We start from the raw sequence: 104,009 nt of genomic DNA, 5'->3' as shown, positions 1-104,009 counted from the left end.
CATTTTTCAGCACGACCTGGCACCTGCTCACAGTGCCAAAACCACTGGTAAATGGTTTACTGACCATGGTATTACTGTGCTCAATTGGCCTGCCAACTCTCCTGACCTCAACCCCATCGAGAATCTGTGGGGTATTGTGAAGAGGAAGTTGAGAGACACCAGACCCAACACTGTGGATGAGCTTAAGGCCGCTATCGAAGCATCCTGGGCCTCCATAACACCTCAGCAGTGCCACAGGCTGATCGCCTCCATGCCACGTCGCATTGAAGCAGTCATTTCTGCCAAAGGATTCCCGACCAAGTATTGAGTGCATAACTGAACATAATTATTTGAAGGTTGACTTTTTTTGTATTAAAAACACTTTTTTTATTGGTCAGATGAAATATGCTAATTTTTTGAGATAGGGATTTTTGGTTTTCCTTTGATGATTTTGGCAAAAAAGTAATGTTAAAACAATAAAAGGCTTGAACTACTTCAGTTGTGTGTAATGAATCTAAAATATATTAAAGTCTAATGTTTATGAGTACATTACAGAAAATAATGAACTTTATCACAATATGCTAATTTTTTGAGAAGGACCTGTATATCTCATCTCATCTCATTATCTCTAGCCGCTTTATCCTGTTCTACAGGGTCGCAGGCAAGCTGGAGCCTATCCCAGCTGACTACGGGCGAAAGGTGGGGTACACCCTGGACAAGTTGCTAGGTCTATATATATATATATATATATATATATATATATATATATATATATGTATATATATATATATATATATGTATGTGTGTATGAAGTTCTATCTATCTATCTATCTATCTATCTATCTATCTATCTATCTATCTATCTATCTATCTAAAATTTATATTATAGAAATCTTCCATGCCATTTTCTGACGGAGTAACACCCTGAACTTAATTTGATTATTAAAGCGACACAATTTATCAGACTTCTTTCTGCAGATTGATCTGATTGGACGACTGACCATTTGGAATCGACCAATCAGAATTAATCGAGTCTTCAAAAATGGCACATAATAAAGATTAATAACGTTTCTAAGTTGTGCATCATGGGACTTTAGATAGGAGTGAAAATATCACACAGTGCATGACAATGGCTTGTCTTTGTGTCCTGATTTTATTGTTTTTAATGCAAAAATACAGGTGCATGCAGAATAACAACATAAATAACAATTAAAAATAAGAAAATTCAATTGGTTTAGTGAAATATACAGCAGAGCAAAGCATTCAGAGGATTATTATTATTATTATTATTATTATTATTATTAATAACCCATCATTGGAGTGGCTCAGACTCTTACTGCCCCCTGCTGGTGATATGAAGAATGAAGAGTTTTCAGTTTTATGAACCATCTAAAAAAAAAATTCTAATGGAAAACAGCTTAATGGCTTCGATTAAACATTTTCTCCATCAGTATGTAATTATTTTTACATCGAACAGAAACCATTAGTCCATTTTTTTATCGAAAGTGTTTCTTTTTCTGCAGCAGGGAGGCAGGTCAAAGCTGAACTGTGAGCATTAAAATGAACCTTAAACACTTTAGATGGCATTTTCTAATATCTTTCATTTTCAAATATATAAAACATACACAGAGAAAGTAATATACACTGTACTAGAGCAACTGGGATATAGAACTAATTCTCCTTATGGTTAAAAGATTATATTTGTAAAGTGTTAAAACGTGGTTTCTGACCACAGTGACCGATCTTGCATACTCATTAATTCCAATATTGGCATGATAAAATGGTTCTAATTTTCTAAAATATCAAGTGAAATGTTCTTGAATTTCAAGAACATTTGCCAACATAACCTAACAAAAAATAATCAAAAAATGAAAGCATACAACTTTTAGCACCGTTCATTAATGTGAAGATTACAAAACTAAAACTATAGTCTCAATTCTGATGTACACGCCGGAAATATATCTGTACTCACACTATATTGTGTGTAATTCTACATGAATTCTTTGGTATGAAAAAAAAAAACAAAAAAAAACAACAACACCGTTAAAGGTGCAGGCTGGAATTTTTTTAGCGCCTCCTGCTGGCTGAAAGATGATCTGCAATTGCAGTGAAAGTATTAAGAAATGATTTATTCACTTCCTTTAAATGGGTATACTTTGAGTGTTGCCTTTTAGGGAAAAGGGGTGGAGCTAAACATGTATATTTGGACTCATAGGTGGAGCTAATTTCCAAGGCTGAAATCAATAAGCTAGCCATATAGCTAGAAATATTACAAACAACTTTTCTAACGTATCTAAATTATAGCAGGGTTTAAGACACTTTTGAATTACAGACTGCACCTTTAATGTTGTTGACCTGTGCATCCCTGAGGATCAGCATACACACACACAATTAATTCCACATGAAACACAACGTGATTTACACGTTTGGTCATGTGTGTGATGTCACAACCAATCAGAGTCCTTCATTTTGGGTGATGTGACCAACATATCAGAAATCTGAAGGCACTTTAGATAACCAGCTCCAAAACAACAACATCAAAACAGCTGGATGAAACCTTTACACTGCACATGGGTTTACGCTGGGATGTGATACTGGTCACATGATCCGTCAACACGAAAACAACAAGAACGCTGACAAAGGTTTTAGTCTTTAAGACACACACACACACACACACACACACACACACACACACACACACACACAGGCTGAAATCACAGCACACATCTAAATCATGAACTGTGTGTATCCCTCCGCTCCTGTGACGATGACGTCCATCCAGATCCGCATGGCCTCGGGTGACGGAGCCACCATGTAGTACACACGATCGTGCGTCTTTACGCTAAACGTTAAGGATGGATTCGGGCTCTGAGGAGACATAATGGAGAAATAATATGTTGCTGCCACCTTGTGGTCACAAAGTGTAGTGCAGAAAATAAACATCTGAAAACTAAAAATAAAATCTCATTGAATAATTAAATTGTAAAGAACAGATACCAAAAAAAAACCCAAAAACTGGCAAAAACATTACTTATAAGTGGCACTGTTGCGTATCATTATGTTTATATTATCTAAACGACTCGGATATCAACATGGCAATGAGTTTCTGTATCACAACTCGCCCTATCACTGATAATAAACCTTTATTTACCGTTATTGTTTGCGGGTATTTTCTCAATCTGGTTAAAAATAAATCCAAAGTGAACAAAAAACAATTGAGAGTCATTTCCTACCTTGTGTGCATTCTTTAAATGATCGTAATAGACTTCTTCTATGGCCTGGAAGTAGATCACTCCTTTCAGCTTCGCCTCGTGTTTATCTGTTATCACAGCAACAATACGACATCACTCATCACAAACGGATATACAGTATATGTACGCCTAACCGTAGTGTGCGTTATTCTGACCTGCGTAGTAAGACAGCGTCCTGCGGTTACGGTCGAAGACGAACCAGCGCTTCTTCCATGTCTTGATCTTTCCTCCCATCTTGATGAGGAAGCCGCGACACGTTTTCTCCGTGATTGAGATGTGGTAGCAAGTCTCAATGTTGTGTCCGGCGGATTCGATGTGGCCACGCAGGTCGAAGTCGTCCTTCCTCACGGGCAGGTAGCGGGTCAGCGGGCGAGACTGTGGGTCAAACAGGGGTCAAGAGTGGAGAGGGGACTCCGTATATGTGTGATACAAGAAATGAAAGAAATGACTAAAAACATATCTACACCACGAGTTATGAATATGCATGAATATGCAAATTAGAGATTTGATTTACTGTACATCCTCAGTTCACCTCGATCAATCATGTCAGAAAATGGTATGCTACCATGACAAACTACAGTTCTGTTGATCGCTAACAATAGCTATATTAAAATGCAAATTACCACAATGTCATCTTCTACTCATTTACATATTGGCTGTGATTGGTCCAAAGCAATGAAGCCTATTTTTCTGACCTCACAACTTGAGCGCTTACGTAGCCCCGCCCCTTTTTATACTTCTGTACTTCTTACTGATGTGAAAATAACACGCAGTGCATAGAATAGAGAATTCTCTCTCTCGTTCACTCACTCTCTGTCTCGCTCTCACTTTCTCTCGCTCACTCTCTCTTGCTTTCTCTCCCTCTCTCACTTTCTCTCTCTCTCGCTTTCTCGCTTACACTCTGTCTCTCTCTCTCACTCACTCTCGCTTGCTTTCTCTCTCTCACTTTCTCTCTCTCTCTCTCTCTCTCTCTCGCTCCGTCTCTCACCTGAGCTCTCTGTTTCTCTCGTAGCTTCACCTCCCTCTCGATGAGTTTTTGTCGTCGACTCGTTTCCTCCTGCAGTCGTTTCTCCAGCTCTTCTCTCCTCCTGCGCTCCTCCTCCAGAGCTTGACGCCGTACCTCCATCTCTCGTTCCTGAACACGCAAAAAAAAAAAGTTTTTGTGTAAATATTTTCGCTGAACAAAAAATTCCATCATGTTTACAAATGTCTCTTGGATATTCTTCGTACTTGAGTGCGTATATCAGTAAATGCCAATCAGACGTAAATTACCAAGCGTGTTCACAGCATTACACTTAGCCACACCCACAGAACACCATAAAAGGCCATAGATATAGAATGGCAACTAAACGGTGACTCTTCATTTATGGATTTATTCCGGAATCACTTGACATTTGTAAAAATCACAGTAACTCATCCATGATTATATGATTCAGAGCCAATCAAGGCTCACGTTAGTGACTCTCTTTATATTTACACAAAATCAGGAACAAAACGCCGGATACAAACATTCTATTGTCTATTACGTGGCCTTAAATTCTCTGCTATTTTTTCCTGCTTCACCATGACCCAATTCAAGATACTACGTCATGCATGACGTGGTGGGCTTTCTCCGTTCACGCAAGGCATTGTGGGATACAAATTTGAAACAGGAGAGAAAAATGGAGGACGTGAGTGTGCGAATGAAACGTGAAAGAGCAACTACAGTAACGGAAAGAAAGCGAGAAGAAAAGACGTTATGTTCTATATGAAGGAAAGGAAACGCAGGACCAAGCTAATAAATATCAGCGCTCAGCGAGCACCTCGGTGTGATCAGCTGTTCGTTTAGCGACAGAATGATGGAACTGTCAGTGCACGCTCAAAGGTAAACCTGCGCATGCGCATACACACGCATACGGACTTCCTCTGTCTGCTTGACTGCGCGATGTGAGCGATTTCATGCACATTATTTGCTTTAATCCCCTCAACTTAAATAACTTCCCAGCCACAGAACAGAATGGCCTGTTTGTGAGATATTACAGAAATAAATATATACTACAGTAACCACATTTCAGAGGGAACTCAATTCCACCGATTTTATGAAATCGAAAGGCCGTCTAGCTTTAAAATTTTTACGATTAAAATTTTTATGTGGATCCTGAGTCTTCTAAGAAATCTAAAAATCATCCACGGTGTCAGCGAGAATAAACCATTACTGTGGGCAAATGATAAAAAAATAAATCTGAATGTTTATGATAAAAAAAAAAATCATGATGCTTTTTGCTATACTACATTCTAACATTTTACACTAGTTAATATTCAAATGTATTCAAATACTAAATCCTGCAAGTGACAACGTTTCAGATGCATTTTTTTTTTAAACAAACAGCTCTAATCTGGTGGAGATCTTTTCACTGCCGCGGTTGTAACATTTTTACGCGTTTGTATAAATCGGTCGTATAAAACAAAACTATTTAAATACACGTTATTGTCGCAGCTTTGCACGCACACGGCTGACGTCTTTTATTGTGAAACCTCAGGTTTAGCTTCATCTGCGCCACCGTAACCTCTCATGACGTGCTAAAGCTTCCCAGTTTGTGGACTTTTTAACCGTGAGATCGTTGACGGTTAAAAGAGGAACTCATTTTACTGACATGTTCTTGGACTCACCCTGTGCTCCAGGAGCCGATGTTTCTCAGCCTGAGCCTCTCTCAGGAGCCGCTCCATCTCCTCGATCTTTGCTACATTGGAGGTGCTGGCGCTGTACAAAACGAACAAAAAAACATCTGAGAGTCTGCAGGAACTTCCCGCTCTACATCCCGACCGTACACGAAACGCTGCACAGAAGACGCAGGACAACAATTTCCAAAATAAACCCACAGTTCTGAAGAGAAGCGCGCAGGAGGAATCAATAAAGCCGGTCAGTGCTGGAACGCATTAAGACCCAGATTCCGATGTTTTCCACTTTAAGACTTCAAATGTAACACGTGGAACCCATCGAAGCGGTTCTGTCTCCTTCAGAATCCCCCCTTCAGATATTTTTCTTCCAAAACTCCACCATTCCTCTGAAGCCAAACCTCAGCTTTTTCTCAAACTCTACCTCAGGAAAGTTCCAAAACCTCTTCACCTCTTTGCTACACTCTTAACATCATACACGGTTCCTGTACAGGTTCCTCATGTGTTTTTTCTTTTGACTGATGAGCATTAGCAGAAGCAGTACATTGTACACACCTTTCAGCCAGGGGTTTCTTCAGCACAGGACCTGCTACCTGATTACTGCGCCGGTTACTGTAAAGATCTTGTGTTCCTAAATGGTCTCTGGTTCCTAAAAAGTTTCTGAAAAAGGTTTCCTCATCCATGAAATATTTTTTGTCATGAAATTGCCTTAAAAAGAATCAGCTTCACCATCAGACAATGTTGCTTGGAGGGAAAACGGTTCCTTTTAGCACACTAAAGCTGCCAAAGCATGCCTTCGATTACAGTTGTACTGTAGAAAGTTCTACCTAGCACACCAAAGGTTCTTGGGTTTGTTCCTCTAGACATTAAGATTCAGTGTAAACAAAAGAGAACTCCTTCAGAAAGGAAAAAAAAAAAATCCTGAAGACTGGATGGATTGTTAATTCCATAAGTGTGATGTTCCCTCTGAAGTGTGAATCTTCTTAAACGCAACGTGCAGATCTGATCTTTCAGCTGTGAGAGCACGGAACCCTAAAACACCCCTAATTACAGGAGAACGCAAGTTCTGTATAATCCCAGCTGCACGGCTATAATCAGAGCTGCTGTTGGTTACTAACACGGACATCCACACCAACACAAACGCGCACCGGCTCAGCCAGCATGCAGACGTGACGGCAGCTCGCAAATCACGCCGTGCTTCCAGACGCATAAGATCATCACCGTCATCATCTGGCACGCATCTCCATCTACTCACACTGCAACCACATGATCAACCAACACCAACATCTGCACACATTCCTCCTCATCTTCCTTCTCCATCATCATCATGAAGTGTTTCCTTACCGACGTTCCTGAATCAGAACTGACTCCATATTCATGGAAAAAAAAAACAAAGAAAAAAATCCCAAAATGCTCCAGCACACAAAGACGTGCTGCACACACAACAAACGAGCGCGAGACTCTGCTCCTGATTACATTCAAACTGAGGGAAAAAAATTCCCTAAATCAGTTTCCTCTAACTGTTCCTGGTGTAATCCGAGCCCCTCGGTCCTGGGGCTGAGTGATGGAGGGGGTGAAGAGCAGCGCGGCTCTCTGGAGTCCAGCACACGCTTTACATTAATCCAGCTCCGGGCCTCACACACACACACGTACAAGTTCAACATAAACACACACGGCTCTGTCCCGCTCTGACAGATGAGCTCATAACAACGTCCTGTGCGTTTCCTTTTAAAAAAATCTGATGGAGGAGGAACCAAGTGCACATCCTAAACAATTCTTCAGTATGTAGGCAGGAGGAACCAGCAGAGGAACAATGATCTCTCTGACTGTAATTACGAAAGCATGCTGGTGATGTTTTTAATGTTAATGACTGTGTGAGCGTCTGACCTGGAGACGTTGTCAGGCGAGCAGGCGGAGATGCTGGTCTCCATGCTGTCTGAGCTGTCCACACTGAACGTGTCAAAGCCGTTGTCACGGTAACCCATCGAGTCCAGGTAGACGTTGGACTGAGAGGCGGCGCGACCCCCGAGCTCAGTCAGTCTCGATCGCTGATCCTCGCCCACCAGCTGCTGACTGTGACCTGAGACGCGAACAGGATAAAGAATTATATACAGATTTAACAGGGATTCGGTTCATAGTTTGTGGCTTCAGTGGGAACGAAAGGTGGAATCAGAATCCTGGGAAATTACCAGGAGGCTCATGTATGAATAGAAGCTGAGATATTATCAGGAAGAATGCTGGTGGTTATTTATTCTGTGACACACTGGAGGCAGATGAAACAAAAGATGACGAGAAAACGCAGAGAAGGAAAACTGAAAAGTGCAGAAGAAAAAGAGATAAAGACATGCAATAAAATGTGTGAGGACTATTCTAAAACTGCAGACGTTTTTAAAGTGACCTCCATCTCCTCGACCTCCCTGGATTATCTAACGCCTGTCCCCATCCCTCCTTCTCTCACTCGTTTACCTGATCTTCCAGCTCTGTCCTTTCCAGCCACATGTTCTCCATTACGGAGAGGCAGCACCGTGCTCACAACCCGAGCACGCGGCCCCTTGATCTTCTCAGACACACCAGCCACGGTGCAGCACACACACACACAGAACCTCTGAACCTCAACCAACACAAACCCAAACTCCAGAAGGTTTTCGTAGAAGCTCGGAGGCTCAGTGCCGGAGCAGCAACACTAACGGATATGCAACATCACAGGAACCCTGATAGACATCAAAACTCTTCGAGAGAACCACAGACGGACCCGCCTCACTGATGAGTCGACTCCCAGGAATCTTAATTACACACACACACACACACCTACGATTTTTGCTGGTAAATCAGGACACAAGTACGTGCAAAATCCCAAATCAGCGTCTTCATTCATTCATTCATTCATTCATTCATTCATTCAATATTTATTTTTTTATTTGTTCATTTAAAAAATAGCTCAAATATTTCAGAGATTGTTTAGCTCATTCATTTACTGTTATCATTTTGAAACGTATTAACCTGTTACTTATTTGAAAATTAAAAATGTCTAAAAATAATAACGAAAGGAAAGACAGCAGGGATGAGGACAATTCAGCGTCCAGTCCATCAGGACACAAACGACTATCTATAATAGCGTGAGAGAACTTCCTGCCCCTCATCATCTTCACCAACATTCCTCCACTATCTCAGCAAACAAATAAACAGATCCGGGAAGCGTAAACGCGATTCTACCCCCCCAACCACCACCACCACCACCACTTAAAGAGACTCGATCTGTACAGAAAGCACCACGGCTGTCTCACTTTACTGCGCACGAAGAGAAATAAACAAAGCAAATCCCAGGTGCTTCGAAATAACAATTACAGTAAATCCTTCAAACTGATCTGAGCGACCGAAAGGAAAAATAATACGAATAAAGTTCTTTGAATAACTGACTGTTCGTTTGATGAAGTTTACAAGGAATATCTGATGACCTGAGGATTTTATAAGAATCGTTTGGCTTTCTGAGACGTGTCGGCTGTCTGAAATGTGAACATCAACTTCTGTGAGTTTTACACCGAGCTTTGATTCCACGTTTACACACTCGCCTGCAGGGAGGAGAGACTGAACGGAAACTCAGAATGGAATTAGGTCACAATCTGGATGAAAGTGATACTGTGCGTGTGTATAAATCCTCACCCTTGTGCAGACGGCGCGCGTCTGGGTCTTTAGGAGACACTGTGAGAACTCGGTTTAAGACGCTGCCGCAGCTGGAGCTCTGGACTAAAGGCAGATGAGACTGAAAAATAAATAAATAAATAAATAAATAAGAAAAGATTAGAGAAGGACAATATAGCACAACAATATACACTACCGTTCAAAAGTTTGGGGTCACCCAGACAATTTTGTGCTTTCCATGAAAAGTCACACTTTTATTTACCACCATAAGTTGTAAAATGAATAGAAAATATAGTCAAGACATTTTTCTGGCCATTTTGAGCATTTAATCGACCCCACAAATGTGATGCTCCAGAAACTCAATCTCATTCAAAGTGACCCCAAACTTTTGAACGGTAGTGTACATGTATACACTGTGTGTGCTCTCACTTTAGGAGGTGTGTTGCGGCCCAGCGTAGCACAGTTGAACTGAGAGCTCACTGCAGCCTGGGACTTTTTCCGAGGCAGTGTGTCACACATGTGACCCTCTTTACCTAATCTTTTCCTTTCCTCCAGGCTTCGGAAATGCTGCGGAGAAACATGGAGGCACGGATCACTTAGACAAGATTAAACTCTCTCTTTCTCTCTCTCTCTCTCACACGCACACACACACACCTGTGTTTAATCTCACGCACGGTTTACCTGCCTGTGCCATGAGTGTTTTTTGGCAGGGAGAGGAGGAGGAGAGTCAGGGAGAGGAGAAGGGCCGAGGAAGGTCACCATTTCCTCGGGCCAGTGTACGGAGATGGGTTTGGGGGCGGAGCGAGAGCAGGAAGAGACACAGAGCTTTGCAAGAAGAGATGAGTGAAAGAAAAGAAAGCGGGGAAGAATGGAAAGAGAAACACTGAGTGCTATTTCTCTACACCAAAACCATCACTTTGAAGAAATGAAACTTCCCCAATTTTATTTCATCCGGCGGAAGTAATTCTATAAAAATAAAATATTCACTTGTCCCTTTACGGTTCCCCAACAGTTGTGTTTCTGCATCATAAATAACGCTCGAAGAACCTTCTTCAGATTTCATCAGACCTGAACGGATATAAAATTAAAAAACATCCATGACGGATCATTTAGTCCGAACCCTTTTTCTACACCAATGAACGTTCTTGCTGTTGAATGTGTACCACCTTAAGGGTTCTTCTGATGTCCTTCTTAAAGGTTCCAAATCTAAATGTTAAACTCCTGACAGGTTCTAGGTATTAAGAAGAAAATAATGAACCCCCCCCCAACAACCAGCGTGTTTCTTATCAGAAAGAGCCCTTTTTCAAAGCTAAGCACTCTTCTCTAAAGAACCCTGAAAGAACCCTTTTGTTCTAAGCGTGCGTGTATTAACTGAGTAAGTGTGCGCTATCAGCTCTAAATTATGGCTCATTATTTTCTTTTTAATTCTCTGACACACTCAGGTTCTTTAAGGGTTGGTTCACTGGATAAATACGGGTTCTCAGCTGTAGGGGTCTACATAGAACCTTGAAGGGTTAAATTAAGCAAAAGAAATTTTAATGATGTTTCCTAAACTGTTTGTTCAGATTATTTTATGACTTGATGTAGAAAAAGGGTTCCAAGTATTATAACAGTTATTCATTTATTTTATTAAAAAAAAAAAAAAAAAAAGATGGTGGATGTTGATCCGGAACTCTGGTTGACTAGGAAACCCCAGCTAATTAATAATAGCTGAGACTATTAGCAAAATAAAATGGATTAAGTTTTTTTTCTTTGCGTAATAACGGGACAATTTAAAATTTCTCTGGCGATGCAGTGATATGACAACATGTACTACTGTAGTAACTCCAGATAATGTTCTAACATTATACACTCATGAATATTCAAATGAGCTCCGACGCTAAAACAAACAATCTAACAGCACTAGTGTGTAAACTCAGCATCACACACCTCGTCCTCTCCTGAAGGAGCTCTGGCGTCTTCGGGACTAGGGCTGGGTTCGGACCCAGAGCCGGGATGTTCAAGGACATTGAGGTTGAAGGGGGCGGGGCTTGGCTGTACCCCCAATTTCGCATAGAGTTCATTGATCTCATTCACTGTGACATAACCCTGTGGAACAGACCATTTGGAAAATACGGGGGGAGGGAGAAATGCGCAGGGTTAAAAGCACAGACACGCACGCTGGAGTCACAACATTATCAGAAAGAGCAAGCATTAATAATAATCTTACACGATGGAGAAAGACAGACATACAGTGGAGAAGAATTTGAAAAGAAATTAAGCAGGGTGTTAGAGGTGAGGGGGAGGAGACATGCGGCAGGCGCAAACACAGACGCAGTCACAAAGCAGTACCTCAGCACTTTTAATGGACAGAAAGGAGAAGAGACAGGAAAAGGCCACGATATCAACAGGAAGTAATGAGATATGGCGGGTGTGGCTAAGCTCGCTACAAGGCTGACATACATCAGCCAATGAGGAGCTGTCCTGGAACAACAGGAAAAGAAAGAGAGACCCTGTTTCCATGGTGATCTCTTAAGGGGTGTGTCCTTCTACAATTAAGCTTGCAAATGGAGACTTTAATCGCTAAATCATGGAACATGAATATGTAGATAAAATATATGAATATTATTTATGCTATTTAATTGGCTCACTAGCTAACAAATAAATCACTAGCTATTAATATTTTAACTCTAACTAGCTCATTAAAGAGCTTGGAACCTTTTTTTAAGAACCAAAAGCCTGATCACAGACAGGATTATCTCGGACTCTCATATAACTGAAATTGATTGCTTTTGCACATCATTTGCATAAAATCAACCTTCGTTCTTTTCACAATCAGATTCTTGTTGCTTACAAACCCCGTCGTTTGCAAATCCATATTAAATATATGTTGATCCAGGTAGTTTTGATTGACAGATGACATTCTCACACCGTACCTCCTTCATGCTGAGTGGGTTGACGGGGAAGCCCCGCCCCCCTGTGAGCTCGCCATATTTCTTCTCCAGGTTGTTGAGATTCTCCTTTTCCTGGAAGAATGTGAAGGAGAAACTTTAGTCAGCGAATGAGACACAAAGGCAGAGTTCCATCTTGTTGCTGGTGTTTCTCCATCTCACCCGCTGAAGCATCATCTGTAGGTTGTTCTTCTCCTTCAGGAAGCTCTCCTTCTCCTTTTGGGCCTGCTGGATGATCTGTGTGGACTGTTTCTTCAGCGTGAGCAACTTCTCCTACAGGACAAAAAAATATACATGTTGTTAAAAGTGTGTTTAAAATTGACAAAAGCTCTGGAGACCAAAAAAAAACACAAAATCACAAGGAGACCAAATTATCATTTTATATTAATTTTTTTTTTTTGCTGAAATTTAGTTCAATTTTTTTGTTGTTGCTTTTGTATCTTGATTTTATTACAATCAAGTGTCAGATTTGACCTTTGACCTACTTTTAGAGGTCAAAAAGGTCACTTTCTGTTTCTGACCGTACTATTTAAAAAAAAATCATAAAAATAGTTTAATATTTACATACAATGACCTTGTATTTTTTTCTTTAGTGCATATTCTTTTGTAGATCTCATCTCATCTCATCTCATTATCTCTAGCCGCTTTATCCTTCTACAGGGTCGCAGGCAAGCTGGAGCCTATCCCAGCTGACTACGGGTGAAAGGCGGGGTACACCCTGGACAAGTCGCCAGGTCATCACAGGGCTGACACAGAGACACAGACAACCATTCACACTCACATTCACACCTACGGTCAATTTAGAGTCACCAGTTAACCTAACCTGCATGTCTTTGGACTGTGGGGGAAACCGGAGCACCCGGAGGAAACCCACGCGGACACGGGGAGAACATGCAAACTCCACACAGAAAGGCCCTCGCCGGCCACGGGGCTCGAACCCAGGACCTTCTTGCTGTGAGGCGACAGCGCTAACCACTACACCACCGTGCCGCCTCCTCTTTTGTAGATTATTGACAAATTGATACATTTTATCAAAAGCTGTATATAAAAATGACAAAAATTCCCCAAATGTGATGATTATCGCTTAAAACTTTGCATTGGTGTTTTCTCTACTTTTGGCCTCAACTATTACCTCGACAAAATGAAATGCATTATTCACTATATATAATTTACATAAGCTCTTTCTATTCATACTGTACTGTCAAATCGATGTTTCTGTAATATTTTCAGGTCAAGGTCAAAAGTCTGAAAAAAAAAATCAAAATTCTTCATTTGCATGTGACATCATAGCGAATTCTGCATGAGGCTTTGAACTGGAAGTCGGCCATGCTGGAGGATATACACAAACTCACGTGGCACACGTTTACTATAGATGATGTTCTTGAGAGGTTGTTAAGCTCAAGAATTCCTTTGGTTTCTTCGCTATGCCTTTACACTCTTTGTGCTGTAATTGGGCACACTCTATTCGAGACATGGGGACTTATAAGTTCTTTAGAATTCAGCAATTATAAATAATCAAGGAGAAAAAACAAGAGAGTTGTCCACGGAGCGTCGACGTCACTGGCTGTCCAACATAAACCGGGCTGGTCTCAGCGACGAGAAAGTAAAAACCACACAAGTCTGCAGTGAGCATTTTATCAATGGTAAGTGCTACAAACTAGTGATTAATGAAAGATCGCAATATATAAGAAATATTGGACTGTTTAATAGCCTGGTCGTGCAGAAACCCGTCGTGATCACTGAGTGTGTGAGCAGACAATCGAAGGCTTCTACGATTATTTCATTTTAAAAAGAGCTGGATATAATTCTTGCTTTTATTTTGCTTTTTCTTTCCATTGGGGAAACCAGCTGATTGACAATTTTACGGATCCAGACTGGGCTCCAACGCAAAATACGGACCATAACAAAATCGATGGTACTAAAGCAGGAGCTCGAAATGCTTGGCTTACAGAGCACAGAAAGAAACGCAAAATTATTGAAGAGTCTTCCCAAATGATCACGGAGTCAATCGAACAAGATTCATGTCAATCCACAAACTCGAATACTGCAGCCTCGTCGCCCGGTGAGTGCGATTTTAGAACTAAATCTGTTATACAGTGTGTTAGATACCGGTCTTTTGAAGCAGTCAAAATGATTGTTTTTAAACAAATTTGAGAAATGACTACACGCTTCTAAATGTAACTCGTCTTTACTTTCCAATCTGTACTCTTACCACTGTGTATATGTGCTGTATATTGTAGATCTTCCAACATGGCGGCGGTCAAAGACGCAAGCAGTTTTGGTCACGTGGTTGGAAAAATGTCATTTTCACCATGAAATAATGTTTTTGGCTGATAACTACCCCAAATATAGACCCATTCTACCCGAATCAACTGTCAGATTTGACCTTTCACCTACTTTCCAAGGTCAGGGAGGTCATTTTCAGCTTTTAATGCACTAATTTCGTCAGCTGTTTACAGTGCCTTGCAAAAGTATTCGTATCCCTTGAACTTTTTCACATTTTTCCACCTTACAACCACAAACTTAAAAGTTTTTTATTGAGATTTTATGTAATAGACCAACACAGAGTAGCACATAATTGTGAAGTGAAATGAAAATGATAAATGGTCTTCAAATTTTTAAACAAATAAAAATCTGAAAAATGTGGTGTGCATTAGTATTCAGCCCCCTGTACTCTGATACCTCTAAATACAATCCAGTGCAGTCAACTGCCTTCAGAAGTCATCTAATTAGTTAATAGAGTCCTACTGTGTGTAATTTACTCTCAGCATAAATACACTTGTTCTGTGAAGGCCTCAGTGGTTTGTTAGAGAACACTGAAGAACAAACAGCATCATGAAGACCAAAGAACTCACCAGACAGGTCAGGGATAAAGTTCTGGAGAAGTTTAAAGCAGGGTTAGGTTATAAAAAAATCTCAAGCTCTGAACATCTCAAGAAGCACTGTTCAATCCATCATTCAAAAATAGAAAAAGTATGGCACAACTGCAAACCTACCAAGACATGGCTGTCCACCTAAACTGACAGAGCGAGCAAGGAGAGCACTGGTCAGAGAAGCAGCCAAGAGGCCCATGATCACTCTGGAGGAGCTGCAGAAATCCACAGCTCAGGTGGGAGAATCTGTGCACAGGACAGCTATAAGTCATACACTCCACAAATCTGGCCTTTTTGGAAGAGTGGCAAGAAGAAAGCCATTGTTGAAAGACAGGCATAAGAAGTCCCGTTTGCAGCTTGCCAGAAGCCATGTAGGGGACACAGCAAACGTGTGGAAGAAGGTGCTTTGGTCAGATGAGACCAAAGTTGAACTTTTTGGCCTAAATGCAAAGCGCTATGTGTGGCGGAAAACTAACACTGCTCATCACCCTGCACACACCATCCCCACTGTGAAACATGGTGGTGGCAGCATCATGCTATGGGGATGCTTTTCTTCAGCAGGGACAGGGAAGCTGGTCAGAGTTGATGGGAAGATGGATGGAGCTAAATACAGGGCAATCCTGGAAGAAAACCTGTTGGAGGCTGCAAAAGACTTGAGACTGGGAAGGAGATTCACCTTCCAGCAAGACAATGACCCTAAACATACAGCCAGAACTACAATGGAATGGTTTACATCAAAGAATATTCATGTGTTAGAATGGCCCAGTCAAAGTCCAGAACTAAATCCCATTGAGCATCTGTGGCAAGACTTGAAAATTGCTGTTCACAGACGCTCTCCATCCAATCTGGCTGAGCTTGAGCTATTTTGCAAAGAAGAATGGGCAAAAATTTCAGTGTCTAGATGTGCAAAGCTGGTAGAGACATACCACAAAAGACTTGCAGCTGGAATTGCAGCAAAAGGTGGCTCTACAAAGTATTGACGTGGGGGGCTGAATACGAATGCACATCACATTTTTCAGATTTTTATTTGTTTAAAATTTTGAAGACCATTTATCATTTTTGTTTCACTTCACAATTGTGCTACTCTGTGTTGGTCTATCACATAAAATCTCAATAAAAAACTTTTAAGTTCGTGGTTGTAAGGTGGAAAAATGTGAAAAAGTTCAAGGGGTATGAATACTTTTGCAAGGCACTGTACATGTCCAGATACTTTTGGGAGTAAACACAATCTTCAGTGCATACTGTAAAGGAAATAAACAGCAAACAGATGGAGGTTCTATAAAATGATACAGAACAGGAAAGTTCTGTTTAAAAAGAGAACTGTATCAGATTTGGTTGTCAGTATGTGAGAAGAGAAGAGAAGAGAAGAGAAGAGAAGAGAAGAGAAGAGAAGAGAAGAGAAGAGAAGAGAAGAGAAGAGAAGAGAAGAGAAGTCGTCAGGCTTGTAAAAAGTGTAACTGGTAAGTAGTGCAGTGAAAGTGGAGATTGGATGCAGTGTAAATGTATTGTAAGAAGAGTAACATTACAGAACTGTGTGTGTGTGTCGGGCGAATTGTCTGTGGAGTGATTCGCTGGGTGAATGCCACTTGGCGTGAGGTGATTTAAATCCTTAGCTTTAGGCGCAAGGCGATTGTCGCTTGGTGCGAGGCTGTTAACGTTAACGTGGTCAGTTTACGCTTGAAACAGATGAAGACTCGAAATTGTCGGTGACAATTTCAGATTTCAAGTTACATTTATTCCTCCAGCATAGGGAGTCTGATTTCTAAATGGCTTCTTTGTCCACTATAACTGCTCACTACATCGGGGACGGTGTACACAGTGCACTGCATGCCTGACAGGGACTGAGATTGAGGTTTAGGCACAAACAAATAATACAGATGTTGGAACACATTTATGACAGACACTTTTTTTTTTCATATCTGACACAAAAACTGATCCATACTTTGACAAAAGAATAAAGTAGCCATAAATGCTGTAGCTAGAAACTGTGTGCGTGCAGGGGAGAGCGGGGTACAAACTGGCAACAAAGCCAAATCGTGAGACAGAAAGCATAGTCATGGAGCAGGCAAGGGTTGGTTGATCAGAAAACAGAGCAATGGAGACAAGACAGGTAGCATAAACTAAGAGATAAAGCGAGGGTCAGAAATATGAGAAGCAGGCAGAAAATGAAAGGCTTGGACCACTAGTGAAACACTGAACGATACCTCGTACTGAAGGAACGGGAGTGAGGAGCTTAAGTAGCGTGATTAGGAATTACTGGAATGAACGACAGCTGATGTTAATAGGTTGGTGACAGGGGGCGCTGTGCTCTTCAGGAGTTGTAGTTCTGAGGGTCCATGTTTGTATTCTGGCTAGTGCTGTCGTTCTTAATGGCATTACTGACATAAACAGATATTTAAACATTAAAATGTGTATTTTGTGCCTCAATATAAGGCACAAGCTTTGGGAAGAAATCCCAAACCCGTCTGTGAGTATTTGCCACATCGCCAGCAAATTTCAATGCATGCACTGAAATTTTTCGCAATGGTTTTGGCCACTGGTGAGGTGGAGACGCACCAAAAAACAACTCAGAGAACATTCATCATGCGTCACACGATTGTTGGTGATGCGACCAAATTTTTGTCACCAAGTATTCGCAAAGCCATCACGAGCTGTAGAGTGACCAGGGCCTCCGGAAAATATAAATGATAACTCAGTCTCACACACACACTTGGTTCTGGCACCTTGCGTGTGACGGTGCTGCGCTGGTATTCTGCGATCTCTCGGAGGATCTGCTGCGTCTGCGTCTCTTTCTCCTCGTCCTGACGGCTTTCTCGCTCCAGCTGCTGGAACTCCAGGTCCTCGAAGCGCTTCGTCTCCACCTCCAGTGTCTCAGTGTCCTGCATTTCGCGCACAACACACACACACACACACACACACACACACACACACACACACACACACACACACACACACACACACACGTCAATGAGCCATGCTCATCTCATTCCTGAAATATAAACCTATTGCTGGGTTTCAGTCGCGTGACTTTTCTTAGCGGTTGGTTTTACAGGAAGTGAAATAGCTGGTGGTCGAGCAAACCAAAACGGCTGCCGTAGTGCAAACAACTAGTGATAACTTATCAGAGTACGCTCGTAATCTAGAAGCCGCTGCTGGCTTTAGATATATTCAGAAGATTGCTCTGTGCAATGGAATCGACCCCTATGGTCTGGGAAAGAAGGATTTGTTATACGATCTGGAAAACTACCTTTCAGTCGAGTTCCTCGACATCTCCAACTATCTGGTGTTGCAGACGTCCTTCTACACCACAAAGCAGATGAAAGCGTGGAAGAGTATGGAGGCTTACAACTTTTTTTGTATGTAGCTGGGTAAAGGACCTCGCTATCAAGTCGCTGCCCAATGAATCCTGTATTGTTTTTGCCCGTGTAAGTAAGTTTTTTTTTTTTTTAGCTTTTCGTTCGCGTCTTTACAACGAAGCGCTGCAAGTTGAAGTGTAAACAAGCAACAGTTGGCTTGATTCTCACTTGTGTTGGCTCTTATCTCTCAGGTAAATCGTTCACAAAGATCATCAGAAACCTCTTTAAAGACCTGGATCTTAGTTAAACGAGACGGAGAAGTGATCACGGCGCACTGTAACTGTACGGCTGGGGAAGAATTTTGTCGTGACCTTCATGCATATGGACTTTGTGAGGAGTAAACAGAGAAACAGCTGGGGACTTTAGCGCTTCGTGACTAAAAAAAGTCCCATAAAATAAGGACGCATAGCAAGAAAAGTACTTGGAAAACCCTAAGGACAGAGCTGAGAGGGAAATACAAACCTTCCACCAAGCGATCACTGCAAACTCGAGCACGCTTCGACTCGGCTCCCTTTGATTTCACTGAGAGGTTCAAAAGCCACCTTTCTCCACGTCTTTCTGTGAAATCCTGTGTTCATTCACACTTTTTTATTAGTTCACGGGGAACCCTGAAGAAACTTTTATCAGTTTTACGGTTTGATCGATTCGAACAACCTAAAACAACGCAAGCATAAGGCATTTTTCATGCGAGCAGTGCACCTTCTCCGTACAAACGCTTTGTCAACTGAGCTTTGGTAGACCACCAGCTAAAGTTTTGAATAACTAATGGGGCGGATGTGACGTCATGTGAAACCCAGCAATAGCGCTCGGTTGCACTGAGGTTTATGATGGTTGGGTTTCACTTTGTGATTCTGGGAAATGAAACTTCAGGAATTAAAGGCTGTTGAAAATAATATTTAAATCATGTTGAATTCTGGGAGAAGAAATAACTCTTTGCTAAGTCAGTTTTATCAGTTTTTAAAGCAAAAAAAATTCTCTATGGTAAAACAGAGCAAAAACTTCCCAAAAATCATACATGTCAACCTATACGGATTGTCCGGAAATTATACGGATTTTAGCTCATTTCAAGGGTGTACGGGCGTATAAACAAAGTCTTACGGATTTTCAGTATTTTCTGACCTAAATTTATTTTGTGTATCTTACTTGAACATCGTCAGCTGATCGTCGCAAAAACATACAAAAGCTCGATTTATAGACAAAGAACAGCGTGTATGCAGGGGCAGATAACCCAGACTATGTGAAACCGGATGTTTATTCCTCAAGCCTTGTGCAGTATCGCAACTGCGAGACTTCGCTCGTTCCGGTCATGCGCACGATCTGCATTTAAACGCGCCAAACGGTCATTGTTCGAACGATTTTTCTCATTGTTTACACCTGAGAGATTTTGAATAGCGTCTGCTGAGTGAAAGAATGGGAACACCGAGAAAGAAAATGAGATACGGCGGGCGGTATCTTCCTGAATGGAAGGAGACATTTAATGGTGTCATTGTTCAGGTGAAAAATGAGGAGTACGTGCACTGCACAGTTTGTGTGCGAGATATAAAAGTTGCGGCATCTGGAGTTTACGACGTGAGGGAACACATGAGGTCCAAACTACGTCAGTGAAATTTGCACCAGAAACAGAATCAGCCGCAAATGACGATGTTTGCAAAGCCTAAGACCGATGATCAACCAACAAGTGTAATAAGAGCAGAAGTTACGATCTGTAATTTTAATGCTCAGCACAATTTGCCGCTAGCCGTTGCGGACCACCTGACAGAACTGTTGCCGCGAATTTGCACGGACAGTACGATTGCGAAATCTATCAGCTGTAGGCGCACCAAAACAACGCAAATAATCAAAAAGAGCTTGGCCCCTGAAGCTACACTACCGATCATCCAGCACTGCCAGACGTCGCCATTTTCCTTGATGATCGACGAATCCAATGACAAAGACGGACAAGCAACTGGCCGTTTTGGTGCGGAGCTTCGACATAAACAGAGGGGCGAAGTCAAGAATCATAGACATGCCCGTGTGCAATATCGGCACAGGCGAAGCGATTTTCGACATGCTGGACGAAGTTCTCAGGCAAGTTATATTTACTTATTTATTTATTAAGTTTGGTGCGATTCGAAGGCTATAAGGATTTTATGTTGATTTTATGGATTTCTTCCTCTGATACTACAGGTGGACGCCCAAAGGGGTTGGCATGTATGCAAAATACTACTGTTATGAGAAAAGGTGAAAATGCAAATAGTAAACTTTCTCAGTGCTTCTGTCTGAGAAACAATTCAGGGGCGGGGCTATGATAAAGAGTCACAGCTTTGGCCCAATCAAGTCTGGAATGCAAATTCATTGTTGTGATGATAACACTACGGAATATTCTTAAAAAATGAGAATACAAAGATGTACATTGAGACACTGATATTAAAATCCCCCTTGCATCCACCTGATATTATGGGATGGCTGGAGGACACGGGGAATGTTTTTCCTAATTTGCATATTCCTGTGTAGTCATACAGTTGTGATCAGAAGTTTACATACAGTGACATGAATCTCATCTTGGATATGAATGTCATGGCAATATTTGGGCTTTCAGTCATTTCTCTGAACTGTTCTTTTTCTGTGGCAGAATGATTGTACAGCATACAGCTTTAATTAAAAAACACTAGAATTTGATGCACAAGTTTTAATTTTCTTTGGGTTTTCTGGAATCAACACAGGGTCAAAATTATACGTACAGGCTAAAAAATTTACATACACTCACTTAGATTATTAATTCAGAGGTGCTAAAACTTCCAAAATGTCTCTTATCTTGCCAAGGCTGAGGTCTCTTAACTTCCTGTTAGTGATCATGATTGAGTACAGCTGGTAGCTTCTCTGTGCCTTCATAAAAAGGGTTTGTGTACAGCACTCATTGGATTGACCAACACACAGTAAAATGGGAAAGTCCAAGGAGCTCAGTGCAGATCTGAGAAAGAGGATCGCAGATGTACACAACTCCGGAATGTCTCTTGGAGCCATTTCTAAACAACTGCAAATTCTGAGATCAGTTCAAACAATTGTATCCAAATTATTGTGAGGTGTAGTCACTTTGCCAAGCCACTTTGCTTCAAGAAAACCCAAACTGTCACCCTAAGCTGAAAGGAAATTGGTTTGGATGGTCAGGAACAACCTGGGAACCACCATAGCACAGCCCTGCCATGAACTGGAAGCTGATGGATCACTGTCTACAGTTCAGATCACCATGGACTAAGAGGCTGCTATCCAAGAAATAACCCCCTGCTCCAAAATTGACACCTTCAAGCTTAACTCAAGTTTGAAGCTGACCACACAGACAAAGAAAAAGCCTTCTGGAGGAAAGCTGTATGGTCAGATGAGACAAAGATTGAGTTGTTTGGCCACAATGACCACCATGTACAGAGGGACACTGTACCAGCTGGTGGTGGTGGTAGGATCATCATGCTCTGGGGCTGTTTTGCTGCCAGTGGAACTGGTTCATTGCACAAAGTGGATGGAATAATGAAGAAGGAGGACTACCTCAGAATTCTTCAGCATAAACCATCAGAAACTTGAACACGACTTGGGAGTTACAACAGGACAACGAACCCAAACACACATCAGAGCTGGTTGTGGAGGATAAAGCAGGCTAACATTAAGCTTAAAACAAGTCCTGACTTCAACCCTATTGAAAATATATGGACCGTTCTTATAAGTCGAGTCCATGCCAAGAAAAAAAACCAAATTTAATTGAACTCTACCAATTCTACCATGAAGAGTTGTGAAATATCCAACCAGAATTCTGCCAGAAGCTTGTTCATGGTAAACAAAAATGTTTGGTCAAGGAGACATTTTACCCAAAGATTAGGTGTGCTGTATGTATAATTTTGACCCTGTGTTGATTTCAGAAAACCCAAAGAAAATTAAAACTTGTGCACCAAATTCTAGTGTTTTTTTTAATTAAAGCTGTATGCTGTACAATCATTCTGCCACAGAAAAAGAACAGTTCAAAGAAATTATTGAAAGCCCAAATATTGCCATGACATTCATATCCAAGATGACGTTCATGTCACTGTATGTAAACTTCTGACCACAACTGTAGATCTTATGTTCTGATGCTATTTTTAGTTGCATAGTGCATTAATAGGAAAACTCATATTAATCTATTTATTATTTTACACGAAAAAACTTTAATCATTTTAAATTCCAGGACTTTAATCTCAGCTGCTCAGAGTCTTGAGAAAGCAGCAGAAGGGTAAATGTTTCTCAACGGCATGATTGAAAACATGAACATTCACAAACATGTCATTTCCTTCCGGATGCCTTTCGAACCTCGGTAGCTCTGTGTCTTTCTGCCGCTGACCTCTGACCTTTAAATACCTCACGCACACAACACAACCTTCCAACAGCATAAAACCACAGCTGTCACTCCGTCCTGCTGCAGGCATTACTTTCACACAATGCATTTCATCACCTACACACACACACACACACACACACACACACACACACACGTCTACCATTCCAGCTCATGCAGCCTGTGTGTCCTGTATGTGTCCACGCAGACGATAAGTGTGTGTATGATGCATGCAGTCACTGCAAGAAAAGCATCACAAGGATTTAGTGTTAATATTCAGATAGAGCTAGCAAGCAAGAGTGAGAGAGAGTGAGAGAAAGAGGAAGGCTCCATGTTCAGTACTGACCCTGGACAGCTGGAGGATGAGCTGCTCTTTCAGGGCTTCGGGACACGTGTGGAGCTGAGCGCGCTGCTCGGACAGCACTTCGGCCAGACGCTCGAGCTTTACCCGCTCAGCATCGAGCTCAGCTTTGTCCTTCACAGCACACACACACACAGCAGAGAGAGAGACAGACAGGGCAGAGGCGTTAGTGCAGGGGCAGGTGTGGAGGCTGGGGTTAGTCACTAACACCACCATCACCAATGAAACATGGAGGAAGAGAATGATGATGATGATGATGATGATGATTATTATTATATGGAGCGTAAAAGCAGAAAAATGAAAATGATTAGTGCGTATTATGTTTTCCACCTAAACCTCACTTTTCCGAATGTATTTACGTTTGTTTGTTTTTTTAATGGAGACACAATTTTTTTAGTCCTACATTAATTCAGCTCCTCATCATACACACGGAAAAAACAAAACAAAAAACAGAAGATCAAAACATAAAATTAAAATCCCAACATTTGTTTTAGACAAACTCTGTCTTCTCGATGTCCTGCTCGAGGCTTTATTAAGTAAGGAATAAACACCGCGTCTCATGCTGTTCTAGTAAAATAATCAACGTGACGAAACAGACTAACTCTTACCTCCCTGAAGTTGATTGTTTTCCTGTAACAGCACGTCACTGAGTGTTTTATTCTTCTTATATCACAGAAATTTGCCAACACTTGCCTTTTTTCTATTTAAGACCAATAACAGTTGTTCGTTCCTTCACCAGTCTGTCACAAAGCATTGACACTGGAGACTCCTTCCACAAATGTTAAAAAAAAAAAAAAAAAAACATCTTACTTTAAGAAAGTTTCACCGTATCAGTGTTGGTGTGGATCGTCTGCTGTACGAGTCTCTGTGAACAAACGGTTACTATAGAAACCATGACGCAGAAATTTAGAACGAAAGCATTAATATCAATAAACCTGTGATTTGCAGCAAGACTACTGTCAGAGCTGCTGCTGTAGAAAATGAATCAACACCTTCTCTTCTGACCAATCAGAGTCCAGAATTGGTGTAATGTTTCCTGTGAGTCTGTAAACCGTCTCTGAATATCTTACAGTCAGCAGGTTAATGGGTTCAAACAGCTGCAGGTTTAACTGGAAGATGCTTTGACTTTGCTTTACACACACACACACACACACACACTTTTCTCTCTCTCTCTCTCTCTCTCTCTCTCTCTCTCAGTACATGATATGACTCTAACAGGGTGTGAACCGGATAGATGGGGAGATTAACACCTGTGAGTGAGATGGATGAGCTGCCAGGAACTCTGTTTGTGCGCGTGTGTGTGTGTGTGAGTGAAATACCTGTGACTTTTCCGCCTGCACCTTCATCTCCATGTCAGCCATCTTGTCCTTCAGCTGCTCCAGAGCTTCCTTCTCCTGCTGCAGCTGAGCCGCTTCAGACTCCTGCTCACCTTCTAACAGAGCGCGTTCCACCTCCAGCTACACACACAGCCAAATTAGCATTCATAATCAACTACAAACTTACAGTCAACTCTATTACAAAACTATTGGCACCCTTCATAAAAATGACCACAAGCACACACTATGTAACAGAGATGTTCTACTACTTTCAAAAGTAACAGCACCCTTTAATAGCAGATTTACTATCTGGGGCTTCTCACGGAGAGAAAAACAGCACTTCCTGTGATATTTCACAAGGTTGGAGAAGATTGAGGTTGTTATTTTGTTAAAAGGCCCATCCATGCTCAAATCCCAACCTCCTGACAGAGGTGACCAGGTCTTTGGACAAAGCAGTTGTACTTTTTAACTGTGAAATATAAAAGAATAAAGTACGAGGAGAATTTGTCTGACATTTCCCAGAATGCACTGCAGCCGGGAAGCATGAGAGTTTTTTCCTCACATAATTTGACTTTAATTTAGGAAATTCTGAGTTTTTTCTCAGAATATTACACCCCCTTGTCTCTCACACACACACACACACACACACACACACACACACACACACACACACACACACCTCAGCTCTGTTTTTTTCCCCTACAATGGCTCTAATGGCCCTTTTCCACTACCCTTTTTCAGCTCACTTCAGCTCGCTTCAGCTCACTTCAGCCTGACACGGCTCGCGTTTCGACTACCAAAAAACAGCACGACTCAGCTCGCTTCAGCCCTGCTTAGCCCCTAAAACTCGCACCGTTTTGGAGTGGGGATGAAGCGAGCCAAAGCGAGCCGAGTGAGGCTGAGGGTGTGAGCAGACACTCCCCTGTGCACTGATTGGTGAGGAGGCGTGTCCTCACATGCCCACATACGCCCCGCGAGCACGCTGGGATCTGTAAACACCGCAAACCCGGAAGAAGGAGAATTACGAGAATTATGAAGCCTTATGCGCCTCGCCTCATCTATACGCTCTTGCCAGTATCTGTTGGCGTTGTCGGTGACAACAAGCCACAGCACCAAGACCAGCAACACTAACGACTCCATGTCCTCCATGTTTATTGTTTACTATCCGGGTTGTGAGACTACCACTTAAAAGCTCACTGATGTCACTGTTTGCGCTGCTTAACGACATCACCTGACGTCCACCCACTTTCGCTAACTCCACCCAATGTGTCCACCCACTTCCAGCCAGCACGGTTCAGCGCGGTTGTAGTCGAAATGCAACTCCAACAGCCCCGCTCAGCTCGACTCAGCCCAACTCAGCACGGCACGGCTCAGCCCGACTCAGCCGCGTTTGTAGTGGAAAAGCGGCATAATACTCCATAGTACAGGTTTTCTGCGTGTGTATAATTTTATAATTTTGTCAAAGGCAGTAAAGCTTGTAGTGACTGCTTTTTTTTAATTGCTGACTGTAGTGAGCAATTAATGTTTTCAGAATATTTAAGAACGAAAATCTGATTTCATTTGATTTAAATATTTTCAGGGTGTGATTAAAGTCGCCATATGTTTTAGAGAGAAAAATATTTCATCTCATCTCATTATCTCTAGCCGCTTTATCCTGTTCTACAGGGTTGCAGGCGAGCTGGAGCCTATCCCAGCTGACTACGGGCGAAAGGCGGGGTACACCCTGGACAAGTCGCCAGGTCATCACAGGGCTGACACATAGACACAGACAACCATTCACACTCACATTCACACCTACGCTCAATTTAGAGTCACCAGTTAACCTAACCTGCATGTCTTTGGACTGTGGGGGAAACCGGAGCACCCGGAGGAAACCCACGCGGACACGGGGAGAACATGCAAACTCCGCACAGAAAGGCCCTCACCGGCCACGGGGCTCGAACCCGGACCTTCTTGCTGTGAGGCGACAGCGCTAACCACTACACCACCGTGCCGCCCCCAATTCATTTACATCAGTATAATTAATAATATAAATTCACCTGGATTCAAACACTGTACATGTTCTGCAATCAGCTAGAGTTATTGCTTTTTTTAAAACAAGGTGGTGACGTCATTAACAATTGGTAATAAATTCAGTTAAAACCAGGACGAGTTCACCCTCAGAGAACCGTTTCACACAGCTATAAAAAGGTCTAATTTTCTCTGCCTGGGATCTCATAAAGAAGCCGCGTGCTGTAAAAATACTGACTGTAGAGAAATCTCAGGGTCTGAGGGGAGAGAAATAAACTTCTCCTTCAACAGAATCAAACACAACTGCCAGTCACTGGGGGAAGGGTACAAAATAAACGGAGCAAACTCTTACACTTGAAGGATGAATACGTCATTTATATCGGAGGTAATCAGTCCAAGCATATTTATAATAACTTAAAGGAAAAAAAATAATCAATTAAAATATAACTCACTGATTCAACCACTGACTAATTAAAGTACCAAATCACTCACTCACCTGCCAACTCACTCAACCACCGACTCGCTCAACCACCAACTAACCAAATCACTCACTGAATGTCTCCAAATCACTCTCCCATAACTCACTCACTTACAGACTCACTGAATTCCCTGGAGATTCACCAAATCACGCACTCTCTCAAACACAGTCAATCACAGACTTAATCAATCAATGACTCACTGAATCACTCATCACAACCAAATCGCTCACTGAAGAATCAACTCACCCATCAACTCAGTAAATCACTCACTGATTCACTCATCAACCAAATCTCTTAATGCATCACTTACTGAGTCACTCACTCACCAATTCAGTTATCCAGCAAATCATTCACCATTCGAATCCCTCCCTCGCCCACACTCACTCACTGAATCACTCCTTCACTCACTCACTGAATCACTCACTAACTTACTGAATCACTCATTCAGCCATTCACTCACTGAAACACTCACTAACTTACTGAATCACTCATTCAGTCATTCACTCATTCAGTCATTCACTCACTCAATCACTCACTAACTTACTGAATCACTCATTCAGTCATTCACTCACTCACTCACTCACTCACTCACTCACTCACTCACTCACTCACTAACTTACTGAATCACTCATTCAGTCATTCACTCACTCACTAACTTACTGAATCACTCATTCAGTCATTCACTCACTCACTGAATCACTCACTAACTTACTGAATCACTCATTCAGTCATTCACTCACTGAAACACTCATTCACTCACTTACTGAATCACTCACTGAATCACTCATTCACTCACTTACTGAATCACTCACTCAGTCATTCACTCACTCACTGAATCACTCACTAACTTACTGAATCACTCATTCAGTCATTCACTCACTCACTAACTTACTGAATCACTCACTGAATCACCCATTCAGTCATTCATTCAAATCACTCACTAACTTACTGAATCACTCATTGTCATTCACTCACTCACTGAATCACTCATTCAGTCACTCACTGAAACACCCATTCACTCACTCAATCACTTACTAACTTACTGAATCACTCACTGAATCACTCATCAGTCATTCACTCACTCACTGAAACACTCACTCACTAACTTACTGAATCACTCATTCAGTCATTCACTCCCTGAATCACCCATTCACTCACTCACTTACTGAATCACTCACTGAATCACTCATTCAGCCACTCAATCACTCACTAACTTACTGAATCACTCACCGTCACTCACTCACTGAATCACTCATTCAGTCGCTCACTGAAACACCCATTCACTCACTCACTAACTTACTGAATCACTCAGTCACTCCCTCCCTCACTGAAACACTCATTCACTCACAGAAACTCACTAACTTACTGAATCACTCACTGAATCACTCATTCAGTCATTCATTCACTGAAACACTCATTCACTCACTAGCTTACTGAATCACTCACTCAATCACTCACTAACTTACTGAATCACTCACTCAATCACTCACTAACTTAATGAAACACTCACTCAGTCACTCCCTCCCTCACTGAAACACTCATTCACTCACTCACTGAAACACGCACTAACTTACTGAATCACTCACTGAATCACTCATTCAGTCATTCATTCACTGAAACACTCATTCACTCACTCAATCACTCACTAGCTTACTGAATCACTCACTCAGTCACTCACTAGCTTACTGAATCACTCACTGAATCAAATCATTCACTCACTGAATCACTCAATGAATCACTCATTCACACACTGAATCTTTTAATGAATCATTCTCTCACTGAATCACTCATTGAATCACTCACTGAATCACTCATTCACTCACTCACTGAATCACTCACTGATTTGCTGGATACCAATTCAGGTATCCAGCAAATCATTCACCATTCGAATCCCTCCATTGCCCGCACTCACTCACTGAATCACTCATTCACACACTCAACTACTCATTCATTCACTCACCGAATCACTCACTCACTGAATCACTAATTCACACACTCAACTACTCATTCATTCATTCATTCATTCATTCATTCATTCACTCACTTACGGAATCACTCACTCACTGAATCACTCATTCACTCACTGCATCACTTAATGAATCACTCACACACAGTTACTGAATGACTAAATCACTCACTCACTGAATCACTGACTCCCTCTGTCCCTAACTCAACCCTCTTTACCTCTTGGACTGATTCGTCCATCTGGTTATCCAGCTCTTTGATCTTCTGTTCCAGCTCCTCCATGTTGTTCAGCACCTGGATCCTCTCCTCTTCGATACGCGTCACTTCCTGCTTCAGCCGCACTTCCTCCTCCTCAGGTGCCTGCTGATGACATCACATCCTCAGTAGTCCCATCACAATTACGAGTAATGAACCAACAGCTAGGAATTGAATTGTTTCTTCTGTTGATTTTCTACTAATCTTTTAATAAAAGTATATCTGTAGTGTAACACATCTACATATGCAGAAATATATCGACATTCAACAAGCCGGTAAATTTGATTTCTGTCTGAATTTTAGACTGCAAAAGAGAGATGTAAACAAATATGTAAAACAAAATAAGCTTTAGTGATAGTGCCTTAGAGGTAATGACTAAAAAAAAGACGGTGCAGTAATTTATTATACCGATTTTAACAATGAATTATTGCACTCATATAATGTAAAATGTGAAAAGAACATTAATAAGCAGATCTTATTAAACTGAACATTTTTGCCATTACTCCACAACATTACACACTAAAGATGAAACCTAATAAGGCCATGATTCTGTGAATTTCCCCAGAAGAGACTGTAACGCTCCATTTCCAAAATCAGATTAAATCCGAGTTATTTCTTGAGCTGGTATTTAGCAGCAGATTTTCAGGAAAGTCTGATCCCTCGCCAGCAGTTCACACAGACTGGTTTTCCTTTTAATCTAATAAAGTCGATGTCTACACCCAGCTCATAGCGGCTGCCTGCTCTTAGTTTCAGCCCCGAGAGACAAAAACACACCATTTTTGCCAGGAAAGCACGGCGTCAGCGCCGTCAGGACGTGTGGGAAAAACTGAGGAATGAACTTGAGGAATGAAGCCTTCCAGGGTCAGTATTAAAAAAAAAGTAAAACGTATAAACTATGTTTAAATACCAGGCTCTGGATTTATTAACTATTCTAAACAGAGACCTCGGTCTAAAACTAATTCAGGGGCGGGCCTACGTATGAGCTCACTGGATCAATTGCATCTATCATGCAAATGATTACATCATTTCAACAGTTAACAATGTAACAGTCAGAAAACTGACCCTAGGTACAGTAGCTAGTTATCAAGTGAACACATCTAATCTTGATATGTGATATGAACTATAAGTTGTGGTTGCCATGATAACATGTTTGGTAAATAAATCAGTGAGACAATACTGTCACAATGCAAATGGAGAAATCTTAATTGTATTGACCTTACGATTAATATGAGCTAGTTTGCAAATGGTTAGCTAGCTGGTACAAGGACATGTAGGAGTAGCTAATGTGCATATTCATATATTCTGGTATTTTTAATAAATATAAATGTGTAGAGAGATTTCTTAGCAGGAGAGGTCAAATCAGCAGCAGGAGTAGATTTCACGTACGGCATACAACCAGAAAAAGAAAAAAAATCTGCAGAAACTTTTCTATTAACTTTGTCAAAAAAGAAAAAAAAGCTTTCATTTGTTGTGTCGCTTTGTTAAAAATAGACAAAACCATCAGCGCAACATTGCTAGCTAGACTCGAGTACAATGCGTACGATGCGAAAACAGAACAGCACATCGCTGAGCGGAAAAGTTGGTGCTACATGCTACAGTAGAAACTTTGTTAGAAGAGGATCTTAACTAGCTTACACTTATGTTAGCTACTAGTTCGTTTTTCCAGAGGGCTCGCTAACAAATTTATGATTTGTCCGTCACATTGTCGTTTCTTATGAATTAAAAGTGTTGCAATAAAGTTTTATAGCTACATGTTGACCTCTAGTCTCTAGTAAAGAAAGAAATACATTAAGTGAATAAAGTGAGCACTTAGAAAGTGCATACGGTAATTTTGTGTGTGTGTGTGTGTGTGTGTGTGTGTGCATACAGCTCACAGGTCAAATTAAAGTGAGGTTACACCAGCACAAACACGTAGTGCATGACCTCCCTATATTCGGACAGTGATGTTCATCTCTGTTCGGCAGAGTTGATGTTACGGAGCGAGTCTCAGACTTGCAGCACTGTGATGTGGAGAAAGAGAACGATAGCGAGGAGAAATCATAAGAGTAAAGACAGATGGAGGAAGAACAAAACTGCAAAAGAAAGAACAAAGGAATGCAGCTTTGAAGCAGATTTATGGTGCATCTAGAAATAATTTCCAGCATCTTGCCTCATAGCTCTGTATGGATTGCAGATGTGATCCATTGATGGATGAAAAATTAAAGGAAAATTCAATGTAAAGTCATCTCAGTGCACCACCAGAACAGCTTCAGTGTCCGTGGAACTGTACTGGAGCGTTCAAAAATACTCCAGCTGCATACTGTACTGTATCTACAAACATTATGTAACTTATTTTAATATACAAACCCCAGACTTCTTTCCGGACCAAACCCTAAATCTCCTATAAAAGCATGCATGTTATTACATTATCCTCTTTAGCCCCTCCCCCTTTCCTTCACATTCCTGTGTGCGCTGGAGTGTGTGAAAGCAGGAGTGTGTGTTCGTATCCATGCCTAAAAAAGGTCCTATACAGAAAGGCCATGATGTGAAAAGTCTCAGAAGGTTTAACAGAAGAGCTGTTGACTAAACCTCAGTGTTGTAGTCGAGTCACTAAACCTCGAGTCTGAGTCCAGTCAAGTCATTAAAGAAAATTTCGAGTCGAGTCCACTACTGATCCAAGTCGAGTCCGAGAACAAGACTCCAACCGCACCATTTAACGGTGGCTGTTTCAGCACCATCAACATTAGTTTGTTCCTGAACATGGCGTATGAACAGGTGAATGTGCTTCTCTTTGTCAGGGAGTGTGAAGTATTAGAAATAAGGCTCGGTAACGTGTTAGCAACGCAACTCAATACTTCGCAAAGTAAGTGCGTTTTCACAGTTTTTATACAGGCGCGCTGATTGCGCCTTAATCCTGTGCAGGTGTGAGTCGTTTACGGCGTGCGCGAGAGTCCGCTTGGTGCACGCGCTGTCCGGAGAGCGCCTGAGAGTCTATCTGATGCACACGCCAAGGCGTGCAAGTGTGACACTCTTACACGAAATTAGTATAAACATTAATGTAGATATAAATATCTTATGCCAAATTATTATGGCATGTTACAAAAAATAAAGAAAAAATCTGAGTCCTCATCTCCAGTTTACAAGTCCAAATGCAGTTAATGCACGAGTCCGAGTCATCAGTGCTCAAGTCCAAGTCAAGTCACGAGTCCTTAAAATTAGGGTATGAGTCGGATTCGAGTACTACAAGCCTGCTAAACCTGTAATTAAACTCCAAGATAAAATGCAGGAGAAGCCACAAAACTCGCAAAAAGTTTGTCAGATTGTCTTTGGCCAATTCTGACTCTAGTGGACAGTGTTGCGGTTTACAGAGGTCATTCATGCACAAACATTTCCTGCCAGAATCATCCATCCATTATCTGTAGCCGCTTATCCTGTCCTACAGGGTCGCAGGTAAGCAGGAGCCTATCCCAGCTGACTACGGGTGAAAGGCAGGGTACACCCTGGACAAGTCGCCAGGTCATCACAGGGCTGACACAGACAACCATTCACACTCACACCTACGGTCAATTTAGAGCCACCAATTAGCCTAACCTGCATGTCTTTGGACTGTGAGGGAAACCGGAGCACCCGGAGGAAACCCATGCGGACACGGGGAGAACATGCAAACTCCGCACAGAAAGGCCCTCGCCGGCCACGGGGCTTGAACCCGGATCTTCTTGCTGTGAGGCGACAGCGCTAACCACTACACCACCGTGCCGCCCCACCTGAATCATTATTACTAATTTGTCGAACAGGTACGCATGTGTATGTTTGATAGCTAGCGATGTCATTTGTAATATATAGCAAATTTGCGCAAAATCCCACCTTGGTATTCCGTGCCTGTCGAGGGGATGGGTTGGAGGCAGAGCTGTGAAGACTCCCAGCAGGTGACTCCACCCTGATATCTCGCTGCCCGCTGGAACGACGCTGACGAACTTGGCGCTCCTCGCTGACCTGGCACGCCAAAGCCCCGGAGACATATCCGTTCTCTGCCGAATCGGAAAATATAGACTCATCCTCAGTCACCTGTAGCTTCTCCAGCTCCTTATTGATCTTCTGGAGGTCTGCCACGGCTGAGCCACTCTGATCCCGTTCCAAGCACAGACTCAGGATGGTTTCCAGACGTTGACGCTCCTGTGGGAGACAGTGATGATAATGATGGTAATAATAATAATATCCCACAGAGCACCATCAATAAAAAATATGGAACAACTGTGATTCTATCAAATGTCAGTGACCAGATAAAGACGAGATTAGTCATAGAAACAACCCCAAAGGTAACTTTGAGCATGATGCTGCCACCACCATGCTTCACTGAGATTCTCAGAGCGAGGAGTCCTGTTGGGTTTCTGCCAAAAGTAACACTATTTTGAGTCCATGTCAGTTCCTGGTTGTAACAATACACAAAGTAGAAATGTTCAAGGGGGTGAAGGCACTATTTTACACACACACACACACACACACACACACACACACACACACACACACACACACACACACACACACACACACACTGTCCTGACTTCAACTTTAAAATGAATATAAATTGAATGAATTATTGGAAAAATTGAATTCCTGCACAACCCGCTGTTGTGATTATAGCTTATAACATTTTTACAATGCTCAGAATCACACTCCACATCACACACAACTGCTAAATCACGAGTCAATTATTCTTCCAGGCATGTACTCCCAGTCATGTGGTTGCAAAACATTTCCCTCCAAGTCTAATACAAAACATTATTCTTGTGATCTCACAGAACCCAACGCTGAGTAACAGACGCTATAACTGGAGGAGATACAGAGGACGTCCATAAAAACTCCCGCCAGAGAGCAAGAACACGCGCCCATAGGATGCTGCTTTGATCCTAATTAACAGGCCGGAAAAGCCCTGCATTCAGCCACTTCTATGGAAATAAACTATGAAACACAAACACAACTTTCTCCATCACAGCTAACGCCTGTGTTTGAACTCTGAGCCAGGACCAGCACCGATGATCCAGCAGATTTACACTGATTTATACAGATGTGCATCAATGACTCAGTCCATACAGAGTAAAAAAGGAAACCGTAATAACATCCAGAAACACTTAATTTATCACTGATGTTAAAAATAATGTATGAAAGAACTGAAATATGTTTTACAGACTTCTAACAATCTGTTCAAACCAAACCAGTTTTGTAACTATAATTAACATCTGGATTCTGATTGGTCAGAAGAGGAGGCGTTGATTAGTTTTCTTTAACAGCAGCTCCGATAGTAGTGCAGCTGCAAATCACAGGTTTACTTAAATTATAGTACAGTATATTAATGTGCTCGTTCTAATGTTATCTTTTCTATGGTGACAGCTCGTTCACAGAGACATGACTCTTTATTAATAATAAACAGACAAAAACGTGTAAGGAGTCTCCAGTGTCAGTGCTTTGTAACAGTCAGAGGTAAAGCTGTAACTTTAGAGAGTAAAAAGAGAGGAACGACTGTTCATAATGGACATGAGAACAGAAGCTATGTGTCACATGTGGCTCACGTTCTGTGTGCAATCTGATTATAACACAATCGGATGTTTGTGTATAGTATTAAACTAATCTTAACTAATTCTTATACATTTGCACTCACCATGCCCACGATGCCTGAGCTCAGGACGTCCGGGTGCATAGTGACGACCCTGAGAAAGAAAGATGAGCGGTAGCACCGGATGACCCGATCTAACTTGAACCAACTCGGTTAAAACTGATGTTAGAGAGAGCGCTCTATCTGCTGGCCAGGTCCAGTGTGTCTGAGCAAGTGGGTGCTGAGTGAAACTTCATGCCACCTAAAACAGAGCTGGCACTGAACGCCATCATGAGGACGGAAATACACAACCGGAGGGATTTAATCCTACCACTTTCTCCTGTGTCACACGGTTACTAAGTTCAAGACAGCAGCTGGTTCAGCTCCACTGGAAGGCATTAATAAAGTGTGTGTGTGTGGTATACACATCAGACACCCCCACCCAACCATCTCAAATATTAATAGCACTTCAAGTTCAACTTGGGTCTCATTTTCATCACATTGCTGAGATCTGATGGGTTTAAAAAGGTTTCTGACACACGTGCATGCATGCGTGCGTGTGTACACATGTAAGCAAAAAAGATTTCTGACACACATACACGTATGTGTGTGTAAAAATATAAGCATCAGGAGTCAGGGTTTGAGCTGTGACCCCAGTAAAGGATAACAACTCTCAGGAAATAGAAACAGAAATAGAAATCGGATGCATAATCCTGCTCAGAGTCACGGTAGATCCGGAGTCTATCCTCGGAACACCGGGTGCGAGGTGGGAATACACTCCGGATGGGATGCCAGTCCATTGAAGGGCACTATGAGCACTCTTACTTACACCAAAGGGTAAATTAATTAATGTTGACTATCCACCAACTGGAATATTTTTGGGAGGAAACCATAATAACATTTATTATTTATTTACTTAATTATAATAAATCATATTTACACATTTAATTGTTTTAACCAACAGCTGTTGAATAAGCATCATGCTTGAATGCTACACTTGTACCTGAATTGGACAAACGCTACATCTTATAGGAGTAGCTTGAATGTATATAAATTTCACACACACACGCCTCTCCACCTGCAGCGAACTGGTGTTTACTCTCTCCAGCACAAGCCTCTAATCCAGAACCATAATGTTCCACCACAACTACAGGGCTGTAATGGCTAATGAGCAAGCGGCCTGGGCATCTGGTTTTGGATTGAGCTCAGAAGGGGCGGAGCTACAGGTGGCCTCGTGAAAAGCATGAGAAAGTTGAGAAAACACAATCAGATGTTCATGAGAATGAAAGTCTCTCCGGCCAGCAGAGAGGCAGGATTAGGAACGTCAGCTCAGTGCGGGAGAACCGCCAGCTCACGACGCCCCATCGTGGGCCTCCCAGTGTGTGTGTGTGTTTGGGCGGCCACGCTTGCAGAGACGCGAATGCGGTTCAGCGTCGACTATTAATAGGAGGGGTGGGCAACTCCACCTCAGCCTGAATCGTCTGTTCTGCCCACTACAGAGAAAGTGTCAGTACTGCATTGCCCAGTGTCTGTGTGTGATTAAAACTGGAATTTCATGTGTGTGCGTAAAGGGTTTTAACAAAAGAGATTAATTCGTAGGCAGGTGGGCCTCTCCCTTCCTGCTCTCCTCCTCAGGCCAGAATTGCACTCTGCGGGATTCCTCACCACAAACATGGAAGCTGTTCTGTGAAGGGAACCTGCAAATTCAGCTTTTATTTCCTTTCAGCTACTGCTTGCAACAATCACAAATGATTTTTATTTGTTCAACAGCAACATGCTGTACTTTTTTTTATCAACGTACCGTCGCTGTATGCAGTATAGCTACATAGACGAACATCCACAAGCAGCTATAAACAGCTCTCGCGCCCTCACCAGCCTCTCTTTTTCTCTTTCTTAAATGCAGATTAAAAAAACCGCAGCTTGTCACGTTACCGAAAAGCCGCGACAAGTCTCTCTTGGAAAAGTTACAGCTTTACTACTGACACTGGAGACTCCTTCCATAAACATTAAATAAATGTTTCTTTCCTTCACCATATCAATGATTACACATGTTTATTATTAGGAGAGTGTCCGGCGTACGAGTTCCTGTGAATGAGCTGTTACTATAGAGATGATAACGTATTACAACAAATGCATTATTATTATTATTATTATTATTATTATTATTATTATTAGCTGTTATAGAACATTAATCAACACCTTCTAACCAATCATTATGCAGAATCCAACAGTGCTAACTTCACTGTCTTCCAACATCGTTGTGTTTTTACTTCATTTATGCCAAGACTCCATGTAAATCTGGATGTTTTCAATAAAGAGGTACTCGTGGAAGTTCAGTTACAAGCTGAAATGTAATTATGCTGTAATCTGAGTTGCTAAGAAATCTTTTCCTACTAATTTACCAACAGATCTGAAAGAAATCATGACCTTCCTGATGGGTTTGACTCTGCCTTCTCGATGTCCGTACTGAAGATGCTAAGCTTAACTCGTCAAATTGTTAGCTTCAGTGATTAGCTAGCTTCCGTGCTTGGCAGCGATACTTCTCATTGCCTAATAGTTTGGTGTTCCAATGTCAAAATAAGAACTCTTCAAGTAGGATAGCAAACAATTTAATAAATGTGTTACAATTTCTTTTTAACCCTACATCAAAAATATTTTTGTTCACTTTCAGAAGAGATCCTCACCAGTCTCTCCACCTCCTGCTCTCGAAGTCTCTCATCTCTCTGTCTCTGGTGATAATCCTGGAGCTCTTCTTTCCCACTCAGAGAGCTGATGCTGCCCTTCCTCTCACGGAATCCACCCTGTGGACCAATCCCGGCTTTCCCGAATGACTGCCTCCTCTCGCCCAGACCCACCTCCAAGGCTGGTGAGGACGTGCACACTGCCTGCTTCTCTAAATCCGAATAAGAGCTGCTGGAGGTCAGGCTCACTTTCTTGGCCTGACGTGGGCTGGTTGCAGCATCTGAGGGCACGGTCATATCTGTACGTGTGGGTACTTGTTTGGAAATGGACCTAGTGGACAAGGAGATGGAGACCACTTCAGAATGCCCGTTTTGGTGACTGGACTCAGGGGTGGGTGAAGACCGGGGCCATGGTAGAGTGAAAGGTGCAAGCTGGGACTCCCCAGGGCGGTAAAGACGGGGTAGGGAGCGGCTGTGAGCGGGTATGCCCATTCCTGTCAGAGAACCAGCTGAGTACTTCCTTTGGCGTGGTACTGGAATCGGGCGTCCTGCTTCCTCAGGCAGTAGCCTGCGTGCTAATCGTGGACTAGATGGCATGCTGGCTGCTCCACTTCCTGGAGTTGGTGGAAGGGCATCACTTGCTGTAGAGGCAGAGCCATTCCACATAGACAGGAAAGAACTTGATGTTTGGCCACGCCTACCATCTGAAGAAGCAAGGAGGCTATCCTGGGACTGGTTCCGAGTCATTGGTCGCGAAGGAGGAAATGAGGAGTTGTATTCCCGCTGATCACTGCGTCTCGGCGAGGGGGGTACACTGTTAGACAACTGGGCAGGGACTTTACCCAAAAGAGGAGGGCGGTCAGATGTGTAGAGTCGTCTTGCATGGTCCTGATAGGAAGATACTGGGCTTGATAAGATTATGGGTGACAAGGAGTTGGGCGTCGAGGGTGGGGACTGGGTCATGCTAAAGTAGGAGGGGCTACTGTCCCCATTGGTCCGCAGGCTGTTCTCCAGTGCTTGTTTTTTCCTCTGTAAGGTGTCCATTAATTCCCGCAGCTCGGAGACGGACCGCACCCCTCTCGAACTTGGTCCACCTACACTGGGACTGAAATCGCTACTGAACTTCATATAATCTGAGAGAAAGAAAGAGAAAAGAGATAATAACTCAGTGTGAAGTGTACCTAAAGGCAGCATTTTTACATAACAATAAATTGTCAGCTGATCCAATATCAAAAAAAAAGAAAAAGAAAAAAAGGGAGCTGATTAAGGAAACTCATTGGAGACTTGTCTATTCCTAAAATAGCTTGCTGTAAAATTTCTCCTCTGCAGAAACAACAGAAACCTGTCTTTTAATGATCCACAAACCCAGACCTTAATCTCAGCTGTTTTACCTTTTAAAAATAGAAAAAGACCCAAGGTCTATGAACAGCAAAACATTTCTGTTCGACTTTGGTGAACCACACACATGCTGCAGCCTGCTGTATCGTCTTTTTTCCATCAGCCTGTTCAAATAAAGCTTTCCTGTCCGGCCCACCTAGAAGCAGCCGAGCCAAAGATGGACAACAGAACAGTTAAACATGTGGACTCTGTTTCTCTCATCTGCACAGTGTATTCAGACCGGCTTCTCCATGCTTTGTGCCAAGACGCTGCAGACTGATCAAAGGAAACCTCAGAGGCTGGACATATGCACACTCATAACGCACATACCAGAGCAAAGCAAAACCTTACACCAGCCTTGTACAAGAGGACAGAAGGACAGCAGTGATAGCAGAGACTAGAAGATATTGCCCAGCTTGGTAGAGTTGCTCAGGGTGTTAAAAGACATCTTTAAGGATTCCAGGCCCATAGATGGTGCCACAGATGACCTTCTTGAACTACCTTCTTCATTTTTACTCTCATGGAGCTCCTTTGAGGCTCAAAAGAGTTCTGAGACTATCCTGAATAAGACACGTCGACTTCCTGAACAAATCAAGATACAAAACTCTGAGCTACTGCTCACTTACGTATCCCTCCGCTCTCGCTTATACCAGAATGCAAGCAATTGAAGGAATAGGACACTTATTATGAATGTTGACTTCAACAAATAATTAACCCTGAAACAAGTAAGTGAAGAGCTGTGTCTCTCCCCAGGGATTTCAAATACAACCCCGATTCCAAAAAAGTTGGGACAAAGTACAAATTGTAAATAAAAACGGAATGCAATGATGTGGAAGTTTCAAAATTCTGCATTTTATTCAGAATAGAACATAGATGACATATCAAATGTTTAAACTGAGAAAATGTATCATTTAAAGAGAAAAATTAGGTGATCTTAAATTTCATGACAACACCACATCTCAAAAAAGTTGGGACAAGGCCATGTTTACCACTGTGAGACATCCCCTTTTCTCTTTACAACAGTCTGTAAACGTCTGGGGACTGAGGAGACAAGTTGCTCAAGTTTAGGGATAGGAATGTTAACCCATTCTTGTCTAATGTAGGATTCTAGTTGCTCAACTGTCTTAGATCTTTTTTGTCGTATCTTCTGTTTTATGATGCGCCAAATGTTTTCTATGGGTGAAAGATCTGGACTGCAGGCTGGCCAGTTCAGTACCCGGACCCTTCTTCTACACAGCCATGATGCTGTAATTGATGCAGTATGTGGTTTGGCATTGTCATGTTGGAAAATGCAAGGTCTTCCCTGAAAGAGACGTCGTCTGGATGGGAGCATATGTTGCTCTAGAACCTGGATATACCTTTCAGCATTGATGGTGTCTTTCCAGATGTGTAAGCTGCCCATGCCACATGCACTAATGCAACCCCATACCATCAGAGATGCAGGCTTCTGAACTGAGCGCTGATAACAACTTGGGTCGTCCTTCTCCTCTTTAGTCTGAATGACACGGCATCCCTGATTTCCATAAAGAACTTCAAATTTTGATTCGTCTGACCACAGAACAGTTTTCCACTTTGCCACAGTCCGTTTTAAATTAGCCTTGGCCCAGAGAAGACGTCTGCGCTTCTGGATCACGTTTAGATACGGCTTCTTCTTTGAACTATAGAGTTTTAGCTGGCAACAGCGGATGGCACGGTGAATTGTGTTCACAGATAATGTTCTCTGGAAATATTCCTGAGCCCATTTTGTGATTTCCAATACAGAAACATGCCTGTATGTGATGCAGTGCCGTCTAAGGGCCCAAAGATCACGGGCACCCAGTATGGTTTTCCGGCCTTGACCCTCACGCACAGAGATTCTTCCAGATTCTCTGAATCTTTTGATATTATGCACTGTAGATGATGATATGTTCAAACTCTTTGCAATTTTACACTGTCGAACTCCTTTCTGATATTGCTCCACTAATTGTCGGTGCAGAATTAGGGGGATCGGTGATCCTCTTCCCATCTTTACTGCTGAGAGCCGCTGCCACTCCAAGATGCTCTTTTTATACCCAGTCATGTTAATGACCTATTGCCAATTGACCTAATGAGTTGCAATTTGGTCCTCCAGCTGTTCCTTTTTTGTACCTTTAACTTTTCCAGCCTCTTATTGCCCCTGTCCCAACTTTTTTGAGATGTGTTGCTGTCATGAAATTTCAAATGAGCCAATATTTGGCATGAAATGTCAAAATGTCTCACTTTCGACATTTGATATGTTGTCTATGTTCTATTGTGAATACAATATCAGTTTTTGAGATTTGTAAATTATTGCATTCCATTTTTATTTACAATTTGTACTTTGTCCCATCTTTTTTGGAATCAGGGTTGTAGCATCCTGGTAAACTGTCATTTTGAAATAGCATTTTGCGTCTTGAAATAGCGTCAAAATCTACACTATATGTTTTGTAAATACATTCAGTCTGTAAACAGGAAGTCGATGCACAACAGACCTGAAAACGGTATACATGGTATAGAACCCTAAGCTGAAGCTCGGTACCAAATATCAAGCAGTTGTGATTTGTAGGTGCTCAGAAAAGTGTTACGAAAATTTTGTAAATCCACGCTATATGTTTCGTAAATACATTCGGTCAGTAAACAGGAAGTCGATGTGTGACAGACCTCAAAACGGTATACATGGTATAGAACCCCAAGCTGAAGTTTGGTACCAAGTACCAAGTGTCTATGATTTGTGGTTGCTGAGAAAAAGGGTGTTTCAGACAGATGGAGATATGGAGATGGAGTCACCTTGATATTGCTCCGCTCCGAGTGTAGTTAGCTGTCTAGTAGCTTTCAAAGAAAAGGAAGTGGGAAAAACATAACTAAGAGCTGTAACCTGAGATATACCGTATAATAGACTGGTTTTGCCAGGCAACACCAAAAGTTCCTGAATTCCTAAAAATTCCTGTTCCTGGATTTCTGAAAAAGTTCCTGTGCTTACTGTTTACTAAGGCAGACACAAAGGCTCTGACTATCAACGTCCACAGCAACAACAAAGCAAATCAGTAAACAGAAGACAGAGACATTACACAAGACATTGCCTGCAAACGTGTCTCTTTTGAGAAGATATCTTCTAAAAAAAAAACAGACAGCTGACCATTTAAGGCTCTTGAAAGGGTTCTTGCACTTCAAAGGATTCTATTGTGGCTGATAACACACACACACACACACACACACACACACACACACACACACACACACACACACACACACACACCTGTCCAGGAAGAAGAGAGAACACCTGGTTACAGGTAACTGAACCCAGTGTATAGCCCCTCCCCAATAACCACAGTTCCCCCATGTGGGCTGCTTGAAATACAGGATACAAGGTCTAGATGAATCCATAGGGGATTGTTCAGGTAAATGGGGGGTGTATAGTGTTAGGTGAGATGTGAGATTCATTACCTGTGCTGTAAACCAGCGGGGACACAGGACTCTTCTGAGGAAGCATGCTCTTCATCCGACTGGCCTCTTCTGGGTGGTTAAAACGGAAGAAGTAGGATTGACCCAAACACAGAGAATAACCTGGAGAAAGAAAGACACAAAATGAGAGAATTCAGCCAAATAAACCTACGAGGAAACTTTCCTCAAGCACTTCTTTTTGGTCTGGATGTGCAAGCAGAACTGTAACAGAAAACTCGGTAGCCTTCAATCAATCCTGATCGAAATCCAGAGTATTAAACAAGACATCAGGGTCATGACCTCTTTGGTGTGTCTGGAGCCACAGCTGTCCAAACACCTCACAACTTCCCACAGAGTCTCACCATGCCATGACACCATAAATCCTAAAGCTAGACAGAGATATGGGCAAATACATCTCCATCAATCACTATTCCATCACCTGTCTGCAGTTAGTTCTGAGTATAACTTTAAATGGCAACCGGTGCTAAGTCTCAGGTCCAAGAGGACTAGAGTATTGGGGAAAGTGGAGTTATCCCTTAATCATCATTGCTCCCAGATCCGCTCTGACCCGGAGTGGTAGCACCTGCCTGGGTTCCAGCTATGGGTTAAATAGTACATCACCAATAAGGCGCTGGCAGCAGGATGGTTCTCAGTGTACTGTGCCAGATGAACCCAACAGGATCAATGGTACACCACCAGATGGCATGCGAAAGAGCCACTCAAATGGCCAACGAATGGCATCACTCGGCCAGTTAGTTATTACTGTGGGGCAACTTCCATACCCATCAGGTCTGTGGCACTTTTGTGCACCACTTGGCGTCAGGTCTGGAGGTCCAGAGAGACAACACGATGGGGGCATGACATCGTTTGTCTTACCTTACTGTGCAAGGTGCTTCATTAGGAGAGGAGCTCTGGCGCGGGCCTCGCAGCCCATCTGCGCATCCTAATGAAGCAGTCATCATCGCTAGCGACGGACAGCCACTGCCGCCGACCTGCCTACGGTACGCCATTTTCCTGAGATCTCGAAGCAAACCAAGTACCCGAGTATCTCTCAGTCATGGATTGTGCTTCATCCAAAGTTCTTATAAAAGCCTGGAATGCTCATGGTGCTTTAAAAAAGGTCAAACAAAGAAGCGAGGAGTAAGAGGTAAACAGAAAGGAGTGATCGGTAATAGTGCACAATTTATTACTGTGATTGTTTCTTTTTCCTGATTTGAGGAATAGAATACAAAGTTGAACCATCTAACATGAACTTCTGTCATGGAACCTGGCGTTGGAGATGTGTTTGCTGTGTTATTTATAAATCAGAAATCTGTGCTGCATGTTTATAACATTAATAAGTGCTGAAAGTGCAAATGCATCAGATCAGAGCTACAACCCTGATTCCAAAAAAGTTGGGACAAAGTACAAATTGTAAATAAAAAAAGGAATGCAATAATTTACAAATCTCAAAAACTGATATTGTATTCACAATAGAACATAGACAACATATCAGATGTTAAAAGTGAGACATTTTGAAATTTCATGCCAAATATTGGCTCATTTGAAATTTCATGAGAGCAACACATCTCAAAAAAGTTGGGACAGGGGCGATAAGAGGCTGGAAAAGTTAAAGGTACAAAAAAGGAACAGCTGGAGGACCAAATTGCAACTCATTAGGTCAATTGGCAATAGGTCATTAACATGACTGGGTATAAAAAGAGCATCTTGGAGTGGCAGCGGCTCTCAGAAGTAAAGATGGGAAGAGGATCACCAATCCCCCTAATTCTGCGCCGACAAATAGTGGAGCAATATCAGAAAGGAGTTCGACAGTGGGCGGCACGGTGGTGTAGTGGTTAGCGCTGTCGCCTCACAGCAAGAAGGTCCTGGGTTCGAGCCCCGGGGCCGGCGAGGGCCTTTCTGTGTGGAGTTTGCATGTTCTCCCCGTGTCCGTGTGGGTTTCCTCCGGGTGCTCCGGTTTCCCCCACAGTCCAAAGACATGCAGGTTAGGTTAACTGGTGACTCTAAATTGACCGTAGGTGTGAATGTGAGTGTGAATGGTTGTCTGTGTCTATGTGTCAGCCCTGTGATGACCTGGTGACTTGTCCAGGGTGTACCCCGCCTTTCGCCCGTAGTCAGCTGGGATAGGCTCCAGCTTGCCTGCGACCCTGTAGAAGGATAAAGCGGCTAGAGATAATGAGATGAGATGAGATGAGTTCGACAGTGTAAAATTGCAAAGACTTTGAACATATCATCATCTACAGTGCATAATATCATCAAAAGATTCAGATAATCTGGAAGAATCTCTGTGCATAAGGGTCAAGGCCAGAAAACCATACTGGGTGCCCGTGATCTTCGGGCCCTTAGACGGCACTGCATCACATACAGGCATGCTTCTGTATTGGAAATCACCAAATGGGCTCAGGAATATTTCCAGAGAACATTATCTGTGAACACAATTCACCGTGCCATCTGCCGTTGCCAGCTAAAACTCTATAGTTCAAAGAAGAAGCCGTATCTAAACATGATCCAGAAGCGCAGACGTCTTCTCTGGGCCAAGGCTCATTTAAAATGGACTGTGGCAAAGTGGAAAACTGTTCTGTGGTCAGACGAATCAAAATTTGAAGTTCTTTATGGAAATCAGGGACGCCGTGTCATTCAGACTAAAGAGGAGAAGGACGACCCAAGTTGTTATCAGCGCTCAGTTCAGAAGCCTGCATCTCTGATGGTATGGGGTTGCATTAGTGCGTGTGGCATGGGCAGCTTACACATCTGGAAAGACACCATCAATGCTGAAAGGTATATCCAGGTTCTAGAGCAACATATGCTTCTATCCAGATGACGTCTCTTTCAGGGAAGACCTTGCATTTTCCAACATGACAATGCCAAACCACATACTGCATCAATTCCAGCATCATGGCTGCGTAGAAGAAGGGTCCGGGTACTGAACTGGCCAGCCTGCAGTCCAGATCTTTCACCCATAGAAAACATTTGGCGCATCATAAAACGGAAGATACGACAAAAAAGACCTAAGACAGTTGAGCAACTAGAATCCTACATTAGACAAGAATGGGTTAACATTCCTATCCCTAAACTTGAGCAACTTGTCTCCTCAGTCCCCAGACGTTTACAGACTGTTGTAAAGAGAAAAGGGGATGTCTCACAGTGGTAAACATGGCCTTGTCCCAACTTTTTTGAGATGTGGTGTTGTCATGAAATTTAAAATCACCTAATTTTTCTCTTTAAATGATAAATTTTCTCAGTTTAAACATTTGATATGTCATCTATGTTCTATTCTGAATAAAATATGGAATTTTGAAACTTCCACATCATTACATTCCGTTTTTATTTACAATTTGTACTTTGTCCCAACTTTTTTGGAATCAGGGTTGTACAATATTTCAGTAATGTTTATGAAACAGTGCATTAAAGTGAGGCTTAGTGTTTGTGTTTTGTTGCGTATTGGTTAAATGTGTTGGATTTGGCAGAATTCTGATTCAGGCCAGATGGTATGCACCAAACCTGACCACAAATCTTCAGTCTCTGCTTTGTGTAATGCAAAATAACAGAGTAAATACGCATCCTGCGGGTCTTTACTTGGCTCGTGCCTGGGACAGCTTCCCCGGTTGTCCCTCTGTAACCGCGCTGCCGTCCATCTTTCTTCATCAGTAATGTTCTGACTGGCTCACTACCAAAAACTCCCATCATTTCCTCTTCAACCCACAACTGCATTTTCCACTGATTTGAAACTGGAGCTTGTAGAGCAGCCTTTAAAATCATGGAAAATATTTCTTGCTTTTCACCAAACCCCAAAGCTCTGGCTGGACGACTTGGAGCTCGTTTTCTGCTTGCTAAGGGAGGAGGAAGAAAGCTGGATTTTAGTGCATAAAAGGTTCACAGAAAGGCTGTAGCAATGAAAAATAAAGCAAGAGGAATTTCTGGAAGTTGTAATGGAGTGTGGTGAGTCGGGATGACACGGACACACAAGCAAAACTGCTTCACAGGCACGAGAACCGTTCCTGTCCGTCTCACTGAACCTGCGTGTCTGAAATGCTTCACACGATACTTTGATGAGTCCGGCTTCAGCGTTTATGAAGTTAAAGGTTAAATCCGTCCCCTGTTCTATGCCCTGAGCTGAGCGGCTGATCATTAACATGCCAAACCTCTGACTTTTGTTCCCTTAAATCTTCAAAACGCATTCCACTCTTCGGAACGCTGGCACGTCCAGGCTGATTTTCCTGCCATTTTTCTTGCTTTGCAAAGCTTTCTCATGGAAAAGTGAGCAAATAACGAGAATCACAGCCTTAACAGTGCGACCATATAACAAACCCGACCTTCACACTGTGAGACGTTTCATCATCGCAATAATCCCAGTCTGTCAAAACAGTGATCTGAGAGATAACAGCATTAGATAAACACAGTTCTGAGCAAAGACCAAAACACACACGTACACGCAGCAGGAAACGTTTCTCCAGTTCAGCCGTGGGTGTTTAGTCTATACAGCTGTGCTTCTTTGGCTAAAGATCAAAAATAAATACGTTATAGAGACAAAAGAGCGCTGTGAGTGAATGAGTCCTAGGTGCTCCATCAAGAGCTCGACCTGATCTCCTGATGATGATGATGATGATGATGATGCCATTTTGAAGAATAGGATCAGAGTTTGGTTAAATCATTACACGAAAAAAAAGACTGAAACCTTTTATAAGTTTACACTGGATATTTACTGCATTTAATCCCATCAAATGAATCCTCATAAACCCTCCTTTAATTTGAGTCTTTCATGGATAAAACAGAACATGTCTTTGATCTGATAATAAAACATGAATGTCACTTTACACACTTGTCTTTTATTGTCACCGAAGACCACAAGCGCTCAATTTTCTGCCAGCGTCAAACAGTTTTCATTCTTTTATTACATTTCCGAAATGGTTTCACGACTAATTAACTGTCTCGATTCCAAGCCGTGAAACCAGATCAATCAGATCCTTTAATTAACAGAGTAAGCTTAATTATCCAGATATTGCTTGCCATATTTGACAACTTTGAGGACTCTGGAAGAAAAAAAAAACAAAAAAACCCAACCCAAACACAAAACAGAAGGTTTCACAACCGGGAACATATTTACATGTTGGCTGACTTTAAAGGTTACATCTCGAACCCCCAAGTCGTCTTTGTGGAATGTAGCCTTAAACGTCCAAGCAGAAGTTTAGAAGCTTTATCTAATCAAAGCACTCTTGAGGAAGTCTTTTTTCTCTGGTGAGATCTCTGCACGGTTCCACACCAGGACTCGGACGTACTTCTGAGGATATTTAAATAAAGAATAAGCAATTTAAAGGGAAAAAAAAGTTCAAGCTGGAAGCCTTTCTTTGGTTGTCTCTCTAGTGGAACCAAAAGTAGAATCTCTGTCCATCAGAGTAGAACTTTTTAAGAAAGCTATGCCAAGAAGAACACTTAAGGTAGTGAACTTTCACCTTTCAATGCCACTGCTTCTACCTCCAGTTACAGCTTTCATTACAGTAAAATCAGCTTATTTACAAATACCAAGGTGTCGAGATAAAACACAAGAACTCTGGGATTTTTAACTTTTACCAGCAACAACAACTACTACTATTATTATTATTTTTATTATTATTATGAAGGGGCGTGGCCAAGCGTATCCTAGCAACGCTCACCTGTGCAGATCAAACAAAGCAGATTATTAATTACTTTTACTTTAATTAAAAGTAAAGTGCATTAGATGTAGCTATATTTGTGCACATTGTGATAACTAAGAGTTAAAAGATGCAGAAATGAAGAAAATCAGGAAACAGCTCACAGCTCACGTGCAGACACTTAAAACGCGTCTGAATGACGTCATTGTGTCTATTAACGCACCCCATCGCACGCGCCTTTGCGCTTCACAGGCACACCTTTACTAATCATTAACCCAATAAACTTCATATTTAACACTCATCTGTTTTTTTTCCCCCAAGATGCGTTCACACAAGAAAGCGTTACACATCAATTTACAGATGTTGCACATGTGGCCGGATTAAATAACTTAAGCAGCAAAGAAAAAATAAATAAATGCAACCCATTGATCTGAATCTAATCCTTATGATTTCTAGAAACTTCTTCCCACCTTCTTTTAAAGCATCCCATTCAGAGCTCTCCTCCCAGAGCCGGCTTTCTTCTCAAACTCCGCATGGTTAAATTCTCCTCCTGGGATGTTAAATTTTGCTCCAGATGTTCGAAGCGCAAGTTTCCCGGCGTCTCCTTTGACTCTTCACTTCACTTCAACGGCCCCAGAGTCATTTCTGGAACAGCTGGAAGCGCGCAGCTGTTTCCAGGCTGAGCTGCAGTGCAGAAGGACAGAAGCTTGAGTGCAGGACAGAGCTCAGTTCAGAGGAAGGATTGAGGAGAAAAACGCACTTAATCTCCGCCCCTTCATTTTTTCCTCCTTTTTGGCTCGGTTTAAAACCACAGCACAGCCTCCTCCACTCAAAAGTGGCTAGTACACACTCTGTGTGCTGAGGTCCTCCAGCATCTCCTCCTGCTCTTTAGGAGGAACAGTGTGGAGGAAACTAAACCTGGCTGAAGGTAAACAGACGCGTTACTATCTCATCTCATCATCTCTAGCCGCTTTATCCTGTTCTACAGGGTCGCAGGCAAGCTGGAGCCTATCCCAGCTGACTACGGGCGAAAGGCGGGGTACACCCTGGACAAGTCGCCAGGTCATCACAGGGCTGACACATAGACACAGACAACCATTCACACTCACACCTACGGTCAATTTAGAGTCACCAGTTAACCTAACCTGCATGTCTTTGGACTGTGGGGGAAACCGGAGCACCCGGAGGAAACCCACGCGGACACGGGGAGAACATGCAAACTCCGCACAGAAAGGCCCTCGCCGGCCACAGGGCTCGAACCCGGACCTTCTTGCTGTGAGGCGACAGCGCTAACCACTACACCACCGTGCCGCCCACGTGTTACTATCATCTCATTATAATAAAATCAGACTGAAGGCTAAAAAAAGGACTGAAATGAGAGACAGCTATAAAATACATACCTACTGTACTTTTACAGAAATATGTCCAAAAATACAACCTGACTTCCAAATGAACAGTATAGCAAAACGTAATGAAATGAATATTCAGTGCTCAAAAGTTTGCACACCCCAGTTTGTGATAAAATGACTGAGAATAATTTAATTTATAGCCTGCTTAAAGATATCCCGTGTGCTCATAAGATCAATCTTCTTATCTTCATCATGTGCATTCCTCCTGGACATCAACAGATCGGGTAGTGTTTGCATTTATTATCTCAAAAAGCTGACTTAACCCGGGAGAAAATCAATGCCTTTTCACGTGAAGGATGATAAAAGACAGAGATGGAGAAGAACTTTGCTCCTCAAGACCGTTTTCCTCGACCTCAGTGCACTTTGTGTCGCTCATATTGGATGCACCCTGATCCTGATAATAAACGCCACCTCGATTTGGGTGTTTGAGTTCAATTTGTTAACACAGCACTAATTAGAGACCCGGCATTCCTGTGTACAACTGATTTGGGGGCGGGGCTGTGAAGGAGCTCAGTTTGTGATGTCATAAAACACTTTTTGCATCTTTGGACCAATCTTCTAGCAATAGAACCTGTGGTCTAATGTTCTTGCTGGGTGTTATTATGGGATATGGGAATGGAATAAGCCTTGGGGGCGTTTCTGGTTTATTTGCATAGTCATGCATATTCATAGATAACTTTTTGAGGAAGATATAGAGATATTTCCTGAACATTTTGGGTTTATTTTGCATTAAAACTATTATTATTATTATTATTATTATTATTATTATTATTATTAGTAGAGTGTTTTATGATTCAGGTTTCCTGAACATATTAATTTTTAATAGTGATTTTGCTCAGTAACAGCTGGACTGCAGCCGCGTGAAAATTTTGTTTGCTCTTTTCTCTCAGTTTGATCGAGTGCTACTTTTCAACAGATGAAATACCAAAACAAAGGGGAAATGTAAATAAAAAAAACAGCACACACTGTATGAAATGTACGGAACCCAGAACTCACACAATAATGTGATTAGTAGCAGCACAGCGCAGTCAGAGTGAGGACTAAAGCGTAATTCACTGAAAGTGCCTGGGGGAGAGTGTGGAGTTTAACTGGAAGTCTGTTTCTCCGTCACTCTGCACAGCCCCTGATGTGGGTTTAAAATCAATTAACCTCCAAAAGTCGGTCTCTGTTTCTGTCCTCTCACAATCTCCCACAAACATCTTCACTTAGACTCATGTGCCTAATTCACACAGGCATCAGTTTTTACACTAAAGCTGGAAAATCAGAGCTTTTAGGGTATCATGTGTAACGTGACTGAGATGTGATGTTATCAGCCAGATGTTGATTAATTTCCAATAACAGCATGTCACAAAGGGCGGCACAGTGGTGTAGTGGTTAGCGCTGTTGCCTCACAGCAAGAAGGTCCGGGTTCGAGCCCCGTGGCCGGCGAGGGCCTTTCTGTGCGGAGTTTGCATGTTCTCCCCGTGTCCGCGTGGGTTTCCTCTGGGTGCTCCGGTTTCTCCCACAGTCCAAAGACATGCAGGTTAGGTTAACTGGTGACTCTAAATTGAGTATAGGTGTGAATGTGAGTGTGAATGGTTGTCTGTGTCTATGTGTCAGCCCTGTGATGACCTGGCGACTTGTCCAGGGTGTACCCCGCCTTTCGCCCGTAGTCAGCTGGGATAGGCTCCAGCTTGCCTGCGACCCTGTAGAACAGGATAAAGCGGCTACAGATAATGAGATGAGATGAGCATGTCACAAAGTGTTTAATCTCCTCTTATATATACACACCAGAGCAGATTGTCAAGTTTATTTTTATAGCGCTTTTAACAATAGACATTTTCGCAAAGAAGCTTTACAGATTTTAAACATGAGCTAATTTTATCCCTAGTCTATCCCAATGAGCAAGCCTGTGGCAACAGTGACGAGGAAAAACTCCCTCAGATGACATGAGGAAGAAACCTCGAGAGGAACCAGACTCAAAACGGAACTCATCCTCATTTGGGTGATAACAGCGATTGCTAATGTTTACAGTCGTTCTTTCACCAGCCTTTCATTTTTCTCTCTAAATAAGAAGACATTTTTATTTCTCAAAGTGTCTGATATGTGACCAAAATAAATCTATTTTGAGGTTTGGGGTCAAGATGTACAAAATATTCCACCATGCTTCACTCCAAATCGATTCTCTTCTTATTTGCATAAAGATCATCTTCGTTCAACATCCATCCATTATCCGTAACCACTTATCCTGTGCAGGGTCGCAGGCAAGCTGGAGCCTATCCCAGCTGACTATGGGCAAGAGGCGGGGTACACCCTGGACAAGTCGCCAGGTCATCACAGGGCTGACACATAGAGACAAAACCATTCACAGGCAGTTTAGAGCCACCAATTAACCTTACCTGCATGTCTTTGGACTGTAGGGGAAACTGGAGTACCCAGAGGGAACCCACGCAGACACAGGGAGAGAACATGCAAACTCTACACAGAAAGGCCCCTGTCGGCCACGGGGCTCGAACCCAGGACCTTCTTGCTGTGAGGCGACAGTACTAACCACTGTGCCACCTGATATGATCACATTATTGAACCAAACTTATCGATTTATTTAAAAACACAATAATGTTGCATATGTGAACATAACATGAGTTTGTCACTATAATCGTCAGTTAATCGTAATTCTTTTGATTCACTTTATTTTCAATTCTTTTAAAATCTGAGCGCAGTGATGTCACCCACGTCATCTACATCTACAAACCTGTGATTTTGACATTTAGAAGAAAACAGGAAGTGCGGATTCTTTGGTTATTAGAAGCGCAAGTGCTGTTTTGTTGAAGTTTCTGGCAAAATTGGATTAAATTACAGCAAAAATACAACAGCATTCCCTTAGAACATGGATTAACGTACATCGCTGATTGCCAGTTTCTGCTGTACTGTTCGTGTTGAGTATACCGTATGCAGGGGTACTGACATTTTCCAGATGTCTCTATTTGGGGCTTTTTCAAGAAAAGTTCCAAACTGATTTCACCCTTGATAGTCATCCAAACACCACTGAGTCAATCCAACCCCCCTCACTACAGAGACAAACACACAGAGATTCGCAACCAGAGTGATGATGGAAAACCAAACAACACTGTGGGTAAATATTTGGCTGAAGCTCTTCATCACTTGGAGTCAGAAAGATAACACGTGAAAAGCAAACAGTGTGAAGCGTGAAGGAGCTAAAACCCTGGTCAGGGATGATGATGTAGAAGAAATCGAGTGAGCAGAGTGGAATGGTGTGGGCAGTAACATGAGGCCTGCAGCTCTGTACGAGTGGAAGCTCTGAGTCACAGACAACAAAACCAACCGCTGCAAAAACCACTCCAATTAAACTCGCTGTGACGTTCCAAAGCCAGCCCTGTCGTGGAAAAGGCTGGATTTTCCAACACACTGCACTCTCGTTCATTTTACATGCGTTATGTTATGATGTCATGAAATTAGGTCTAGGCCTCACTCTGTTTGCCAAATCACAGTGTGTAGTGAGTGTGTGCTTTAACCACCAGGGGGCGACAACAGCGTTTACAGCTGGCACACAATTGAGGCTCTGGGGGAGTCTCCAAAAACCAAGACTGCATTTGTTTTTCAGGTTTTTCCAAGCAATAAAGTTGTTGAAAAGGAACCGTGAAAGGAACAAAACAGGAATAAAGTAAAAGAAAAGAGAAGGAAAGGAAATAAATTAAGGAAAGGAAAGGAGGAAATGAAAGGAAAGGAAAAGAAATGAAGTAAAGGAAAGGAAGAAACGAAACAAAAGGATGGGAAGGAAAGAAAAGAAAAGACTACACTCCCAGTGATGCAGGTGTTTACCTTGTGTGAGCTGGGTGGGTGTGGTCACAGGAACTCCATCGAGTGAACACAGATGTCCGCAGGGGTCCAGAGTCACGACCCCATCTCTGTTCTCGATAACGCAGTGCTCAGCTTCGACGCCAGGACCCTGGATGGTAATATCCTGCGGCACGGCGGCATCATCGCGGCCGATACGTGTGATTCCTTCAGCACAACAAAACACAAGAAAGTTAAATCAGGTTGATTACACTTAAAGAAATACTCTATGCTTTTCAGTACATCTCATCTCCATGGACCTGAAAATATTTATCTCATCTCATCTCATTATCTCTAGCCGCTTTATCCTTCTACAGGGTCGCAGGCAAGCTGGAGCCTATCCCAGCTGACTACAGACGAAAGGCGGGGTACACCCTGGACAAGTCGCCAGGTCATCACAGGGCTGACACATAGACACAGACAACCATTCACACTCACATTCACACCTACGCTCAATTTAGAGTCACCAGTTAACCTAACCTGCATGTCTTTGGACTGTGGGGGAAACCGGAGCACCCGGAGGAAACCCACGCGGACACGGGGAGAACATGCAAACTCCGCACAGAAAGGCCCTCGCCGGCCCCGGGGCTCGAACCCAGGACCTTCTTGCTGTGAGGCGACAGCGCTAACCACTACACCACCGTGCCGCCTGAAAATATTTATTTCTATTTTACAATTTCAAAGTTACTTATAATGGACGTCTAAGTGCTGATGTGGAACTGAATCCATAAACAATATCTAAAATATGCAAGTTAGCATGACAGAACGTCTTAAAGCTGGTCTTATGGACTTTTATCTGATTTTCCAACACTGAAAGGAATTCTGGTTACTTTACGCTTTCCTTCGCGGTATCCATACGCCATCAGAGACACACCACTAAAACAGAAAAAGTAGCTCCATCTCTGAGAGGCCTGATTTTACAGATTGCACAGCTTCAAGAAAGTGTTCTACACAAACCAGGCTAACGGAGAACGTCAGCAAAGTTTTCATCAGATTCCAAGAACGTAATGTTGTAAAGTTACAAATATAATGTTTTAAAAATGCTTGTTTCACAATGTTATAAGAATGTTACGTCACCCACGCATTTCCTAGTGAGACACAAAACGTTTGTGTTAAAGGAACAGTCCACCGTACTTCCATAATGAAATATGCTCTTATCTGAATTGAGACGAGCTGCTCTGTACCTCTCCGAGCTTTGCGCGACCTCCCAGTCAGTCAGACGTGCTGTCACTCCTGTTAGCAATGTAGCTAGGCTCAGCATGGCCAATGGTATTTTTTGGGGCTGTAGTTAGATGCGACCAAACTCTTCCGCGTTTTTCCTGTTCACATAGGTTTATATGACCAGTGATATGAAACAAGTTCAGTTACACAAATTGAAACGTAGCGATTTTCTATGCTATGGAAAGTCCGCACTATAATGACAGGCGTACTAACACCTTCTGCGCGCTTCGGCAGCGCATTGATACGGAGCTCAGATATCAATGCGCTGCCGAAGCGTGCAGAAGGTGTTAGTACGCCTGTCATTATAGTGCGCACTTTCCATAGCATAGAAAATCCCTACGTTTCAATTTGTGTAACTGAACTTGTTTCATATCACTGGTCATATAAACCTACGTAAACAGGAAAAACGCGGAAGAGTTTGGTCGCATCTAACTACAGCCCCAAAAAATACCATTGGCCATGCTGAGCCTAGCTACATTGCTAACAGGAGTGACAGCGCATCTGACTGCGTCTGACTGACTGGGAGGTTGCGCAAAGCTCGGAGAGATACGGAGCAGCTCGTCTCAATTCAGATAAGAGCATATTTCATTATGGAAGTACGGTGGACTGTTCCTTTAAAGGAGAACTGAAGGCAAATTTTTTATTATTAAAATTCTATTTCTCATTTTATTAAATATTGGAATGCATTTCTGATCGCTATTTTGTCACTGCTATAGCAAGTTATGAGTGTTTGAAATATGCTATGTGTATTTATATCAGTCCATATGTCAAAGCAATGGCCGTAAACGAGATTCGCTGAGACCTGTGCGAGACATCGTAGGACGGAATTAAAACATACAGTGGAAATCAAAGTGACCAACATCTGCCAACGTTGTCAAAAGACGCACGCGCACTCTTTCAAATGCTGATGTAATCAAGCTGGAAGTTTTGTTTGTTTTGATAGCAATCGGGAAAGTTTCAAAAACGTAGGCAGTAATCGTCATTTAAACTTGTTTTTGTGCAATATTTTGTTTGGAAAACAGTTTTCAAAATGGCGGCGCTGACACCTGGCTGACACTTCATGTTTCAAAGTCTTGGACAAGTCTCGTGATGATCACACGGATAAGTGACGCCTGCCGTGGACCAAACAAACTAAATTCAACATGGCTAAAAACCGAATAGGCTGATAAGTATAATATTTAATTGCCAATACGAGTCACGATATAAGGTTACTAAAACTGAAAACATAATTGAATAATACGTTAAGTAAGAAATAAAGCAAGTTTAAAAATGACTTCAGTTCTCCTTTAATGTTCCTACAACTGGAAATGTTGTTGCAGTGTTGTACGAACATTTATAAACATTATGTTAAGAATGCTCTCAGATCAACCAGAAAATCGGACGGATATTTAGACTTGTTCTTAAAAAACGTTTAGCTAATATAAAGTGTTTGGCTGGATATACAGTGTCTTGCAAAAGTATTCATCCCCCTTCATGTTTGTCCTGTTTTGTTGCATTACAAGCTGGAATTAAAATGGATTTTTGGGGGGTTAGCACCATTTGATTTACACAACATGCCGACCACTTTAAAGGTGAAAATTGTTGTTTTACTGTGACACAAACAATAATTAAGATGAAAAACAGAAATCTGGAGTGTGCATAGGCATTCACCCCCCAAAGTCAATACTTTGTAGAGCTACCTTTTGTTGCAATTACAGCTGCAAGTCTCTTGGGGTATGTCTCTATTAGCTTAGCACATCTAGCCACTGAGATTTTTGTCCATTCCTCAAGGCAAAACTGCTCCAACTCCTTTAAGTTAGATGGGTTGCATCGGTGTACAGCAATCTTCAAGTTATGCCACAGATTCTCAAATAGATTGAGGTCTTGGCTTTGATTAGGCCATTCCAATGCATTTAAATGTTTCCCTTTCCAGTGTAGCTTTAGCAGTATGTTTAGGGTCATTGTCCTGCTGGAATGTGAACCTTCATCCCAGTCTCAAACCTCTGGCCGATTCAAACAAGTTCTCCTCCAGAATTGCTGGGTTTCACGTGACGTCACATCCGCCTCATTAGTTATTCAAAACTTTAGCTGGTGGTCTACCAAAGCTCAGTTGACAAAGCGTTTGTACGGAGAAGGTTCATTGCTCGCATGAAAAATGCCTCATACTTGCATTGTTTTAGGTTGTTTGAATCGATCAAACTGTGAAACTGATAAAAGTTTCTTCAGGGTTCCCCATGAACTAATAAAAAAAGGGTGAAGAAACACAGGATTTCACAAAAAGACGTGGAGAAAGGTGGCTTTTGAACCTCTCAGTGAAATCGAAGGGAGCCAAGTCGAAGCATGCTCGAGTTTGCAGTGATCACTTGGTGAAAGGTTTGTATTTCCCTCTCAGCTCTGTCCTTAGGGTTTTCTAAGTACTTTTCTTGCTATGTGTTGTTATTTTATGGTACTTTTTGTAGTCACAAAGTGCTAAAGTCCCCAGCTGTTTCTCTGTTTCCTCCTCACAAAGTCCATATGCATGAAGGTCACGACAAAATTCTTCCCCAACCATACAGCTACATTGCACCATGATCACTTCTCCGTTTTGTTTAACTAAGATCCAGGTCTTTAAAGAGGTTTCTGATGATCTTTGTGAATGGTTTACCTGAGAGATAAGAGCCAACACAAGTGAGAATCAAGCCAACTGTTGTTTGTTTACACTTCAACTTGCAGCGCTTCATTGTAAAGATGCGAACAAAAAGCTTTAAAAAAAAAAAACATACTTACACGGGCAAAAACAATACAGGATTCATTGGGCAGAGACTTGATAGCGAGGTCCTTTACCCAGCCACATACAAAAAAGTTGTAAGCCTCCATACTCTTCCATGCTTTCATCTGTTTTGTGGTGTAGAAGGACGTCTGCAACACCAGATAGTTGGAGATGTCGGGGAACTCGACTGAAGGGTAGTTTTCCAGATCGTATGACAAATCCTTCTTTCCCAGACTGTAGGGGTCGATTCCATTGCACAGAGCAATCTTCTGAATATATCTAAAGGCAGCAGTGGCTTCTAGATTACGAGCGTACTCTGATAAGTTATCGCTAGTTGTTTGCACTACGGCAGCCGTTTTGGTTTGCTCGACCACCAGCAGTTTTACTGGAAGTGAAATCGCTAAGAAAAGTCATGTGGCTGAAACCCAAGAATTGCCCTGTATTTAGTGCCATCCATCTTTCCTTCAGTCCTGACCAGCTTTCCTGTCCCTGCAGATCAAAAATATCCCCACAGCATGATGCTGCCACCACCATGCTTCACTATAGGAATGGTGTTCTCAGGGTGTTGGGTTTGCGCCACACATGGCATTTCCCATGATGGCCAAAAAGATCAATTTTAGTTTCATTTGACCACAGAATCTTCTTCCATGTGTTTGGGGAGTCTGCCACATGCTGTTGGGCAAACTCCAAACGTGTTTTCTTAAGCAATGACTTTTTTTCTGGCCACTCTTCCATAAAGCCCTGCCCATTCTGTGGAGTGTATGGCTTAAAGTGGTCCTATGGACAGATACTCCCATCTCTGCTGTGGAGCTCTGCAGCTCCTTCAGTGTTGCCTTTGGTGTCGTTTTTTGCATCTCTGATTAATGCCCTCCTTGCCCGGGCGGTGTAATTTTTGGTGGGCGGGGCCTTCTCTTGTCAGGTTTGTAGTGGTGCCGTATTCTTTCCATTTTGCTATAATGGATTTAATGGTGTTCCGTGGGATATTCAAAGTTTGGGATATTTTTTTATAACCCAACCCTGATCTATACTTCTCCACAACTTTGTCTCTGACCTGTTTGGAGGCTCCTTGGTTCTCATGTTGCTTGCTTAGTAGTGTTGCAGAGTCAGGGTCCTTCCAAAACAGGTTGATTTATACAGACATCATGTGACATCATGTGACACTTTGATTGCACACAGGTGGATCTTAATCAACTAATTATGTGACTTATGAAGTGAATTGGTTGGACCAGCTCTTATTTAGGGGTTTCATATGAAAGGGGGTGAATACTTATGCACACTCCAGATTTCTGTTTTTTCATCTTAATTATTGTTTGTGTCACAATAAAACAACAATTTTCACCTTTAAAGTGGTCGGCATGTTGTGTAGATCAAATGGTGCTAACCCTCCAAAAATCCATTTTAATTCCAGCTTTTAACGCGACAAAACAGGAAAAACACCAAGGGGGATGAATACTTTTGCAAGACACTGTAGATGAAAGCCAAGCAGCTTCTGTGTGTTTGATTTTAAACCAGCTTCTCTGTGTGATCTCCTTATACTCAACCTGTTTATTCAATGCAAATGAAACCCATCTAACTGTGCCGTTTCTCTGAGTCGCTGCCCGAAAGGTTTCCTTTAATTGAATTGAGGTTCTCGGTGTGGGATTTCCCAAAGCATGAAGCACTCTGTCCTGATACGGTTTAAGAGCAGAAACATGGCCGTATTTAGACAAACACTGGCAGCGATGCTGGTATTCATGCTCTGAGGAAACAGTCTGGGTGGAAACGTGGAAATGCATGAGAATCATTCAGAGTGTTAACAATAGTCTCAGCAATAATGTAGGATGTGTAAGGCAATTCTTCATCCTGGGATTAAATAAACAATAAAGGAGGGAAGGAGAGAAATAACACCCATTCAGAAATATTATCGTAATAACCTTTGCGTGATGCTGTTATAAGAAAATGATCAACATCAGGATGGTGTACTGAGGTGGAATTACTCTTACCACTACAAAAATGATTATTTTCCAGTAACAGCATATCCTGAAGTGCTTTATTCCTCTTTTCTGGTGTTTTATGCTTCTTTTATACTACAGCAATTTGCTAAAAATATAATTTTTTATTAATTACAAATGATGCCACTCATTTTATCCATTTATTGTTATAGTTAATATTATGGAACATCCATGAAACAAGTTAGTTCCTGTTCTCACGTACATTATAGCAGCTATAAACATCCTTCCCTCATCAGACTCTCTCTTTAAGTTCTTCTTTCTCTTGAAGTTAATAAAACGCAGTTTGTCATATTTGAAATAAACACAAAGAAGCATAAACTCCTCTGTCCTGAAGATGTGTGAAAGCTTTCAGAAAGTTATAGCTTTACCTCTGACCGTTACAGAGCACTGACTATGGATGAATATTATATAAACGTCTCCTTACTTTAAGAAAACTTCACTAGCTCAGTAATGAGCTGTTATGATACAAACTATAACGTATTACATAGAACAAGGGCGTTAATATAAACCTGTGATGTCCAGCTGCACTTACAAAATCATGTGAAAATGCATGAAGCAGGCGGCACGGTGGTGTAGTGGTTAGCGCTGTCGCCTCACAGCAAGAAGGTCCTGGGTTCGAGCCCCGTGGCCGGCAAGGGCCTTTCTGTGTGGAGTTTGCATGTTCTCCCCATGTCTGCGTGGGTTTCCTCCGGGTGCTCCGGTTTCCCCCACAGTCCAAAGACATGCAGGTTAGGTTAACTGGTGACTCTAAATTGAGCGTAGGTGTGAATGTGAGTGTGAATGGTTGTCTGTGTCTATGTGTCAGCCCTGTGATGACCTGGCGACTTGTCCAGGGTGTACCCCGCCTTTCGCCCGTAGTCAGCTGGGATAGGCTCCAGCTTGCCTGCGACCCTGTAGAACAGGATAAAGCGGCTACAGATAATGCGATGAGATGAATGCATGAAGCATAACTCCTGATGAATAAATGTCCAAATGTCACGTTAGACATTCACGTGATTTTTTTTTCTGTATGTGCTACTTTGCAGCCTGACAAAATTGGAAATTAATGTCGATTTTAAAAAAAAAGTAAAAATGGCCAGCATGCGTTTTTGTTGCCTTTGACTCTATTATCACAAACGCAGGGAAGGAAGTGAGGTCATCGTCTTGTCCTGCTCTGTTGAGTCATTTCCTGTCTGTGTCTCCTGTAGAGAAGTTTGAGGTGAAGAGGGAAAAAGTGTACCTGTCACATGTGAAATTAAAACTCAACTGAATCCTCCTCTCTGTCTCTATAAAAAGACTCGACTCCACCCTGATTCTGTGTCAACGGAACCAACTCCGCCCAGCGTGCATGATGGGAAAATGAACATCAGAAAGGTGACCTGTTCACCCTCCTTCCTCTCAGATAACCTTAATGCCATGTTCATCCTCCCCCAGGCCTGCAGTCTGCACTAACAATAGCCGTCACGTGTATCCTCTCGCCCACAGAGTCGCTCACACAGGACTGACAGAACAACACACATGGTCTGATTTATTCACAGCTCAGAATCGAACATGTACACCGTTCACCAAGATACACAAAGCTGCCCAGTGCTTGGACCCCTTTCGATAGGAGGTGCTAAAAGGAGGCATGAAAGATTTCAGTTCATTCCTCTGGAGCCATTTTGTGAAAGCTAAGAACCTTTCATTATCCAACAAACCTTAAAAGATTGCTTGTAGATCCCTTGTCTCAGCAACTTCCTGAGGCTGTGTCCCAAATCACATCCTACTACACTACCATCGAGTGCATTAAATTATAGAGGTGATTAGTGAGGAGTATTAGCTAACTAGCTGTTAGAAGCTTTTTCAGTTGTCATGACAATTTAGCGCTGCCATGGGCTTCAAAACGATGATGATGTAAACACTTAAAGAATTTAGAGCCCTTAACGGTTCTTTCTTTCATCCATCTCAGGGAACGCCTTAAAGTAGAAAGTGTATTCATATCAGAAAGGGTCCTATGGTGTTTAAACAGTATCATTAACCGACAGCATGAGGGCGGCTGATGCGAGTGTGTGGAACAATGTGAGCGAGGGTGATTATTAACAAAGAGTGCAAGCTGAAGTGAAGTGAGTGTGCTTCCCTTCTTCCGTTCTGTAAAAGCTGAGCGGTGACATGAGGCGGCATGGTGCTCGCGAGACTTGGGGCGGGGATAAGAGGATTGTTCCCACGGCTATGATCAGTCAGCCTCAAACAATCCCCTTTCTTTTAGAACTTCATCTCATCAATGCTGCCCACTTAGAGACTTCTCGTCACTAGAGCTGGTGACTTTTTAGACTGCTTTATCAACTTTAATTAAAACAACAGCTTCGTCACAAACCTAGTGACCTCCTGAGCAGATGCTAGTGAACTTGATACGGTTCACAGCTCACATCACAGCTGCGTGATACAAGACATAGGAGTTGAGAGAGCAGATTCACTTGACTTTAGTGTGTAAAGCCTTACAGTGTGACACTTGTGACCAATCACTGAGCACCACTTTTTCCCAATGACCAATCACTGAGCACCAATATTCACCACAACCAAACACTGAGTGTCACTTTTTCCCAATAACCAATCACTGAGCACTATTGTTCATCACGACCAATCACTATTACCTAGAGCCAACATAGCTCTAGGGGTCATAGGGACACACAAACTGCTCCACCACGATAAGGTGGTGATCCCTTTGGAGCAGAATGACCAATCACTGAGCACTATTATTCACCATGACCAATTACTGAACACCACTGTTTCCCAACAACCAATCACTGAGTACTATTGTTCACCATGACCAATCACTGAGCACCACTGTTTCCCAATGACCAACCACTGAGCACCACTTTTTCCCAATAACTGAGTACTATTATCCACCTCGACCAATCACTGAGTGTCACTTTTTCCCCAATAACCAATCACTGAGCACTATTACTCATCACAGCCAATCACTGAGCACCACTTTTTCCCAATAATCAATCACTGAGCACTATTATTCACCACGACTGTCAGATTACAGGCACTCACGGATGTATGTAAAGGGGAGAGCGGGGATGCAAACAGGAAGCGTAGACAAATCGGTGAGCAAACTCGTAGTCAAAGCCAGGCAAGGGTCAGTTGATCGGCGGACAGAATCAATGAGCACAATTTCCCAATGACCAATCACTGAGCACCACTGTTTCCCAACAACCAATCACTGAGCACAATTGTTCACCATGACCAATCACTGAGCACCACTTTTCCCCAGTAACCAATCACTGAGCACCATTTTTTCCCAATAATCAATCACTGAGCACTATTATTCACCACGACTGTCAGATTACAGGCACTCACGGATGTATGTGCAGGGGAGAGCGGGGATGCAAACAGGAAGCGTAGACAAATCGGTGAGCAAACTCGTAGTCCAAGCCAGGCAAGGGTCAGTCGATCGGCGGACAGAATCAATGAGCACAATTTCCCAATGACCAACCACTGAGCACCACTGTTTCCCAATAACCAATCACTGAGCACTATTATTCACCATGACCAAACATTGAGCACCGCTGTTTCCCAATAACCAATCACTGAGCACTATTATTCACCACGACCAATCATTGAGCCCCATTGTTTCCCAATAACCAATCACTGAGCACTATTATTCACTATGACCAATCACTGAGCACCATTTCCCCCAGTACACAATCACTGAGCACTGTTGTTCACCATGACCAATCACTGAGCACCACTGATTCCCACCAACCAATCACTGAGCACCACTATTTGTCCCACACTCACACTTCTTTCTTCTTTTCACTCTGTTTTAAACTCTCTCCTTGGAGAAATATGAATAAAAGCACGTTTGTGGTGCCATGATCAAAGATGATCTTTCCATAAGAAATGATAATTATTGATTTTCTATTCTGATAAAGCTCTATTTTATTATATTCAAAGTGAAGATCTTCCTTCTGCATGTACTCTCATTTGTAATTTGATATCCCAGTGATCATGATGAATAAATGAATATGCACGTTAGTTGGCTTTTTTGAGCGTTCTCTAGCTATTTACGCTCCTTGGAAAAGATTTGCCAACACTGGATCAAAGTACTGAAAGGATCCAAAATGGCAGAGTGAGGCTCTGTACACTCAGTTCACTGCTCCATGTTTTAATATCCAACAAAGCATTACAAAGTCACGTGAATCATGTGTTAATGAATCACATGTGACTGGTCTGTAAGGGACATACCTTCCTTCAGAGGGAGTACGGTGATGGCCACACTCAGCCGGCCGCTCCCCAGACTGACCAGGTGGGGCGCGGTACTCTGAAGCTTCAGTCCTTTCCCCGTGTCAATCAGGTCCAAAGGTGAACTCTGTACATCACAAAATATCTCCACTTAAATCCCACATGAGCATCGTCACGATTCCTGCTGAAAACTGATTAGAAGAGATTTCTAATGGCTCTTAATGAGTTTGAATGTTTTTCTGTTTGTCTGTAATTATAATTTCGTGGCGTTCTAATGGTTACTGATGGAGTATCTAAGTTTATTTTGACAGAAATAATCTACCTATGACTGAAAATTCTTTTGGGTTCCAGGGATATTTAAAGGCAGGGTACGTCATTTTGAAGAAATCAGTAAGAGTAAGCTAGATTTTGAAAGAAACTGAAAAATCCCACCCTCTCAATTGAACCCTCCATCCAAAGCCACACCTCCAAAACACACGAACGCGCACTGCCTGACTACTGCTGGATGACTAGTCCACGAGAGAGAGAGAGAGAGAGAGAGAGAGAGAGAGAGAGAGAAAGTGCTGGGGGAGGAGCTTAGCATGATGTTGTCATATCTACCGACATCATCTCTCATTCACATGTAAGAAGACACGAAACATTATCATAATGAATATAAACACTGAACATAGCTAGTGTTAGTACTCACAGCTGTCGACTAGCACGCTAGCTTTAGCAATACGTGGAAGACTCCACGCACAATAAGTGCATGGGCAGAAAGTGCACATGTAGACAGGCAGGTCTGTAAATGCCACAAACAGGGTTTTTTTTTTTTAATTTTTTAAAATTTTTATTTGATTTAGTCATTGCTGTCGAAATGTAAAGAGAATTTCAATAAATATAATGAAAAATACTTCTAAAAAATTTACCTAACCTGCCTTTAATGATAACCAGAAAATCTCTGGAATCTGAAGGACGCCATTAAACCAATCCTCATTAAGGTCCTTTATGTAATGGTAACCATTTGAGATTTTCAAATACTGTACTTTTTTCTAGCAGGGTTGAGTCAAGTTTCATCCCTTTATTTTTCTTGAACAATTTCTATTTGCATATTAGACAGCCTGAAGCCTGCGATTGGCTGAGGTGTGGATTATCAAAGTATTTTTTTTTTATTTCAGTCTCTCATCTGCATCAAAAATTCATACTATACTATATTATTATAATGTACTATTTATTATGGTAGTGTGTAATTTGGGACGTAGTGTCAGGCAGTGAACAGTTTATGCTAGTGCTCCAGTTTGTTAATTAGCAATTAGCTCGTTAAGGATTTCGCAGTTACAGCAAAGCTTCACTAATTAGTTATTATGCTTGTATTTTGCTGCACCAGTATGTGGTTTTGAACAGTGTTTGGATCACATTGTGAATTTTACTTAAGAACAGTTTCAGAATGATTTTTGTTGACTTTTTAGAAATTTGCATCATGGGTGGGGAATATTAGGGTGGAGACGCCTACAGCTGAATGTAATTACGGTTTTTACAGTCGGAGAAATAATAAGAGCTCTGAACTCACCTTAGGGGGTGTGAGGTTCTGGTCTGACTCTGGCTGCAATGTGTTTTCAGACCTGTCTCTCTCGGCATCCTAAAGGACGAACACACACACACACACTGTATGACCTACATGCTGAATGTCCATCCCTCAACATCTGAGTTATTCTGGAGCAACACTGTGAGAAACCTGATAAGCGTGAAGGATTGGTGATTACTCCTAAACTACTGAAACACATGAGAACTTCCATGTTAGCAAACATAAACGCATTAAGACTGGACACACAATTGCTCTCAGATGCACAGATACACACAGTGGATTGTGCGTATGAAGAAAGTTCTGAAGGAGTCGAAGGCGCCGATGCCGAGAGTGGGAGGAACATGCAGGAATGTTCTGAGCCTACAATTTCCCACGAGTCACTGAGAGTTCTTGGCATGCATGACCAGTGGAGGAACGGTGAGAATGGACACGCTATAGGAGATGGAGCTGGAGGCAGAACGGTACCTCCTACACACTCATGAAGAGATTCAGGAAGTCAAATCAGGAATATATTAAACATTTTCTCCAACACAGCTTCACTTATAGCTTTAGCTCAAACAGAATTGAAAGTATAAGTTATGAATATTTCATCTATTCATATTTTCAATTTTTTTCCCCAAGTAAGTTTGATAAAAAGATTCAGCCTTCAGGTTGTGCAGAAGTTTGTCCTCCTGTCCCTCCATACCCATCGTTGTGCCTCGTGTCACCTCTGTTTCCTCTGATTGAGTGCTCATTTCCCACATGAGCTCACTGCTGGTTTACTCTGCACTCCTTATTCCCTCTAATCTGCTTCCCCTTATCACGCCAAACACAACACACATATTTCAGGCCTGAGAAAACAAAAACACAGGTTCTGTCTGCAGAAAGCAGGTCAGGAGGTCCAGACACTATTTGCTCACCTCTGTTTACCTGACCCACTTTCTGACCTTGTCAAGACCTCTTTTAGCACGAACCCTCCTACTCTCGCTCCTCTACCCCTCATCTGTAAGGCAGGCGGGCGTGTTCGGACAGGACTGAGGCAGCATTCTGGCATGGGAGTCACTCAGGTATGTTGGCCCCAGGACACAAACACCGCTGCAAGACGGATTCCGTAACGCCACTTCTGAAGCTGATTAGACCCTTGGAGGAGATGAGCTCTGGATGAAATGATGAAATCAGCTTCTGGTGATAATCAGTTTAATTCTGTATCTTGATTCGTCAGAATGTGATGTGCTGATTCAATTTCTCAAACAGCAGTTCTGATAGTGGTGCAGCTACAAGCCACAGGTTTATATTAATGCACTCGTTCTAATATGTTATCATTTCTATAGTAACAGCTCAATCACAGGGGCATAAACAGATTTCTGTAAGGATACCTGTATTTAATGCTGATGGAAGGAGTCTCCAGTGTCAGCACTTTGTAACAGTCAGAGGTAAAGTTGTAATTTTAAGTTTCTGAAATATTCTCAGTCACATGACAAGCTCTGTTTTTTTTGTCTCATTAACTTAATTGTTGATACGGTTGTGGTCAGAAGTTTACCTACAGTGACATGAATGTCATCTTGGATATGAATGTCATGGCAATATTTGTCTCATCTCATCTCATTATCTGCAGCCACTTTATCCTGTTCTACAGAGTCGCAGGCAAGCTGGAGCCTATCCCAGCTGACTACGGGCGAAAGGCGGGGTACACCCTGGACAAGTCGCCAGGTCATCACAGGGCTGACACATAGACACAGACAACCATTCACACTCACATTCACACCTACGGTCAATTTAGAGTCACCAGTTAACCTAACCTGCATGTCTTTGGACTGTGGGGGAAACCGGAGCACCCGGAGGAAACCCACGCGGACACGGGGAGAACATGCAAACTCCGCACAGAAAGGCCCTCGCCGGCCACGGGGCTCGAACCCGGACCTTCTTGCTGTGAGGCGACAGCGCTAACCACTACACCACCGTGCCGCCGCAATATTTGTGCTTTCAGTAACTTCTTTGAATTGTTCGTTTTCTGTGGCAGAACGATTGTACAGCATACAGCTTTAATTTAAAAAAAAAAAACACACTAGAATTTGGTGCACAAGTTTTAATTTTCTTTGGGTTTTCTGAAATCAACACAGGGTCAAAATTATACATACAGCCTCAAAAATTTACATACACTCACTTAGATTATTAATTCAGAGGTGCTGACACTTCCAAAATGTCTCTTATCTTGCCAAGGCTGAGGTCTCTTAATGTCCTGTTAGTAATCATGATTGACTACAGCTGGTAGCTTCTCTGTGCCTTCATAAAAAGGGTTTGTTTACAGCACTCACTGGATTGACCAACACACAATACAATGGGAGCTCAAGGAGCTCAGTGCAGGACTTCAAAGTCCAAGGAGCTCAGTGCAGATCTGAGAAAAAGGATCGCAGATGTACACAACTCCAGAATGTCTCTTGGAGCCATTTCTAAACAACTGCAAATTCCAAGATCAGTTCAAGCAATTGTATCCAAGTTATTGTGAGGTGTAGTCACTTTGCCAAGCCACTTTGCTTCAAGAAAACCCAAACTGTCACCCTCAGCTGAAAGGAAATTGGTTTGGATGGTCAGGAACAACCTGGGATCCACCATGGCACAGCCCTTCCATGAACTGGAAGCTGATGGATCACTGTCTACAGTTCAGTGAGTTTTACATCCCCATGGACTAAGAGGCTGCTCCAAACCCTGCTCCAAAATTGACACCTTCAAACTTAACTAAAGTTTGAAGCTGACCACACGGACAAAGAAAAAGCCTTCTGGAGGAAAGCTGTATGGTCAGATGAGACAAAGGCTGAGTTGTTTGGCCACAGTGACCACCATGTACAGAGGCACACTGTACCAGCTGGTGGTGGTGGTAGGAACCACCACCACCAGCTGGTACAGTGTGGCTCCTACCACCACCACCAGCTGGTACTCTGGGGCTGTTTTGCTGCCAGTGGAACTGGTTCATTGCACAAAGTGGATGGAATAATGAAGAAGGAGGACTACCTCAGAATTCTTCAGCATAAACCATCAGAAACTTGAACACGACTTGGGACTTACAACAGGACAGGTAACCCAAACACGCATCAGAGCTGGTTATGGAGGATAAAGTAGGCTAATATTGAGCTTAAAACAAGTCCTGACTTCAACCCTATTGAAAATATATGGATCATGTTAAAAGTCGAGTCCATGCCAAGAAAAAAAAATACAAATTTAATTGAACTCTACCAATTTTACCATGAAGAGTCGTGAAATATCCAACCAGAATTCTGCCAGAAGCTTGTTCATGGTAAACAAAAATGTTTGGTCAAGGTGAATCTTGCGAAGAGACATTTTACCCAAATATTAGGTGTGCTGTATGTAAAATTTTGAGCCTATGTTGATTTCAGAAAACCCAAAGAAAATTACAACTTGTGCATCAAATTCTAGTGTTTTTTTTATTAAAGCTGTATGTTGTACAATCATTCTGCCACAGAAAAAGAACAGTTCAAAGAAATGACTGAAAGCCCAAATATTGCCATGACATTCATGTCACTGTATGTAAACTTCTGACCACAACTGTATATCGCTGTGGTATAAGAGGAATAAACCACTATGGGATGTCCAGTTATAGGAAAATAATCAACTTCAGGGTGGTAAAAGTAACTCCACTTCAACACACCAACACAAATAACAGCGCACATAAAATTTATTAAAGAATGACAGCACATAATATTTTATCAATTTATAGTTATGTTTAACTTTGTTGTGAAATGTCCATGAAACAAGTTAAAGAGGTAGCTTTTGGTTCGAATCCAAGCAACATTCTGTTTCCCATCAGCCACGGAAGTTGCAGGGAGTGTTGGAGAGTCAGAGGAAACCTTGATTTTGACAGCAGATAAAATGATCAAAAGTGTGCATGTGGAGACTCCCTCTTTATGATTAGAATGTTAGGGAATAAAATCTGAGATGAACAGCATTATTCTGAGCTCACATGAAGTGCCAAGGCCTGTGGGTTTCAAAGAGTTGGAGGGTTTAAACTGGGAACCTGTCTGTCAACTAACCGCCATGTTTTCATTCCTCATCTAACACAAACAGTGGATTAAAGTGGAGGTTCTCCCTTTAATTCCACCATTGCCCAGAGTACAGGTTTATTTCTGAACATAATCTGACTATTCAAATATCAGACTCAATATTTAAACGTCTGCAGTAATATTCTGGATATTTATTGTAGCCTTTTATTCCTGAACAGAACAGTTTTATTAAAATTGTCATGAGATTCAAGTCGTCATTATTGTGACACGTTTAGAAAACAAGGTCAAATCTAGAACCTTAATAAGGTTCTACAGTCGTCTTGTCTGTATGTCGGAAACACTTAAGAGTTCTGTGAGGAATTCACCAACACCGCTATTGTCAAGTTCAAGACCAGGACTAGCCAAGATCGAGTCCAAATGAAGACGAAACCGAAAATAATAAAATCCTTTTCAAGACCAAATCTTTACTTCAACTCGTCATCTTCATTCCTGCATCGCACCTGTGAGTCGGCTGTTTGTTGAAGGAGTTACTTCTTCGTATGGAAAACTTTGCGCATGAGGAAAAAAAAAGACAGACAGACAATGTAAAAATTATTTATATAAGACCATCTTTATGCAGCCTTTAGCTATATAAAGAAGCTTTTGAAGAACCCTAAATGTGCTTGTTTTTGAGTTACTGAAGTTTGGATTCATCCATTATACGGTACATAACTGCTTATCCTGTACAGGGTCACGAGCAAGCTGGAGCCTATCCCAGCTAATTACGGGCGAGAAGCGGGGTACATCCTGGACAAGTCACCAGATCATCGCAGGGCTGACACATAGAAACAAACAACCATTCACACTCACATTCACACCTACAGTCAATTTAGAGTCACCAGGTAACCTAACCTGCATGTCTTTGGACTGTGGAGGAAACCGGAGCACCCGGAGGAAACCCACGCGGACACGGGGAGAACATGCAAACTCCGCACAGAAAGGCCCCCGTCGGCCACTGGACTCAAACCCAGACCCTTCTTGCTGTGAGGTGACAGTGCTAACCACTACACCACCGTGCCGCTAGTGTCCCTGTGATTGACAGTGGAATGCCCCTCCCTTTTGGTCTCTTGGCTCCCTGCGACAGATGACTGAAGAATAGACCTCTAGTGTTCTCCACTACCTGAAGTTATAGCTCGGCGGTAGTATTGAGCGGCCATTGCCGGGGGTTCGCGAGGGGGGTGTCCCCCCCTCGCACAAGAAAATTTTGAAATAAGAAACCCCTCAGATGCCATTTCCTGGCATCTAAGTTGCATGTTATTTATTTCGCAAGTAGCTGCTTTTGTGCAAAATCTTCTGACACTGGGAGCTGACTTTACATTTATTTTGTCACTCCATTACTGAAATGTTTATTGAATAGAATATCTTTGTTTTTAGTTGAATTCTACACAAAATTACCTTTCATTTGATGTGCAGTATGTGTCTCTTCTTTCCACCGTACTCCTTTCGGAGGTCTGAGGCAATCGGAACCACTTAACTGACACGCACTCCTCTGTTGCCGCACTACACATGCGTAGTGACAAGTGAGCGAGCAAGCGTTAAGGGCCTCTGATTATCTCAGGATAGAAGAAAGCAGAGCCCGGGGAAGAAGACAACACTCCCAATATATGTTATTGTTTTTTCGAAAAATAATAAGTGTCATGGGGTGATAACTGTACTTGTGAAGTCGACCACATTTTGAGCAGCCATGACTAATGTAAACCTTTTCAAGCGATACTCGGTGTGAATGGTACAATTCAGAATCTTCACTAGGCTTAGTGCCAGAAGATTTAGAATCAGGATCTTTCCGTTTCAGCCAACCAAACAAAGACATTATAAGAGTTGAGAATGATAGCCAAGTGATGAAAGATAACCTATGCTAACGCTTAATGAAGATGAAGCAGATCCGATCTGACCTACATAATGTGCATCACTCTACGTAGTCGTTATCATCGTGACCACTGGGACCAGGTTAAAGTGGAAAAAAACGTTACAGAAGATAGATAATTCGGCAAGTCGGCGTTCGACTATATGCCCGCGCGACATTGAAACATGTTGAACCTATTGTAAAGTAAAGCGCATCAACGATCTGTGATCAGAGAATTACTTTGGTGTTTGTATTTGGTGTTTGTATTGGTGTGGTTTTTTTTTTACTTTTCTTTGAAGTAAATTTTTATTTTTTTTGACTGGGCGGCCAAAAATTAAGGCTCGGCGGCGCATTTATGAGTCGGCGGTAATAGCTCTTCTAGCCGTTATGACTCGGTGGGCCGCTGAGTCATTAACGATAGTGGAGAACACTGGACCTCCATTGGAGTACTGTGGTCACACGGTTTGAAATAGCTAAACAAATGCCTCCACGCCTTATGTATGGATTAACCGTATTCATGAACTACAAAGTCTGAGATAAAGCTCAAAATGGTACCGTACATTATTGTGCAGCTGATGGCTACAATAACAATTCAGCTGATAGTAGTCTATCATTTCATTCTTTTCCGAGCGATAAAACACTTCAGGAGGTAAGAAATTATTAAATGTACAAACAAATTTGCATTGTTTGGTAGTTGTGTGCGCTGTAGCATTGAAACCTTTGTTTACTACACTTTGAAAGATGATTTGCGATAGTAATCATGGACACTTTTGTCATTTTATCAAGTTTTTTTTTTGTCTAAATTGTATCACTGGCTGCACTAGTAGAACTATCCTTGACTTGCAAGTGACGTCAAAGCAAAATAGAAACCCAGATGTCGGCCATGTTGGTGGAGATACGAATACGGGGTCAAGCGACATTCCATACAAAACATAGTCACGTGTGCACAACTTTGTTTTTCCACTGCTTTAAGCGTTCTTTTAGCTCTGCCATATCTTTGTGCTGTATATGGTTGTGGTCACAACAGTACTTGTGACTGTAGCACGTTCCGATTGTTTAGAATTCCGTCCGTGATTCGGAAAGAAGGCGAGGAAACTCCGAAGTTTAGTACGGAGAGGAGACGAGCACGGCTGAACAACATCGGCAGGGCTGATCTAGCAGACGCTAAAACCAAAACAGCTCATGTTTGCAGTAATCATTTTATCTCAGATGAGATTCAAAAGCTTTCTCAATATCATGGAAGAATTTTATTTCGCGTTGCTAGAATTTTGCTATAAAATGAGCGTTCTCTCTTGTCGTGGTTCACTCGGTCATTGTTATAATTTTAACACGTGTATTTCCATTTTGCTTCTAGGAGCGCCAGCAAAATTATACAATAGAAACAATCCAGACTGGGCACCCACTCAGAACACGAGCTATGTTTCGTCCAAGGTCGGACTTGATTCTTCGGCAGCCGAACCAGATAGAACGTGATATCTGGGTACTCGATGGTCAGTAGAAGCATCTTATCTTCAGAAAAGTCTGACTTTTTTTAAATAATATGGGTCAAAACCACACATCTCTACAGTATCTTCTCTTTGTATCGAATCTTCGCTCAAGCGTTCAAATTGTGGTAATACTGAGAAAATTCAGCATTGTTTACAGACACGCTTTCAGCAGCTGCCATCCTAGTTGTTGTGTGTATCCACCATCATGGCGGACGCTCATGACGTAGCACATTTTGATCACATGGTTGCAAGTCATCTATTAGCGACCGCCATTTTGGATTTGTGTTTACCCATTTCATATCACGTGATCTTGAGTCTGAGGTCGTCTATTTTCAGGTTTCGAATTTGGAACTTGCGATCTCCCGATGATTGAGCAACTACCTTTCCGGGAGCCACAATGTGATAAGTTGAACCACTCCGCTTCATGGACCCCAGTTTGAGAACCATTTATTAAAAAATACACTTTCACTCTTTCCAGGTCAAGCATTAGTCCTGACTTAAATCTGCGTTTAAGGATGACTAATTGAAGTTTGACGTCTTCTGATGAGCGTCTCCGTGTTCTCTCTGTACTGGCCATCATGGCTACGTCCCAAATGCCAACCTGTGCCGTATGTGACAAAGCTCTCATTGTGTCTAGCCTCCTCGTGGTCATCATTAGCGCTCCTCTGAAATATGACGACACAAACCAGCCCTCTGCGTCTCCCACACACTTTCTCTCTCTTTCTTTGGCTATGTCAGGACCTTCACGCACACAGCCGTCTTTCTGTTCTTCGCCTGCCTCCTGCTCACACCATTATAGCAAGACAAAAAGCAAACGACTCACATTCCTTCAAGTCAAACACTTTGGAAATATAATCCTAATCACCACAGAATGCTGAGAACCGAATATTAATTTGACACACGTTATAACAGCTTTATAATGAAATGTTCTCCGCCGTGAGACTGACCTGCTCTTCTGGATGTTAGCGCTTAATATATTTTCAGTGTAAACGACTGAAACAGACGAGGAAGTGTTTTCACAGGTGTGGGCGATTAGCAGAATGGCATTCCTGATGATTTAAGAGCCTTTTGAGAAGCAAAATTGGCTTCAAACATACACAAACACATCATAGTTTTTGTTTTCATGATGTGAGTGTATTATATCACATACCTGTCGTAGATTAAATATTTGAGATGTTGAATCACTTCGCATTTCAAAAGCAAACTCATGAAGACAGGAAGAAAGTGTGTTATGCATATAAGGAATAGAAGACTTTTTTCTTTTTCTTTTTTTTTACACACACAATCTGGGCGGCATGGTGGTGTAGTGGTTAGCGCTGTCGCCTCACAGCAAGAAGGTCCTGGGTTCGAGCCCTGGGGCTGGCGAGGGCCTTTCTGTGTGGAGTTTGCATGTTCTCCCCGTGTCCGCGTGGGTTTCCTCCGGGTGCTCCAGTTTCCCCCACAGTACAAAGACATGCAGGTTAGGTTAACTGGTGACTCTAAATTGACCGTAGGTGTGAATGTGAGTGTGAATGGTTGTCTGTGTCTATGTGTCAGCCCTGTGATGACCTGGCGACTTGTCCAGGGTGTACCCCGCCTTTCGCCCGTAGTCAGCTGGGATAGGCTCCAGCTTGCCTGCGACCCTGTAGAAGGATAAAGCGGCTAGAGATAATGAGATGAGATGAGTATTGAAACACAAAAAGCTGAACCTTGGCCATAGGTGGGAATGTGCACACAAAGTTGGGCTTAAAATTTTTGGTCATACTTAAATAAGCTATATTAATATATTTCTTATTAATTTATTTCTTATCTATGTTTCTTATTAGTAATAGAACATTCGTCAGGGCCTGTTATCTGACAAATATTCTCTACCTGTCTTGCCCTCTTTGAAACCCTGTCTCCTCAGTATATTGTTCTCCGTCTTTTTTTTTTTATTATTCACAAGTTCAAGTTCTTTGATATTACAGGTGACCATGCTTTATTTACTTTAACTGAGCAATTACATACCCATCTCATCTCATCTCATTATCTGTAGCCGCTTTATCCTGTTCTACAGGGTCGCAGGCAAGCTGGAGCCTATCCCAGCTGACTACGGGCGAAAGGCGGGGTACACCCTGGACAAGTCGCCAGGTCATCACAGGGCTGACACATGGACACAGACAACCATTCACACTCACATTCACACCTACGGTCAATTTAGAGTCACCAGTTAACCTAACCTGCATGTCTTTGGACTGTGGGGGAAACCGGAGCACCCGGAGGAAACCCACGCGGACACGGGGAGAACATGCAAACTCCACACAGAAAGGCCCTCGCTGCAATTACATACATCATAAATAATTAAAAATAAATACCCTGTAAATAAACAATAGGTATGGTGGCTAATGGCTCTTCTTGCATTTGTAATATTACCTCTTACTTGCTTTATTTTACATTTCCAGTATGGCTTCAAATAAAGTCATAAAGTATGATAACATACAGTAAACAAACTAAAAATGCGCCTTAATAACTGTGTGCTAAGGAGGTGCTCTCCCGTGCTGCTTGTTGGGGAAGATAGAGGCTGTGGCACGGCAGTAGGCCTATAATGATTTAGCATGCCTAGTACACAGCTCGATATGGCATTAAATATTCTCACAACACTTACTGTATAGGCTAAAACGATTAAGAAACTTTATACAAGTTCATAATTACGCCAGTAACACCACACATTGGCGTGCATATGTACAAACCTGTCTGAGACACCCGTCTTCAACTCGGATACCTTCTTCTCTCTCCTCTTCCTCTAAATTTGACGGTAGGCAATTATCCAACTTCCGGCGAGTGCAGCATCATTAGATGCGTCACCTACCATAGGGGAGTGTGTACAGAAGGGAACACCTCTCTGCCTGTTTAGCCATGCGTAAGGCGTAATTGATCGATCGCAAGTGGTTGGCGCGACGCAATGGGTAGCCTAGATTAGATAGATAAACTAGATTTTTTTTCTAGCGTGAGAAATCGGAGGTATGGCGTGAGTGTGTGAAGACAATCAAATGCGTGTGTCTCACGCTCATTGCGTGAGAGTTGGCAGCCCAGTGTGACCATCTACAAACCCACAATAAAATATCGGTTGTCACTGTGAGAGTGTTTAGTGCTCCATGTGATTGTTTCTCTTGTCCTTCATGATATAATCTCTCTCTCTCTCCAGCATCCTGTGTCATTTTTATCTTTAAAAAAATATGCTGGAATTTAACACAAACAATTTCAGGTCATGCCAAGGCTTGTGCCAAAGACTTGACCTATCTTCTGGTATGCAGGGGCATCAAACAAAGCTGTACAGTCATCACTCTGTTTACACCCTCAGCCCTGCTCTTACAAACAAAAGGCTCCTGAAACCCCTGGAGAACTTTTAGAGGTTCCTCAAGTTGTCTCAGAAAACAAGAAAAGAATAAAGAACCACTAAACATTTGTCTAGTGAAAGCCTTCCTGATTTATGATTTACATAATGGAAGGGCAGCACGGTGGTGTGGTGGTTAGCACTGTTGCCTCACAGCAAGAAGGTTCTGGGTTTGAACCCAGCGACTGACGGGGGTCTTTCTGTGTGGAGTTTGCATGTTCTCCTTGTGTTTGTGTGGGTTTCCCCCACAGTCCAAAGATATGCGGTTAGGTTAACATGGGGTGGCCTTGGGCCCTTGAGTGAGGCACCTGCTCCCTGGGTGCTGTAGCATAGCTGCCCACTGCTCTGGGTGTGTGTGTGCTCATTGCTCACTTGACTGTGTGCATGTGTGTGTTCACTGCTTCAGACAGGTTAAATGCAGATGATGAATGTGCATGTGACAAATAAAGGCTTCTTCTTCTTACATTATATCATTTACATAATATATTTTAAAATGTGGATATTATTTCTAATATTCTAATGTATGAATGAAAGAGTTAACGCAGCCATTTTCATCTCAGAGCTTGTTAGTGTTTAAGTGAGTTAGAATGAGTGAGAGTGAAATAAAGTGTGAAGGGCTGCAAGGCAAAAACAAGCCCAGAATATTACACCATGTACAGTTTAGTTCAACACAAACATGCGTTTTGGGTTCCTATCAAAATTAGGGCTCTTTAAGGAACCGTTCTTGTTTCAAGAAGTCAAATCAGTTTATTTGCTTTTAACGCTTTTAACAACAGACTGTCACAAAGCAGCTTTACAGAAAAATAAAGACTTGAAACATGTGAACTAATTTTATCCCTAATAAATTTCTTCATTCCTAATGATCAAGCCTGAGGTGACGGTAGTGAGGAAAACTCCCTCAGACTTCTTGAAGAAGAAACCTTGAGAGGAACCAGACTCAAAAGGAAACCCATCCTCATCTGGGCAATAACAGATAGCGTGATTATAAATAAATAAAGAAGCATTGCAAAAAGGTTCCTGAAGGGTTCTGACACTGAGGGAATCACCCCAACCTTCCATAACCCACCAAACACCTATAACAACCCCCCCAAACCACCCATAACCCACCAAACACCTAAAACACTCCCCCAAACACCTATAACACCCCCCCAAACCAACCATAACCCACCAAACACCTAAAACACTCCCCCAAACACCTATAACAACCCCCCAAACCACCCATAACCCACCAAACACCTAAAACACTCCCCCAAACACCTATAACAACCCCCCCAAACCACCCATAACCCACCAAACACCTAAAACACTCCCCCAAACACCTATAACAACCCCCCAAACCACCCATAACCCACCAAACACCTAAAACACTCCCCCAAACACCTATAACAACCCCCCCAAACCACCCATAACCCACCAAACACCTAAAACACTCCCTCAAAGCTCCCATAACACCCCCAAACACCTATAACACTCTCCAAACCTTCCATAACACTCACAAAAACCTATAACACCCCCCAAACCACCCATAACCCACCAAACACCTAAAACACTCCCCCAAACACCTATAACAACCCCCAAACCACCCATAACCCACCAAACACCTAAAACACTCCCCCCAAACACCTATAACAACCCCCCCCCAAGCCACCCATAACCCACCAAACACCTAAAACACTCTCCCAAAGCTCCCATAACACCCCCAAACACCTATAACACTCTCCAAACCTTCCATAACACTCCCAAACACCTATAACACTCCCCAAACACCCATAACACTCCCCAAACACCTATAACACCACCCAACCTCCCATAACATCCCCACAAACACCTATAACACTCTCCAAACCTCCCATAACACCCCCATGCACCTATAACACCCCCAAACCTCCCATAACACCCTCCAAACACCTATAATACTCCCCAAACCTCCCATAAAACCCTCCAAACATCTATAACAACCCCCCAAACACCTATAACACTCTCCTAACCTTCCATAACACTCCCCAAACACCTATAACACCCCCAAACCTCCCATAACATCCCCACAAACACCTATAATACTCCCCAAACCTCCCATAACACCCCTCAAACACCTATAACAACCCCCCAAACCTCCCATAACACCCCCAAACCTCCCATAACACCCCAAAAACCTATAACACCCCCAAACCTCCCATAACACCCCCAAACACCTATAACACTCTCCAAACCTTCCATAACACCCCCAAACCTCCCATAACACCCCCCAAAACACCTATAACACCCCCCAAAACACCTATAACACCCCCCAAACCTCCCATAACACCTCCCCAAAACAACCCCCCCCGAAACACCTATAACAGCCCCAAACCTCCCATAACACCTCCCCAAAACACCTATAACAGCCCCAAACCTCCCATAACACCCCCCGTAACAGCCCCAAAGCTCCCATAACACCCCCCGAAACACCTATAACAGCCCCAAACCTCCCACCTCCCGAAACACCTATAACAGCCGCAAACCTCCCATAACCCAAACAGTAGGTTTTTTTTCCCCAAGGCCCCCCCGAAAAAAAAACAATTAAAAAAGAGACAAGAATTTTTTTTATTTTAAAATGAAATTATTCTTACTATAATTCTGAAATACTTTAAAGGAGAGAAAGGACAGTATTATATTCACCCTGAATCGCCCATAAACTCTGAAATCTCTCACCGAGGCAGATGCGATGCCCGTCATCATGGACGATCCTCCTGTCAAGTGTCGTGATCCTTACGGGCGCCAGGAATTCGTTTCCAAAAAAGAAAGAAAAAGAAAGAGAAAAAAAATCTCCGACACCGGATGCACCACAGAGGAACCCGATTCGGGAACTTGGTACCTGTTTGATGTTCTGATTCGGGATAAAGTCGAGAATGAATAAAAGTGTGAATTTACCGGGGAACCGAGGAGCGATACACCGACACCGAAAGCGCGCGCGCCCTCGTCCCGCTCCACCAGCGGTGGAGGAATGCGCCACAGCTGGAAGATCTGCGTGTGCGCATGCGCAGCCGTGACCTCTGCACTGATAATGAGGATTATAATGATTATATTATGATTATTGGCTGTGATTTAGCATCAGTGTCACCTGGTAGCTTTATGATTCCTTTTTGTCCCTCATGTCTTTATTTTTAAATCCTAAATACAAACACCACACACACACACACACACACAGTGCTGAGCGTAAATGAGTACACCCCCTTTGAAAAGTAACATTTTAAACAATATCTCAATGAACACAATTTCCAAAATGTTGACAAGACAAAGTTTAATATAACATCTGTTTAACTTATAACGTGAAAGTAAGGTTAATAATATAACTTGGATTACACATTTTTTTTCAGTTTTACTCAAATTAGGGTGGTGCAAAAAAGAGTACACCCCACAACAAAAACTACTACAGCTAGTACTTTGTATGGCCTCCATGATTTTTAATGACAGCACCAAGTCTTCTAGGCATGGAATGAACAAGTTGGTGACATTTTGCAACATCAGTCTTTTTCCATTCTTCAACAATGACTTCTTTTAGTGACTGGATGCTGGATGGAGAGTGATGCTCAACTTGTCTCTTCAGAATTCCCCAAAGAAAATAATTTCTTTACACCTCAAAGGTGAAGGCTACAAGATCATCAGCAAAGCTTTGCTCATCAGTCAGAATACTGTAGCAAAAGTGGTACAAAAATTTAAGAAAGATGGAACTGCAACTATCTCACAGAGACGTCCAGGTCATCCACAGAAGTTAACACCTCGACAGGAGCGTCTTCTGATGAGAAGGGTTGAAGAAAATCGGCATGCAAGTTCACTGCAGTGAAGTAGAAAGCCAAACTGGGGTGACTGTTTCCTATGACACAATACGGTGTACACTGCAGAGGAATGGCATGCATGGATGCCATCCACGAAAGAAGCCTCTCCTAAAGCCCAGGCACAAAAAAGCCCGCCTAGAGTTTGCCAGGGCCCATGCTGATAAAGATGAAGACTACTGGGACTCTATACTCTGGAGTGATGAGACCAAGATAAATGTTTTTGGAACTGATGGCTTCAAAACTGTATGGCATCGCAAAGGTGAGGAATACAAAGAAAAATGCATGGTGCCTACAGTGAAACATGGTGGTGGCAGTGTCCTTATGTGGGGCTGCATGAGTGCTGCTGGTGTCAGGGAGCTGCATTTCATTGCTGGCATCATGAATTCACAGATGTATTGCTCTATACTGAAAGAGAAGATGCTACCATCACTCCGTGCCCTTGGTCGTCATGCACTTTTCCAACATGACTAAACACACGGGCAGCACGGTGGTGTAGTGGTTAGTGCTGTCGCCTCACAGCAAGAAGGTCCGGGTTCGAGCCCCGTGGCTGGCGAGGGCTGCGGAGTTTGCATGTTCTCCCCGTGTCCGTGTGGGTTTCCTCCGGCTGCTCCGGTTTCCCCCACAGTCCAAAGACATGCAGGTTAGGTTAACTGGTGACTCTAAATTGACCGTAGGTGTGAATGTGAATGGTTGTCTGTGTCTATGTGTCAGTCCTGCAATGACCTGGCGACTTGTCCAGGGTGTACCCCGCCTTTCACCCATAGTCAGCTGGGATAGGCTCCAGCTTGCCTGCGACCCTGTAGAACAAGATAAAGCGGCTAGAGATGATGAGATGAGATTAAGCACACATCTAAGGCCACTGTTGGATTTCTGAAGAACAGGATGAAAGTGATTCAGTGGCCAAGTATGTCTCCTGATCCCAATCGAACACCTATGGGGAATTCTGAAGAGACAAGTTGAGCATCACTCTCCATCCAGCATCCAGTCACTAAAAGAGGTCATTGTTGAAGAATGGAAAAAGACTGATGTTGCAAAATGTCACCAACTTGTTCATTCCATGCCTAGAAGACTTGGTGCTGTCATTAAAAATCATGGAGGCCATACAAAGTACTAGCTGTAGTAGTTTTTGTTGTGGGGTGTACTCTTTTTTGCACCACCTTAATTTGAGTAAAACTGAAAAATGTGTAATCTAAGTTGTATTATTAACCTTACTTTCCTGTTACAAGTTAAACAGATGTTATATTAAACTTTGCCTGGTCAACATTTTGGAAATTGTGTTCATTGAGACATTGTTTAAAATGTTACTTTTTATGCTGAACACTCATATATACATGGGCCGTCTTTATATATACATATAAAAAAGAAAAACACTCCATGCTCCACACGCAACAATGAGAAATACATTAAAAAAAAAAAAGATTATCAGAATGAATTTATTGGAAGAAAAAGTCAGTAGTCCACCCCCCCAAATTATTAAGTGGAAAATTTATATATTTTTGTCCATTCTACCAGAGGGTGCCAAAATTTATACTGTTTTGTATCTCTGCACAATATATAATTTATTGAGGAAATGAACTCCAGATAAAAATAATTAACTCAAAGTTCGTCAGGTTTGTTAATATTTTGCCATATTTGCTGTTTTTATTCCATAATACAATATGATTTGTCATATCCTCTGTTTCTTTTTATTATGATTCTGAGCATCAGTGTGTATCAATGTTTCGTGTCTCCACTTCAGCGATGATTAGAGAGAGAGAGAGCAGAACAAAAGAAAATGAACGCTCATGTTTATATGAATGATCATTTCTTCTCCAGCTTGGCTCTCCATGTGTTTTGAGTTAGAGAGCTTGTTTGTGGTCACCGAGTTGAAAGAAGAAACTGTGGGCCAGTGTCAAAGAGAGGTTCGGTTTAGAACATCAGGTCAAAAGTGCACTCTGTCTTTTACATAAAGTATAATAAGTGTGTGTTAAAGCCCATGTTGGCACCACAGGCGGGCTGAAAGACCAAACACGTCTGAGTAGTACAGTGTTCTGAAATTATTCCTTCATTCAGCCAACATTCATCAGGCATGGGATTTTTATTCATGGCATTATGATATAGTTATCATATAGGGTGGTGCAGGGAAACAGCACCTGAAGGAATATGTAACTGAAATGTGAAATAAAAAGGTAAAGGTGTGTAAGATTGTTATCCTAGTTCTGAGATGAAGTGTAAACCAAATCTGAAAATTGTCAAGACTTGTGATTAACACGTGATTACTTTTCCCCTCCAGTGGTCAGGGAAACCCCCCCAAGTGTCTGGTAAAATGGCCCCAGGCTGACAAAGCAACTCACCTCATACAGTCCTGTACAAAAGTCTTAGGCACATAGAAATGCTGTCGACCAAAAATGGCTTAAAAATAATGAAATGAAATGTTTCAACATTAAAAAATAGTATAATTAGTAAGCCATAATAAATGAAACAAAGTCAATATTTTGTGAGATGACCCTTTACTTTAAAAAAAAAAAGTAGCCTCAGGTACAATGAGTGCAGTTTTATAATAAAATGAGCTGTAGGTTTTACTGAGCATCTTACAGAACCAGCCACAGTTCTTCTGGACACTTTCTCACACTCGCTTCTTCATTTTACACCAAAACCCAGCAGCCTTCATTATGTTTTCTTTTTTAATCTGAAAAGTGCTCTCTTACAGAATACTCTGCTTAGATACAAACTTTTTCTTGTCTAACATTTAATTTTGTGCTGGAAAAAAGCGAACATTTGGAACTCTAAAATGTTTTTGCAATGTTTTGACTCGATACAAGTCATTAAAAATACAAATCTATAACAGTTTCTATGAAAAAAAAATGGGGGGCTAAGACTTTTACACAGTACTATACATCAATCACAAAATGAGCAGTATGTACATTTTTAAAGTATCTTCTCTATAGTGTAATTATAATTATTTATTTATAAAGTGTAGGCTATTATAGCTATTAGACCACTTAATTCCCATTAACCAAATTTCCTAGCTAGGTAACATAAGCTAACTAGCTAACATTAGCTAGCTGATGCGAACTTGGTCAATTTTTCCATGTTATTTCAAATATTTTGACTCTGAGCTCATTTAGTGAAAAACAATATGTATTTGATGTTCAGAACCATGTTAACAACAATAATTACGACGGTAAAGAATAATGCCCCCTGAGGAAGGGGAAGGTGTGTTTTACCCAACAGGCTATGGCTTCAAAAAATGTCATACTTTAAATATAATTATGTTTCCTGTTAATACAATAAACTCACTATCCACTGGCCAAACTATTACATTACAGGCATTTAGCAGACAGACACTCCTATCCAGAGTGACATACAACATACCCAGGGCAGCCTGGGGAGCAGTTGGGGGTTAGGTGCCTTACTCAAGGGCACTTCAGCCATTCCTGTTGGTCCACGGAACCAAACCAGCAACCTTTTGGTCCCAAATCTGTTTCTCTAATGATCAGGCCACAGCTTCCCCTCACACTGTGATCTTCTGAAAATAAACCTTTAAAATGTTGTATTCCTGATTGCTGAAAATATGTTCTTGAAATACTTCGCCAACGTAAGTTTCTCAGTGGATGTGTACAAATGCTGTCCAGCGCAGCAACAAAACCATAACTTGACTCCATCTTGTGGAGATTTTGGGGAAAAACAGGTGGAGGTTCTTTAACCTCAGTGGAGCATTTTCCCCACTCTACCCCAAAATTATTTTTAAATTTTTTTTCAGCCCTATGTGATCCACTGTAATCATCTATGGATGGCACGAATTTCACATCATGAAAATTAAAGACATTATTTCACTTTGCTGGGGTTATTGTTGCTACAAAAACCCCTCCTGGGTGTAAAAAGAAGAAATACCAACCTTCTCAAAAATACTAACAGTACTGAGGATACTCTCAGAAAAGTGCAGCATGACTATTTATTGCTTCTTTAATACTTCCTTAAGAGACTTAAATATTTATGGTGATATCAGTATCATAGTCCTATCATTCGTAGTCTTTCTACATCTTAAGAGAAAATGAATTTTTATTCCCCTTCTATAGTATCAGCTCAAACAAGTGTGGTGTGGTTTTCTAGAAAACAGAAAAACAGAGGGTGGTGAAAGAACGCCTGTTTCTAGTTGAAAACAGGAGCTAATCTCCTTCACAGAATATTACATGTAACTATAAATGGATAAAAAAAAATGACATGGTTCTTGCTTAAATATAAAAAATAAAATGCAGTGTAAGAGAAATTAAACACTTGCTGCTAGAGGAAAAAGATTCACTTTCAGACTAACATTCACTACATGATGAGCAGATTGGATTGGATCTGGTTCATCTTCTTTTGTACCAGACACACCATCATTACTCATAACCCTCTCACCGGAGGCAAAAACCTCCTGCCAAACAGAGCAGCAGTGGTTTACAAAGCCTCGCCTCTCCTCAAAGCCTGGGAGAATCTGACAGGATCATCAAATAAAGAGAAAGAAAGAAAACAAAATAGCAAACCAAAGCTCCGTCTGAATCTCCTGCAAAGCTCCAAGCCACAGGGCCTGGAGCTGCTTGTGTGGAACTACAGCCCAATTAGCATCTCTTTGTGTGAGATTCATTCAACAGCCACATGAAGACCTGGATCTCATCAGCTGGAGGGAGAGGAGGAACATGTGAGGGAGAGAAAATTAAAACAAGCACAACAGAAAGGGAGGGACGAACGAGGAGCAGGAATGAGTGGGAGTGGCAGAGTGAGCAGGAGGGAAAAGAAAAGTAATCTGAGACGTGCTTGTTATAAAATCAATCGTACTGTAATAACACACTCACTGGCCACTTTATTAAGAACATCCACCTGCTGTTTGATGTATAAAATCACAGAGATACAAAGCAACAGCTTCAGCTAATTAATGTTCAAACATCAGAATGGGAAAAATTGTGACCTCAAAGTGTGACTTTCACTGTGGCATGGGTGTTAGTTTGAGCCAGATGGACTGGTTTGAGTATTTCAGAAACTGCTGCTTTGTCTGTTTCACACACACCAGTCTCTAGAGTTTATACAGAATGGTGCGCAAAACAAAAAAACAGAGTGAGGGACAGTTCTGTGGGTGCAAACAAATGCCTTGTTGAGAGGTTAGAGGAAAATGGACAGATTGGTTTGAGCTTTTTGCCAGAAAGGATATAGTAAGTCATAAATCACTCTTTACAACCGTGGTGAGCAGAAAAGCATCTCAGCATGCAACAGCAGAACACACTGGGTTCCAGTCCTGCAGCCAAGAACAGGGATCTTTGAATCAACAAGTTCCTATTAAAGTGGCCAGTGAGTATTTCTTAATATAAAAATGTTTTTTTTTTTGTTAAAAGGAACACAGATCTGTTCCAGGTTCAAATGGTAAAATTCAGGCAGGATACATGAGTGCAAAAGTTTGCAACCCCCCTTGTTTTCTGGTTGAGAAACTCAAAGGGAGAAAAGGAAAATATTTGACAGTTTATCTTCATGTCCTTCATATTTCTCAATCTAATGTGCAGTTCTCTTTATTAACATTCCCTTTTACCCGTTTCTGCCTCAGATGGTTTTATTTTAGCCCAGATTGCACCCTCAAGGACTCAGTTTTAACCTGGATTAACCTTTCCAGTTAATCCAGTGCAACCAAACTGTTCAAAATGCACTGAAGGTTTTATTTATTGTCTTTTTTTAAACACAGTCCTACACTTATTCTTCTGATCTCAAATTTTTTTTAAAGTTTATGCTTTGAAAAGAATATTAATAATGACTGAGCTCAAGCCAGCATTGATGCACTGAAAAAAAAAAAGTCATTGAATTTACTTAATTTTAATGCGTACATCGGTCCCACACAATCCAATTGTGTAAGCTTAAAATAACTTTAACCTTACACAATAACATTAAGGGGATGAAATCACTTTAAGCTTACACAATTGGATTCTGTGGGACTGCTGTACGCATTAAAATTAAGTGACTTTTTTTTTCAGTGTGTTTACTTAAAATAATTACATAATTAAGGTTTTAAAAATACAAATAAAATATTAAAATAATCTCTGATTAAGACCCAAACTAAATATTACAGCAAATGACTCTCAGTTTAATGTGCAGAGTCCCTATCCTTTTGTATTTATAAGTACACTCAAAGGTTTGTATCCCTATTGAATTTGATTAACTAACACAATGATTTGAGCTTCAGTGTTGTGAATTTGGTTAAGTTAAAATTAAAGAAGCTGAATCACTTCCGGCGGCACGGTGGTGTAGTGGTTAGCGCTGTCGCCTCACAGCAAGAAGGTCCTGGGTTCGAGCCCCGTGGCCGGCGAGGGCCTTTCTGTGCGGAGTTTGCATGTTCTCCCCGTGTCCGCGTGGGTTTCCTCCGGGTGCTCCGGTTTCCCCCACAGTCCAAAGACATGCAGGTTAGGTTAACTGGTGACTCTAAATTGACCGTAGGTGTGAATGTGAGTGTGAATGGTTGTCTGTGTCTATGTGTCAGCCCTGTGATGACCTGGCGACTTGTCCAGGGTGTACCCCGCCTTTCGCCCGTAGTCAGCTGGGATAGGCTCCAGCTTGCCTGCGACCCTGTAGAACAGGATAAAGCGGCTAGAGATAATGAGATGAGATGAGATGATGAATCACTTCCTCGTTTTAAAAGTCTATTCAAAACAGGATTTTCAGATATATTTTACATTAAGTTATTTTACTGCTCCAGAGGCAGCATGGTGGTGTAGTGGTTAGCGCTGTCGCCTCACAGCAAGAAGGTCCGGGGTTTGAGCCCAGCAGCCGGCAAGTGCCTCTCTGTGTGGAGTTTGCATGTTCTCCCCGTGTCTGTGTGGGTTTCTTCCACAGTCCAAAGACATGCATCCATCCATCACCGCTTATCCTGGTTATAGGCAAATTGGAGTCTATCCCAGCTGACTATGGGTGAGAGGCAGGGTACATCCTGGACAAGTCGCCAGGTCATCGTAAGGCTGACACAGAGACAAACAACCACTCACACTCACACCTACGGTCAATTTAGAGCCACCAATTAACCTAACCTGCACGTCTTTAGATTGTGGGGGAAAACAGAACACCCGGAGGAAACCCACGGGGAACATGCAAACTCCACGCAGAAAGGCCCTCATCAGCCGCTGGGCTCAAACCCAGGCCCTTCTTGCTGTGAGGCAACAGTGCTAACCACTACACCACTGTGCCGGCCCCCAAAGACATGCAGATTAGGTTAATTGGTGGCTCTAAATTGACTGTAGGTGTGAATGTGAATGGTTGGTTGTCTCTGTGTCAGCCCTGCGATAACCTGACAACTTGTCTAGGGTCTATCCCGCCCATTGTCAGCTGGGATAGGCTCCAGCTTGCCTGTGACCCTGTAGAACAGGATAAGTGGCTACAGATAATGGATGGATACTGCTCCTGAATTTACAGTATTTTTAAATTAAAAATAATCTCATTTTATATTATTAAATTTTTATTTTCTTGCTACATTTAATTTCATTATTATCCATTCTTCTAAACTTCTTATACTTTTTTTGTTTTCATTTTTTTCTGTTTTATTACTGCATTTTTGTACTTTATTTTATTTGAGCAGCATTTCATGTATGAAAGTTTCTCTATAAATAAAGTGTCAGGATGCAGGCACTTACTGATGTATTTGCAGGGGAGAGCAAACACTAACGAAGCCAAATTATGAAGTTAGAGTCATGGTCAAAAGGCAGGTGAGGGTTGATCAATCAGGGTAATGTAGGAAAGAAAAGAAGTGTAGACGAAAGCCAATAGCAAGAGGCAAGCAGAGAAATAAAGGCTTGATATAGACTGGAAAACTCAGAATGATACCTCACAAGGTTCTTCTTCTTCTTCTTTTGGGTTTACTGGCGGGTTACGCTTGGTTTGCGCATACCTCCACCTACTGGTTCCTGGGAGACTCTGCTACCCTCTACTACTTAAATGCGGACATATTGAGGTATTTCACCTGACGTCACAGGGTCACGTGACGCCCCGGTGTCCGCCATTTTGGACGGCAAGCTAGCTAATGTCAACAACAGTAACTAGTATGTTACTGTAGCAATGTTTACGTTCAGTCATTTGGATGACTGTTAAAACCTTTCAGTCTCAAGTTTTTCCTTTACTGGATTTACTAGTTTACTGAGTCAGTGAGCCCCGGAGCGCTAGCTAGCCAGCCAGCGAGCCCCGGAGCGCTAGCTAGCCGGCCAGCGAGCCCCGGAGCGCTAGCTAGCCGGCCAGCGAGCCCCGGAGCGCTAGCTAGCCGGCCAGCGAGCCCCGGAGCGCTAGCTAGCCGGCCAGCCAGCCCCGGAGCGCTAGCTAGCCGGCCAGCCAGCCCCGGAGCGCTAGCTAGCCGGCCAGCGAGCCCCGGAGCGCTAGCTAGCCGGCCAGCGAGCCCCGGAGCGCTAGCTAGCCGGCCAGCCAGCCCCGGAGCGCTAGCTAGCCGGCCAGCCAGCCCCGGAGTGCTAGCTAGCCGGCCAGCCAGCCAGCCCCGGAGCGCTAGCTAGCCGGCCAGCCAGCCCCGGAGCGCTAGCTAGCTAGCACCAGCCAGCCCTGGAGCGCGCTCAGTAAACTAGTAAATACAGTAAAGGAAAAACTTATAACGGGCCATGTCTCAACAGACTAAGAAGTTATTTCAATGACATTTAATAACATTTTGTTTATCCTGAGGACCGAAAGTAAATGAAAATGTGAGCAAATCTTAGCTGTCAGTGAACAATCCTGGTGGAAGCAGGTAAATGTCATTCTCTAAGCCTGCTAACCTCAATTTTTGCAAATGCCTCTCCCTCTGCTCGCCCTGTAAATGCCCTACGTCGCTGGATAGTGAAGGTGTTTTCTGCATCTCGCTCCTTTTTCTTTTATGTTTTTCGTTTGTCGCCTTCCTCGCATTCAAACTGATTCGAGCCGTGCCGTCCAAAATGGCAGCATCACATGACTTGGTCACGTGAGTGAAATACCTCAATAGCCCTGTTGTTGTTAAATATCTCAGAATTGCCCTTATATTGGCCTCCCTTCCCAGTACTGCGGCCTGATTAAAGTCAGCTCTACCCTCTCTAAGAAGCTCATCTTTCCAATGTTTCCTTTCCTGCTCATATGCTAGGGATTCAAACAAAACATGTTGGACTGTTTCCTCCTCCAAGGTACAGCCTTCACACTGCCCTGATGCCACTCTTTCAAATCTGAACTGAGTGCTGTTCAGTAATGAGTGGCCTATCCGTAATCTAGTTATCACCACCTCATCTCTCCTGCTACCACTCACCTTAACTCCTTTCCCCACCTCCCTTTGGATATTGTACAAGTGCCTTCCCTTACTCTCCCTGTCCCATATCATCTGCCACTGCTTCATCACTGCCCTCTTAATTAGCACTTTCATTTCCCCCCGGCCCAAGTGGACTGTTATGTCGGGTTCTGGTCTCTCTAGCACTTCTTTGGCCATGTTGTCAGCCCTTTCATTGCCCCACACTCCAACATGTGCTGGAATCCACATGAATATTACAGTGATTTCATATCTTTCCAAACGGTATAAACCCATATACACTTCATACAATAAGTCCATCCTACATGACTTAGATGACTGTATGCTGTTTATCACCGCAGCAGAATCTGAACATATAACTACCTTTCCTGGCCTGGCCTCTTCCACCCACTCTAGCGCTTTAATTATTGCTGTCATTTCCGTGGCATAGACTGACAGCTCATCTGTCAGTCTCCACATCAGGCTAATTCCCCTTCGACTGACGACCATGGAGGCCCCTGCTCGCCCTGTTACTGGGTCCTTAGAGCCATCTGTGTAGATTTCAGTGCAAGGATGGTGTGTGTCTTTAATGTACTGATTGACATGTCCTGCCAAGGACTCTACTTCCATCTCTGTCCCCTCGTGCACATACTGCAGTATTGCCATGTCAACTGTTGGTTGAGGAAAGAACCATGGCGGGACTGGAGATATTGGAACAGTTGGGGCAATTATTTCTCTTTGGAGCCCTGCCTCTTGTGCCCAGGATCCTATGCTCCACCCAAATCCCCAGCCCCGTTTTGCAACATACTCCCAGCACTGCTCCAGGACTGTCTGCGCAATGTGTTCCCTCTCATGGCCCCCCAGATTTGCCCAATAAGCTAGGGCTAGCTTCTTCCTTCTTAATGCCAATGGTGTTTCCCCCAGTTCCACCTGTAGGCTGACCACAGGGGAGGTCCTCAGTGCTCCACTGCAAAGCCTAAGTGCCTGAGATTGGACTCTGTCTAGTATTTTCAGCTGTGTGGTCGCTGCTGATCCATAAACCATGCACCCGTAATCAATTGTTGAACGTACCAATGCATAATACATAGTCATCAGGGAGGCTCTATTGGCCCCCCAGTCCAGTCCACTTAAACATCTGATGACATTTATTACCCTTTTGCATTTTGTCTCAACTTTCTTTATATGGATTCTCCATGTCAGCTTTTTGTCAAACCATAGCCCCAAATATCTCACAACCTCCACTCTTTCCAGTGGCTTGCCATACAAATACAGCTTCACATTGCTGCCCACCTTCTTATTGGTGAAAAATTCACAGCACGTTTTTGATATGGAGAATTTAAACCCCCATTCCCCTGCCCATTTCTCCACCTCCATTATAGCCTGTTGGATTTTGTTAACTACCAGGTTAACATTTCCTCCCCTTCTCCACAGTGCTCCATCGTCTGCGTAGAGTGAGACCACTATATCTGAACCTACATTTTTAACCTCCTAGGGCCTAGCGGTCACATACGTGGACAGCACTTTTTAGAAATTCAGAACAAGAATCCACATATGTGGACATACTTTTTCTCAAAAAGTACATCTTATCAAAGATGATGCTTAGTTTTTATTCTAATCAGGTTCTAATAAGCCCAAATAGCAAAAAGAAATAAAAAATGCATGTAAAAAAACAGCTTGGGTCTTAGGAGGTTAAAAATGTCATTTATCATGATGTTGAACAATACTGGGCTAATGACGCTGCCTTGTGGAGTTCCATTTTCTACCTCTACAACCGATGATAGATCTGATCCTACCCTGACCTGTATTGTGCGTCCAAACAAAAAGCTCAGTTGTACATGCGCCCCCCCACCCCAAGCCTATTTAACTGCATCATGAGTCCTTCTTTCCATAGCATATCGTATGCTTTTTGTATGTCAAAGAATACTGCCACTATCACCTCTTTCATAGCCAGTGTTTTCTTAATATCGGTTTCTAGTCTTACCATTGCATCTATGATTGACCGTCCTTTCCTGAATCCGCACTGATAGCTGGAAAACAAACCCTTACTCTCCATATAGTATGACAGCCTATTTACCAGTATCCTCTCCATAAGTTTACACAGGTTCGAAGTAAGTGCAATCGGCCTGTAGTTAGTTGCCTGAGATGGGTCCTTCCCTGGCTTGGCTATGGGCACTATCAGTGCATGTTTCCATGTTACTGGGACCTTACCCTCTATCCATACTTTGTTGTACAGCTCTAGTATCTTCCTTAGCACTGTATCAGACACATGTTTCAGCATTACATAGCACACACCATCCTGCCCTGGCGATGTCTGAGCTGTGCTAGCCAAGGCGCTTTTAAGCTCGAACAATGTTATCTTGGCATCTAAAGGGCTCTCGAACTCAGTTCGTTTCTTACAAACATCTCCCCACTGCCTTATTAGTGTCTGCCGGTGTGTTGCCCACTCAGCGCCTAAATTGGCGGAGCTATGTGCCTTCACAAAAGCATTTTTTAGCATTTCTGCTTTTTCTTTAGTGGAGCTGGCCACCCTGTCCCCTTCTACTAACACTGCCATTTTCTTTGTTTTACTTGCCCCCATCATTCTCTTGATCATGCCCCACACTTCTTGTACTTCTACCTCCTGCCCTATTTGGGAACAGTACTCTTTCCAGCATTTTCTTTTTGCATCCTTGATTACCTTCCTTGCTACTGCTCTTGTTCTTTGGTACTCTAAAACTTTCTCTGGAGTAAGTGTCCTTCGTAACATCTTGAATGCTCTGTTTCTCGTCTGTATGGCTTTGGTGCATTCTTGTGTCCACCATGGCACTGCTTTCTTCCTTTGTTTCCCTGTCGACCTTGGTACAGCAGCTGATGTGGCCGCTAGTAACATATTCGCTAAAGCCCTTGCCACTTCGTCCACCTGCTCTCCTACTGTGATATTCTCTATCTGTGCCTCACACATTTGGTTGAATTTTTCCCAGTTTGCCTTTTCCCAGCACCACCTCCCTGGGTACCAGTTGTCTTCCTTACCAACATCCACTCCTATTCTACACACTATTGGGAAGTGGTCGCTACCAACTGTAGACTCATTTAACAGCTCCCATTCACACACTCCAGCTATTGAACTTGATACACATGTGAGGTCTAAGGCTGTAAGGGCTCCAGTGCTGCTATTTATCCTTGTGCCCGTTCCATCATTCAGACATACTAGTGCCTGGTTATCCAAAAAATCTTCTACCGCCTCACCATTCTTATTAGTGGTTTCACTCCCCCACAGCGTGTTGTGCGCATTAAAATCCCCACACCACACCACCTTTTCCCTACCTGTTTCAACTATTCCTTCTAGGAGCTCCCTAGATAGTTCTTTACATGGGTTATAGAAGTTCATTACCACAATATTCACCCCCCCTGTCCACCCCACCTCTACAGCCACACATTCACTCTCGCCCCTCACTTGCAGTTCCCTATATACCAGTCTTTCTCCTATAAATGTGCAGCAACCACCTCCGTGCCCGTCTACTCTGTCTTTACATACTGCCATATACCCTGGAATTTTAAACTGCAATTGCGGTGCCAGCCACGTTTCTTGTATACATAGGAGGTCAGGGAGTACAGGGAGTTCATAGACAAATTTTTTAAACTCTTGGCCATTAGCCACCAAACTCCTTGCGTTCCACTGTAATATTGTCAATGGTTTTGATGTCATTCACCTGTCTGTGCAAGCTTCTTCTTGCCCCCCTGCAGAGCTCCTGTAACCTGTTCTATTGTCACATCAGTCATATCTAGGTATGTCTTTGCTGCAGCTACAATTGCTTCAATGCGTTCAGTACGGGTCTTTACTAGGGCTCCGACGTTAATCACATATGCAAGAAATGCAAGGAAATGTGTTTTATCCACCAACATTGTGTTTGGTCCCACCTGGCCTCTGCTCAGGGGTCCCTCTCCCCCTGATGTCCTATGCTGAGTTTCTGTCATTCCCACGGCTGTTCCAGGGCTCTGTACTTTCTTGACTTGTCGAACTGCCTCTGCGTATGATACCCCTTTAGCCACCTTAAATTTCTGTACCTCCTGCTCCTGCTGTTGAATTACGCATCCTTTATATGCTGCACTATGTGCCCCTCCACAGTTGCAGCACTTGGGTGCCACTCCCTCGCCACATTTCCCGTAATCGTGATCCCCTCCACACCGGCAGCATCTCCTCTTCCATTTACACACTGCAGCCACATATCCTAGTCGCTGGCATTTAAAACACCTTAATGGGTCGGGAACATACTGCCTAACAGGGTAACTAACAAATCCTATCATAACCCTCTGGGGTAGACATGAATCACTAAAGCTCAACAGTATTGTTGTTGATGGTACCTTCTTCCCCTCAATAGTAGTGTTAAATCAAGTTGCCTTCTCTAGTGTGCCACCTTCCATGTATGATTTCATTACCTCCTCCGTAATGGATAGCGGGACTCCAGTAATGACCCCTCTTACTTCTGTTCGTGATCCTGGTTGTGAGCATTCAACCTCCTCCTTCCCTAACTGTGTCACTCTCAAGGCGTTTACCTGTTGCTCCTTAGTTTTACAGAACACCATCACCTTATCTGCACCTACGTAACTTGCTGATGCTATGTCACCCATAGCGTCCTTCAACACTTTCGTAAGTCTCATAGGGTTGGAGATGTCATGCTTACCAATATTTCCCTTGAACTTGATTAACACTTTAAACTCTTCCCCCTCAACCTTTCTCCCCTTACTTATGGGGCTCCCTCCTCCTCCCTCCATCCTCCTTTTTCTCCGGTCAGCGACTTGCCTGTTCCCCTCATTGCTCCAAAAGTTAGCCCGCGTATCACTCTGAGATTCAGCTCTTACCTCCCCTCCTTCCTCGTTTTCAGCCTCCTCCATAGTGAAGCGATGTGGGCAAAAGAATGAAATAAAGCAGGAGTGCAGGCCAGCCGACGGCCGTCGGACCTACACCCCCGCTCTACCAAAACAACTCAAAAAACTAATAAAGTAAACGAAAACTTGCCCACTCGTCCTCCACTTGGATTTTGGCTTTCACTTCCAGCTAATGCGCTCCAACACAAATTACCTGCACAGAAATAACTGGCGTGAATAGGATTGGGCAACAAAATATCTTTCTCGTCTGTCCTACCTCACAAGGTGTGTAAGGGAGAGGTTTAAGTAGCGTGGTTGCTGATTGTGAAATGATCAACAGCTGGGTTCAATACTCTGAGTCACGGCACACCCTGTCACCATGGGCATCGTAGTCTTGAGCGGCCATGTTTGTAGTTTGCTTATCACTGTTGGTCTCAGTGCCTTTACTGACAGAGCCCCCCCCTCCCCGCGGAGCTACATTCTTCCTGGGGCACCCTCTCCCCCTAGGTGCGAGTTTGTCGGGGTGTTGAGCATGAAACTCCCGTTTTAAAGCACAACTTTATTCATCACATACACTTGTGAAATTCCTCTCTGCATTTAACCCATCTGAAGCAGTGAACACACACATGCACACACACACAGAGCAATGAGCACACACACACACAGAGAGCAGTGGGCAGCCATACTAACAGCGCCCGGGGAGCAGTTGGGAGTTAGGTGCCTCACTCAAGGGCACCTCAGCCCAAGGCCATCCCATATTAACCTAACCGCATGTCTTTGGACTGTGGGGAAAACCGGATCACCCAGAGGAAACCCACGCAGACACGGGGAGAACATGCAAACTCCACACAGAAAGGCCCCCACCGTCCGCTGGGCTCAAACCCAGAATCTTCTTGCTGTGAGGCGACCGTGCTAACCACTTACACCACCGTGCCGCCCAACACCACCATGCCGCCCCAAAACGTGAAAGGAGAGAGTGTGAATGCAGTCCCTCACTATCAGAAATTATGCAGTTGAGAATCCTGCATTTGAGGAATTCACAAAGGTCAGCACAGTCTGAGTGCAATGGCTGGGCCTCACTTTGGGCAAACCACCTTCTTGATCATGGTGTGGCCCTTCCCAGGTAAGTAACAGAGGGTCCAGGACATCCTTGGCTCCCACCCAGCTTTGTTCCTCAGGCCCATAGCCCTCCCAATCTACCAGATACTCAACTTGACCTCCTTTGCATCTGGAGTCGAGTAACCTATTGATCTGGTAGATGGACTCGCCTTCAAGGCTTAAAGATGGGTGCTCCTGAACGAGAGTGTTCTCGGCCAGCGGACCTGCAATTACAGGCTTTAAACCGGAGACATGAAATGCTGGGGAAATCCAACTGTGAGGGGGGAGTTCTAACCTGTATGAGACCTTGTTGATACGTTGAAGTACTTTGAATGGACTGATGTATTGCGCCTGTAGTTTTTGGCATGTGTTGGGTACTCTGAGGTTCTTTGTGGAGATACTGTCACCAGGAGAGAAATCTGGGTTGCTACTTCTGTGCTTGTCAGCATATTCCTTGTACTTGGCATTGACTGTCTCAATATGTTGATGTACCTCCTCCCAGATAGCTTGGCTGCAAGAAAACCAGTCTTCAACAGCTTTAACTTGTACAGGTGCGTCGTCCCAGGGGAACAGGGGTGGTTGGTAGCAGAGTATGCACTGAAAGGAGGTTAGTTGAGTCACAGAGTGCTTAAGTGAGTTCTGTGCATACTCGGCCCATGGGATGAAACGTGACCAGTCCCCCTGGTTCCTCATGCAGAAAATCCATAGAAAGTAATCAATCTCTTGGTTGACCCATTCCACTTGGCTGTTGGATGATAACCAGATGTGAGACTTACTGAGAGTCCTAGCTGCTCCATGAAGCAGGTCCACAAGCGTGAAATGAACTGCGGGACCTCTATCGGTGACTATGTCCTCTGGGATACCAAAGTATCTGAATACTTTTTGAAACAGTAGTTCTGCTGTCTGGAGTGCTGTAGGGATGCCTGGTAGTGGAAAGAGTTTCAGTGTCTTGGACAACCCGTCGATTATCACCATGATGGTGGTGTTGCCCTGGGATGGTGGTAAATCTGTGATGTAGTCAATGGTTATGTGTGACCAAGGTCTTTGAGGTACCAGAAGAGGACAAAGCTTACCAGGTGTTCGTGGAACCTTCACCTGGGCACACTTGGAGCATGATGTGATGAACTGGTTGATCTCCGTGAGCATGTTCTCCCACCAGTACTTGTTCCTCAACATCTGATGAGTTCAATGGCTGCCAGGATGCTCTGTGGTAGGAGATGTGTGAGCCCAGGTGATGAGTCATCCTTGGAGATACTTTGGGACATAGAGAATGCCAGGTGGAAGGCTGACTGGACGTGTCCTTGGTTGCGACTTCCTTATCTCTTGATCTAGGTCCCAAGTAATAGACTGTACGAAGCAGTTGGATGGGAGAATGGGGTGGATAGTGGGATCTTGGCTTGACAAGATAAAGATGCTTTTCAGTGCAACTGATGTTGATGAAAATTGATTTCATTGGTTCAATTTCCTCCAAGGCCTGCAGTTTGGCATTAGTGACAGCAAGATCCTCTCTTAATTGTATAGCTTCCCTTCTTGCTTGTAATTTCACTTTATCCATTTCCACTTCATGCTTCTCTCTCAAGGATTTGGCTCATGCCAGTAAACCAGCTTTGTCCACAGCAATTTTAATGCACACTGTCTTAGCAGATGATGCCTTTGAACCAGATTTAGACACCCTTGATACTCTTGATACACAGTCAGTGACATCAACAAGTGATTGTGGCTCGATTAGGGGGAACTCACTCTGACGTTCCAACCAAATGTCAACTTGAGAAATAAAAATCATCATATACTGCCATCTTAGGTTCATACCAGTCAGCATTTTCATTTTCTTTCACATCATCTGGTAACAACATTTGCACAGATTCATGAAGGGATTTACATTCATTCAATATTGCATGAAACTCTTCCATACGTGCTTTTATATCATCACATAAGATCCATACATGATCTTTTCTTTTATTTCATTCATTTTGTGAGTGCAATACCCGAGTTTGCCGTGACGCATTGCGCTGAGCACTCGGAGACTTTGATTGGGTGGCGCCAGCTCATTATTTGTATCATTTGCTCCTTCGCCTACGACCTCCTCTTCAGTTTGTGTTGTTTGTTTGTTTGTTTGGGGTTTGTTTTTTTCTCGGACATGATCAGTTATTTTGTTTTTTTCGGATTTATATTGTTACTTCGTAGTTTTTCACAGCAACATAAACACTGATGATGGCATACAATCACTTCATTTCATTCATTCGCATTCGCCTGTTCATTCATTCAGTGTTGCGTGCATTTGTCCATTTGCAGGCTCGTAATTATTTTGTTGCATTAGTACAGGCTATAGTTAATGACTGAAGTATTCGTTTGTCACCAGCAGTCTTCTAGAAAGAGTATCAGATTTAAATCAAGACGTCAGGATCTCCGTGATAAACATTAGATTGAGATTTTGGCGATCGCGCAATTATATTGTCCCATCAACATTCCAAAGTCTCTTGTTACTCATGATACAGACAGATGATGATGGAGGTAGGCCTATTTCCAAATCCAAGCACACAATCCAGGCTTGTCCGAAGTTTCAGGTGCAGTTTTCAACTTATCTATAGACGCAGCTTTTCAGTTGTGGCTTCTTGGAGCAGTGATAGTACTACGGACAACGCGTGTATGAAAATAAAGAGTGGTTTATTTTCCAAGTAACTCAAAACAAGCTCTCTATCATAGACGCGGACACGCGGTTGAAAACTGTTTGCACTTCACCGCCCACCTTGCTCCAGGTGGGCCGGCTCTATATCACATGTTAACCAGACATCCATCAATCTTTCAATTAGGCTGCCAGACAATAGGCTATGGCATGGTAATCGTTCATCACCAAACTAAACATGGCAACGTATTCACTGTTCACAACTTTAAACCATGAATCTAGTATTTCATTGACTTGAATTGCATTGTATTGGAATCTTATCAACATAAATAATTTAAATAAATTCATAAACTTAGAGTTCAAAAACAGCTCCAACAGTGTAAGATAGGGCATCTGCCTTAGTATTCTCTGACCCTGGTTGAAATGAAATTGTGAAGTTAAAACATGTAAAGAAGAGTGCCCATCTGTCTTACCATGGGTTTAGTCTCTTGGCTTTCTTGAGATACTCCAGGTTCTTATGGTTGGGGAGTATTATGAAGGGATGAGTGGCTCTCTCCAGCCAGTGTCTCCACTCCTCAAGAGCGAGCTTGATGGCAAGCTGTTCACAGTTCCCGACGTCATAGTTTCTCTCTGCAGATGTGAGCTTCTTGGAAAAGAAAGCTGCAGGGTGAAGTTTTTGTCTTTTGCTGAAATGTTGGGATAAGACTCCTCCTACTCCTGCATCGAGTTCAACTGTGAAGGGCCTGGTTGGGTCGGGATGTTGTAGAACCAGGGCAGAGGTGAACCTGCTATCTTTAGCCGATTGAAGGCTTCCTCAGCTGAAGGATTCCACTGAAGTCATTTGGGTCCCTTCTTAAGCAGGACCATTAGAGGAGCAGCGATTGTGCTGAAGCCTCTGATGAAATGACAGTAGAAGTTAGCGAAGCCCAGGACTCGTTGAAGCTCCTTTATGGACGTGGGTACTGGCCAAGACGTAACTGCAGAAACCTTGGAGGAATCCATGCTGACTCCTTCTGAACTTATAATGTATCCCAAAAAGGAGATTCAGTTATGATGGAATTCACACTTTTTTGCCTTTACGTACTGTAAAGGTGGTTTGTTAGTAACTGTTGGAGGACAGCTCTGACATGCTCCTGATGACTTCTCTCATCAGGGGAGTAGATCAAAATATCATCGATATAAGCAATCACATATTTTCCTAGCATGTCCCTTAGTACGTCATTGATAAGGCACTGAAATACACTGGGAGCTGAAGCAAAGCCATAAGGCATTACCTGGTACTCAAAATGGCCGGTGGTTGTGCTGAAAGCTGTTTTCCATTCATCTCCTTTCTTGATCCTTATCAAATTGTAGGCACTGTGCAGGTCAAGTTTGGAGAATATTTTGGCCGAACGAAGTTGTCCTAGGGCAGACAGAACAAGAGGAAGAGGATAGGGATATTTAACTGTGACCTGGTTAAGCCCTTTGTAATTAATGCAAGGTCGAAGACCACCACCTCGTTTCTCCACGAAGAAGAAACCTGCTGAGGCTGGTGATTAGATGGACAAATGTAACCCTGGTTGAGGGCTTCCTGGATATATTCTTCCATGGCAGCATGTTCCTTCTGGGAAAAGGGATATATTCAACCACATGGAGGTGACATACCTGGTAGAAGGTCAATGGCACAGCCGTATGGTTGGTGAGGTGGTAGCCCACAGGCCTTCCCCTTACTGAAGACCTCCTGTAGATCTAAATAACATTCAGGGACATTCTCTATCTAGTCTGGTTGTGGGCTCTCCACCGATGTTGAGGAAATACAGAGTTATGGATGTAAAAGACAGTTTTGAAAACATGTGGGGGACCACTGGAGAATTTCCTTGTTCTGCCAAGAAATCAGTGGATCATGAAGTTGTAACCAAGGATACCCAAGAATGATGTCGTGATGGACAGTGGTGGTCACATAGAGAGAGATGTGTTCTGAATGGAGTGCTCCCACCTGAATGTGAATGGGAGTGGTTCGAGTTGTGACAAAGCCATCACCTATGGGTCCTCCATCGATGGTTCAAATGCTGAGTGGACTCTGCAGAGGGATTGTGGGCAGGTCGTACTTCTGGACAATCACACTGTTGATAAAATTCTCCTCTGCCCCGAGTCTACAAAGGCAGATAGAATGTGTGTGGAGGACACCAACTTTAAGAATACAGGCACCTTAAACGATTAATTAAGCATCACTGGGAATCAGGAAAACAGCTCTGAGATTTTTTTTTAAACAAAAACATGTTGACTTGCTGAAGAATGGAGTTAAACAGATATCACACAAAGACAGAAAGCCTAAGGAAAGACTGGAGGAGAAATAAGTGAATTAATAGGGTGTACAAACTTTTGCATTCTACAAAACCCCCCAAACAAACCAAACCACAGTTCTCACAATAAGAGAACTTCATTTCCCTGAATATTCACTAATCATAATAAATCTTGATGCAGTTGTGTGTGACTTGATTGGGGTGTGTGTGTGTGTGTGTGTGTGTGTGTGTAAGGAAATTGTCGTTTAGAATGAAGAATCTACACTCGGTCATTAAGGATGAAAATGAAAAGCAGAAGCTCGAGGAGAAAGGAAATGGTGTGTGTAATGGAGGCAGAAACAAAAACCCTGCGTGGAGATGATTAGATCTCTTTTTTTCTTCTTGCTGTATTTCAGTGATGCCTGAAAATCTCAGCTGGAAACATTCCAGAACTTCTTCTCCCTCAACAGTTGCAGTTGTTTTAAAGAACAACACATCATACTTTTTAGCCATTTATAATCAAATTTAATGTTCGTGAAATAAGTTATAGTCCCCGTTCCTCTTTTTTTCTTTTTCTTCTCTTGCAAAACAAAAACGCAGCTTGTCATGTTCCTGATGTTCAACTCCTCAGAAAAGTTAAAGTTACAGCTTTACTTCTGACTGTTACAGATCACTGACACTGGAGACTCCTTCCAGAAATAAGGAGTGAAATAAATGCTTCCTTACAGAAAATTCACATCAATGATTATGATATGTTTTTTTTCCTGGAGCTGTTACTCTAGAAACAGGAACGTATCAGAGCAAGCGCATTAATAGAAACCTTCTGACCAATGAGAATCCAGAATTCAACAGCACTACGCTGTAAACTGCTTAAAAATGACAAAAGAATAAATAATAGCCCAGGACTTGAATGAGTTAAATGTCAACTGGTTGAAATGAAATGAAATACAGTGAATTATAAAGACTGTGATGAATCACTGACACTGGAGACTCCTTCCACAAATAGGGAGTGAAATAAATATCTCCTTACAGAAAATATAAAAAATAATCAGTGATTAGTGAATTGATTTTCCTTTTACAACACACCGAAAAGTGTTTTATTCATCTATGATTAAAATTTTTATTTATTAACAAATGATGTCATATACAAATGATCTGTTTTCATCTTGGAGATGATGCAATTTAAATTTCTGAAATATCAGCAGATGAAATGTAGGAAACAATTTTTTATTCTAAAAAAAGGATGAGTAATGATTGAAAGTACTATATTACTGTATAACTTTACAACCATTTTACTTGTTTAGTTAAGCAGTGCAATATTATTTGAGTTAAAATAAAGCCTGGAACAACAAATCTTTTATGGGACAGTTTTTTGATGGAATGTATGGAAGTTCCTACTCTCCTGTGGAACATTACAGACTCAGAAGCTCACTTTGGGTTGCTTTAAGAAGCATTTCTGACAAAGCACAAACCAGAAATGAGGTCTTTTAATGGGCAACTCTTTCCTCTTGATCATACATTTGACTGCACCAGCTTCAGATGGTCACAGAGTCGCTAATCTCTGCGACCCTCATGTGTGTACGTGTGTGTTGCTTTATACAGAGACCCAACGTCTAAACATAGAATCTCAGAAGAAAAGAGTCTAAATGGAGAAACTGATCATTGTCAGGATGTGTCTGGCACAGACAGCTGCTCGCGGTCACTGTGGCTTCTAGCTAAAACAAACCTCTTCAACAAACATGCAGCAAACGTTGGTATACAGTGGTGCTTGAAAGTTTGTGAACCCTTTAGAATTTTCTATATTTCTGCATAAATATGACCTAAAACATCATCAGATTTTCACACAAGTCCTAAAAGTAGATAAAGAGAACCCAGTTAAACAAATGAGACAAAAATTTTATACTTGGTCATTTATTTACTGAGGAAAATGATCCAATATTACATATCTGTGAGTGACAAAAGTATGTGAACCTTTGCTTTCAATATCTGGTGTGACCCCCTTGTGCAGCAATAACTGCAACTAAACATTTCTGGTAACTGTTGATCAGTCCTGCACACTGGCTTGGAGGAATTTTAGCCTATTCCTCCATATAGAACAGCTTCAACTCTGGGATGTTGGTGGGTTTCCTCACATGAACTGCTCGCTTCAGGTCCTTCCACAACATTTCGATTGGATTAAGGTCAGGACTTTGACTTGGCCATTCCAAAACATTAATTTTATTTTTCTTTAACCATTCTTTGGTAGAACGACTTGTGTGCTTAGGGTCGTTGTCTTGCTGCATGACCCACCTTCTCTTGAGATTCAGTTCATGGACAGATGTCCTGACATTTTCCTTTAGAATTCGCTGGTATAATTCAGAATTCATTGTTCCATCAATGATGCCAAGCTGTCCTGGCCCAGATGCAGCAAAACAGGCCCAAACCATGATACTACCACCACCATGTTTCACAGGTGGGATAAGGTTCTTATGCTGGAATTTAGTGTTTTCCTTTCTCCAAACATAACGCTTCTCATTTAAACCAAAAATTTCTATTTTGGTCTCATCCATCCACAAAACATTTTTCCAATAGCCTTCTGGCTTGTCCACGTGATCTTCAGCAAACTGCAGACGAGCAGCAATGTTCTTTTTGGAGAGCAGTGGCTTTCTCCTTGCAACCCTGCCATGCACACCATTGTTGTTCAGTGTTCTCCTGATGGTGAACTCATGAACATTAACATTAGCCAATGTGAGAGAGGCCTTCAGTTGCTTAGAAGTTACCCCGGGGTCCTTTGTGACCTTGCCGACTATTACATACCTTGCTCTTGGAGTGATCTTTGTTGGTCGACCACTCCTGGGGAGGGTAACAATGGTCTTGAATTTCCTCCATTTGTACACAATTTGTCTGACTGTGGATTGGTGGAGTCCAAACTCTTTAGAGATGGTTTTGTAAAATTTGCCAGTCTCATGAGCATCAACAACGCTTTTTCTGAGGGCCTCAGAAATCTCCTTTGTTTGTGCCATGATACACTTCCACAAACATGTGTTGTGAGGATCAGACTTTGATAGATCCCTGTTCTTTAAATAAAACAGGGTGCCCACTCACACCTGATTGTCATCCCACTGATTGAAAACACCTGACTCTAATTTCACCTTCAAATTAACTGCTAATCCTAGAGGTTCACATACTTTTGTCACTCATAGATATGTAATATTGGCTTATTTTACTCAAATAAATGACCAAGTATAATATTTTCGTCTCATTTGTTTAACTGGGTTCTCTTTATCTACTTTTAGGACTTGTATGAAAATCTGATGATGTTTTAGGTCATATTTATGCAGAAATATAGAAAATTCTAAAGGGTTCACAGACTTTCAAGCACCACTGTAATTATGAATTCGTTACCTTCCTTCTCTCTCTCTCTCTCTCTCTCTCTCTTTTTGATGCTCTGTCGAGATAAATAATTTATTTCCAGCAGAAAGAAATGTATTTAAAAGCTGATCAGACTTAAGTATTTGCTCCTGACCTGAGCCTCGAAGTGCAAACCATCATCCTGGCAGAGAGGAATGAGAGGAAATAGATGGCGATGCTGAGAGAGAGAAGTCATCTGAAACCCAAAATTACAGCAGAAATACATTCGGGATGCCAACCACAAAATGATCCCGATCTTCTGCACCAGCATTCCCGACTTTCCACAATCCGAGAGCAGACATTTACTCAGAGACGAGAAATGGAATGATAGCCACAAATAAATACAAATGCTTTGAATATCTGTGCGAACTAGAGTGTGCAACAGAATATTCCTAGTTTTACATCGTTAAGTTTATTAACTCTGAGTGTTAAAATAAAAAAAAAATCTCCAAAATTATTGGCACCTTTTCAGACATTTTAACATTTAAATTATTTAAACACAAATCAAGTGACCTTTTGCCCTCCCACAGGCTTCTGTCCAACATGGGGCTTTGACCAACTAGGAGCTTTTGTCCAACACAGGGCTTTGACCAATTAGGAGCTTCTGTCCAACATGGGGCTTTGACCAACTAGGAGCTTCTGTCTAACATGGGGCTTTGATCAATCAGGAGCTTCTGCCCAACATGGGGCTTTGACCAATTAGGAGCTTCTGTCCAACATGGGGCTTTGACCAACTAGGAGCTTCTGTCTAACATGGGGCTTTGATCAATCAGGAGCTTCTGCCCAACACGGGGCTTTGATCAATCAGGAGCTTCTGTCCAACATGGGGCTTTGACCAACTAGGAGTTTCTGCCCAACATGGGGCTTTGACCAACTAGGAGCTTCTGTCCAAGATGGGGCTTTGAACAACTAGGAGCTTCTGTCCAAGATGGGGCTTTGACCAACTAGGAGCTTCTGTCCAAGATGGGGCTTTGACCAACTAGGAGCTTCTGCC

At 42.5% G+C, this 104,009-nt stretch overlaps 1 protein-coding gene and 1 non-coding gene across 7 annotated transcripts; both read right to left on the bottom strand.

The window, feature by feature from the left end:
* Positions 1-1,113: 1,113 nt before the first annotated feature.
* On the bottom strand, positions 1,114-78,735 carry phldb2b (pleckstrin homology-like domain, family B, member 2b). Of its 6 annotated transcripts, none has more exons than XM_060899717.1 (22): positions 78,428-78,735; positions 65,039-65,107; positions 63,493-63,616; positions 53,329-53,511; positions 42,474-42,593; positions 37,659-38,788; positions 33,249-33,557; positions 29,370-29,513; positions 24,700-24,837; positions 23,366-23,494; positions 18,051-18,206; positions 12,617-12,727; positions 12,440-12,529; positions 11,454-11,612; positions 9,954-10,091; positions 9,546-9,645; positions 7,773-7,965; positions 5,880-5,970; positions 4,219-4,365; positions 3,386-3,605; positions 3,213-3,298; positions 1,114-2,847 (listed from the first exon to the last, which is right to left on the bottom strand). In XM_060899717.1, the coding sequence occupies exons 1-22, from the start codon at positions 78,485-78,487 to the stop codon at positions 2,707-2,709; spliced, it is 4,038 nt and encodes a 1,345-aa protein (XP_060755700.1). In that variant the 5' UTR covers positions 78,488-78,735; the 3' UTR covers positions 1,114-2,706. The 6 variants fall into 6 exon arrangements, with proteins under 6 accessions (XP_060755700.1, XP_060755701.1, XP_060755702.1 ...); XM_060899718.1 differs by having other exon boundaries at positions 29,370-29,510; XM_060899719.1 differs by having other exon boundaries at positions 78,461-78,735.
* A 15,877-nt stretch (positions 78,736-94,612) lies between these two features.
* Positions 94,613-94,774, bottom strand: LOC132868110 (U1 spliceosomal RNA). The gene has a single exon (XR_009650801.1). It is a non-coding gene; the product is annotated as a U1 spliceosomal RNA (small nuclear RNA).
* Between the last annotated feature and the right edge of the window lie 9,235 nt (positions 94,775-104,009).

Source organism: Neoarius graeffei, chromosome 19 (assembly GCF_027579695.1).
Source record: "Neoarius graeffei isolate fNeoGra1 chromosome 19, fNeoGra1.pri, whole genome shotgun sequence".
NCBI lineage: Eukaryota > Metazoa > Chordata > Actinopteri > Siluriformes > Ariidae > Neoarius > Neoarius graeffei.
Note: the sequence above shows the minus strand (reverse complement) of the source record. Positions and strands in the feature narration are given on the sequence as shown.

Excerpts from the sequence above, each read along its gene's own strand:
- phldb2b (XM_060899717.1), bottom strand. The coding sequence starts at position 78,487 with ATGATGACGGGCATCGCATCTGCCTCGGTGAGAGATTTCAGAGTTTAT. Across the intron at positions 53,512-63,492 it reads CGTACTCCCTCTGAAGGAAG|GAATCACACGTATCGGCCGC; the intron begins GTATGTCCCTTA and ends GTTGTGCTGAAG. Across the intron at positions 29,514-33,248 it reads GACAGGCACGGAATACCAAG|CAGGCACCTGAGGAGGAGGA; the intron begins GTGGGATTTTGC and ends TGATGTCATCAG.